Here is a 144,179-nt window from a genome sequence, read left to right on the forward strand (position 1 = left end):
CCATCCGAATGTGGCCAATGACAGTGCCGCTTTGACTGGCCCCTGTGCTGGTGGCACGTAAAAAGCACCCATTACACTCTTGGAGTGGTTGGCATTAGGAAGGGCATCCAGCTGTAGAAACACTGCCAGATCAGATTGGGGCCTGGTGCAGCCTCCTGGCTTCCCAGACTCCAGCCGAACCGTCCAATCCATGCCAGCATGGAAAGCGGACGTTAAACAATGATGATGTCCACCCTAGTTCACATAACATTCTAAATACCAGATGGGTATTTTCTACTGGAAGATCTCAAAATCTTTTCAAAATGAACTATTTTGGTTTCCATGGCAAGTAAAATATTTTTCATTCACTTCTGTTTCTATTGGAAAATCTACCATTTATTTTCAAAAAGAACTATTTTTGTTTCAATGGCAAATAAATTTTTTTCAATACTCAATCGTTTATTTTAGTTCATTACATGGTGAAATCAGAAGAAAAACGAAAAAAAAAAATTATTATAGGTGCAGGAGTGGCTGTGTGGTAAGTAGCTTGCTTACCAACCACATGGTTCCGAGTTCAGTCCCACTGCGTGGCACCTTGGGCAAGTGTTTTCTACTATAGCCTCGGGCTGACCAAAGCCTTGTGAGTGGATTTGGTAGACGGAAACTGAAAAAGCCCGTCGTATATATGTATATATATATATATATATATGTGTGTGTGTGTGTGTGTGTGTGTGTGTGTGTGTGTGTGTGTGTGTGTTTGTGTGTCTGTGTTTGTCCCCCCACCATCGCTTGACAACCGATGCGGTTCGGCAAAAGAGACCAATAGAATAAGTACTAGGCATCCAAAGAATAAGTCCTGAGGTCGATTTGCTCAACTAAAGGCGGTGCTCCAGCAAGGCCACAGTCAAATGACTGAAACAAGTAAAAGAATAAAAGAATAAATGAATGTATAAAAAGTTGTTCTCTTAGTATAGCAAAAGCACAAATGAAGACAATCACAGCATTCCAGCTCTGAGAAAACCCATAGGAAAGAAATTGAATAACGACCCACTGGTGGGTCATGTAGGACTTACTAACATACCATCCTGACCCACCAGCATGACATGTGGGAGCCAACATGTTAATCAACTAAATATATCATTCATTAATCTTTTAAACATAACTTTCATTAGTCAATAAAACAAATCTTTAATTACTCAAACACTTTTAGTTAAATATAAACCCAGCATATTATTAAATAATTAAACATCTTTTATTAATCAAGAAAACATGCACTTCATTAGTTAATTTCTTTCACCTTTTATTTACTAATTACACAGATACTTCAGTTCTTAATTGAAATTACTATATAACAATTCATTCAATTAACTCCTTAATTTAAAAAAATGTAAGGAACGCATGCTTACCTTTAAGGATTTTCACTTTATATTTGCTCCCTGTTTTCCATAACAACAAAGCAAAATCCAAGAAAGGACCTGTAATTGTTAAAGGGACTGTTCTTTGTTGAGTGAAACACGGAGGGTGAAGAACATTCTGGAGGTTATGAGCTAAATTTTCCACTCATAGTCTACCTAGAATTACATTATCTAATGTGCCCTTTTTAGATATGGTGAAGTGTGATTTGAGAAAGATTCAGCTGCTATTATTCGTAGGTCAAGTAATTACATAGAACTACTTGTTAGCTGATGTTCATTAGATTACAATTGTAAGAACACCAGCTTACATACATACATACATACACACACATACATACATACATACATACATACATACAAACAAACAAACACTTCAAAACCTCCAGGATCTATATCCAGATTATAAATTCACCTTTATACCAATAATGAGTAATGCGCTTGGTTTTGTAAGTAAAAGCCTAACTGTCAGTCTAGATAAGCTAAGATTTTTCCAGGAAAAGAAATCAGCCCCTAACTCACACATTACAAATACAGTAAAATAAGCAGAACAGTAAAAATATGTAAGATTTTTCTCAAGTTAAGAATGCAAGTTCTATCATTGTTAAAAACCAGCTCCTTCCTCACAGAAATATTTCAAATGATTAAAAATAGAAAAGAACACACATTCTGTGTATGTATTTATGATGGGCTTCTTTCTTGTTTCCTTCCAGTGTCTAGCAGTTGACTTGGTTACTCAAAAGATTTTGGCACTCCGTCGCTTACGACGTCGAGCGTTCCAGTTGATTCGATCAACGGAACAGCCTGCTCTTGAAATTAATGTGCAAGTGGCTGAGTACTCCACAGACACGTGTACCCTTCACGTAGTTCTCGGGGATATTCAGCGTGACACAGTGTGACAAGGCTGGCCCTTTGAAATTCAGGCACAACAGAAACAGGAAGTAAGAGTGAGAGAAAGTTGTGGTGAAAGAGTACAACAGGGTTCGCCACCATCCCCTGCCGGAGCCTCGTGGAGCTTTAGGTGTTTTCACTCAATAAACACTCACAACGCCCGGTCTGGGAATCGAAACCGCGATCCTATGACCGCGAGTCCGCTGCCCTAACCACTAGGCCATTGCGCCTCCACACTCACAAGATTATCCACCAGCTTTCCAACAATGTCTTTAGTTCTGTTTTTAATTCGATGCCTCAACCACTTGTGGATATGTTTATAAAATTAACAACACAGCACGGTAACTATGACTTACAGATTTCTTCTTTGGTTTTTCACACTTGGAATTGTCAAAACATGGAACAAACTCCCCATATCAGTTGTTACTTGTCAGGACACTGCTTCCTCCAAAAACTCCATGCTTCCTGGAATTTACCAATATTACTCCTAACCTGCCTATCTACCGTTCCTGTTTCTTTCTTCTTTATTTTACTTAGGGCTGCTTTCTGTACCCCTTTTAACCTTTTCTGAGGAGTTGTAGTGCACCTGAGTACTGTGTACAATAAAGTGGCATGTAAAAAGCTGGTGTGATGTAAAAAGCACCATTCGAGCATGGTCGATGCCAGTGCTACCCAACTGGCTATGGTGGCGGTGGCATGTAAAAAGCACCCACTACACACTCGGAGTGGTTGGCGTTAGGAAGGGCATCCAGCTGTAGAAACTTTGCCAGATCAGATTGGAGCCTGGTGCAGCCTCCTGGCTTGCCAGTCCTCACTCAAACCGTCCAACCCATGCCAGCATGGAAAGCAGATGTTAAACAATGATGATGATGATGAAATATGGTGATGAGCTGGCTGAATTGTTAGCACGCAGGACAAAATTCTTCACGGCATTTCTTCCTGCGTTATGTTCTGAGTTCAAATTCTGACGAGGTCGACTTTGCCTTTCATTCTTTTGGTATCAATGAAACAAGAACCAGTTGAATGCTGGGGTCAATGCCATTAAGTAACCCACACCCATAAAATTTCAGGCCTTGTGCCTAGAATAGAAAGTATTATTATTATTATTAAATAAGGCGACGGGTTGGCAGAATTGTTAGCACGCAATGCTTAGCAACAGTTTGTCCGTCTTTACGTCAAGTACTGGGGTCGATGTAATCCACTAGGCCCGTTTCTTTAAAATTTCAGGTCGAGAAAAAATTATTGGAAAAAAAAAAAGCATTGTTATAAGAGTTACTTCCCTTAGACTTGTTTTGCTCCGTATTTCTTTTTTTTTTTTTTAATATAAATTCCCCAAACAGCAATTTCGAGAAAGGTTAAATACACTCGCACTTTTACCAGCCATACCAGTTTTTCTTCCACGGTAGCATAAAATTTTAACCTGACAAAAACTATTTGTAATACAAATATTCTTTTTTTTTTTTAATTTACTTTGAAGAAATGTGTGTTTGTTCGTACAGATAGAAATTTCTAACAAAACCACAACCAGCATTCTTTACACTCTATTAGTTTCTTTATATTTAATGACAACATAGCTATTGATGTTGTTTTGCCTCAGATCAACTCTGATCCAGTAAACCAGTTATTAAACGCTTTCAAACCATGACTTTTTATTGCTTTTTATTTTTCTTCAGATATTAAAGGCTTTGATATGTAGGACATTTGACTGTTACTTCTAGCAGGTGAAGCAATCACATAGAAACGTCCCCCATGGTTTAATACTTTAATAGTCTTTTTGCTACCAAACTCTTAAATACTCAGCTTCTCAGATTCATCATAAAGATAGTTACTTCTAACTATATCTGATATTTTATACACAGACATGCAGGAAGTAAATAGACACCTTTAATTTTCAAAATTTCTGATCTAAGCGTCTTAATATGATTTCAACAGTGTAGAATTTACAGCTTAATTATTCCTTTTCAATGCAGGTGCCCTTATGTTAAACATTTGCGAAGAGTAGCCATGCCACGCACAAAAAATTCAGCAGGTCTGTCAGATTTTCAAAGAGGTCGTATTGTTGGACAATCTGAGGCTGGTCTTAGCCAGTGAAAAATTGTCGAAAATCTTCAAACTCCTCTTGCTACTGTTAATAGAATTATAGTGCAATTCAAAAGCCAAGGAAAAGAATCAATGGATTCTCGTCCCGGCCGACCTGGGCACTCAGAAAGGGAGCTTCACTGTTTGAAGAGAATTGTGGAAATCCAACCCTGTTCGAAGGCTTCTCACATAGCAAAACAGCTAGAAGTTAGTCCAAAAACGTGTGTTACATATCTGCATAAGCTTGGGTATAATGGACGAGCAGCTAGAAGAAAACCTCTCCTTCAACCAATTAATATCATGAAAAGAAAGAAATGGGCTAAAGAGATGTCAGAAAAATTCAGTTCATTTTGGGATAGAGTGATTTTCTCAGATGAATCCAGATTTGCATTATTATCAGACAGTCGACATGTTTGGGTCTGGAGGCTTCCCAATCAAAAATTTGATTCTGAGCTGACTGAATGTGTTGGAACCATAAACTCTGAAAAATACATGGAAATACTTAAGCAAGGATTACTTCCGATGTATTCACACGATAACACAATGAAAAATGAGTTTTTATTCATGGAAGATGGGGCTCCATGCCACACAGCAAAAAGGAATCAACAATGGCTGACTGAAAATGGGATCAAAAAACTTCCTTGGCTGAGCCAATCTCCTGACATGAACCCAATTGAAAATCTTTGGAGCATACTAGATAGAGCTATACGAAAAATTCAACAGAAACCTAAATCTAAAGATGAATTGTTTCGATTGTTGCATGAAAGGTGGGCAGAAATTCCACAAGAGACAATGACAAAGCTCATCAGTTCAATGCCAAAAAGAATTTCTGAATTAGAAACTGCAAAGGGAATGTCAACTGAATACTAAAGTATGTAGTCCTACCTATTGATTACATTTTCAATTCTTCGCTTTTTTTACTATCTTAAAATTTTAAGGTAAAAAAAAAGGATCTAACGTCTATTTTTAGCAGTGCATGGTGATGCTTTAAGTTGATCCCTTGTTATAATTATGTATATAATTATAAAATAATTTTTAAAATTTACCTAAAAGTTTTTTTAATTTTCCGCACTGGCTACCTGGTAAAATCATCATTGATTTTACACTTTGTTATTATATATATATATATATATATATATATATATATTTATAAAATCCACTCACAAGGTTTTGGTTGGCCTGAGGCTATATCAAGAGATATTTACCCAAGGTGCCATACAGTGGGATTGAATCCGAAACCATGTGATTGGGAAGCAAGCTTCTAACCACCTGTGCCTATGGTTTTTATCTGATTCTTAAAGAGCAACAGCTGGTGTCTTCACCTGGTTTATATCTAACAACTGATTAGGGAACTAACCTGATTCTCAACTATCAATTCTTCTTGATTAGCATTCTTAACTTTACCAAACTGTTGAAGATCAGTTGTCGGTGCCACTTACCTTTCTCACTGAGTGAGCTGGTGTTGCTATCATAGACCACAACATATTGTTTACACTCTAATTCAGCATCATAAGGTATCAACATTTTGAGAGTCTCATCCTACAGTTAGAACAAGAAAACATAATACTAAGCAGTGACTAATCTATGTTAATTCATACATCATCCTTCACACCATCACTATATTTAAGAGATGAGGAATTATTTACATTATTTACATTTGACAATATTTGTCCTCATCTTGTTTGTTGTTAACACAACGTTTCAGCTGATATAACCCTCCAGCCTTCATCAGGTGTTTTGGGAAAATTTCAAACCTGGGTTCTCATTCCTAAGATATTTTTCGACGTTGTTGTTGTTGCTGTAATTGCTGCTGTCACTGCTGCTGCTGTTACTGCTGTTGCTGCTATTGCTATTACTATTACTATTATTATTATTATTATTATCATTATTATTATTCAGGTCACTGCCTGGAATCAAACTCAGAATCTTGGGGTTAGTAGCTTGCGCTCTTAACCTCTACGCCATATGCCCGTAGGCAATTATGGAGTGAATTTTAGGGCTTATAAATCTAATATTTTCCTATCCTTCCTTAATACTGGATGAAGGCTGGAGGGTATATCAGCCAAAACGTGTTAACAACAAACAAGATGAGGACAAATATCCGTCAAATGTAAATAATGTAAATAATGATCACCATCATTGCTTTTCCACTTTCTCAAGCCAAAGACTAAGTGGGTGGTGGGGTGTCACAATGTGGCTGCTAGGTCTGCAAGAAATAGCAGCCAAATTATCAGTAAGTCCCATCCTATTGTGTTTAAGACAAAAATGGCATGACCATGGCTATAATACTCAAACAGAAGTGACCCTGGGCTAAACAACAACTACTTAGCCACCAGCATCATTACTATTACCTCGTCACTGGAATCATCAACATCATTATATTATCGTCATCATTATCAGCAGCAGCAGCAGCAGCAACAGTAACAGCAACAACAGCAGCTGCATTTTTCATCTGTCTTCTATGTTGACATGTGTAGAGTGGTTCAACAGAATTCATTCGGTTGGAGGACCACATCTTGCTCCAACGTCTCATTTTTGGCATGGTTTCTATGGGTGGATTCCCCTCCAAACACCAACCCCTTTACAGAATGGATTGGATGCTTTCTTCATGGCACCAACACTAAAGAGGTTGTATACCATCAGCAAATCTGGCTCAATGCCTCTCTTTCATGCAAATCTGGAAAAGTCTACATTAAAATATTGATGACATGAGTGGCTTCCATACAATTTCTAGCTACCAAATTCCACTAACAAGGTATTGGTCAATCTGAAGCTATGGCAGAACACACTTGCCAAGGTACCATACATCATGCCCAAATCCGATGTGGAACATCCCTAAATGGATGATACATCCGAATGAATCCAATGGATGAGTGAGATAGAATTTAGGGATGAGTGAGATGGAATTTAGGGATTCAAATAAAAGAAAGAATAGGGAAGCAACTGCACCTCCAGTACACCAGCTAACTATCCCCCATTCCACTCCATGTTAGTTACAGGTATTATTAATCTTAATCCTACCTCTTTAATTCTTCTTGCTGTGATTATATGGTTTTCATGATAATCATCCTCTTTTCTTGTATCTGCAAAATGAAGATCAGATTAACCATTAATATCTTGGATATTAACAATGAACCAATGGGATAGCCGCTATGTGCTCACTCCGCTTGTAAGAAAAAGTAGTTAAAACTGCCTCTAACTACATCCTACAGTCATAAAAATGACACATTGGATGGCATAGTCCTAGGTAAACTACACCTGATGGCATGCAATGCTCTCTCACTCAATAATAATAATAAGGCATGAGGAAAGTAATGGTGATACCGATGGTAACTGGAGCATTAGGAACAGTTTCCAAGAGCTTTGAAAAACATATTAAGAATATGGGAGCTGCTGTCAGGCTCAAAATGATCCAGAAGACAGCCTTGTTGGGTACAGTTCACATTCTAAGGGGAGTAGTGTCTCTTTGAGTCACTTGAAACCTTTGGTGATCTGTTATTGACAACAATGATGCCAACGCCGCCAGAAAGCAAACTATGCTGGATCATAGATATAGCATGCCCAGCTGACATCAAGGTGTGTGATAAGGAAGAAAGAAAAGTCGAGAGATATGACAGGTTAGCTTGAGAAGTTAAGCAGTTGTGGTCGATGAAAAAGGTGGTAGTAGTACCAATAATTGTCGGAGCCCTGGGAACAGTGAGTAAAAATCTTGAGAAGTACATGGAACAAATAGAGGCTGCAATAAGGGTGGAGCACTTGCAGAAAAGAGCACTGTTTGGAACCGCTCGAATACTCCGGAAGGTGCTCGAAAAATATGAGGTGTTAGTGAACAGCTGACACTGTAGTACATCTCCAGCATTAGAAGCTGTGCAAAGGCAATAATAATAATAATAATAATAATAATAATAATAATAATAATAATAATAATAATAATAATAATAGTAATAAAAGAAATGGAAAAACTTTCAAAATACAAAGACCTGGAAATAGAGGTAACTCGAATGTGGAATCTAAAAGCAGAAACAATTCCTATCATAGTAGGTGCCTTAGGCATAATAAAAACATATTCAGACAAATACATAACAAAAACACCAGGACTTACAAATATATATAACATACAGAAAATTGCACTACTGGGCACTGCACACATCCTACGCAAAACACTTTCAATACAGTAACCATAAGAGCATCACAGCAAACCACAGCACATACCCAAGGCGCACAGAGCTGCGCTCGGTAGTGAAGTGAAAGCACGTTATAAAAATAAAACTACTGAACAATAATAATAATAATGTCAGGGTAATCATTACTGGAATGCTTTTGACTGATTGATAAGATCTGACCTGGGGCTAAACAACAACACTAAAACAAATACACACTTGTTACATGTTACAGGAGATGTTTTCAGTTCTGTTCTATGCAACCCTATCAGATAATTTGTTAAGAACTAGTAATAAATATCTCTAGTGTCAAGCTGATAAATAAATCCACTGTTTATCTTGCTAAATTATGCAGGACTTCTATATTTAGCAATCACAATCAACATTTGTGTATTTATTTTTTAGATATATTAACTTGCAGCTCATATTCACTGACTTCTCAAATAGCCATTATGAAATAATGAGCACACAGCAGTTTGCATTTTATATCAGCAGAACTTATCAATATCTCTTTTAGACCATAACAAAGGTTTTTGTAGAAACATTTTCCTCAGAAAAACCATTATTTCAGAATTATACCTGTTTGGCAAGTGAATTGTTCAGAGATCATGTGGTGTAGAAACTAAAACATATTGCATTGTGGAAGAACCATGATGGCCATTCAATTTAAAAGACATACATACATAGCATCGTCATCATCATCATCATCATCATCTTCTTCTTCTTCTTCTTCTTCTTCTTAATGCTCACTTCTCCATGCTTGCATGGATAAGGCAGAATTTGTTGTGGCAGGTTTTTTTCTGTGACCAGATAAGGTGATATTTCCCCCTCGTGGCCAGACATGTTTTCGCAGAAGACTGGAAATGAGGGACACCGCTTGTGTGACTTGCAACAGTTGTTTACAGCTATCACAAGACATCAAAGCAAGGTGACCATAACACACACACACACACACATAAATCCATGCCAGTTTTCATATCTAGTTCAGGAGGGTACATATTTATTAAACCTTTACAAGGAATAAGTTGCCAGGTGACTTTGTTAGAATTTCTAATGAAGATAAGCAAACTACAAGAGAGAAAACTGCACTGGTTTGGTCATGTGAAGCATATGGATGAAGACAGAATGTAACAGCAGACGAAATACTGCTAAGCATTTCGCCTGGCGTGCTAACGTTTCTGCCAGCTCGCTGCCCTTCTAATATATGTATATATATATATATATATATATATTAACAGAAAAATGGAAATATCATTCATCATGAAACAGTAGAAGCTTGGCTCCATCCTTCTTCATTCTAGAAATTCCAGTATTATTCACAGTCTCCATAACACTTCCCAAAACCACCAGAGACATTGTCTGTGACACAACCAATCTGTCTTCTCTACATTCCCTTCAGAACAGAATTTCAACAGCTGACACATCTTCCTCTCCCTGTAACTCAATTACTTCCTCCCACTATATAGGCCACTATAACTGTCTTCCATGATCGCTCAGCTTGCTAGAAATAGCAGCTGAATTTCCCTTTTCTGCTTTCAATTAGATAATGTAATCTTAAGATATACTTTGTTACTTATTATTATTATTGAGCCCTAAGTTTCATGAGGCCAGTTACCCAGTTCCCATGGCCTGTTAGTGACTGGGATCAGAACAACCCCTTTGAATGGGATGCCAGTTCATTGCAGGGTTAAAAGGTTGTAGTAGGAGACACTTGCCCTGCAGTGAGACTGAACCTGAAATCACATGGGTGTGAAGCAAACTTCTTAACCACACAGCTATGTCTACACCCTTTTTTTTTTCTTTTTGGTTTTTCACCCAAGCATCTGACATCAAAAATGGAATGTCTTTGAGCAAAGTTCTGATCAATCCGAGCTAACTTGTAGAAAATAACAATTTGCTGTAAATATTTGAAACACATTCATAATGATCCACAAACATTGGAATGGTTTCATAGATTTATAGGGGGATGGGAACAGATAATTGGATTAGATCAGCAAAGAAACAGATTCCTCTAGGATTTGAACTCAAAATATCTGTACCTAATTATTGTGCAGTCATCCCATTACCTTAATTCAATAAATAATCCTTTTTATTGAAGGCACAAGGCCTGAATTTTGGAGAAGGGGACTAATTGATTACACTGACCCCTGAGTTTCACTGGTACTTAATTTATCAACCCCGAAAGGATGAAAGGCAAAGGTGACCTCAGTGGAATTTGAACTCAGAATGTAGCAATGGATGAAATGCTGCTAAGAACTTTGCCCAGTGTGCTAACGATTCTGCCAGCTCTCCACCTTCTTAATTCAATAAATAATCTTTTCTACTCCAGGCACAAGGCCCAACATTTTTGGGAGGGAGCCAGTCGATTAGATTGACTTCAGTATGCAACTGGTACTTAATTTATCGACCCTGAAAGGATGAAAGGCAAAGTCGACCTCGGCAGAATTTGAACTCAGGACGTAAAGACAGACAAAATGCTGCTAAGTGTTTTGCCTGGCATGCAAATAAATATTCAATAAATAATGCCAGGAAAGTTTATGCAGGTACATGCAACAGTCACTTATTTAGGTCTGCCATGATGCCCTAGGGATCATAAGGGCAGAACTTAACCTGGCTTTCATGATGTATAAGTGACTGAGATAATGGCACCCACCACTGAAAGGAATGTCAGTCTGTAGCAGGGTTAACTTTGCAGTTATTGCTGGAACTCATTTACGGTTGAGTGAGCTGGGGCAATGTGAAATGAAGTGTTTTGCTCAAGCGCACAACACACTGCCTGGTCCAGGAATCGAAACCATGATAGTAAGATCATGATTGCAACACTCTAACCACCAGACCACGCTTTCTACCTATTGCCATGCAAAAGGTAGAAGAAAAAAAAACATCTGGATTCCAATCAAATTTATATTGAAGTTATTTATCAGCCATAAGTAGGGTAGACAAAGATTAGACATCGTCCCAGTTTATTTGACCTTTCACAGTCAAAAATATTCGTTAATCATTCACTAACCTTGTTGGAAGGAAGGAAGGAACGAACGAAGGAAAGAACGAACGAACGAAATGGAAAATCGTAGGGGTTGTGATTTTCATTAAGGTATTAAACCTTAATGAATTTATTAAAATAACTTTGTATTTATATAGACACAGATGTGGGTGTTTGGTAAAACGTTTGTTTCCCAACCACATGGTTCCAGGTTCAGTCCCAGGTTAACCAAAGCTTCTTGAGTGGGTCTGATAGGCAGAAACTGGAAGATACGCACATACATGTGTGTGTGTGTGTGTGTGTGTGTCTTTGTGTTTGTGCTTGTTGCCCCAGCACCACTTGACAAGTAGTGTTGGTTTGTTTACATCCCCATAGCTTAGCAGTTCAGCAAAAAAGGGACCAATAAAAACAAGTACCAGGCTAAAACAAATATGTACTGGACCGGGCTGCGTGTTGTGTTCTTGAGCAAGACACTTTATTTCACGTTGCTCCACTTCACGCAACTGTAGAAAGGAGTTACAACGTCACTAGTGCCAAGGTGTATCGGCCTCTGCCTTTCCCTTTGGTAGCATCGGTGGCATAGAGAGGGGATGCTGGTATGCATGGGTGACTGTTGGTCTTCCATAAAAACAACCCTAGGTCGTGCGTTCGCCAGTGAGGCAACTTTCCGCCCAGACTTGTACCTCAGAAGGGAACTCTTAGGTGCACTCATGGTCATTCGTGACTGACGGAGTCATTTAATAGATATATAGATATATATATAGATATACATGTATATATATATATATATATATATATATATATATACATGTATATATATATACAAAACGGGCTTCTTTCAGTTTCCATCTATCAAATCTACTCACAGGGCTTTGGTTGGCCTGTGGCTATAGTAGAAGACACTTGCCCAAGGTGCCATGCAGAGGGACTGAACTCAGAACCATGTGGTTGGGAAGCAAACTTCTTAGCACACAGCCACTCCCGCGCCTATGATGAAATTTACTCCTTCAATTTTTTTTATATTTTTGTATTCAGAGTTGACAGACATAATATTCACAGCCAATCAGCCAAAGAACATTTAAGCCTTTAGCATTCAAATGATTTAGTCGAATGTACAAGGGTGAGTCAAAAAGTAATGCCATTTTGTTTAGGACAGGTATAATTACCAACACAGGAACATGTATCCTACATCAAAATGAAGCTGGTCCTCTGTGGATCACATCCCTTTACTTCTCAACATAGTCACCGTTTCTCTCAATAGCAATGTTGTGGCTTTGAAGGCGGTGAGCTGGCAGAAAAGTTAGCACACCAGGCAAAATGCCTTGTGGTATTTCATATGTCTACGTTCTGTGTTCAAATTCCGACGAGGTTGGCTTTGTTTTTCATCCTTTCGGGGTCGATAAATTAAGTAGCAGTTGCATACTGGGTCAATCTAATCAACTGGCCTCCTTCCCAAAAATTTCGGGTCTTGTGCCTAGAGCAGAAAAGATTATTTTGTAGTTTTGATTTCAATATCTTTTATCTTCTTTTGTTATGGTCTTTTACTTACTGGGGTAGTGCCTTGAAGAATTTTAGTCAAATGGATCAACCCCTAATACTTATTCTATTGGTCTCTTTTGCCAAACTGCCAAGTTATGAGGACGTAAACAAACCAACATTAGTTATCAAGCAGTGATGGGGGGCAAACACAGACACTGACACATACACACACATATATATATACATATAGATAGAGAGCGAGAGAGAGAGAGAGAGAGAGAGAGAGAGATACACAATGTGCTTCTTTCACTTTCCATCTACCAAATCAACTCACAAGGCTTTGGTTGGCTTGAGACTATAGTAGAAGACGCTTAAAGTGCCACACAGTGAGACTGAACCAAGAGCCATGTGGTTGGAAAGCAAACTTCTTACCACATACAGCCTGGTTCAAAAAGACTCTGAAATGAATACAACAGGTTTAGTTTTAAGAGATACATATAAACATTTGATTGGCTGTTTCAGTGTTATGGGCTGTCCATAAATATTTGATTGACAGTATCAAAATGCTGTAGATCAGTGCTTCTCAAACTATCTGATGAGGCGTACCGGCAGTTTTTTTTTTCTTCTAATTTGCCAGGGACCGGTAATATTTCTTGGTAATATTAATTTATACCGGAAACAATATATATAATGAATATAATAAAAGTTGACAATTTTTTTCTATTGTTCGCTTAATTACGAACAGCAGAGATGTGACTTGTCAGTCCTGGTAAGGACCAAAACCCGTTTGGCCAGATGTAACAAGCAGATGTTCGGAGAGCTTACCATCCACGCTGATACATACCTTTATTCCACTGTGGTATTTTTCACGGAGACCTCTTTGCCTTTCGCGACCAATTCGGCCACCGTGGTCAGCTGGGTAGGAACAGTAATTACCAGCGAGAAGAGAGTCCGGACGAAAGGTGCCACGGAGATGTTGGTGAAACGCCGCCTAGGAGTTCTGGGAGAGCTGATCGCCGAGTTCGGACTGAAGCTGAACGTGGTTTTCGTGCCTTCGGAAAGAAACAGGGCGGACGCACTGACCAGGGTGAAAAGGGCGTGGCTGGAGGAACCGGAGGAAGCAAGGAAAGGGATAGCGGCAGCGTGTCGGCTGGGTGACTCCGAACTGAAGGAGCTACATGCTATGCACCACTTGGGGGTGGATAGGACCCTGTATCTGGCGAAAATGGTTGATGCTGACGTCACTAGGAGAAACGTTAAGAAAGTGGTCGCGAAATGTGACAGATGCCAGTCCATTGACCCCCACCCCGGGTGGGCATGAGCAGGGGAACCTCTCAGTAGAGTGTAACTGGAGGAGACTGGCTGTGGATGTGACGCACTACCGTCAGGAAATGTATCTCAGCATGGTCGACTGCGGGCCGGGCCGGCTGGCCATTTGGAGGGAGCTGAGGACAGGCATTGCCGATGAGATTGCTCGCATTCTGAATGAGATATTCTTGGAGAGGGGTCCTGTGGAAGAACTGCTAATGGACAACGGGGCGGCATTTCGTTCGGAAGCGTTGGGAGAGATGCTTGACCGGTGGAAGGTGCGACGACTATTTAGAGCGGCGCATAGGCCGAGTGGCAACGGAATCGTTGAGAGGCACCATCGGACGATCAAGGCCATGGCTGAAAGGGGGCACATTTCGCCCCTGGAAGCGGTCTACTGGTACAACATGTCTCCCCGATCCAGACAAGCGGAAGAGTCTGTGCCGCACAGAACGGTGTTCAAATATGAATAGAGGCATCCCAGTAAGACGCCGGAGTTCTGCGAGGAAGAGAAGGGACCCGCCGGCGTGAAAGTAGGGGAGGAAGTTTGGGTCAAGCCGCCGAAGGCACGCTGCACATCACAATGGGGCAGGGGAACAGTGACGGCGGTCAATTCCAGAAACAATGTCTCTGTGGATGGAATGCCGCGTCACGTGCTGGATCTGCGCAGGATAGCCACTTTGTCGGATGAAGAGTGTGATGGAAACGAGCCACCTAGCTTGAGAATATCTCGACGTGTAGGGTGCCCGCCCGGTTGGATGGCGGACTTCGAATTGGAGTAGGGGTGAACGTGATCTTTAAGATCAGGGTGGCGTGTGGTATGACGTCAGTGTCTGGGGAGGCTGACCGGAAGGGCGAGTTGACCGGAAGGGGAAAAAAGGGCAGAGGGAGCCTCGATCGGGATTCGTGCCCTTTTCGAACGGGGTTGTGGTCAGGACAAGACGTGTTAAGCGACGGTCTAGGTTTGGGAGAGGCAGCTGCTATTCCTGGTGTTCTTTGGGTCGGGGCAAGCTTCAAGGATTGGATACCGCAAGACAGACTCGCAGTCGAGGAAAGGAAAACCGAGGTAAGGCGATTACATCTACTCGTACGCACACACCACATGTAACACGCAAATAGAGATGTTAAGAATCAAGTGATGCCTGTCCTGAAGCTTTTTAAAGTGAGCTAATGCTAATCCTACTCTCTAAACGTATGCATTGGCCCAAAAAGAAGTAATCTACATCATTGAATGGAAACTAAGTTGCAGTAGCTACATCCGAATTTCCCTTCTCCTAGACAGATGTCTAAACAAAGACTAGGGGTCTCTCATTCCCAACTGTTGCATGGTTCTTGGCGCTACTGAGCTCATCCGTCCTTTATTGAGTTTTGTTTTTGGTCCTGTCGGATGTCTAACGAAAGCCACCCTACTTACCAGGCAGGCACGGTTGGGTTATCGGTTTAGTTGCCGACAGCTCGATCATGAGACATGTACGGGGTATTAGCAGTAGCACTGAGAGTACGTTACCTGCTCCGAGCAAATTCTCCTTCTTACTCCAACTTTTCATTTCTACAAATTAATATACTTACCCAGTAATAAAAGATAATTAGGATCGGCAAGGGCAGGGTAGCGTTTACACTTCTGCAATAAGTTGTAGAATTCCGAATGGTCCAAAAACACAAGACTGTTTTCCATTATCTCCCGCCTCTATTGTTGCAGTAAGATTGTCAACAAACTAAACGTGATTTCTAACTTCCTGTTAGTTACCTAGCAACAGTTACTGCATCCGTAAATAAGATCTATAAAGAAGCAATGCGGGAATTGGTGGTTGGTCGACTTGCTAGAGATAACAGCAAAATCGCAGAATTCTCATTCTACAGACTTGAAAAATAAGGAAACATTGGATAAATGTAGCAACTGAGAAAATGTAGTTGGATAAAACGCTGAGATGTGCACATTTAATCTATGGTCTGCGTGATAAAGCTGACCTGGCACTAAATAACAACAATCTCTCTCTTTCTATCTATCTATCTATCTCCATCGATCTATCTATTTATCTATCTATCTATCTATCTATCTCTCACTCTCTCTCACAAACATACCGGGTGGGGGGGATCCGGGATTTTGACCTGGCTGTTGCACTCTAGCGGGCAGGTCGGGCAACACCTAGTGGGTTCGGTAACTCTAGTTAGAGTTGATTCTCTTTTCCTTGAGTGTTGCCCGAAAAACCTTAGTCCCGATTTTTTTGGTGTCGGCTTGGCTAGAAAGGGTGTTGTCCGAGCAACACATACATCTTAGTACATCACATCAAACTTGTGTGAATATTCTCATTTTATTCGCCTATTTTCTCAATATACTCTTCAGAAGTTTTATATCATGATATGTTATATGTGTTTGTATGAAAGAATGTATGAGTGTGTGTGTGGGTATGCACACACACGTGTATGTACGTATATATGAACGTGCGTATGTATATTATACGCACTCATCAGAGTACATGTGTGTGTATATACATCTGTCTGCGTCTGGAGGTGGGATGAAAGGGATCAGTAGAAAATATACAGTCTGCTAGGAAAAAACTGTTCTCTGAAGACGAAATTTCCACAGCAAAAACCATATTGAAGTTCAGCCACCTGCAGGGATATGTTACGAATGAATAAATAAGCATTTCGCCCGGCGGGCTAACACTTCTGCCAGCTCGCCACTATTGTGCAGTGTGTGTGTGTGTGTGTGTGTACATGCACACACACATGCGCGCGTGCACACACACAACAGCATTAGTCAGTCCAAGGCAATAGTGGAAGACACTTGCCCAAGGTGCCTCGCAGAGAGACTGAACCTGAAACGAAGTGGTTGCAAAGCAAGCTTCTTAACTACACAGCCACATACAAACATATTTACGAATCTATCACACACACACGCACCTATAACAAAAAGAAAAAACTGAACTAACACACATGACTAAAATGTTCCAATGACATAGATTTAGATAATCCAATGTCAGTGTAATTGAATGATGGACAACTAAATAAAAAGGAAAATTAAGTGACTTGAAGACAAATACCAATTCTTAATTAGTGCATCATCAGTTATCTGAATCATAGACACACAGACAGATGGATGATCAGAGATATACTGAACATTCTTCTCTTCCTCACACACAAAATGTCCCTGTTGAATCCCTTACCCCACAACATACCCTTCTTATACCCCCCCCCTCTACCTATACCCACTCTTTACATTCACCAGCTCCAACTACCCTTTCAAAAGTCTTGTGAACTCACCCTCTTCAATTCCTGGTCCACCTCCCTATATGCACCACCCTGTAACTTGGGAGTATGGTTCCTACCCCACCCTGTCATACCTTTGTCATCTCTCTCTCACTTTGTCAGTCTCTCTCTCCCTCTCTCTCTCTACCAGGCTCCAATCCAATCTGGCAAGGTTTCTACAACTAGATGCCCTTCCTAACGTCAACCACTCTGAGAGTGTAGTGGGTGCTTTTTACATGCCACCAGCATGAGGGCCAGTCAGGCAGCACTGGCATCAACCATACTTGAATGGTGCTTTTTACGTCCCACCGTCATAGAAGCCAGTCAGGCAGCACTGGCAATGACTTTTACGTGCCACTGGCTGGAGCCACGTGGAACTGCAACTATAACATCCTACATATATTTTTATTTCTACTTTCATTCTCCTATTTCTCTCTATACCCCTTACTTTCATCTTTTTCCAAAATTAATCCTCATGTTGAACTCTAATATCTCCCCCTATTTAACCATCTCACATCGCCTCTGATGAAGGGATACCCTTAATATCCCAGAAACAGCTGTAAGACTAACTTTCTCTTTATAATGTCCTGAAAATTCCACACAGCCTTGGCTTTGTTGTCTTATTTTATTTAACATATACATGTTCATACAAGACCCACATTAGACTCCTCATTTGTATCGTTATCGAACCGAGAGTTTAACTATGGTCCTTCCATAACACTTACATAGCGTTACCTGCCACCCTTGGGTCTTCTGGATATCAATGCTTCTCATATGTATATATATGTGTATGTATGCGTGTATATATATGCGTGTATGTATGTATGTGTATGTGTCAGTATATATGTATGTACATGTATTTATATATATATATATATATATATATATATATATATATATATATATATATGAATGTATGTATGTATGCATGCCTGCATGTAGGTATATATGGATGTATGCCTGCATATGTAATGTATATATATATATATGTTTGTGTGTGTGTATGTATAAAAAAAGTATAAATATCCACCAAATAAGGAAGCTCAAGAAAAATTGAAAACAAACCAGGAAGAGATCTAAAAGCTTTGAGAAACAGAAACAAGAAGACAAACCAACAAAATATGTGACAAGGTGAACAAGGACATGGAGTCGTTAGGAAAGTTACCTGAGGAAGTTCTATCAAAGAAGGAAGGGGAACATCATAAAAACAATATTGGCACTTCGTCATCATCATCATTATCACCACCACCACCACCACCATCATCATCATCATCATCATCATCATCATCATCTCATGTTAACAACCATTTTTCATACTGGCATAGATTGCACAGTTTGACAAAATCTGATGCTTCCAAGGACTACATTGTGCTCCAGTCATCTGTTTTGGCATGGTTGGATGCTCTTTCTAACACCAACCGCTTTACTGTATGAGAGAAAGAGCCAAAAGAGAACAGGTTTCTTGTGGCAGAGAAGCTTCATGGCAATTCACATAACAGAAGAGCATGTGGGAGTAATTGGGGGTGGAGCTGGAAAAATAGATAAAACAGAGGTGTCAGTGTGGAATTTCAAGGTAGAAGGGAAACAGAAGTGAAGACTGAAGAACAGGGAGCATGGGTGGATAGAGGGTGCAAGAATATATGGGCAGTTTCTCTCTTGGTAACTATTGCAATCCACTTTTAAATGGTAATTAAGATAAAATTAGTCATTGTGCTAACTACTGCATTTAATAATTACTTTTCATTAGTGTTTTGATGTCACATTAAATGTGTTTTTAATTAACTATAATTTCAATATGTCAGCAAATGGTCAAATTCTTTCTCAGGAATTTCAAAAACAAGACCCTCTTGATGCTTGATAAGTGACAGCTGACATCAACTATCAGATAATCTCTTGTAAATACAATGATTGCATTAAAATATCATTAACAGCCATTTCTTGTCTGTTCACTGAGGAGGACATTCAAATCAAAGATTAAGTCACTGAAACTGCAGTTGGGATATTTAAACCATGTAGATCCTTTAAATCAGGGGTGGGGAAACTTTTCAGAGCGGTGGGCAAAAATTTCATAAGAAAAAGTTCCGCAGGTGGGCCACAAGTTCTAACTCTTATATTTGTGTAAATCTTATATATATCTATGTATAATTCGATATACGTTAATAAAGTTAAGTTTAACACATTAAATTAACATGTAACATCTTCATTAATGCGGCCACTGAATTTAGGACGCTTATATTACTTATGAGACACTCTATTTTGTCAGCTAGAGTATAGTTGGGTCTCAAGGGGTGGTATAAACCTAACATTATGTGTTTTATAATGTAAACAAAATTTCCATTCTGTAGAAACTCTGCCAGATCAGATTGGAGCCTAGTACAGCCATCTGGTTCACCAGTCCTCAGTCAAATTGTCCAACCCATGCTAGCATGGAAAGCGGACGTTAAACGATGATGATGATGATGTTCAAATTTCTTTTTGAGATCAGAAATATGTGAATGTTCTCTAGGTTTATAAAAGAGAACAAAGCTAAGGAAAAAGACAAAGGATCACAATAAGCAGTCAGCTACCCTACTCTAGTCATTACCACTCCTCAATGTAGGATTCCTCACCATACAGGTAACCGGCAGAACTGTAAGATGCATTACGGATCTACAGCAATTGGAAGGGCGTCACCCAACTCAAATAATCATTAACAACTGTGTGACATGAGGGCTAAGGGGAAATGAAAGTGTCACCTCTGGAGTTGGCCAATGATCATTATGCCAATAGGTAACGGGACAGAATTAATTCTTTTGGCCCATGACACTGCATGGACCCTAAGTAAGGCATGTGTAAAATTTGAATGAAATCAGTTGGACAGTTCTCAGGTTTTAGGAATTCACACAGACAAATACACAGACATCCTTAGTGTTATATATTAAGATTGAGAGCAGAAATAATTTGTTTTTAATGGTGACCTCAAAGTAGTAGTAGCATATAATATTATGTTAAAAATTCTTTTACATAGAAAATGCTGACGTTTTTTTTTTAAGTATACATTGAGTAAATTTCATATTAGAAAATTTTCTCGAATTTGTTTTTCATTGTTAATGGAAGGTTATGTATTAAATTCTTGTGAGACCATTATTGTCACTATTTTCTCCTTAAATCCGGGCAAACTACAATGAACAAAGACACCGGTGTTATACCTTAGAAGGAAGTGGTGTTAATAAATTTTACTTCGTTACAGTCATGAACACAGGAAATGTTTTTGAATTTTTTTTTTCCACACCTATTTAGAAATGAAAAAAGAGCACAATATTTTATTATGTAATCCTTTTGATTTTAAATATTTTCCTTGTGTTCCCACTGATGTCAACTTTGCCTTTCATCCCTTCAAGGTAAATAAAATAAAGTACTGGAGTTGAATGGTATCAACTAATGCCCTCTCCCCAAAATTGCTGGCCTTGTACCAACATTTGAAAGCATTATTTAGAATAGAAAAATTAAATAAGCAATACATTTATGAAGAGAAGTCTCTTACACTTTGTAACGAAGGATTACTGTTATAAAGTAACTGCTAGAAACCAATACCTATATCTCGAAGAATATATTAAAAAATTACTTGTGAATTTTGTTTGTAATTAAAACTAAAATGATGAGTCACTCTAAGAGACCTTCACAAGCTAGAATTCCCTGGAAATAGTTACCCTATATAGACACTAAGAACTTTCTTTTGCTTTTCTCTTGTTAGCTAAAATATTAACAAACAAGTAACGAACAATGGCTGCAATATATCAGAGGATTTTGGCCGATTGTTGTTCTGGCATGTTTGTGTGGTGGAAAGACTAACAGAAAATTGCAGTTTTGCACCAAATTGTATTTATAAATTGAGATACGCAAGAAATACAAAACAGAGGAGACATAGATGAGGGTGGGGGTAGAGTTTTCTTTGGTCGATTGGTAGTCATGCTACTTCAATCTCATGTTAAAAGACCACCTCATCAAGCATGAAGACTTAGATTTTCTTCTCTCAATAGCTACTATAATGACTTGTTCATGATGGACTTGTAGCAGTGGTTCGAAACTGAACTGCAAGGTAACTAACCAGACATCACGATCAAACCACAGTAGTTTTGTGTGATTGGTCTATTAAAAAACCAATCAGCATCAAGTTACCACATGACTGAATCTTCTCCTTGTGCCTTATAAAAAGGTAGTAGAAGGTGAAGGTACATTCAAGAATGGTAATTCTTTAGCAAAGGCGTGAGTTTTTGTACATAATGGCTACAGATGGAGAAAACTGATGTACAATATGTCACGAAGGCGCTACTGTGCCTCTGTCAGAAATTAATGGACCAAGACAAGTCAAGACAAAGCTTTTTGACAATCTTTCTAACTTTGTACATATAATATGGCAGACGAAGTGAAATAAACTGCACCAACTGAAAGTGCAAGGTAGCAGGGGTGGCTGTGTGGTAAGTAGCTTGCTAACCAACCACATGGTTCCGGGTTCAGTCCTATTGCATGGCACCTTGGGTAAGTGTCTTCTACTATAGCCTCGGGTGGATTTGGTAGATGGAAACTGAAAGAAGCCCGTCGCGTGTGTGTGTTTGCCCCCCCTCCCTCACAATCGCTTGACAACCGATGCTGGTGTGTTTACATTCCCGTCACTTAGCGCTTCGGCAAAGGAAAACGATACAATAAGTACTAGGCTTACAAATAGAAGACCTGGGGTCGATTTGCTCGACTAAAGGCGGTGCTCCAGCATGGCCGTAGTCAAATGACTGAAACAGGTAAAAGAATTGATAGGGAAGGCGCTAATTGTAAAGTGCGACTGATTCATTTTCGAAATTTAGTCATTTTTTAAAATTATCAAACTGAGCGTTTTCCTGAAAAAGGTATGAAAGAAAATATCCACGAAATCGGCTTTGGTATAGAAGACTTTGGCATACAAGACAAGCACATTGTCATGTGTTGGCACTCCGTCGCATACGACTTCGAGGGTTCCAGTTGATCCGATCAACTGAACAGCCTGCTCGTGAAATTAACGTGCAAGCGGCTGAGCACTCAACAGACACGTGTACCCTTAACGTAGTTCTGTGGGATATTCAGCGTGACACAGTGTGACAAGGCTGACCCTTTGAATTACAGGCACAACAGAAACAGGAAGTAAGAGTGAGAGAAAGAGTACAGCAGGGTTCGCCACCATCCCCTGCCAGAGCCTCGTAGAGCTTTAGTTGTTTTCGCTCAATAAACACTCACAACGCCCGGTCTGGGAATCGAAACCGCGATCCTATGATCGCGAGTTCGCTGCCCTAACCACTTGGCCATTGCGCCTCCACTCTTTGTCATACATCCACACGATGAGAATTAATGCCTTCCCTTACTTAAATTTCAACCAGTACAGTTTTTGATTTCTATTGTCTGCTTTATTAAATGTACAACATTCGAAAGATCTTTTGACTCATGTTTAAAGATGATATATGTGAAGCGAAATAACTCTACGAATTCAAAAGATGGGTGCAGATTCGGTATCAGAAAATTACTGTTACACTACGATAGACATCGAAAAGCTAATTTTTGTGAGTAGAAGCAGTTTAAAAGCAGAATAAATTGGTTTGCGGCGAGAGAAAGGGAAAATCTAATGTTTTAGAATAGTATTTCTCCAACGATGGACCCCGTTCGTAATATTGTATGTTTTCCTCTTCTTCGAGGTAAACCGATTTATACTTAAAAAACTATTAATAGTCTGCTATTGACGTATATTATCACTAGTTTCTTAGGATACCAATGTTTATTTGTAAGAGTTGTCCTGTATTACAAAATAAAATTTGCTTAAATGTTACAAATCTACTGCAGCTCGATTCTTAATTAAATCACCAAAAGTAGAAAGCGCTTCTCTCTGCTGGGGCAATCAAGAACTAAGTGGGAGGCTGAAGGTGCGTGTCAGATAATTGCGCCTGCGCACTATGCACTTCCGGCGGTAAGCGTCTTCTCAGCGACTTTGGTGCGTGACCTTACTTCACACTTGATACACACAACCCCGTCTCCGGCAACTATTTCGCTTCCTTAGCGATTTTCTACTGACATAACGAAACCTGATTTCTATTGTCATAGCGCAATAGATACTCCTCGAACTACTCTTAGTTCCTCCAGGCATTTTTAAAGAGAAGAAACTGACATTGTAGCATTATGTCGACTCTGTTCCACAGTCGGTTTCTGGTGACCACAATCACGGCATGTTGTCGGAGAAGCTTGTCTACAACCACCACCGTAAGTCCTTTAACTCCCATTTATTCTTGTAGAGATAGCTGTATTATTAACGATGTCATTTGAACTTATTTAAAGTATTTGTTTTATTTTCTAACACCGCTACCCTTTGTTTTAATAAGTCCTACTTCTCGCCGGATCCAGAAAAGTTTCATCAAAATGTGTGTAGGACGTCTCGTTCAGCCTTCATAAATATAAATCCAATTAAACTTATTGCATGGTGAAGGAAAACTTAACGTCTTTGTTAACTTAGATACATACATATAGTATCAAATTAAGTAATAATACATTTTATTTCGCTAATTGCCGTCTATAAATTAATAAACCAACCCCATTTCACAACCAGTTCTCCCTCTTCAGTGGAGCTGCTACACTTTTAATGTTTTACCTTTGAAATATTACAATATGCATCTGTTTGATAAATGAAAACGATTACTGTGGTTTTCTGTTGGATTCCAGAACTGTTATATCTATGGTATCTGTCATTTCTAATATTAGTTTGTTGTTTTCGATTCCAGTAAAACCTGTCATTAAATTTATGTTGCGGCTGCCACTTCTCTCACGTCTCATCTCTTTCTTTTCTCATCATTAAACACGTTTTTCATCTAACGATCTGTGACATTCAGTTTTTTTTCAAGCCGATATTCACCCCGGCAAAAATAATTCACTTAGAAAATAATGAAAGAAACACCATACACTGTAACCTTTGAATAGGCATGTGCATTAGATATTTCTATATAGTAGCTCTTTATAATATTTCCAGGATTGAATCGAATATTGCCTTTGTTAAGTATTTTCTTTGAAGGTCATTGCTCACCGTCTGGGCTCTCCACTCCCCCATTGCTTTCACTTTGTAGTCACTATATTTCTTCTAATTGTTTTATATTTGTATATCTTATAGTATTGTACTACTTACTGATGAGTGTTACTATAATTACGAAAAGCCACTCACCTGTAGGTGGCTTTGTATCTTGTTAGGAATTTGACATTGGCAACCATCAGTTTCCCCCTCGTAAACTCCAATCCACCTACTCACTTAACTCAGAACTAACACCCTGTTATATTATGATGGTGATGCCTTAGAATGTTTAATTAACCTTGCTAATCCTTTCATCCAGGAAATATGTCTGTACATGTTTGTCGGTGTTTGCTGTCTCTCATCTTGACAACGACCTTGTCACGTACTCTTCTTTATTATTATTATTTTATGGGTGATCACAATTTTTCCTTTATTGATTTTAAACTTTTCGAAAATTTAAAGATGTAACGATAAAAATAGTCGTATCATATTTTATTCTCTGCATTGTTAAGTTTTCTTCTCTATCGATATACGTGTGTGTGTGTATTATGTGAATATGCATTGATGCAGTCACTCAAAGGCACTCTCTTGGCAATAATGACGTCCCGCGTTCAATCCCACTATGTAGCATGTTGGGCAAGTGTCTTTTATCATTATCTCGGGTCGGTCCATGCTTTGTAAGTGAAATCGAATAGACGGAAACTGCATGGAAGCCCATCGGATGATCTGCGATTCAAAGGACCGTCCTTCTGACAGTGTCACACTAATTCTGCCCAAAGATTATTTTAAGGATACGAATGTCTTTGGAATAAAATGGAGAGCCATTGTGTGTCTGAAGTTTGACAGATGAAATCTTCGTGCAAGTTCATTATTCCAGGGGAGAGTGATGGTGGATTCTCATCTGTCTGAATTCTTAAGCGGTTACTCAAATCTCAATTATCTGGTAGAATCAGCATGACATATTGTAACAAGGCTTGACGTTTAAGTTGCTGGTACAGTCCAGAGAGAAAGATAGGAAGGGGCAAGAATCAACCATGGAAAGGTGACCTTAACGGGATTTAGAGACGGGACAAACACTGATATTCTATTCGATGCTCTTATGATTCTGCCAGTTGGCCGCCTTTCTAGTGTAATCGCTATATATATATATATATATATATAGAGAGAGAGAGAGAGAGTGAGTCCTTGACCTTTTATATATATATATGTATATATAACCTATTTTTTTAGACGTATCTGACATCATAATCCTTTAATATGTCTTTAAGAAGTCAACTAGAAAAGAAAAAGATAAAAAAACTTTTTATGCTTCGAATTTCTTAATGTATGTTATAATTTGGGTTGTAGATGTAAAATCCTTCGTCGTTTAGCATTGCTACGTGACCCCTGACTGTCCTTTAATGGCATTCTCTCCTTACGAAGCATTCGGGCTAAATTTTCCAGTCTGTGTATAACTGAAAAGGGCCTCGTATTGCTGATCCCCTTCCTCTGGTTTTCTTTTAAAAATCCTTCAAACTTGATTGATACACTGAATTCGATAAAAGAATAATTACATTCTCAAATTTTAGACAATTATATTTTCTCTCCCTTTTTTAAATCTTTTCTTTTATTTGTATGAGAAAATATGTTTTTGCAGAATGATTTTTATATCGTATTTTAAAAAGAAAAAATAATTAATAAACTGTAGTTAATAAATTTAAACTTTGAAAGACTATAAAGTTTTGATTTATGTATTACTTGAAGTATTTTTCTTAAACTCAGTTTTTTGGTATTTGTGTACGCAAAATTAAAGACCCACCATAGTGTCTGTCTATTTATTTGTTCATTTATGTGTGTGTGTGTGAAATTTTTATTGGCTGAGAAATAGTAAAATTAGACTTTAGAATTTGAAATTTAATTTTCAGTTGTGCTTATTTTAAACGTATTGGGCGTGGCTGTATGCCTTAGAAGTTTGCTTCCCAACACATGATTTCAGGTTTAGTACCACTGCATCGCACCTTGGGCAAATGTTTTCTACTGTAGCCCTGAGTCTACCAATCCCTTGTGAGAGGATTTGGTAGATTGAAACTGAAAGAACTGGCGAAATTATTTCTCATGAATTTATTTTGAGTATTAGAATTAATGTTAATCTTTACTGCACAATGATTCCATCAAGTAATGTGGTTGTCATCAATATGTCAAAGAAACAACAGGTTTATGTGAGTTTTAACATTAGGAGAAGGAGGACTATTTCATTTTATAGGTGTAGGATATTGACCACAAGTTTTGACTCCAAAAAGGAGCATCTCAATAGTTCTGGGCTACATAGAAAGGATTTTGCTTTGCGTGTGTGTGCGTGTATATATATATATATATATATATATATATATATATATATATATATATATAATCGATACACTTTTCCATGCTCATATTGGATCAAATGGAATTTTGTTGAGGCTGATTTTCTACAGCTGGATGCCCTTCCAGTCACCAACTTTCACCTGTTTCCTAGATTTCTCCTTGGCCAGCTACGTTTTCCATGGAACATTGGGAATGAAAGATGTTACCTGCATGACAGACATTCATTTGCAACTATCTTGCAATGTCAAGACAAGGAGACAATAACACACACACACACATATGATTGGCTTCTTTCAGTTTCCATCTACCAAACCTATTCACAAGGCTTTGGGCAGCCCAGGGCTATAGCAGAAGACACTTGCCCAGGGTGCCACACAATGAGATTGAACCCAGAACCATGTGGTTGGGAAACAATGTTTTTACCCTGCTTGCATGTGTGTGTTTGTGTGTATATATATTCTTTTGTTTCAGTCATTTGATTGTGGCCATGCTGGAGCACCACCTTTTAGTCAAAGAAATCGAACCCTGGACTTATTCTTTGTAAGCCTGATGCTTATTCTATCAGTCTCTTCTGCTTAACTGCTAAGTTATGGGGACGTAAATGCACCAACATCAGTTATCAAGCAATGGTGGACAGTGCAAACACTCACATAAATATAGACATGCACATATATATATATATATATATGAAAGGCTTCTTTCAGTTTCCATCTACCAAATCCACTCACAAAGCTTTGGTCGGTTCGAGGCTATAATAGAAGACACTAACCCAAGGTTCCACACAGCAGGACTGAACCTGAAACCATGAGGTTGGGAAGCAAGCTTCATACCACACAGCCACGCCTATATATATATATATATATATATATATATATATATATATATATATATATATATATATATAAATAAAATTTTGTTGAACATTAGGTTTGTGATTACTAAGTATTAATCATTTGAATTAAGTTCGCGTGCACTACTTATTCTGTTTCTGGTGCAAACATTGTCCATCTACTGTTTTGTGTTTGATTAGAAGGCTTATGTCCAGTGCTGCCATAACTGATCATGCCAGGAGGAACTTTCTTCTGATAGAATGACTCTTGGAACTTGCAAAACCAAACTGACATTCCATTCAAGGTTATACTGAACATTTGTGAACGAGAATGATTCTCAAGGGCAAAAGAGTGTTTTCAGCAGGAAAATGTTGAGTTTCACCAGTAACAATGCAGCCATTTTTTATAGAAATCTTTCTAAAACATAATTTATGATCAATGAACAATTATGTTATCTGTCATTGAGGTTCATTAAATCTAAGTGAATACATTGATTTTGTATACTTGGCTCTAGATATCTAAGATATACAGAAAGAAGAAAGATTATTTTATTGAGATATCTAGAATGTTCAGGAAACTGTCTGATTGAGTCTTAAGTATATTATTTAAAATGTATACCAACTACTCTGACTTTCATTTTATATATGTGGTATGACTTAGATAAACCTCTTTTGCTTATAGCTTTTTTTTCTCTCCATTTCTATAATATATAATTTAAGTTTGGGTACCCCACAAACAAAATTAAAATTGCAATAATATAAGAAGTCACATTCTGTGTGTGTTTGTGTGTAAATTCTTGTCTCTGAAACAAGTAAGTTACCATATCACTTGTAATAAGTAACTGCTTCTTCAATGCTGTGATACCAGAATATGAGAGAAACTCCAGCCTGTATCTGTGTTGACTTTGAAGAATTTTTCGTTGGATGTTAATGGTTTTTGAAGTATTCTTGTTTGTATGGGGTTTAAAGAAAATCTTTGTCCATGAAGTAGAACAGAATGGTTCCCATTAAAGAAATCTCCTGCTTGAATACTCAAAACACTTAAGGATGAAGAGTTGTCAGAGTTAAGCAAGTGAATTCATTAGTTTAGCTGACACCTCTCTGTCGCAATATCTTCCACTGCTGTGTCCCCTCAGCCCATCACACTGCCCCACATATTTTGGTATTGTTTGTTGTAGACATTAACCAATTCCAGTAACTAACAGCAGAAGGATGTAGGGTAAAGTCAACTCTGGCGGTTATTGAACTCAGTAATAAAAGGATGTCACTAAATACCACAAGGCATTAACTCTCATACTGTATCAGTTCTGTCATTTCGTTGCTCTCAAATAAGAAATAAACATTTCTTACTTTATCGGAAAATCAGAAATTTGTAAGGGACATATATAAACTCAGTTAAAAATTAATTTTAATCTCAGGATACAAATGGAGTGAAAAACATTATATTGAAGCCTGCCCCTCCACGTTTTTTAAACAACATTATTTAGTGTTTGTTTTCTTTGTTGGTTTGACAGTTGCAGGTAAGCCAGGTGACTCTGCCAAACTCTACTGTCTGCTTTGGTTTCTACAGCTGGATGTCCTTCCTTACACCAACTGGGTGCTTTTTACAGGACACTAGCACCAACAGGGTCACCAAATAACTAGCAAGAGAACATCCCTCAACAACTGAGTGGGTGAGTAGTATTGAGGGAGGTGAATAGAGGGACAGAAGCAGGTGTCTTGGAGTGGAGGAGATACAGGGCTACCCCAGTTGGGAAAGAGAGAGAGAGAGAAGATGGTGAAAATATGTCAGGGCTTACCATTGAGTGATAGGGAGGTGTATACAAGTGATACAGAAAATTGGATAGGGTGAGTGGGTGGGTAAGTTTTGTAAGAGTAGAAGATAGAGGGGAGGGGGATGCAGTGTGTGGTGATCACTGGTAGAGGTAGGAGTGATGTTAGGAAGATGAGTTGTCGGGGACAGATTGTATGCAGGGGCATAGACATAAACTGTCTAACTTTAGAGTCTCACTTTGGTGGACAGGTCTCCTCAAGCACAACAAACCACCAAAATCTTGTCTTTTGCACACCACGTTTGATGCCTCTTATACCGAGGTTTTCTCTGAACACATTTACACTTTGTCATTGCACATCCAGCAGAGCGTGCTAGCTTCATTTCTTTCACTCTTTTTGCAATCACAGCTCACACATTTTGCTACCATGTAACATTGCTGTTCGTACACAAGCTTCATCTCGTCTACCTTTATCAATTATTATTATTAAAAGGCAACAAGCTGGCAAAATCGTTAGCATGCCAGACAAAATGCAGAGCAGCATTTTGTCTTTGCATCCTGAGTTCAAATTCCACTGGCGTCAACTTTACCTTTCCTCTGTTTGTGGTTGATAAAATGAGTACCAGTTGCACACTGGGGTCATTGTAATTGACTAACCCCTCCCCCAAATGTCAGTCCTTGTGCCTCTGTAGCGTTGATGTTTTTAGCAACAGCAATAAAATCAATAGTTTATAACAAAATATTAATTGCTTTAGGTAAGGGGTCTCAGGGAGTAGCGTCCCTGCCTTCCTGAGCTAGTTTTCCACCACATTTCTTAAAAATCCTGGTAGAGGCCTTGGTCTCGGGACCACTCATGTCTAGAAACTGAGGTTGGGGGTAAGCAAGGACATGCTCCCTGTAGAAAATCCAGCTCCAAAAAAGCCTCATGATAGCAAAGGAGAATGAGACCCAGCCAGCCCAAAGGTTGGGGTGAGCTGCACCTACCTACCTCAGTTGCTATGGCATTGAGGTAGATCCGGCCACTCCCATTAACGGGGGACAAAACCCAGATTTAAAACACTGGATGATGATATCTAGACACAGGGAGTCAACAATATGGGTAGATGGGAAGTTGACTAAATCCATCTCAGTACTTGACTGGTTCTTTATCAACCTTGGAAGTATGATTGGCAAAGCTGACTTTGGTGCAATTTGAACTCAGAATATAAAGAGTTGTAACTAAATGAGGCAAGACCTTTTGTCTGATGCTCTAACAATTCTGCCAATTGAATATCCTTTAGGTTTCTGATGTAGGCACAATGCATAATATTTGACTGAGAGGGAGCTGGTTGATTTTAAATGAAACCATTTGTTCACCGGTACTTTCTTTCATTGACCTTGAAAGGATGAAGGGCAAAGTCAACCTTGGCAGGATTTGAACTCAGAATGCAAAGAGCTATAAGAAATACTGCAAGACACTTTTTCTGGTATTCTAACAACTTTCCTGATCTACTTCCCCAATATTACTAATAATGATAATAATGGTTTCAAAGCAGCAGTTTTATGAGAAAGGATTTAGACAATTTCACTGACTCCAGTATTTGACTGGTATTTTATTTTATCAATCTTGAAAAGATGGATGGCATTGTCAACCTCAGTGGAATTTGAATTTGGGATGGTAGAAGAAATGTTGCTGAGAATATTGTCTGGCTTGCTAACAATTCTGCCAGATTACTACCTTAATAATAATAATAATAATAATCTTGGCACAAAGCCAGCAATCTGAAAGTGAGAAGGATAGTCAGTTATATGAAGCCCTGTACTTTAGTGACTCTGAAAGGACGAAAGGCAAATTTGATCTCGGCGGAATTTGAACTCAGATCATAAAGTGCCAGAAGAAATGCTGCTAACAGTTCTACCAACTCATTGCCATAATGCTTTATTAAGTAGTAGAGTATTTTTGTTCTTTGCTCAGCTAATTATGTGCAACACTAATAACGAAGATAAGCTAACTGAAAATATCCTCTGCATCATGTTTCACTGAAAGGTTATTCAACTGTGAACTGAAGATTAAACTAGCAAAGCTGGAACATCTGCTACTATGGAAATACAGGAAGTGATATGTCTTGATGTAATATTCCAAAAAAGGATTTAAAAAAGCTATTCAATGTTTAATATTCTAATCTGTGAATTATCATTGACTTCCCACTTCCCAACCACATGGTTTCAAGTTCAGTCCCATTGTGTGGCACCTTGGGCAGTCAAAGCCTTGTGAGTGAATCTGATTGATGGAAACTGAAAGAAGTGCATCATATATACATGTGTGTATATTTGTGTCATACAAGTGGTGTAGTTTGTTTCCAATCTTCTGTGTATCTATTTCCAGCCATCCTTTGGAAACGGGTGAGAGTTTGTAACATGAAGGGCAACTGGTTGTAGAAAATCTGTCTCAGAAAATTCCATCTGATTTATGCAAGCTTGGGGAAGTTGAGTAACTTCCCCTGTACAGATACTGTGAAAGAAATTGCCCAAGACATTCTGTAAAGGGTTTGGCATTAGGAAGGACATCTAGCCATAGAAACCATGGCCAAGGTAGACATTGGCACATGGTGCAGTCCTTACACCAATGGGATTCTGTCAGACCATCCAATTCATACCAATAATGTGATGATGATGTGGGGGAGTGGGGTATGTACATGTAATGTTTGTGTGTGTATGTATGTATGTGCAATATCCTTTATATGGGCCTGAAATGCAGCGAATGTTTAACAGCTGGAAAGAGAAATAGGGTGAGCATGTTTTCATTAGTAGTCATGCTGGGACTTTAGTACTAAGGTTTTAGTCAAACATTTCAACTCCACTGTTTATTCCAGCCTAGTTCTTCTCATTTATTCTTCTCATTTATTCTTCTCATTTATTCTTCTCATTTATTCCAGCCTAGTTCTTCTCATTTATTCTTCTCATTTATTCCAGCCTAGTTCTTCTCATTTATTCTTCTCATTTATTCCAGCCTAGTTCTTCTCATTTTGCCAGTTGGCAGCTAAGTTGCCATTTTGATGGAACACCAGTGTTGTTGTTTTCCATGGCACTGCCGTATCTGATATATAAATATACACACACACATAGGATAGGCTTCTGAACAGTTTCCACCCACCTGGTTTCATGAAAAGTTATTGATTATAATAGAAAATACTAGCTCAATGTGCTGCACAGCAGCAATAGTCACAAACACAGTTGGTTGGGGAGCAGTTCTTAACACCACATGACCATGTGTGTGTGTGCAACATCATCATCATTTTACATTTTTTCCATGTGGATCTGGATTTTATGGTTCAACAGGTTCCAATGGTCAGTGGATGCCATCTTGCCCCAATGTCTACTTGGATGCTCTTCCTTGATGCCAACCACTTTACAGAATTCACCAGATGCTTTCTTTCATTGCACCAGCATTGTTGGGGTCACCAAGTAACTTAGACTAAAGGGCACCCACATCGGAGAGCAAGAAGTTCAAGTATGAAGGGAGAAACGGGTTTACTGTTGGTAGAGTGTGTTAGTGGAAGAAGTAACAGAGACAGTATAAGAGGGAAAGGAATGAGAAAGACCCCTGCGTTAATGAGAGGGAGTCCGAGAGTGATAAAGAAGACTATGCTATACATAGATGGGTGGAAGATGGTGACAGAAATGATCAGGAAGAGTGAGTAAAGGTTGAAAGATTGGGTGGAGAATGAGTGATAAAGAGAAATTAAGGAGGCAGTCAGCAATGTGTGGGACTATGGTAAGAATGAAGGACAGAGGACTGTAGGAAGTGGTTGGGAGGGGGAGTGATGACTGGCAGAACAGAAAGAATAAGAAAGGGTATGATGATGTATTTAAACGCCCCCCTCCACTGCCACTTAGGTCACCTCCTACCTCTAAGAATTTTTCAGGGTATTTAAGAGAATCTGTGTTCCTAGTGTTTATTGTTCCTGTGCATCAAAGACTACTTTCTCTGGTAACCTACCTGTGATTACACTGCACCTCTCATGTGTCCATAGTTTGCACTGGGTATATTGTATAAAATTTCTACGTATCTAGTAAGGCGAATGTGTTTATGGAAGCAGTGTCTTGTCTGTTCTTACTTATAGTTTCGTCTTTGCTAAGTTAACCTTGAAGCCATTTGATTCCAGATTTTGCTTGTGTGTGTAGAATTCATTCACTAATCCTAATACAGATTCAACTACAAGAACAAGGTCATCAGCATATGGTTTCAATCTAATGACTGAAACAAAAGATAAAGGATAAAAGATTCCACTGTGAAGGATTCCAGTGGGAGAGGAATTATTTTGGGGAATGTCTTCTTCCTTGACAATGGAATATTTTAATATCACTCCATGAAACCAGAGTGAAGTATCATTATCAGTCTTGTCAAGCATGTTATAACTTTGGAAGCGGCACTGCAGTGTTATAAATGATGAGGTATGAAAATAATTGGTTGAATTATTGTACAGTTAAAAATATCCACATTAATTACACCACCACCATTGTATCAGAAAATTTAAGGAAATGTTATGTAAATGACAAGAGTTTGGAGATGATGGTAAGACAGAGCTCAGCATTGCTTCTTAATTGGGCTGTGTGGTGGCTGTTTATTGATTTAGTAACTAAATTTGTGTAGTGTTGGATCTAGAGAGTTAATTGGTTTTTGTTGCTGTATGGATCTCTTCTCTAGCAAGTGACTGTGCAAAATGTTATAATCTGTTGATTGATAGCAATACCTATTGATCATGCTGTATATAAACGTTTACAGATGTTCTTGTCAGAGGTTTTCCTCTGGGGTTGACCATTTCTCTCATTCACTCTACTTACTCAATATATATATAACAAAACTCTTTTCTTTTTCTCTTTTCCAGAAAAATGCCAAAGTGTGTGTTCTTGGAGCATCTGGAGGTATTGGTCAACCGTTGTCCTTGCTGCTGAAGAACAGCCCCCTAGTCAGCCATTTATCCCTCTATGATATTGCACACACTCCAGGTGTGGCTGCAGATCTTAGTCATCTTGAGACTAGGGCTAAAGTAACAGGCCACATGGGACCCAGTGAATTACAAGAAGCTGTCACTGGTGCTGATGTTGTTCTCATTCCAGCTGGTGTCCCCAGAAAACCAGGTGAGTTGACCATTTCTGTTGAAATCCACTTTTTTTCAATTAAGTTTCAAAATTATAAAGAATTTAGGAAATTAAATTTGTCATTAAGCTGATGCTTGCAGCATAAATCTAAATGAAATCTTGATAGATTTCTATTTAGTTCACTTTAAAATGGGAAGGTTTGTAGCATCAAACCTGGGGCAGTCTTGGGCAGGTTCATTGCAAAAGGGTTAAGGACTAACAAGTTGGATGTAACCTAATCTGAACTTTTCGTATTTGTTGGGGGAGTAGAATTTAATTAACATGAAAACAATGAGAGGTAGTTAAGTTTTTTTTTTTTTTTTTTTTAATTAACAAAAAAAAATTAAATGAGTTAAAAATGAGGTAACATTGTGTATGAAATCATCATCATCATGATCGTTTAATGTCCGCTTTTCATGCTGGCATGGGTTGGACGGTTTGACTGATGTCTGGAGAGCTAGAAGGCTGCACCAGTCTCCAATCTGATCTGGCAAAGTTTCTATAGCTGGATGCCCTTCCTAATGCCAACTACTCCGAGAGTGTAGTGGGTGCTTTTATGTGCCACCAGCACGAGGGCCAGCCAGGTGGTACTGGCATTGGCCATGCTCAAACTATTATTGTAAAATAATAAAAAGAAAGTGAGGTTTTGCAGGTTATGGTGGTCTACTGACATAATGTTATTGTTTCTGAGGCTAGACTGTCATTCTATTTAGCATTGGGTCACATCAGTCTTTAATAATGTCAAAGACAATGATGTTTATCAAGCTGTATATTTATATATTTTCTATGGCATTTTGTGAACAATAGCTCCATTAGTTACAAGTTTCAAATGAGCCAAGCTTTAGTTCTCTGTATTTCCAACAAGAATGACAAGAGAGGATCTGTGTGCAACCTGGAGCATAATAAATGCCACAAGATATTTTAATTTGAAACATTGTCTACGCAATCACATCACTGTTTACAAATACACAAACAATTTTTTTTATGGTTTTTGAACTTGGTCTGACCTTCAAACATTTAAGATATGGTAAATTTTATTTACTTTAAAAAACAAATTCATAAAATATTAATATATCATTCACCACATTAACCTCTACCCCTATCTGCCACTCTCCTCTCACACTTAGGTGAACTTATCCACCCATCTTTCCCAATCTTCTGCCTGTATTAGCTCTTATACTCATCTTCTTGTGCCTTGAGCATGTTCTCTGATGCCTCATCACCACCATCAGTGTCTTTTCAGCTACTCCCTCCCACCCTTATATAATGTAGGGTAGCCATATATCTCCTCTATCAAACCACCAGTTCCTGTCCCTCTCTACTCTACCCCCATTCAGTCAACAGGGCTTTTACTTGTCTTGTTATCGATTTGGTAACCTCACTAGAGCCAGTGTCTCTGAAAAGCTCCCAGTACTCTTTGTAAAGTGGTTGGCATTAGGAAGGGCATCCAGCCATGGAAACCCTGCCAAAACAAAACATGAGAGCTCAGTGCAGTCCTCTGGCTTGCTGGGTCGACCCATGCCAATGCATTATTTTATTTTAGAATTGTTTCATTGCATTAGTAAATGGCTGTCAGTTATGTGATCAGCAATGTAACGAACATTAAAAGTATTATTACTATCATAGAAAACTGAAATGTTATTATGGTGATTTATGTTCTGTATTACTTCCCAGTTAACTTGAACAATAAGTGTAACTTATGCCATCCTGATTACAGCCATGCAAAAAGATATAATATTTACTTTTCATATGGTGTGCACTTATAATTTTTAGATTTAAAAACCTTAGATAAAGTGCACATATAACATGCATGAATAAATTTGTGTGTTTTTTTTTAATGGTTTTCTCCTTTAAATCAGCCACTTAATAAATTGTTATCTCTTGTTGGTTCGATGTTACACGATTGAGTTTTCTTTTTCTCCACCAGGGATGACTCGAGATGATCTCTTCAACACAAATGCATCCATTGTTGGCAATTTAGCTGATGCCTGTGCCCAGTTCTGCCCCAAAGCTATGTTGGCCATAGTGACTAACCCAGTAAGTTGTCACTCTCTTCCACACTTCTGGTTAGGAATTGCAATTGATTCCATTCTATTTACATGTCTTTTTAATGAATTAACTCATAATATTAGATATGAAGAGTAGAAATCAATATTATTAAATAATATCAATTTCAACCAGTGGTCAGAATACTTAAAAGAAAACGTCTGAGGACCGTGAATTGTATTTAAATATCAACAATAAGAGGAGGGACCACCATGTGGATCCCTTGTATGCCAAAAATAGAATGACATCTATCTTTAGCATACAAGGGATCCACTTAGTGGTCCCTCCTCTTATTTATAATTACATATTAGATATTATAAACGCCAATTTGAGACAGAAAAGTGCCACAGGCAATCACTGACAACTGTGTGGAGACCTGTAATTGTTTTCTGTTTGAAATTAGTGATTGTGTTGGTTTCGAATTTTGGCACAAGGCCAGCAATTTCAGGGAGGCGAGTAAATCATTTACATCAACCTCAGCACTTAACTGGTATTTATTTTATGAACCCTGAAAAGATGAAAGGCAAAGTTGACATGGGAAGAATTTGAGCTCAGAATGTAAAGACAGTCAAAATGCCACTAAGCATTTTTGCCTGGCATTATGCTAACGATTCTGCCAGCTTATTAATCATCATCATCGTTTAACGTCCGTTTTCCATGCTGGCATGGGTTGGACGATGTGACTGAGGACTGGTGAAACTAGATGGCTGCACCAGGCTCCAATCTGATCTGGCAGAGTTTCTACAGCTGGATGCCCTTCCTAACGCCAACCACTCAAAATGGTGTTTTTTTTACATGCCACTTGCATAGGAGCCAGTTCAGTGGCACTAGCAATGGCCTTGCTCGAATGTCTTTTCATGTGCCACCAGCACAAGTGCCAGTAAGGCAATGCTGGTAACAATCACGCTCAAATGGTGCTATTTACATGCCACTGGCACGGAAGCCAGACAGCTGCTCTGGTAATGATCACGCTCGGACGGTGCTCTATATTAACATCTAATATTATATGGATTAATCATATAAAACTGAAAACAGCTGGTTTTATAATGAAGTTGTTTAAGTTTGTGATTCATTGGTAAAAAAAAGGAGATCGAACTTTTCTTTGCCTTTCATCCAGCAGAATTTTGGACGTCTGGGTTCAGCTGGGTCTTATCTTTTTTGTTGTTGGTTTATGATATAGAACCTTAAGGCTTAGTGTTGTCACCATGCTAGCATGGATTAAATAGTTCTGTAAATCTATATATTTCTTTGAATTATTGAAAAAATAATTTTTGAGTGTTTATAGAGCTAAACCATTTCAACACTAAGAACCAGATAATCTACTTTGTTAACTCTTTCAAATTGAGATTTGAGGATTTTTCTGTTCTGAATTTCTGATAAAATGTAATAAATGATACTCAATGTGGATTCTAAAACCAAATTTGACTTCCTTGCAGGTAAATTCTACTGTCCCAATTGCTTCAGAAATTTACAAAAAGAGAGGAGTATATGATCCCAAAAGAATCTTTGGTGTCAGCACTTTAGACGTTGTCAGAGCAAACACATTTATTGCTGAAGCAAGGGTATTCATCTTCTCTGTTTTTTAAATTTCATCTCTGTTCATGAATATTACAAACATTTTATTATGAAAGTAACTTAATATTTCTCTTTCATTGACTAACAATAGAAATAAGTTGATTATTTAACTCTTGAAATTTTACACAATATTCCTGAAATGAGCTTAGTTAATGTTAATCTTGAATTTTACTACTTTTCTTTCCAGGGTTTGGATGTATCTAAAGTGAGTGTCCCAGTCATTGGTGGTCACTCAGGTGTTACTATCATCCCTCTCATTTCACAATGTACTCCTCCAGTATCTTTCCCTCATGTAAGTACTTCTTTCCTCCTATGAAATATCTCTGTTGATTCAATCCCTTATTTTTTTTTTATCATGTCAATACAAATTAAGAAATGTGTCCCCACATTTGCATGATGAATAGACTGTAGTATACTGTTATGGCATTAGAATTGACTTTTCCAATTCTTTCTTAATCAAAGTGACAAAGTTGTTTTTATCTTTTAGAGTCTATCAAAGATGATGCAGTATCCATTGCTGTGTCACTAAGTTTTTCATTGGCTAAATTGTAACCACTCATTGCTGATGTAACTGTTATAAAGTGACAAAACACATCCAGCAGTAACATATCTGCTGACTCTCACAGATAAAACTAGTCAAAACTTATTGCAAATAGAAATAGTTAAGCAGCCATGTCGGTGAAAAGAACCTGGTGCACTCTGTAAAGTGGTTGGCATTAGTTGGGGCATCCAGCCATAGAACCCATATCAAAGCAGACTGTGGAGCACAATGCTGTCTTCAGATTCTGTCTGTCAAACTGCCCAACCCATACTAGCATGAAAAAAACACGTTAAAGATAACATTAACAGTCTGAAAAACCATAACCTTATATGTCAAACTTTTAAACATTTATATATTTACCTCCAGCTCGCTGGTGTGAGACATAGATGTACTACTACATCAATCACAACAATAATAAAATGGGTCTTGGGGTTTTTTGTTGTTGTTTTTTTTTTTTACAATCTAATGATAAAAATTCATTTCTATTTCTATCTAGGAAGAAAGAGTTCGTCTAAGTGTCAGAATTCAGAATGCTGGTACCGAGGTTGTTGAAGCTAAAGCAGGGGCTGTATGTATCTTTTATTTTCACTTTTAAAAACTACAAAAGTCATTTTCTTATGTCCGTTACAGAAGGCCACAAGGAAGACTTGTGAAGTTAGCTTTACAATCACGTTTGCAACCAGTTTTGACCTCCCTTTATGACACTTCCTACCATGACCTCCTAGCCTAGTAACCAATGCATTAGCAATGAAATTTGCCAGATGCCTCATATATTTTAATACAACACATTCTAATGAAACAATATGAAAATAAGTGAGAGGTGTTGCTTCGGTCATTAGGCTGTGGCCATGCTGGGGCGATGCCTTGGAGAATTTTTAGTCAAATGCATCGACCCCAGTACTTAATTTTTTTTAAGCCTGGTACTTATTCTGTCAGTTTCTTTTTGCCAAACTGCTAAGTTACAGGGGTGTAAACACACCGACACTGGTTGTCAAGTGGTGGTGGGAGAAAGACACACATACATCAGGCTTCTTTCAGTTTCCATCTACCAAATCTACTCACAAGGCTTTGGTTGGCTTGAAGCTATAGTAGAAGATACCTGCCCAAGATGCCACACAATGGGACTGAACCCGGAATCATGAGATTTGGAAAGAATGCTTTGCAATACAAAATCTTGCTTCACCAAATCAGTTTTTTTTTTAATGTTTTGTTTTAATGACCCTTACTGTAATTGTGATATTTTTTTATGTTTCTATTTTGACAGGGATCTGCAACATTGTCAATGGCCTACGCTGGGGCTCGTTTTGCCTTTTCCCTTTTAGAGGCTCTTTCTGGAGTTGAAGGCATAGTTGAATGCGCATATGTACGATCTGACGAAACTGAAGCTAAATATTTCTCTACCCCCATTCTTCTTGGAGTAAGTAAATATGTCAAACTTTAATAAATTCTTTAGCTAAATCTTTAATCCTGACTCTGATGCTGACTTAACCCTTTACCATTCAGATTACTGATCAATGCCAGGACTCCCTAACTGGCTCCCGTGCAGGTGGCACGTGAAAAGCACCACCCGAACGTGGCCAATGCCAGTACCCCCTGACTGGCTCCCATGCCAGTGGCACGTAAAAAGCACTATCTGGATATGATTGATGCTTGGCCCACCTGACTAGCTCCTGTGCCGGTGGCACGTAAAAAGCACCCACTACACTCTTGGAGTGGTTGGTGTTAGGAAGGGCATCCAGCTGTAGAAACACTGCCAGATCAGACTAGAGCCTGGTGCAGCCATCTGGTTCGCCAATCTTCAGTCAAATCGTCCAACCCATGCTAGCATGGGAAGCGGAGGTTAAACAATGATGATGATGATGATTACGCTGTCAAATGTAATACTTGTTTATTCACACAGCTTTGAATTAATCATGCTTTTAATTATATAGCTTTGAGATTTTGATGTGATTATTTTTAGAATGACATTGTTGTGTAGGTGTGAGGGGTCAGATCTGGCTGGTTTCAACATAACGCAAACAGAACATTTTAACCAGATATGGCCAGTTTAAATGCTAAAGAGTTAGACTTCTACATGAACTGTCAGATTTCTTTCCTAGCATAATGAATGAAGATATTTGTGGAACTGCTAAATTGCTGTTTATGGAAATAACCAGAAACCTCTCAGATAGTCACTTGGCAAAGGTTTAAATCTAAGTCTGTTTCGTTTAGAGAGCAACTTTTATAGTAGTGCATGGTGGATAAGGATCAATGGACTGGCATACCAGTTATGCTTTTGATGAAACTTAAATATTAAATGGCACAGATATAAAATTGAGGTTACAATTATTTCTCTTCCTTTGAAATAATTAATAAAATCTGTGTCATAATGAATATGACATTAAAGGATTCATTTTCTTATACTGCACTCAGTACAGTTTAATCCAGCTTCTGTTTCTATTGTTTGGAAATATAAAGTAAATATTTAGAATTGTGTTACGGCTATTCCTCTAAAGATTTGTTATATCAAATAAAACCGATTTTCTACTGTACTCAGAAGATAACTTTACTTTGCCATTTATCATACTAAATGTATATATAAAATTAGATGGAATACTGCTGTTTTTGTTTTTTGTCTGAGAGAAAATCTCTTCATAGATTCAGTTGCATTCACAGACTTTTTTTTATAACCCAGCAAGCTTTCTGCAATACCAGTGTATGCATTATTGTTTGTTTCCTATATATTGAACCATGAATTTCATCTTAACAGATGACAAATGGGTGCATAGAAGTGACAAGCCCCTACAAAGGCAAAACTCGTGTGTTGTTCTTGTGGGTCTGTGCTGCAATGATATCTGCTTTGCTCCAATATAGATTGTGGTTTTAACACGTGTCTATGCAGAGAATTTTCTCTCACCCAAAAACTACAGCATCGTACCTTCTAACAATGTATATATGTTTTAGTATGATACACAGACGGCAAATTTAGTCTCCTGTCTGAATTCTGTTGACCAAGGTAACAATTGGCGTTAGGAAGGGCATCCAGCTGTAGAAACTCTGCCAAATTTAGATTGGAGCTTGGTGTTGCCATCCGGTTTCACCAGTCCTCAGTCAGATCGTCCAACCCATGCTAGCATGGAAAGCGGACATTAAACGATGATGATGATGATGATGATGTAACCTTTGTTATTTATTCTAACAGTCTGTCTGAAGTATTCTTGTAATTAGCCTAACAACCCACTGCTTGCTTTTTTATTTCAGGTAAACGGAGTTGAGAAAAATCTTGGAATTGGTAAGTTGATTGAATATGAAGTTGAACTCATCAAAGCTGCACTGCCTGAATTGAAGACAAACATCCAGAAAGGTGAAGACTTTGTCGCTAAAATGATGGCTTGAATTTCTACAGACCCATTAGAAGAAAAACAGAACTTAAAAGCATCACATCATCATTGTAGATCACCTGCCATTTCCCTGTCTCTCTTTTTCTCTTCCTTTCTTTCAAAATTCTTATCTCAGCTCACATTGCTCTGTGATCAGTTTTGTCTAAGTGATATCTCAACCGTCACAAATGTAAAACTAAAAACATTTGAGGCAGAAATACTAAACAGACTGAGAGAGAGAAAAAAAAACAAACAACAGATTCAACTCGATTAGCTGGTGGGAAACGAAGTTTGTGACATTCAAATAACGATGAAAAAAGAACTCTAACAAAAAAAGGAAAAAAAAAAACATTAACTTGTGTTATAGCTTTCTGACTCTTCTTTGACACCTATTATTATTATTATTTTCTTCTTCCTTGTACAGCATCAGACTTAGGTGTAGCTCTAGTAGGGATTGGATTGTGAGTGCGTGTTTTCTTTTTCTCCTCTCCCTTCCCTTTGACAGCGCCTTCTCAACTTCTCCTACTGCTAAATATGTCGAAATTGTTCAGCCAATGTTTTTCCATGACCTGGAAAGTTGAACTAGATTGGTGCCGCTGTAGCAGTAATCTGTCTTTATATTTCCTCAGTATTTCCTGTGCTTGTCCAGTATAAAAGGAGCTGTGTATTATGGACTACAAACTAAAATTAAGTGAACTGAAAAACGGCACTGAACATAAAACATCTCAGAATAAATTAATGATTTGTTAAATTAGTTTGTTGATATTGTTTTTTTCCATGGAACTTTTCTTTAATTTTAGCAACAGCTGTTGATATTGCTTCTCTCTTCAAAAAATTAAATTTGGTATCATTATATCTATTTTGCCATTAGCTATTAATGGTCATGATGATAACTGTACTTCTAGAAGTTATTAGCCAAACTTAATCTGAATATTGGTTTGGAATGATTTCTAATCTTAAGGTACTGCTAATCTTCATGTGGAAATTATTTAACCATTTCAGGACTGTATCCCTAATGAGTAAATTGCCTGGATTCAAAAATAATTTTCAAAGTAATCAACATTTGGGTTATGTTTTGTAAAATACTTATACCATTATATATTAATGTTGACCAACAGAAATTTTGCAATATCATTCACAGTAAAATTTTGGGGAAATTTTTTATTCAAATATGACCTCTCTTATATTGTTTATATCTGGCTTTAAGAAATTGCTGTTCAACCAAGTAAACTCATATTTGGTAATTAATCTCTTACCGTGTGACCAGTGAGGATATTTTGCCTAAAGAAAGCATAATTTTAGTTTAGCAAAACTAAACATCTTTGATATTATTACACATGAAAATTTTTGATTGGTTTTTTTTGTAGGGAAATTTTTTTTTTTTTTTGGAAGAATAAAGTGGAATATTTAGCAGTAAAAAAATAACTGCCGGTTGGCTCAATAATCTTTTAAACTTCCAGCTGTGGGGGAGGAACAAGACAAAGAAGATATGAAGTAGATGACAATGCAACAAGTGACACAGAATACAGCTTTAGATAAAAAAATATTTGTATTCATATTAAATATGTTACTTGTTGAGAATGTGGTTAGATATACAAGTGAAGAATTTTTTTTTAAATCTTAAATTTTACAAGTGAAAAGATAAGTTATTAATGAGCATAAATATGGCTGTGTTCAATTTACAATAAAATATTTCTGAGTTTAATGCCACTGTGTAGTACCTTGGGCAAGTTTCTTCAACAGCAGCGTCAGATTCACCAAAGCTTTGCAAGTTAAATTTAGTTGCTAGAAACTGGCAGAAAGCCATTAAATATATAACAGCGAAATCAGTACTTGCACTAAAAATGTGGGTTCTGTGCCTTCGTGCCTGGTCTACTTTGCTTTTTATCCTCAACAGTAAGGTAAAACAAGTACCGAGTTAAAACAATTAATAAAAACATTTAACTGAAACCAATAAAAGATAGGTTTTATGAATTAGATTAAAAGAGACAAAAAAACTGCAATCTCAAAACAAGAAAAGGAAGCATAAGCCAAACAAAATAGCTTATGGAGGGCCTCTGAATATAAATGTGTGCGTGTTTATATCTGCATCCCTCGTATGCTCTTCTATTGGTGCCATCATGAAATGCATCAAGCTCCCTTGGTCAGAAAGGTTAATCTATTTGTAAGAGTTTGTTACTTAAAAGCTTCTCCAGTTGTGCTTGGCCAAGACTGGACATTAGCCGAGTTGTAATTTTATCGTAGCCACACTTCTTGGCTAAATCGTGGGCAGTTTCGCCACGGTCATTCGTTCTGCTTACTTCAGCTCCACATCTGCAAAAAAAAAAAAAGAAAAAAAGTATCAAAATGGGAGACAATAAACGGGGTTGATTTAGATTTATTTTCTTATACTGGTTTCCTACAGTTTCTCACACCTGGTTCAGTGGTTAGGGCATTCAGATCTCAATCATAAGGCTGTGAGTTCAATTTCCAGTTCACTCGTACCTGTATTTCAAAGGGTCAGCCTTGTCACACTGAATCTCCCTGAGAACTGTTAAGGGTATGTGTGTCTGTGGAGCGCTTAGCCACTTGCATGTTAATTTCACAAGTAGGCTGTTCTGTTGATCAGATCACCTGGAACACTCGTCATCGTAACTGACGGAATACCAATAACAATTAGTAACAGTAATTAATTAATTCTTTTCTTCTCTAGGCACAAAGCCTGAAATTTTGGGGGAGGGGGCCAGTCAACTAGATTGACCCCAATATGCAACTGGTACTTAATTTATCAACCCCGAACGGATGAAAGACAAAGTTGACCTCGGCAGAATTTGAACTCAGAACATAAAGACAGATGAAATACCATTAAGCATTTCGCCCGGTGTGCTAACATTTCTGCCAGCTCACCGCCTTAACAGTAATTAATTAAATCAACTCATTACTTATTCTGTTGACTTTCAGAAGTCAAAAGAATAAAGGTGGAAAGTCAGAATGGACTTGGCTGGGATTTGAACTCAAAATGCAAATAAGCAAATGTCACAAACTATTTTGTCTGATGCTCCACTGTTTCTATAGGCATTTCTGATGAACTTACAGGATTTGATCAGCCCAAGGTAATTACTTGGCCAAAGTGCAGCTCAGTTGAGATTGAACCCACAGTCATGTTGTTATTCTTTTTTGTTTATTCTTTCAGTCATTTGACATCCAACTGGATAAACCACGCCAAAACGGACAATGGAGCCTGGTGCAGTTCCTTGTCAAACTGTCCAACCCATGCCAGCATAGAAAACGGATGTTGAATGATGATGATATATAACGTGGCCAATACCAGTGCCGTCTGCCTGGCACCCATGCCAGTGACACGTAAAAAGCACCAATTGAGCGTGACCGATGCCAGTGCTGCTTGACTGACACCCGTGCCGGTGGCATGTAAAAAGTACCGTTTGAGCATGGCTGATGCCAGTGCCACCCGACTGGCTCCTAGGCCGGTAGCACGTAGAAGTCTTCACTATACTCTCAGAGTGGTTGGCATTAGGAAAGGCATCCAGCTGTAGAAACGTTGCCAGGTCAAATTGGAGCCAGGTGCGACCTCCTGGCTTGCCAGTTCTCAGCCAAACCGTTCAACCCATGCCAGCATGGAAAGATGTTAAATAACTATGATGATGAATGTAATATATGTAATAACCAAACTTGTTTCAAAGGTATTCACGAAGTAGCATAATGAAGAGTAAAGCAGAAGCTAAGCACACAACACTGCTGCATAAACACAGACCTGGATGTGACCAGACAATCTGTTGCAAGAATTTGGTCTTGGTTTCAAACCCAAGCAGTGGTGGAGGACAAACACACACACACGGAGTTTCTTATTTCTTTATTGCCCACAAGGGGCTAAACATAGAGGGGACAAACAAAGGGATTAAGTCGATTACATCGACCCCAGTACGTAACTGGTACTTAATTTATCGACCCCGAAAGGACGAAAGGCAAAGTCGACCTCGTCGGAATTTGAACTCAGAACGTAGCAGCAGACGAAATACCGCTAAGCATTTCGCTCGGCGCGCTAACGTTTCTGCCAGCTCACCGCCTTGTTTCTATTTACCAAATCCCCTCACAAGGCTCTAGTTGGCCTGAAGCTGTAGTAGAAGACACGCAGTGGGACTGAACCCGGAACCATGTGGTTGGGAAGCGATCTTCTTACCACACAGCCACGCCTGCGCCTATATATTTATATTTGTGGCGTGAATGTTTGGTTATATAGTTACGTTTGCTTCCCAACGAGCTTGTTCAATGTTAAATTCTACAATGCAACACCTAAGGAAATTGTCTTTTACCACGATTTCGATTTGTCCAGTGTCTAAAAAAATATCGTGTGGTACTTGTTCCTCCATCAGACATGCATGAAATCAGCGATTGACTCATTGGGAATCTAAAACCAATGAGATTATATCATTCATAAAAAGCGAGTATAAAAGAAATTTACGGGAGACAACTCTAGTTCTACTTAAATCTTATGACTGCCGTAATTGCTTCCCTTCACCTGAAAAACCATTTCTTAACATTCGTTTTTTCTTTTTTGTCGCTAACTTTTGAATGGCTCTTTCATTAAAAATATCAACACTAATTAAAATTATTATTATTCACTGAGCTTGTAAGTTTTGATTTGTCTAGAAACAGTTTGTCGTCATTTTAATTGAAATGATTTCTTCAATTGAAATTGAATCATTAAATTGAGAAAAGAAAAAGTTACACATTTTTATGGGTGGATCTGTAAATACATGACTAAAACCAGTAATATATATATATATATATATATATATATATATATATATATATATATATATGTGTGTGTGTGTGTTATCATCATCGTTTACCATCTAGTTTTCCATACAAGGATTGGACAGGGTTTATTCGGTCAGATTTTCTTCAGGTAGATGCCCATTCTGTCACCAACCCCCACCTGTTTCCGAGTAAGCTAATATTTCCCCATGGTCAGACTAGTCTTCACAGAAAATTTGGCCAGCTTGGAGCTATAATAGAAGACACTTGCCCAAGACACCACTCAGTGGGATTGAAGCTGTGGTTCATGCGGATGGGAAACAAACTTTTTAGCCACACAAGTATCTACCATCTTCAAAAAGATGATTTAGTCCTCACTGCCTCCAATACGAAGTAGATGGTTTTAGATGAGTTCCGTCAATATTAATCTAGGTCATGTCTAATTTAATAAACATTTCCTGGTGTATATATATTCTCCTTCTTAGATCTGTTAGTGCCTTTGAGTGGCACACTGGGCAGTCAGTGATCTCCAATTATCTCCGTCTCTGGCCAACCAGTATGTTTCTTCCCAGGTGATTGATGTTCAGTCCGCATAGGTCTTCTTTGAAAGTGCTACACCATGTCTTCCTTGGCTGACCTCTTCTTTTCTTACTTTCCAGCAGCATTCCAGCCCATGGCTGTTTTGGCAAACCTCTCCTCTGGCAGCCTTAGTATGTGTCCGGCCATTCTCATTCATCATCCGGTTACAATTGCAGGCAGAGGCCTTACTCTTGTTGCTTACAGAATGGCTTCATTTGTCACTGTACCTCAGTGATTTTTAGGATTTTTCTGAGACACTACTGATGAAATACATCAATTAGGGGGTGATTTTTGCTGTCATCGTCCAGATCTCAACTGCATAGATTGCTATTGGCAGTATTACTGTTTTGTACAGATGAATTTTCAGCTCTATATTTATGCTATTGTTACACCAAAGTGTTATATTATATACAGTTGAAAATAATTTCATTTGTTTGTATTAAAGAGTAAAAAAAAAAAGGAAACTGTTTACTTACCGAAGTAGTGTGTCAATAATCTCAAGACCTTCATCTCCTAATTTGACAGCTTCATGTAAAACTGTGTTTCCTTTACTGCAAAGTAAAATAAATAAAGTTCTTCAGAATTGCAATGCTGCAGGATGTGTTTTTGACTTGATTAAATATTTATAGAATGCAAAGATACAGAAATAATTTATTCTCAAATGCATGATAATGTTAATACAATTGCATGAACAGGATAAAATATCCATACATTGCAGGAAAAAATCATTACCAGCCAGCCATGAGACTCAAACACACATCCCTGTAAACCACTTGACACGTAATCACAGGGATGTGAGTTCAAGGCTCATGGCTGGCCAGTAACAAATTTTTCTGCAATATATGGTTGGTTTATCCTGTTCATGCTATTGTATTAGCATTATCATGCGTTTGAGAATAAATTATTTCTGAATCTTTCAATACATCTCAATGCTTCTAAAGCAAACTTTTGAATTTATAGAATGCAGTTTAAAACCATTATTTACGAAAAATTCATTTAGAAATTATGGACAACAGCAATACAGTGAAAGTTTTGAAGAAAATCATATCGTCATTTTTCCTATTAACTATGCGATCGATTCACTCATTCCACAGTTTCATTAAAATAAAATCACAACAAGGATGGTAAACATTGGTGATGTCATCACAAAGGAATATCTGTCAGAAAGAATACATTCTCTGAGAAGAGTAAACTAAAACTGGAAGAAATGATGGAGATATTTGTTTATAACTTTATGATGGTGATGTTTGTTTATAACTATCACATGATGTCAAGACAGAGAGGCACAGAAATGTGTGCACACACACAAATACACTACATACATACAGATATACATACATATACCATTATCACTATTTAACATTCATTTTTCCAAGCTGGCATCAGTCGAAAGGTTTAACAGGATGTTTTTTTTTTTTTTTCTTGCTATTCTTGGTTCCATTTGTGGGTGAACAAGACCCCTGCCGAAAGACCCTGTGCATCTACAGACCAAACTCAGAAAGCAAGAAGCTGACTCAACCAAAAGAAAAATATTAATCTTCGCTATCACATCAAATACTCTTCCTTCTAACAGTTAACATTAACCAGATATATGTGTGTGTGAGTATGATGGGCTTCTTTCAGTTTCCATCCACCATATCCACTCACAAGGTTTTGGTCAGCTTGAAGTCATACAAGACACAACACTTGTCCAAGGTGCCATGCAATGGGATTGAGCCTAAAACCATGTGATTGGGAAGCAAACTTCTTAGCTACACAAACATCACTGCATCTGTTAAAAGATGCTTCACGGTGGGGTGGAAGGATTGAACCCTGGACTTGATAATTGAGAGACAAAACTTGGAACCATTCACCCATACTATGTCTACAAACCATAAGAAATAAGGTCACACTTTTTAACCCTAAGCCCACTGACACAGATCCCATTTGGCCAAAATGCTTCATGGCAAAAGTTTTTGCTGACAGTCTGAAAAATAATAATCTTATTAATGATGGTAGCTTGTCTCAGATATTTAATCAATATAATGTTACTTAAATTCCTTTTGTGAAACGGGATCATACTTACCAAGATACAGGGCCTTTACGGTGTATATCAGCACCAGCCTGGACAATGACAGGTATACAGTCTTTGTGCTTATTCTTCACAGCCACACAAAGAATTGAGAAATCATTTTTATTTGTACAGTTTGGATCAGCACCCTGAAATTACATATTATTATTATTGTTCAGTAGTTTTATTTTTATAGCGTGCTTTCACTTCACTACCGAGCGCAGCTCTGTGCACCTTGGGTATGTGCTGTGGTTTGCTGTGGTGCTCTTATGGTTACTGTATTGAAAGTGTTTTGCGTAGGATGTGTGCTGTGCCCAGTAGTGCAATTTTCTGTATTTATCATTATTATTATTATTATTATGATCATCATCATCATATTTACACTAGTGCATGTTAATTTAGTTAGCGGGTATTTTATCTTGAGATCTAATGACAACAAGTCTCCTCAAATCTCAAGAATTCTTCTTAACCCTTTTATTACCAATCCATCTGAAAGTTTTGAAGACAAGAGTCTGTCTCACCACCAGAGTTTCATCTTCAGGCAAAACACATTTTGGTATGAAACTTGAATTTTGAGACAAACTCTCAGCATCAGTTTTAATGAGAAACTATTTTGGTGTCTTTATCTTTTATCTTTTAATTGTTTCAGTCATTAAGCTGTGGCCATGCTGGAGCACTACCTCAAAGACTTTTTAGATGAACGCATTGACCCCCCTCCACCAGTACTCATCTGTTTTAAGCCTGGCACTTGTTCTATTGATCTCTTTTACTGAACCACAAAGTCACATTCCAACAGCAGTCAGCAAGTGATTGGGACAAACACGCACACACACATGACAGACTTCTTTCAGTTTCTGTCGACCTGAATTCATTCACAAAGTATTGGTTGGCTGAGGACCATAACAGAAGACATTTGCCCAAGGAGCCACGTCATGGAACTGAACCTAAAACCATGTGGTTGGGAAGCCAGTTTTTCGGGATATAGCCAACCAGCCTGCCTCACACACACACACACACACACACACACACACATACACACAGCCGCACCCACACAACAGGCTTCTTTCAGTTTCTGTCTACCAATCCTCTCACAAGGCTCTGGGGCTAGAGCAGAAGGCACTCCAAGGCGCCACACAGTGGGACTGAACCCAAGGCAACATGGATGGCAAACAAGCCACATCCGTGCCTTGTCATTCTTTGCATTTGGTCAATAATGGAAATGATTCCTTAATGTAGAAATTTTTGGAATTTCTTTTAAAGAAATACAAATATGCAAATTCTGCAGAAACCATTCCACTTTTTTCTGGAAATTAAATAATACAACAAAAATTATAAATAAATAAAACAATATATAAAAGGAAAATGATGTCATGAAATTGTCTTATTACGAGAAATACTGACTTCATCAAAAAGGCGTTGGAGTTCTTTGATATCACTCTCTCCGTTAACACAAAGTTGCTGGAACAATTTCTTGTCAATTGCCTGTAAAAAATATGACATCAATCAGCATCATTTCTACATCGGATATAGTATGACATTCACACCAACCAAAGCCATATCAGGCCCAAATATTCTACTTTGCTTTATGTTTGAACTGGCCAGATTCAGCCTCTCATGCATACCCTACAATGTCATTTTGAAAATAAACAATTCACATCATTGAAATCTTGAAACAATGAGATAATATGTGATTAATTCAAAAGAATGTGAATAAAGAAGCATTACATCTGACAGCGAACTATGAATGTTGGAGGATTAAATGCCTACACAAAAATAATTAGTTTGCGGGATCATAATATATTTCATCATGGAATAAGGCAGTGAAATGATAGAATTATAGGAGTGGTTGTGTGGTAGGAAGCTTGCTTCCCAACCACTTGGTTCCGAGTTCAGTCCCACTGTGTGGTACCTTAAGCAAGTGTCTTCTACTATAGCCTTGGGCCGACAAAAACCTTGTGAGTGGATTTGGTTGGTAGAAACTGTAAGAAACCTGGGAAACTTACTTTCAGAAGCTCTTTCTTCAGCTCCTGTCCACCAAATCCATCAACAAGATATGAGTTGACCCAAGTCTACAATAGAAGACTTTTGCCCAAGGTGCCGTTCAGTGAAGTGAACTTCTCCAGCACATACCCATGCTTGCACTTTTGTTGCTAAAACTTAACCTACAAAAGAATTTGGTCCTTTGAGCTTCTGCGACCAGTGAAAGGATCTAATGTTCCAGACATTTACCATTCTTCCTAAACAAAGAATGTAAAAGTGTGATTACAAGATTATCCGGGATTTCTTAAGTTCAACATTCTGCCATTCATCAATTAGTCATGTGATTAGTTTTATAAGGAATCCGGTGCTTACTGAGAGTTTATGCTTTTTAGAGTTGAGGCGTCGAGTCTTCTTCTTCTTCTTGTTGCTAGATGACACCATTGATACATCACTGGTCTCTCCAGAAACTGCACAAACGAAGAAAGCAACATTGATTCTATAATGATAGATTGTTGTTATGGTCGTAGCTCATGTGGTATGTTTAAGAGATACAGTGAAAGACGGATGAGAGAGAGAGAGAGAGTGAGAGTGTGAGACAGACAGAGACAGAGACAGACGGACAGAGTGAATGAGAGAGAGAGACAGACAGACAGACAGACAGACAGTGAGTGAGTGAGCCAGACAGACAGACAGACAGACAGTGAGTGAGTGAGCCAGACAGACAGACAGACAGAGAGTGAGACAGACAGAGAGTGAGTGAGAGAGAGACAGACAGAGTGAATGAGAGAGAGAGACAGACAGAGAGTGAGTGAGAGACAGAGGCACAGAGAGACAGAGACAGACAGAGAGTGAGTGAGTGAGAGAGACAGAGACAGAGACAGACAGACAGTGAGTGAGTGAGAGAGAGAGAGAGAGACAGACAGACAGTGAGTGAGTGAGAGAGAGACAGACAGACAGAGAGAAGACAGAAACAAAGACAGACAGAAAATGAGTGAGAGAGAGGGGATAGAAAGAGAGAGAGAGAGAGAGAGAGAGAGAGAGAGAGAGAGAGAGAGAGGGAGAGAGAGAGAAAGGACTTGTATTTTATTTTTCAATTCTAAAAGGATGAAAAATAAAGTTGAAATGAATACCACAAGGTATTTTGTCCAACACTAATGACTTGGTCAATACAATGCGTATGTATTGGGATGTGTGCATGCATATATTTGCTTTGTGTGTGTGAGCATGAATGTATAATATATGGCTATGCATATATGTTGGTATATATACATGTGCATGTGTGAGTGTGTAACAGTAACAACACGAATAAATCAATTACCACATGTCTTCAGAACGTTTACTCTTGTTTTTAAATGCAAATTCACATACATCCACCCATGCATTTCTAAATAACATAGACACACACCCATTCTTCCATCAATACACAAACTTACATACATACACACACACATACATACATACATGCATGCATGCATACAGACAGACAGACAGACAGACAGACAGACAGACAAACATACATACAGATACATACATAGATACATACATGCATACATACATACACACATACATACATATATACATGCATAGAGATACATACATACATGCATACCTACATATACGCATATATAGATACACACACACACACACACACACACACAATGAAGTTTACCCAAATTCTGGGGCTTCCACTCCTTTACAAAATGTCTTTACAAACTTCCTAGCAATCTCTGAAGAAGGAATTTTTATATTCCAAAATATATTAAACTATGAATAATTAAATTATTTCTAACAGTTATTATAGTCCACTCTGTGTTGCCGTACCATTCTAGACATATTACATTTCACAAACAACACACAATGCTTCCAGCAAACTACAATACTCTCTTAACATGATAAATATTTATGGAATTCTGTCCTGAAATATAAAACAGTAGAATAGAAAGTTTTACCTAGAGAAGATTCACTTCGGAAAGTATCTAAAATATTTGTTTCTCGATATGGTGATTGAAGATTGTCAGCAGATCGCGATGGTGTGTGGCCATTGGTGAGGTTAGATTTCGGTTGATAAAGTGCAAAGTTTAAAGTCAAACTCATTTCAAAACTGTCTTCATGAATTGTTCCCGACACAAGCTGTTCAATAGAAGACAACACGCAAAAACACATTAATCTCAGGCTACACAAAAGGAAATCTTTATTTTGGGACTGTTTTGGTTTTGAGACGTATATTCTTCCTTTACCCATTCCTTCTTCCTCAGAATGGAGATTCCTTCCCTAACCAGGTTTTGGACCATGTTTTGAACTACAAATATCCGTCAAATGTAAATAATGTACATAATTCCTCATCTCTTAAATATAGAACTGTAGTATGTATGTATGTATGTATGTATGGATGGATGGATGGATAGATATATTACTACAAGCATGTTAGTATATATCTATCATTATTAGAATATTTATAAACATTATTTTGTCTGTTTTTGAAATATGATCCTAAAAAGAGCCTCAAATTCAAAGAAATCAACATGTTTATCATGAAGTCATAGAAATGGTAGAGTTTCAAAATAAATATTTTGCAGGTTGTTTGGTTCCTGAATTGCTGCCAAAGCTGAATCTTCCATTCCCTCTTCTGGATTGGTATAAGTACCAGATATATATTGGTAGCACCAGTTCTATACTGACCCTATGAGGTGTCATCTGGTGTACCACATGAGGTGTCATCTGGTGTACCACATGAGGTGTCATCTGGTGTACCACATGAGGTGTCATCTGGTGTACCACATGAGGTGTCATCTGGTGTACCACAGGGATCTGTTCTTGGTCCTCTTTTGTTTGTTGCATACATCAATGAAAGAACGTCACAGTACAGAAATATGCAGATGACATCAAGCTGTACCTTGAGATAAAAAGGACAGATCCTGAACACTATAGATCTTTCCTGCAATCGAACCTGGATGGAATGCAACAATGGCTCGCAGTCTGGCAAACCAAGCTGACTGCGGACAGGTGTACCACCATGCATTTTGGGAGGAAAAACCCAGCATTCACATACTCTCTCCACAACAATAATATTAAGAAGTCTCCTTGTGAACATGATATAGGCATTACTGTTAGCAGCAATTTGTGCTGGACAAAGCACATCTCAAAAATTGTCACGAAGGCCGAGGGTGTCTTGGCATCACTCAGCAAGCCCTTTGTCAGCCGCTCTCCAGTTATCTGTTTAAGACTATATATGGCCATGGTGCAGCCACACTTGGAATTTGCATCACCAGTCTGGAACCCCTATCTTGCTCAGGACATTAACCTCCTGGAAACTGTTCAGAGATGTGCAACCAAGCAAATACCCTCCATCAGGCATCTACCATACTCTGAACGCTTTGCTTCTCTGGGCAGAGATACATCGAAGCTCCAGCATCTGGCAACTGACTTGCAAATACCCACAAAATTATTAACCATCACGCCAACAAACCCTTGAGCACCTTTTTGAGCTCCATGTGTCTAACATATGTAGGCAAACCTACAAAGTCAGAAGACAGCATGGCTCCATGACTTTCAGAAACATTTTTTCACACTCAGAGTTGCTGAAGCATGGAACAAACTACCAGCATCAGTTGTTAGTTGCCAAGACATTACATCCTTTAAAACTTCCAATGCTTCCTGGAATTCACCAACACTACACCTGATATCCCCCCACCCTCCATACGCATGCACACCTGTATACCATGACTCATACACTGTTCACTTGCCTGACTTTTGCGCATAATTCTATGCACTGCACCTGCACCTTTGATGCGTTGCAGTGCACCTGAGCACTATACACAAGAATTCCATTCTTATTAAGCTTCCCTTAGAAATCTGTGGTTTCTTTTTTATTGGAAATTTCACCAAAATAATGGAATGGACTGGCAGAAACATTAGCTTTGCAAATATTTGGCAGTGAAAGAACTATCCATCCCATCTTCATTATTATGGGAAAACAGATAGAAAACAGTAAAAAAGAAAAAAATATACAACAAATGTGTGCACAGTGACAATGATACAACTTCTCCTTTAAGCCAAAAGGTTTGACTTTACAGAATAAACGAGAGGAGAGAGAGAGAGAGAGAGAGAGAGAGAGAGAGGAGAGAGAGAGAGAGAGAGAGAGAGAGGAGGAAGAGAGAGAGAGAGAGAGAGAGAGAGAGAGAGAGAGAAAGAGAGAGAGAGAGAGAGAGAGAGAGAGAAGAGAGAGAGGGAGAGAGAGAGAGAGAGAGAGAGAGAAAGAGAGAGAGAGAGAGAGAGAGAGAGAAAGAGAGAGAAAGAGAGAGAGAGAGAGAGAGAGAGAGAGAGAGAGAGAGAGAGAGAGAGAGAGAGAGAGAGAGAGAGATTATACCCTTCCCATGCGTGGTTCTGCAATTAGAGCTCGAAACTCCGCGCAATTTTGGTATGGACTTTGAGATGATGGCAGATATGTTCCACTTGTTTTCTCCAAAAACCTACAATGAACAACCAAGAGAAACATGTGAGGTGAGACAGAGAGAGAGAGAGAGAGAAAGAAAGAAAGAGGGAGAAGCAGGCACATAGGATGGATCACAAAATTTGATGAGTCCAGAAGCTGGGAATAGTATAGAATCTGATGCTTTGCTTCAAGCTTTCTCCCTTTGTCTGTAAAAGAGAAGGAAAGTGTATGGGGAGAGGGAAGGGGGGAATGTAACTGCTTGGGCTGTAAAGAAATCAATGAGGCAGACAGACAGACAGACAAGTAGACAGAAAAGGACTGAAAAAAATAACACAAAGAGAAACTGTCGTTCCTCAATTAGGTTGGACTGAAGAATGCTGCTGTGGTTCATCTGTAAAACTGAAAGATTAGTGGAGGTTTGAGATTATCTCCCCTTTCTCATTTGGCGCTGGTCTTAATTGCATATTTAGTAATTACAATACAGCCTCTAAATAATCTTAATAATTCAGGAATTTATACTGTATAGTATTTGATAGACCTGTATTTGTCTATGTTATTCAAATACTGGCCAATGGCCACTTTGAGTTATTTCTTTCAGATCATCTTTGGCTAAATTGCACAAACCTGAAATGGTTACTGTACCCAATGTATGGGAGACATCAAGGAGCAGCTAAACAAGGCAGAACTTCTCCCTCATTTCAGGTAAGTGCTTTGATTTTGTGGGTCTGACAAAAAGGCACAAGCATGGCCATGTGGTTAAGAAGCTCCAGTTCAGTCCCTCTACACCTTGGGTAAGCATCTTCTACTATAACCCCAGGCAAACCAATACCTTGTGAGTGAATTTGGTACATGGAAACTGTGAGGAAGCCCATCAAGTGTGTGAGTGTCTTTGTGTTTGTTTCCTCCCCACCATTTATCAACTAGTGTTGGTTTGTTTACGTCCCTGTAACTGAGCAGTTCAGCAAGCAGAGATCCAATAGAGTAAGTACCAGACTTTAAAAAAAGTACTAGGGTTGGTTTGCTTGACTAAAACCTTCAAGGCAGTGCTACAGTACGGCCACGGTCCAATGAATGAAATGAGTAAAAACTAAAAGATAGAATCAGGTAAACTAACAGTAAAAAAAGTATAAATTAACAATGGACCGTCTCTAATTAGACTAATGAAAACGGACTAATTTACCTCGCCCTGGACTGATGGCTGTGAGAAGTGGTTGCCTGTCTCTCAGTTGTTTCTCATAAGACTTCTTTTCTTCATCTTCCATTTCTTTCTTTGTCATTTCTCGTTGCGATGGGTAGAAGAGGCCAATGGTCTGAGTGCCAGTTGACTGCTTGGATCTTGAGGAATGGTTAGTGCTCTGAGCCATTGTCCAGTGGCCCTTTAGTGTGTGGTGGGCAGGAGTGGAGAGGAAGGTAAAAGAGATTAAGATTTGAAGACAACAAAAGAATATTCTTTGTGATATCTCCATGAAACAATATTTAAGAACAACTTTTTTTGTATTTGGAGATGGTTTTTAATTATGTATCTATGACAACCAGTTTAATTACGTATCTATGACAACTGGTTTAACAAATCAATTAGAAAAATGAAGACCCAGAAGTAGTACTGCTAGGTATTTTGTCCAACATACTAACAATTTTGTGAGCCCACCATCACCACTACCACTATAATAATAATAATGGTTTGAAATTTTGCCACAAGGGCAGCAATTTTGGGGGAGGGGATAAGTTAATTACATTGACATAAGTGTTCAACTGATACTTATTTTATTGACCCCAGAAGGATGAAAGCAAAGTCAACCTCAGCAGAATTTGAACTCAGAATGTAAAGATAGGTAAAACACCGCTAAGTATTTAGCCTGGCGTGAATAATAATAATCCTTTCTACTATAGAGGCACTGAAATTTTGTGGGGAGGGGCTTGTCGACCGCATCAGTCCTAATGTCTCATCATCATTTAACGTCCTCTTTCCATGCTAGCATGGGTTGGACGATTTGACTGAGGACTGGTGAAACCAGATGGCTACACCAGGCTCCAATCTGATTTGGCAGAGTTTCTACAGCTGGATGCCCTTCCTAACGCCAACCACTCAGAGAGTGTAGTGGGTGCTTTTACGTGTCACCCGCACGAAGGCCAGTCAGGCGGTACTGGCAACGGCCACGCTCAAAACGGTGTATTTTATGTGCCACCCGCACAAGAGCCAGTCCAGGGGCACTGGCAATGATCTGGAACGTAATTCATCGACCCTAAAAGGATGAAAGGCAAAAGTCGACCTCGGTGGAATTTGAACTCAGAACCTAGTGGCAGAGAAAATACTGCTAAGCATTTCACCCGGCATGCTAACGATTCTGTCAGCTCGCTGCCTTAATAATAATAATAATAATAATAATAATAATAATAATCCTTTCTACTATAGGCACAAGGCCTGGAATTTGGTGGGAGGGGGATAGTTGATTGCATCGACCCCAGTGTTTCACTGGCACTTAATTTATTGACCCCGAAACAATGAAAGGCAAAATCGACCTCGGTGGAATTTGAAAGCAGAAGATAGCAACAGGTGAAATACTGCTAAGCATTTTGTCCAGCACGCTAACGATTCTGCCAACTCACTGCCTTAATAATAATAATAATAATAATAATAATAATAATAATAATATTGATCAGAACATCATATTGGTTGTCAAAGTGTTCCATGAAATCTTCTTTATTGATACAGCAGTCCCATGTGGCCATAATATAGCAGCAAAAGAACTCGAACAGATTACTGACTATGCAAAGGTGAATGAGGGACAAGTTAAAACATGGAACACCAGAACCAAAGTCATTCTTGTAGTGCTAAGAGCAAGGAGTATTGGGATCCAAACCCCCAAAAAGCTACCTCAATTCTTTGACTAACTTAAAATCATATACGATATCGGTACTAAGTAAAATAACTGCCTTATTAGGGGGACTGCTCTTATCCTTTTCTGAAGTGTCTGTCTTTATAAAGAGACCATGAAAGGAAATCGAGTCAGTTTTAATAACTTAAAAGAAAAACAAAAGAATAAAAAGAGAGTAAACAGAAGCAGAATATTGAGTCTTTTAGTAAAAATACAAAATCTGTAAACAGTGGAACCACATAAAACGGCTGCCTTATCAAAGAGGGTTATCTTGAGTCTAGGATTATAAAACATTAATTTATACAGCTACATTTCATTTCTTATCAAAATCTTGTCAATATTATTATTTACTTAAGGTTATCGCTTACAACTGATGTAAGACAATATTCTTTATTCCGATACATAAAAGGAATTTTACAAACATTGATATTTTGATTACACGAGCAAAATATAAATAAAAGTCCACTCACAGTGTTGATTGGATTTGTTGGTCCACTGAAAGAAGACAAACGAAAAAGATAAAATAAAGGTTTTTATCATTTATGAAATCTTACTTTATGGAGAACATTTTACTTTAAATAAGACATAGAAACTGATATAACTTCACATGGTAGGTTTTGATGTCAGATTCTTGATAACAGACATTATATACATATAAACACTATACATATATATATATATAGAGAGAGAGAGAGAGATTGAATATGGTACTTATGTGTAGGCACCAGAATATTGTATGGTATGGTATTATACAAAAACCATTCCAAAAGGATAGGTGATCAAAAAATCAAAATAAGCAACAGGGATTTCAAAGGTGATTGCAGTACGCACGTTTCATGCTACTCCATTTATTTAAGTAATGCGAGCATTACATTAAATGCAATATGAAGAGCAATCTTCAGCTGCACGAAAATGCAGAAAATTACAGTAGAATAGACATATTATAATTGTGACAACATTTCAAATCCAAGTGGGAGAAAGAATAACATAAAAATCAGCCTGATAGACTCGGCTATGTCAAGATGGATTTATGTATTCTTCCTCCCACTTGGATTTTTATGTTATTCTTTCTCCCACTTGGATTTGAAATGTTGTCACAATTATAATATGTCTATTCTACTGTAATTTTCTGCATTTTCGTGCAGCTGAAGATTGCTCTTCATATTGCATTTAATGTAATGCTCGCATTACTTAAATAAATGGAGTAGCATGAAACGTGCGTACTGCAATCACCTTTGAAACATGCGTACTGCAATCACCTTTGAAATCCTTGTTGCTTAGTTTGATTTTTATATTCGGTCTAATATATATATATATATATATATATATATATATATATATATATATATATATATATATATATATATATATATATATATATATTAGACTGAATGAGATAACAAATCCAAGACAGTGAGGAGTTTTCAGGACATTTAATATATATATATATGCATGCTAATACAAGACCCACGTTAAACTCCTCACTCGTATCATTATCGAACCAAGAGTTTAATCACGGTCTGTCCATAGCACTTACTTAGCATTACCTGACACTCTTTGGGTCTTCTAGATACCAATACCTCTCATACCCTCGGTATATATATATATATATATATATATCCACACACACACATACACATGCAGACATACCTATGTTTTGGGATCACCACTACTTTTAATCTCCCCTTCTTCCTAGCTCTCCTGTCTGACCACCTCTGTCCGGCATTCGCCATGATTGATTGCTAGCCACTAAACCATTTTTATTTTCTCTTTCTGCTTATTTCTGTGATCCTTTCTGCTGAAGAGCGTAGGCTCGAAATGTAAAAGACTTTCTCACTTCCTTAGCGTTAAACTAATACATCTGTTTGCTGTTTATATACCCATCTTCATCTTTTGTTTTTTTTTTTGTAAATTCCAACTATATATATATTTATATATATATAAAGAGAGAGAGAGAGAGAGATTGGTAGATACACACACATATGTATTATATGCATACATACATATATAAGTAAACATTTGAGTGTGTGCATGTCCTCAATTTCTTCTCTTTACCAAAAAGTTTGCAAGGCACCAGCAGGCCTCATGGGACACATTTGTATCCATAAAACATGATTCATGCTTTATTTTACTGAACCCTCATTTGTCGTTTACGATGAGAGAATCCATCAGATATATATATGTATATTTATATATATATCATTGTTTTGATGTCCATTTTTCTATGGCTAGTATGGGTTGGACAAAGTTTACTGAGGCAAACTTTCTATAGAAGGATGACCTTCCTGTCTCCAACCTTCACCTGTTTCCAAGCAGGGAAACATTTCCCCATGACAAGACAGGTTTCTCACAGATGATTGAAAATGAATGTCAGTCCTTGTGTGACAATGACACTCATTTTCCAACTATCACACAATACCAAGACAAGCACACACACACACACACACACACACACACACACACACACACACACACACACACAATGGTAGGCTTCTTCTAGTTTCTATCAACCAAATCCACTCCTAAGACCTTGGTTGGCCTGGAGCTATAGTAGAAGACACTTGTCCAAGGTGCCGCACAGTGGGACTGAACCTAGAACCATGTGGTTAGGAAGTGAACTACTTAACCACACAGCCATACCTGTGCCAACATCAAGGGTTGCTCTTAGATGGTATCGACTAACCTGAATTCATTGTTAATATTTCGGTGAGGAGGTTCAATGAGTGCAGCACAACTGGCACAGTAAGTTGACATCACGTGGTTGGTGGCTTTACAACGAGGACATTGGATGTAAGTGGAGAGATTTGGCTGTTTGGGAGAGATTTAAAAAGGACAGCGATTGGTTAACAAAGAAGGAGATGAAAGATACCTAAGTACAAAGATAAAGAAACGGAGAAATAGAGTACAATGATAAAGAAACAGAAGTAACATCATGCTAATGAGACATTAGCTAATTTCGACCCTGGCTCTGTAGTACAAATGCCTTATTTTCATAAGTTCTCAATTAAAATCTTCCACCAAATCTTAGTCACAATTTATGTTCCTAACACTAGCTGAATGATAACGAAGTTATTTTACTAAATTCTTTGTTAAAATTAATTGAAAGAAACATGGAGCATCTCAAAGTAAATACGATAATGAAAGGGTTAATTATGTTACCTCACCACTACCTAACAACCTCTTTGACATGCCCAGTGCTTGAGAACCTCTGCCCTAACATATCATCTGAGACATATCAATTGAGAAGTGTCAAGTGTTTTTGCATCAACCACTGATAGGAACAGTGTTAAAACAAGAGACTATTACAGATAAAAGTGACATGGTATGTCAATAAGAGATTGTAGACTTGCTCTTATGCAGAGACCAGAGACAAAACAAGCGAATCATTCTTTTTGCTTTTTGTTAAATAAAACAGTCGGAGGAAAGCAATGGCTATGACATTTAGACACACACACACACACACACACACACACACACACACAGGGGAGCATATGTATGCATATGTTTATATATGTGTGATATGTACATGTGTGATATGTACATGTGTGTGTGCGTAATATATAATAAGGTTATTGGATACAGTGCTCAAGTGCTCTGCAGCTTAAATCAGAAAAGGTTAAAAGAGGGGACACAAAGCACCCATAGAAGTCAGGCAAAGAAAGACAGCAACGGAAACTAAAAATACATTCACAATACACAGAATAAAACACAAAAAGAGAGAAAAGTGAACATCAGAAATGTCATAAAGAGAAAAGGGTGCATAAGTACATCGGGAATCGTCATCATCATCATCATTTAACGTCCATTTTCCCATGCCGGCATGGGTTGGACGGTTTGGCAGGAACCTGGTAAGGCCAGGGGCCACACAAGGTCCCATTGTCTGATTCAGCTGCGTTTCTACAGCTGGATGCCCTTCCTAACACCAACCATTCCACAGGAGTGAACTGGGTGCTTTTCATGTGACACTTTGGTTTAAGGAACCCAATTCTGTTATGGTAGGCAGTTATTCTCAACATCGACCACACTCGAATGGTGCTTTTTACGTGCCACCAGCACAAGGGCTAATCAGGCGGCACTGGTATCAACCATGTTCAAATGGTGTTTTTCACATGCCACTGGCATGGGGCCAGTCAGGCAACACTGGCATCAACCATGCTCGAATGGTGCTTTTTACATGCCACTGGTACGGGAGCCAGTCAGGTGGCACTGACATCGACCACACTCGGATGGTGCTTTTTACGTGCCACCAGCACAGGAGCCAGTCAGGTGGCACTGGCAACGGCCACGCTCAAATGGTGCTTTTTACATGCCACCAGCACGGGAGCCAGTCAGGCTGCACTGGCATCAATGCTTTGAAAATTCTCAGCAGGATCCTGTCAATGTGAAATTGATAAGATTTTGAGACTTACAAGTTGGAGTAGTTGGTGAAGCCTATGGGTGGATGTTTATACTTGTTGCGATGTGCAACATTAGAAGTGATATTATCTGAGTATTGAGAAGCAAGAAAGAGTTGCCAACAGGTAGATCATCCAGTCAGCCAACTATGTTTAACAATATAGCTAAGTGAGGGATGGTTAACATACTTAATATAGTGAGTCAATAAGAAATGTTACTGAACAGACAAGTCATTAGTGCTAACGATAATTCTTGTTCAGAGTGACAAGGAAGACAACTCTAATCAAAAACTGAATGGTTGCTTACTGTGGAGATTGGGTTTGATCTTTGAGAAGTATGGTGACAACTCCAAACATGCTTCAGCCTAATTAAACCTCCTCATCTAAGCTAATGTAACCAGTCTAATCACCTATAGTACAAGCAATAATTAAGGTTATTCAGTGACAACTATTCAATAAACAAACACAAAATTATATCCACTTACTTTGTTGCCACACCAGTCACAGAAACGAGCATCAGCATTATTGATGCGGAGACATTTTGAACATTTTACAAACTTTGATTCAAGTGGTATGTCTTGCTGGTTTACACTGTCAGGAAATTTCTGAATAAAAAATAAAATAAAATAAATGAATAATTAAATAAAACAAATGTTAAAAACCTGAAAATTAAAAAAAATTTCTAAAAATCCAACAACAACATCATCGAAAAATACCTTAGGAATGAGAACCCAGGTTTGAAATTTCCCCAAGACACCTGAAGAAGGCTGGAGGGTTATATCAGCCGAAACGTTGTGTTAACAACAAACAAGATGAGGACGAATATCCATCAGATGTAAACCGTGTAAATAATGTACATAATGCCTCATCTCTTAAATATAGAACTGCCTTTGAAGTCTGTTTGACATGCATGCACACACGCATGCAAGCACACATGCACACACACACACACACACACATACATATATACATAAGATTAGATAATATAGTTCTTGATACACTATATCGAGAACTACGTCATCCAATGTACCCTTCCTATTTTTATAGTTAGCTATCAAGTAAGGAGCAATTTGGCTACTATTTCCAGCAGATTGTCCAACCACATATAAGCTGCCTAATTTGCCTAATTATAGTGTCCTTTTATTTAGTTGTTTGTGGTGCATGCGTGTGCACATGTATATGAATATGGCTGAGAGAGAGAAAAAAAGAGGGAAAAATAGAGGCATGGGTTTTTTTTTTTTTTTTTTTAATCCTGTCAATGAACAATATTTTACCTTAAGGTCTGTGGCTGGAGAAAGTTTAGAGTCACAAATGACACAAGAAGACAGGTTGCAAGGATTAGCAGTGCCACAGAGTTTGCAAATAAGTCGGTCAGTCAACTTAATACTGGCTTTGGGCTGATTCTGAACTGGAATTGGACCTTCACATACAACACATGTTTCTGTGTTAAAAGGAACCAAAGAATTGCAATAGATGCAATTACCCATCTGAAACAAAGAAACAGAAAAAATACCATTAGCTGATGATCAAATAATATATTAATTTTACTGAAGGCAAGAATGTCAGAAACCAAAATAAGCATGAGAGACAAAGAGATAAGATGACTTCCAAAGGAAAGAAGATGACTGAAAGAGTAAATTAGAAACACAAATGGCACAATTCAGTTGAATAAATAGAAGAGACAGTTGATTATAGAAGATGCCTTTGGGTGGATTCAATGCTGCTGGTGTTGTTAGGTTTGCATGTGCAGAATTCTTTTTTAAACAAGTGAGTAAAAAAATCTTCAATGGACATTGGATACTCTTTTACTTGTTTCAGTCATTTGACTGTGGCCATGCTGGAGCACTGCCTTTAGTCGAAGAAATCGACCCCAGGACTTATTCTTTAGAAGCCTAGTACTTATTCTATTGGTTTCTTTTACTGAACCGCTAAGTTACGGGGACGTAAACACACCAGCATCAGCTGTCAAGCGATGGTAGGGGACAAACACAGAAACACAAATACACACACATACACATCATCATCATCATCATCATCATCGTTTAACGTCCGCTTTCCATGCTAGCATGGGTTGGACGATTTGACTGAGGACTGGTGAAACTGGATGGCAACACCAGGCTCCAATCTGATTTGGCAGAGTTTCTACAGCTGGATGCCCTTCCTAACGCCAACCACTCCAAGAGTGTAGTGGGTGCTTTTACGTGTCACCCGCACGAAGATATATATATATGCATTATATATATATATATATATATATATATATATATATATATATACATATATATACGACGGGCTTCTTTCAGTTTCCGTCTACCAAATCTACTCACAAGGCTTTGGTTGGCCTGAGGCTGTAGCAGAAGACACTTGCCTGAGGTATCATGCAGTGGGACTGAACCCAGAACCATGTGGTTGGTAAGCAAGCTACTTCTTTTTTTTTTTTTCTTTTTTTACTGCCCACAAGGGGCTAGACACAGAGGGGACAAACAAAGACAGACAAACGGATTAAGTCGATTATATCATCCCCAGTGCGTAACTGGTACTTATTTAATCGACTCCGAAAGGATGAAAGGCAAAGTCGACCTTGGCGGAATTTGAACTCAGAATGTAGCGACAGACGAAATACCGCTAAGCATTTTGCCCAGCGTGCTAACGTTTCTGCCACTCCTGCACCATAATAGATTTCCACTGTTTCAACAAATCAGCTGTATGAAGTCCATGACTAACACCTAAACAGAAAAGTGGAAATACAGATTGCCCAGGAGATAGTTAAGCATTCACTAGAAAAGATACACACCTACATATAAACATACACACATACATCTATAAGTACATATGCTTGCATGCATATATACATATGCATGCATATATATATATATATATTGCCCGTGACACATGTGTAAGGATTTTCGACCGAGATTGTTGCCAGTGCCCCTGGACTGGCTCTTGTGCAGGTGGCACATAAAATACACCATTTTGAGCATGGCCATTGCCAGTACCGCCTGACTGGCCTTCGTGCGAGTGGCACGTAAAAGCACCCACTACACTCTCGGAGTGGTTGGCGTTAGGAAGGGCATCCAGCTGTAGAAACTCTGCCAAATCAGATTGGAGCCTGGTGTAGCCATCTGGTTTCACCAGTCCTCAGTCAAATCGTCCAACCCATGCTAGCATGGAAAGAGGACGTTAAACGATGATGATGATATATATATATACAGGTATAAGTTAGAGGTGTTTAAAACCGATAAGGTATGGTTAAATCCAAAGGCGCTCCTGGTGATTACCTGCATGGGTACACTCCTGGTGATTACCTGCATGGGTACACTCCTTGGTAAAAGGTATACAGCAGCAGGTAATTCAGCAGGTAACTCGTAGTTTAAATTATATACAAGAAGAAAATGAAGGAAAAGCATACAAATATATAAAAAAAAGCATACAAATATATATATATATAAATATATATATATATTTGTTTGCTTTTTTAGTTTCTCATGGAGGCAAAATGGCTGAGTTCCTTTCAAGCTTGGGCCTCACGGACACCAAGTGGCTGAGTTCCTTTTGAGTGTTGGGCCTCATGGAGGCAATGACCAAGACCTTAGGCATTATGTGGTGCTTGAGAAGAGGACCCATCAAGCTGAGCAAAATTGCAATCATGGCAGATACCAATGTCACACGAATGGCACCTGAGCCGGTGGCACATAGAAGCACCCTGGTGTCACGCAAATGGCACCTGTGCCAGTGGCACATAAAAATACCCACTACACTCTCGGAGTGGTTGGCGTTAGGAAGGGCCTCCAGCGTAGAAAACCACACCAAATCAAACTGGAGTCCAAGGCAGCCTTCCAGAATGCCAGCCTGGTCAAACCGTCCAACCCATGCCAGCATGGACAACGGACAGTAAATGATGATGATGATGATGACATTCTAGAATACATATAGAATGCACACATGGCTATGTGGTTAAGAGGTTTGTTTCTCAAACCACACGGTTCCAGGTTCAGTCCCAATCAAGACCTTGTTAGGGAATTTGGTACTAAGAAACTGAAAGAAGCCTGTGTGTGTATGTGTGATTCATTGATGTGGATGTAGAATTTACTGAAGCAACAGACAATGAAGTTGAAACACTGCAGTGTCTCAAAGTTCCCTTACACCAATGAACCAGTTGCATTGTGAACTCACATTGTCTAAAGGGAGATATTTTACAAAGACAAAATACAATTAGTGGTTAACATAATTATATTCAAATATGCTGGAACATATTAAGAATGAAATAGATATGTCACTGATCTAATTTTCACATTTCTGCAATCATGTGACAATTATTATCAGTTTGACAGACATCTGCATGTATCAGCAAATAATGTGTTTGCTGTTATCTACAAACAAGAGCCACCACTCTCAGCTGAGTGCATCTCCTTGTCTTGACATCACAAAATAGTTTCGAATGACTATTACTGTCATACAAGCAGTGTAATTTATTTCCAATCTTCTGCAAACACATGTCTGGCCATAGGGGGAAATATTATCTTACTTGGAAAAGGTGAGGGTTGGTGACAGGAAGGGCATCTAACCAAAGAAAATCTGCCTCAGCAAATTTTCTCTGACCTATGTATGCATCACAGCAGAAAATGTCAAGAAACATAGATGCTGTTTTTATTTTTTTAAATAAAACTATGACATGTAGCAAGGCACAATACCTCACAATCTTAAAAAGTAGGACACACCGCATAATGTAGCACTAGATGCACTATACCTGAAAAGAAAAGACAGGATGGTCATGGCTGGAACCCCAGTTTTGCCCAGTCACAACTGACCAAGGGCTGAACAACAACAACAACAATAACAACAGCAACACCTAGAATATCACCTGTCCTGGTTCTGGAGGTAGTAATCGATTCTGAGGAAGTGGTGGAACTTCTCTGCCGCAAACATTACAGAACTTGGCACACGGATCAGCTGGTCGGTCAGCAAAGCAGTAGACACACCTGGAAGGGAGAGAGAGAAGACTTTCTTTTATGATTTTCATTCAAGATAGGACATTTGTGAACATATGTTTGGATTGCAACTCATCTGAACAAAACTATAATGTCATGGTTACATTGTCTGTAAGCTCTGCACTTTCAAAGTCCTGAAGAATAAAAAAAAAAATATCTCTAACTTGAGAAAATAGGTAAGGGTTGGTGACAGGAACAGCATTCCACCATAAAATATAGCTTCACTAAGACCAGCATGGAAAAACAGATTTAGAATGAAAGCAAACCAATGAATTATACATACAAAGAAAGAGAGAATTGAGGAATAAGAAATCAAAAGAGGACCTTACTGTTTTGAGCCCTGGGACACATAGGGCCAATTACCCCATTTCCATGGTGTATGAGTAACTGAGACCACAACATTCCCTTTGAACAGAATGCCAGTCCATTGCAGAGTTACTTATTTACAGCTGAGCAGACTGGAGTAACAAGAAATGAAGTAGTTTGCTAGAGAACACAACACACTGCCCAGTCTGGGAATCGAAACCATGATCTTACGATTGTGAGTACAACACCCTAACCACTTGGCCACACAGTCATGTAAAATAAAAACAGAGAACATGATATCAAGTAAAGAAATGTCTTGTGAAAATAACCAAAATCTTACTTAAGGAAATCTGTTTGTCTTTGAAGTCGATAAATTTCTTTTGGGTTGTTTGGTGCTTTGTGTGGTTCTGGGATTCCTTTCCATTCTGTTGCTGATAATTGGTCAGCTATGGTCTGAATCTGGTAGGTACGCTAGAACAAGATGAGACAATTATCAAATGATCAAGTCAGTTTTACTAAGACCTGGATAGAAACCAAGGGCTATACCATCCTGATCAAGAGACTTATCCACTGGGGAAGATCTAGCCTGACATGGAATAAAGCAGAATTGAAATAAAGGCATTCTATTGTAAAGATTCTCCAGCAATGACGGGATATTTGACTAGTTTTAAATAAATAACTCATCAGGTCCATACATAACTGCAAGAATCTAAGCAATAATGTATCTGTTCCTTCTTAATATGCTATTGTTTGGATTCTCACTGTTCTGCACACACCTCTTGATTATGTGCAGTCTGGCAGACATCTGCATGCATCGGCAAATAATTTGTTTGCTGATCTCTATAAACAAAAGCCTGTACTCTTCTGGAGGTAGAATCTACTGAAGTGACATGCAATGAAGTTGAAACACTGCAGTGTCTCAAAGGCCCCTTACATCAATGAATCAGATACATTGTGAACTCACATCATCTCTATTCAACAAAGACAAAATGCAACAATGATTCATATATTTATATTCAAATTTGCTGGAACATATTAAGAATGAAATAGATATGTCAGTGTTCTGATTTTCATATTTCTGCAAGCATGTGACAATTATCATCAGTTTGACAGACATCTGCATGCATCAGCAAATAATGTGTTTGCTGTTGTCTATAAACAAGAGCCACCACTGTCATTTTAGGATCATTGACCTGGGAATAGCTTCAACTGAAAAGACATAGAACCAGGTCAAAATACAACGGAGTCTTCTTATGCTAATGAATCACATGTGTTAAGAGGTCATGTCATTTAAGGGAGGAGATGTTCTCCAAACACAAAATTCAACAACATGCAATTAGTATATTCATGTTCAGATCTGCGAGAACATATTAAGAATGAATAGATGTGTCATTGTTATCAGAAATGTTTTGGGATAATTTCAAGAAATCAATTAACCCTTTAGTATTCAGGTAACTCTGTCAAATGTAATTTCTTTCATTCTGTTACTTTTTTCAGTCATCCGACCCCAGGACTTATTCTTTCTTTGTAAGCGTAGTACTTATTCTATCAGACCCTTTTTGCCGAAATGCTAAGTGACAGGGATGTAAACACACCAACATCGGTTGTCAAGTGATGGTGGGGGTACAAACACAGACACAAACAACACACACACACACACACACATATATACGATGGACTTCTTTCAGTTTCCATCTACCAAATCCACTCCCATGGCTTTGGTCGGCCCAAGGCTATAGTAGAAGACACTTGGTAATGGTGCCACACAGTGGGATTGAACCTGGAACCATGTGGTTAAGAAGCAAGCTTCTTACCACAGAGCCACTCCTGCACCTAGATACGGCCGGTTTGAATGCTAAATGGTTAACAGATGATTGCAGTAAAATACTTACAATGAGACTTGTTGGTGTATCTTTCCGATTCTCATTTTTGTTTTTGAATCGTTCATCCAGAAATCTGGCGCTAGATGGTGGTCTTTTTTCATCAGGAATATGGAGCTCTGAGAATATAGAAACACAATATTTGGATTTTAGAACATTCCGACAAATTACTAAAAGCAGAAGTATTTAACTCCTCTATGTGTTAGCACTAATAGTGCATGGCCTGGAGGTTAGTGTTGCCCTCATGATCATAAAATTTCAGTTTCAAATCCCAGACCTGGTGGGCCATTGTGTTTTTGAGCAAAACCCTTCATTTTAAGTTTCTTCAGGCCTCTCAGCTGTAAATGAGTTCTAGCAATACCTGGGAAGTTAATTCTGTGATGGACTGGCATCCCGTCCAGTGGGAAGTATTGTAATCTCAGTCACTTATACAACATGAAAAAAAACTGGGATAAACTCTGGCCTTATGAGTCCCACGGGTCATAACAAACCTAAGTTGCTTTATGGGTCCCAGGAGTCATAACAAGCCTAAGTCAAAGTTAACATCACAATGGAATAAGAATCATTAAAAGATTTTATCCCCCCCACCCCAGTTGAAAAATGTTGATTGACCTATTGATTAACTCATTGCCTGGAATTGAACTCAGAATCTTGGAGTTAGTAGCCCATGCTTTTAACCACTACACCATATGCCTGTGGGCTTATTTTTTGTGTTAGAAAATTTGGGGGACAGAATTTTCGACATCTTAACCCATTAAGTCCCAGAGTACTTAAATTTCTGAATATTACTTTTAAATTTTTACAGATGATTGAAAATGGGTTAAATTGAAAAAAAAAAAAAAATAATTATTGAAACTCTTTTACTTCAAATAGAAATGGAAATAGTGGAAGAAGTGATGGCATCAGATCTCAAGATTCTGGGTTTCACAAAGGAGATGATGACAACGGACTGCAATGCCTGGCAAGATGATGTGACTGTCCAACTCATGCCAGCAGAGAAACAAATGAATATAAAATGATGATGATCCCAATGACTCCAACCATGACCATCTGGTCTTTCTAGTGGTATCAAGGACTACATTACTCATTGTGTTCTTCGTTGTTTAAGAACGTGGGGTTCGATTTAAATGAGATTTGTCTGCTATTTCTAGCAGACTGAACGACTATGAAGTGGCTAATTCAAGTTCTTTCATTGGCCGTCCTTACTGCATCTGTTACGAAGTATTACTGCTGCAGCAGCTTCTGCTGTTGCTGGGGAGAATAGAATATTAAAATCAGTGATATAAAATAAGAAAACAAACATAATTGGTTGCGGTCAATGAATGGAGATAAACTCACTGGACATTAAATAAGTGGCATCATTTGGTGTTGGACTTGCAGTCCAAGCAGGTTTTAGTGCCATATGGAAATTCTTCATGGACCTCTTCTTCTCCAACTACAGAAACATAAACACCAATATAATGAGATTTATAGAAAAAAAATAATTGTAAGTAAAATTAAAAGTTGGGTTAAATATTGAACTAATTAATTATTCAATACTATCAAGTAATTTGTTATTTTCGCTCATTCTATAATGTTTGTTGCTATGTAGCAAATATAATAGTTAGTTTGGCAAATTCAGACTTTTATTGTTCATGATTCATACAAACAAAATTCTATTATATATTTGGATAATGTTTTATTGTTAAACACAAACACAGTAAAGAGTATAGCAAAAGTCTTTTGAAACCCAAAGCTTATGTACTCACACACACACACACACACATTTATATACATATATTCTTCTACATATACAATAATGCATAGTACAAGGATTGGAAAGACTAACATAAACTAATGACTACCAATTTCGTCTCTTCTGATTCTTCAGAATCAAGAAAGATGAAACTGATGAGCACTGGGATATACAGTAGAACCTCGCAGTATGAGAGCACCATTGTACAAGTAATTTGCTGCACGAGCCGAGACTTGTGTGAATTTTTGTCTTGAAGTATGAGCAGAAATCCGTAGTACAAGCACACAAATCATCCCATCTTTAAGGTAATTCAATTAATAAAACCGTTTACATATTTCTTTTGCATTCTCTTTTTTATAATTACCATTTTATTTGTAACTACACCTTTTCTAAAGTGATAGTATGTTGTCAACTGAATGTGGCAGTCCCATAAAAGGGAAGAATGCTACTGTTATTTATCCCTAGGAAACATTGTTTCCTGTTGGACTTGACACATTTCCTGTGTCTTTATGTTTTCAAAGTGAAGACAAACACCTCCACCCAGCAAAGCCAGCATCCAGAGACTAGTTTCAGAGTAATTGCTCATCATCAGTCTGGAGTAGCATGGCTTGCTAACTGTCTATGCCTATCCACCTTTGAAAGCATATATATTTCAAGTGAAATACATTCACTAATTTTTGAAAATAAAAATAATATATGATGAGCAACGACTCTGAAACTCTCTGGATGCTGGCTTTGCTGGGTGGAGGTGCTTATCTCCACTTTGAAAACATAATGACACAGGAAATGTGTCAAGTCCAAGGAAGGAAGGAAAGAAGGAAGGAAGAAAGGAAGGAATGGAGGTAGAAAGGGAGGGAGGGGGAAGAAAGATGGATGGGAGGGAGGGAGGAAGGAAGGGAGGAAAGAAGGAAGAAGGAAGGAAAAAAGAAAGAGAAAGAAAGAAAGAAAAAGAGAGAGGGTGGGAGGAATCAAAACATTTTGTTTGATGCTCTACCAATTCTGCAAATCTCACACTTAAATTCCTTCATTTATTGACGACTGATCACAAAAATTTTTTAAAAAAAACAAAAATAAAAAAATAACCCGGCCTCACTTTTGCTTTCTCTTCAGCGACTTCTTCCTGAAAGCCCAGGCCATCGTTGTTGGCAGGAAGCGATTCAGTGGCTGGGACATATTCCACATCAAATGTTTTAGTGACAATATTACTTACTTTAACTCCATCTCTAGAATACAACAAGAATATATGTTACAGCAAACAGAATCCCTAAGAGTGACATCATTAGCAACTGGAGGAGGAAGGCAGGATGGCGATGGAGGGGGGGGGGGTATACCATTTATTTGCCACAAGGGCAATGGAAGAGGGGACATTACCAAAATAATGGATGTTTAATCAGAATCATTTACTCTTTACTCTTTTACTTGTTTCAATCATTTCACTGCAGCCATGCTGGAGCACTGCCTTTAGTCGAGCAAATCGACTTATTCTATCAGTCTATTTTGCTGAACCGCTAAGTTACGGGGATGTAAACACATCAGCATCGGTTGTCAAAGGATGTTGGGGGGGGGGGGGGAACAAACACAGACACACAAACACACACACACACACACATATATATATACATATATACGATGGGCTTCTTTCAGTTTCCGTCTACCAAATCTAATCACAAGGCTTTGGTTAGCCTGAGGCTATAGTAGAAGACACTTGCCCAAAATGCCACACAGTGGGATTGAACCCGGAACCATGTGGTTGGTAAGCAAGCTACTTACCGAAAAATAAATAGATAAAATATGTGGAAAACAAAATTATAGACAAAAAGGCATGAACTAAGATTGTCCAATAGGGAGACTGGAACCAAGGGCTAATCATGTGAACCTCACAAATCTAGAATTAGCCTGACAATCGGGGGCAAGCGCCTTCTTTTTCCCAGCAGTAAATAAGTTCATTAATTTGGGCTGTTAAATGACGATAATGATGATTCTCATCTTCACATGCAGCCAACTCAATATCGTGGACTATCAACACAGGATGTGTTAAAGAACTACCGAAAACTTTGAGACTTACTTTGACACAGCCAATGCTTTAAGGGTCACTTTGCCAGCAGGAAGAGGGAATGGGCCCTTATAGGTGAATGTGCAAAACTCTGGTGTCCTTTTTAGGGGAAAAGCTTCAGGCTTTGTCCCATTTAATGTGTAAAAGATATCAACTTCTGAATTTCCACCTTTAAAATAGAGAACAAAAAAGAATTAACTTTAAATGCTTTTATTATTGAATCACAAACACTCATTCATGTACACACACATACACACGCACACACACATACATGAACACACATATATATATATATATATATATATCATCCTTGTGGAGGCGCAATGGCCCAGTGGTTAGGGCAGCAGACTCATGGTCGTAGCATCGCAGTTTCGATTCCCAGACCGGGCGTTGTGAGTGTTTATTGAGTGAAAACACCTAAAGCTCCACGAGGCTCCAGCAGGGGATGGTGGCGAACCCTGCTGTACTCTTTCACCACAACTTTCTCTCACTCTTTCTTCCTGTTTCTGTTGTGCCTGTAATTCAAAGGGCCAGCCTTGTCACACTCTGAATCTCCCCAAGAACTATGTTAAGGGTACACGTGTCTGTGGAGTGCTCAGCCACTTGCATGTTAATTTCTCGAGCAAATTGTTCCATTGATTGGATCAACTGGAACCCTTGTCATCGTAACCAATGGAGTGCCATGATATCATCATTATCATTTAATGTCCCATTCTGATAGTTTGACAGGATCTGCAGGGCCCAAAGACTGCATCATTCTCCAATGTGTTTTAACATGGTTCTGCAGCTGGTTGACATTCTTAATGCCAACCTCTTTACAGCATGTAATGAATGGTTTGGTTTTTCTTTTTTCATGCCTCCAAAACCAGTGAGGGCACCATGCAGCTTCCAACACTATGAACCCTAAGGGGGCAACTTGATGCTAAGAGATGAGTATGAGAGAAGGGGTTGCAGAACAGAACAAATAGAGAAGCTACATGACCAGTTCCATTTTAGAAGAGAGGGTGGGAGTGACTGAGTGAAGCCAATGATGAGGTGTCAGGGTGGATCTTGAAAGTATGAGGTGAATACGAATGAGTGAGGCAGAGGGACCGCAGCAGAAGACAAAAGGAAAGTGAAAGAAGGATGATGTTGGATAGGTTGCAAGGGTGGGTAGGGAAGAAAGAGGCAGGGGTAGAATATGAGGAGGGTGAGAGATATATGGTGTGGGAGGAGAAATAATTGATGGCTCAATGAGAACAGAGGTGGGGGGGGTCAAAGAAAGTGATTCTGGGTAGTAAGGAAAATGGTATCAAGGAAGAACTGCAGTTGAAGAGGTGATGATTGTGTGTAGGGAAGGGGGGAGTCTTGAGAGAAAAGGGAAGTAGGCAAAGGGCCTTCTTGTGCATACACATACACAGCTCTACCAGAACTCAGTTTTGCAGAGGTGAGTGGGTCTTCTTGAGAACTACATATCCTGGTCCCTTCTCATCAACTCTATAAAGTTCAAGGAATTGAGATTAGCCTTCACCCCTTTGCCCATGTCTTCTTGAGCCTCCTTCCTCCACAAAATCCATCCACATTTAGTGACCAGCACTTCTTTATACAGCTCGCTTCATCAATATACATGTTCATACCACTGCAGTCTTCTTTCTTAAATGCCACATCAGATTCCTCAGATGCCCAGTTTTTCTCCCAGCTCATTCATACTATGTCATCTATATACTTATACTGCACATCCAATGGAGCATGCTTGTTTCATTTTCTTTTTGTTCTTTTCTAGTTTCCTCAAGTCCTCTGCATTCAAAGCTCATGTCTCACTATCATGCAGCATTACAATTCTAAGAAAAGCATCATACAACCGGCCCTTCACTCCAAGGGAGAAGACCTTTGTTGTCAGCAGCAATAATAGCTCCCTCAACTTTCTCCAACCCATTCTTACTCTGGCTATTGTACTTTTGGGGTAACCATCTTCCAAGCTAATTACATTTCCACTTCTAGTAAGCCAGTGGGGCATTTAAGAGAGTCTATTTCTGGGCTGCTCATAGTATGTACTACCCCAATGCATCTATCACATATGAATCTTATATTCACTGATAGTGACTCTATTACAACTCTGGCACATTCATAGCTTACATAAGGTGCAGCATGCGGAATTTATACCTAGCCCTTTTCTGCATATTGAACAAGGCCATTTCCCTGAAGGCGTCAGGGTCCTGCCTTCTTTCTTACTAAAACCTTTTTGCTTGCTAGCATTACCTTAAGACCTTTCAATACTATCCCTGCAACAACAGTTTACAATGATACTGCTATGCTAGACTTGATTAACTATCCAGGTGGTAATTATCTTGATTAACTATCCTGGTGGTAATTATGTACCCTGCCTCACCAGATGTTTTGAACATCTCTGCAACTGTTCCTGATAAATCTCTAGCTTTCTCTCTTTTCATATCCTCGATCATTTTATCTTGTCGTGCCGCTGTCAGCTTGAATTGCTGATCTTTCTGTCGCGTCAGCATGAAGTAGCCGCAGTGAAAAGAACCATCCAGCCTTTGCCAGCAGGGAACATGCACAGTAAACGATGATGATGATAAAACTGACAACAAGTGAATTTAAATTTATGGCCTTTGTGTCACACAGTTTAATGTTGTAAGTAAATATTAAGCCGAAGAAGAAGCAGACATTAAATGTGCAGCTATCAATTGTACAGCTGCTGTTCACTGGAAAGACGAGGAAGTCAGAAATCAATGAATAAGAAAAATGTTTGGAAAAAAAAAAAATAATAATAATAATAATAACAATAATAATAATCAAAAAAGGAAAGAAATTACGTAAATCAAGAACGTAATAAATTTCTGAGAAAGATCAACATTAACTTGATTGGGATTCTGTGAATAATTTACTTCGGAGTTTCAAATCTAATGTGAAGAAAATGTTCTGATAGTATAGCTGGTTGTTGCTGTTTAGCCCCAGGTCAGTCCTGATCAAAGAGAGCTATGATCAAAGATATTCTGGGTTTGTATGTGTATCAGGGAGTCTACTGTCCAAATGTTTCCTTACTTTCTTTACCAAATTTCTGCTGAAATACAATACTTTTTTATTGCAATCAATTTTGGAAATAATGAATTTTGTAAAATATGTAATATATTTCAATTCTCTCAATTTCTGTGCAAGGGGACAAAGGTTCAAATCTTTGGGTCTTTAGGCCTCTGGTTCTTCCTGTCCTAATCTATAGTTGCGAGACATGGACACTGTCCAGGGCCCTTAGGAATCGCCTGGGTCCCTTTCGTACCAGAAAGCTTCACAGGATTATGGGTTACTACCATTGGTGGGATTTTGTATCCAACCAAGGACTCTACTCAGAAACTGGGATGTGTTTTGTTGCTTCTTCCCTTAATTATGTTGTTGATGTTGCAGTTTAGCCCTAATTGAGTAGACCTATGATCGAAGACATTCCAGCCATGACTATCCCATCTTTTTTTAGGCATTATGTATTCTAGACTACATTATTCTATGGGTCTTTTTCTAAGATCATAGATTGTGATTTAGGGGAGATGTGACTGTTATTACTAACAAATCAAGCAACCATGAAGAGGACCCCTCATTGGTTTGTCATTAAATGTGGCTCTGGATAGAGAAAGAACAATTAGAAACAGTTGATGCAAAAGTTATCTTTCGTGTCTTGAGCCAATGAATCACCATCTACTTGGTTACTTGACTTCCTAAAATAACAGTGAAGTCTGCCCTAAATCACATTACTGTCTTAAACAAGGAAGGGCACATTTTACAATGTGGGTTTTACATATAGAAATGGATGGATTGTGCCAGATGGAATTCCTTTAATCAAAAGTTTAGTCAATCACAGCTGACGTAGAGTTTAACAATTGCATCTCTTTTACTCTTTTACTTGTTTCAGTCATTTGACTGTGGCCATGTTGGAGCACCGCCTTTAGTCGAGCAAATCGACCCCAGGACTTATTCTTTGTAAGCCTAGTACTTATTCTATCAGTCTCTTTTGCCGAACTGCTAAGTTACGGGGACATAAACACACCGGCATTGGTTGTCAAGCGATGTTGGGGGGGGGGGGGGGGGGGACAAACACAGACACACACACATATAAATATATATACATATATACAACTGGCTTCTTTCAGTTTCCGTCTACCAAATCCACTCACAAGGCTTTGGTCGGCCTGAGGCTATAGTAGAAGACACTTGCCCAAGGTGCCACGCAGTGGGACTGAACCCGGAACTATGTGGTTCGTAAAGCAAGCTACTTACCACACAGCCACTCCTACAATTACTTTTATATTTTGTATATAGACTCAGATTTTATGTGTTAATATCTAATACATGAATTATTATCATGTACAGTGGTGCAACTGAGTGTGCAACTGAGTGTCATACTTCAACTAATTGCTTTCTTCTTTGACCTTGAAGTCAACTCCTGCTGTATCTCATTTTTTCTTTAATCACCTTCATTATCTCCCTTTTATTTACTCTCCTCTTATTTACCTTGTCTTAGTCCCTCAACCCTTCACAACTTCCTAACTTGATTACTTATCAAGTTAGGAACTTGATAAGTAATCACTATCACTACTTGCCAAAGCATTTTCTTTCTTGAGTGAAGGAAGGAGCCTGCATGAGCTCATTCAACCAACTAGAAATAGTAGCCAAATACCCCTCAAATCAAATCCTGCTTTCTTAAAAGGAACAAAATAGTAATTTAATGTCAATGTAATAATGACTTTGAAAAATAGAATTTTTCAGTGGGGAGGGAAATGTAGAGAGTTTTATTAAATCAATTGTTAAAATAAGAAATCCATAAATTGATTAATCAAAATATACAAATTTTTAAAAAGTATACATTTGACTGTCATTTTATAGATTTCTCTTTGAAAACAAATATTTATGATTCAGTTAAGTCACCAGCTGTGGAAATCTAGAAGTGATATATATATGAAACAATAGAGTCTGAGATTACTAAAGCTGGACTACATCAAAGGAATAGTAAAAGGCAAACAGTTCAGAAAATAGAAGTTAGTTTGCTATGAAGAAAAAGACATGTCTCAAGTTTCAAGCAGAGCTCCTCTTCTTCTTCTTCAAGAAAAAAAAAAAGAAAAGAAAAGAAAAAGCAAAAAACAACTTAAAATACTAAATTATAATTATTTCAAATTTTGGCAAAAGGTCAGCAGTTTCGGGAAAGAGAATAAACTGATTGCATCGATCCCAGCACTCAACGGATATTTATTTTATCAACCCTGAAAGGATGAAAGGCAAAGTCAACCTTGGCAGAATTTGAAGTTAGAACATAAAGACAGACAAAATGCTACTAAGCATTTTGCCCAGTGAGTTAACAGTTCTGCCAACTCTCTGCCTTGACCCTTTCCTTACCAACCCGGCTGAAACCACCTCTGGCTCTGTAGTCTTGTTTTCATAAGTTTTGAATTAAAATATTCCACCAAACCTTAGTAACAATTTATGTTCCTAACACTCACTTAATGATAACCAAGTTATTTTACTAAATTATTTGTTATATTTAAAATTAATTGAAAGAAACACAGAGCATCTCAACAGAAATATGGTAATAAAAGGGCTAAATTATAATTATAATTGGGATTATTGTATACAGTGCTCAGGGGCTCTACAAATCATTCAAAAACTTTAAAAGAGGAGATAGAAAACAGATACATATGTCAAGTAAAGTAAGAGAGCAATGAAAGCTAGAATTACATGCACAGTACACAGAATAAAACAGAAAAAGACAGAAATGTGAACATTAAAATTATCATGAAGAGGTAAGGGTGCATAGATATGTCAAGAGTAATGTTGGTGAATTTCAGGAGGCATGGGATTTTTAAAGGTCCTGACAATTGATGTGCGTAGTTTGTTACAACCTTAGGGTTGTTGACTTCTCATTTTCTGCAGGGAATCTCACCTCTACTGTGTCATACATCCCCCCACACCGCTTACATATGTTTTTGTGCCTCAGATGGGTTTGAAGCACTTTTCACCTGCTCTATTTTTCTACTTTTTGTCATTAGACCTTCGAACATTGGGCCTCACCGAGGCGATGACTACTGACTGAGACCTTTGGAAATGTGCTGTGCGTGAGAAGACCCGGGAAGCCAAGTGAGATCGTTGCCAGTGCCCCTGGACTGGCTCTTGTGCGGGTGGCACATAAAAGACACCATTTCAAGCGTGGCCATTGCCGGTACCGCCTGACTGGCCTTCGTGTGGGTGGCATGTAAAAGCACCCACTACACTCTCTGAGTGGTTGGCGTTAGGAAGGGCATCCAGCTGTAGAAACTCTGCCAAATTAGATTGGAGCCTGGTGTTGCCATCCGGTTTCACCAGTCCTCAGTCAAATCGTCCAACCCATGCCAGCATGGAAAGCGGACGTTAAACGATGATGATGATGATGATGATGATGATATCACAGTTCTGAGGTTGGTTTCTTGTGAATGGATTCTATGTTTAATACTTGAGAAGACCCTGCAAGCCAAGTGAGTCTGTAACCATGGCCTATGCCAGTACAGCATAACCAGCCCATTTAAGAGTACCCTTTAATCATTAAGCAATAAACTGCACTTGCGAAAACCTGTTGAGGCAAGTGAAGTTGTTGTTGTGGCCGATGACAGTACCACCTGATTGGCACCCATGTCGGTGGCATGTAAAAAGCACCATCCGAGCGTGGTCGATGCCAGTACCACTGACTTGCCTTCATACCGGTGGCACATAAAAAGCACCCACTACACTCTCAGAGTGGTTGACATTAGGAAGGACATCCTGCTGTAGAAACACTGCCAGATCAGAGTAGAGCCTGGTGCAGCCTCCTGGCTTCCCAGACTCCAGTCAAACCGTCCAACCTATGTCCGCATGGAAAGCAGACAGTAAATGATGATGATGATGATGATGGCAGTTAATTGCCAGAATTGCATACACACCAATCAAAATGATTAGTAGCATTTTGCTCATTTTTACATTCTGGGTTCAAATTCTGCCAAAGTTGACTTTTATTATTATTATTTATTATCATAAAGGTGGCAAGCAGGTTGAAACATTAGTACGCTGGGTGAAATGTTTAGTGGTAATTACGTGCCAGTCAGGCGATACTGGCATCGGCCATGCTTGAATGGTGCTTTTTATGTGCCACCAGCACATGGGAGCCAGTCAGGCAGCACTGGCATTGGCCATGCTTGAATGGTGCTTTTTGTCATAATAATAATAATAATAAAAATAATAATAATGATCCTCTCTACTACAAGGCCTCAAATTTGGGGGCAGAGGACTAGTTGATTATATTGAGCCCAGTGCATAACTGGTACTTATTTCATCGGTCCTGAAAGGATGATGGTAGTGGTGGTGGTGGTGGTGTGGTGATGATGATGATGGTAATTGTGTTGATGATAGTGGTGATGCTGATGATGATGGTGTTGATGATGACGGTGATGATGGTGATGGTGGTGGTGGTGGTGGTGGTGGTGATGATGGTGGTGGTGGTGGTGGTGATGATGATGATGATGGTAATTGTGTTGATGATGGTGATGATGGTGATGATGATGGAGTTGATGATGATGACGGTGATGGTGATGATGGTGATGATGATACAATACACAGATCTGATGTTGGCTGTACAGTGAAAGCATACAGTAGAAAATAAGTAGTAGTATCAGTGGTAGTAGAAGTGGTGGCAACAGCAGGGATTGCAGCGACAACAGCAGTAATACTTGTGGTGGCAGTGGTGCTGGTGGTGGTGGCAGCAGCAGCCACCGTTATCTCTTAATACATTCGGTCATGATACAACAGTCCAAGTTAGAAATGGACGGAGAAAGTAATAATAATGGACCAACATAGAAATACAGAAATATAGAAAAGATAAATACTTGAACAGAGAGCAATCTTGGTGTTTGTATCTATGGATGCTTTAGGTTTACCGAGTTGAGGAACCCTCATAGGTATCACCATAGGAACAAGTACAGAACCAGCTGTCATCGTTAGAGCTCCCTCTACACACAATCTGGAAAATAAATAAGACAACGTGTTACTTTTCAAACATGAGCCTAAAGTGGGTTGTTTTCAAGATAAACAAATCAATGAGTTATCTTGGATTTTTACTCTACATCGGGGCCAGGTTTGTGGAATCTGAGAAAAAGGTTGGGAGGTAGGGCAGTTGAAGATCATTGATCTTTGCCAGATATAATCACAGATTTCAAGTCTTACAAGTGAAGAAACCACACAAAATTTAATCAATGATCTTGCATATTTCAGCTGCTTTGTTGTAACAGAAGTGAAAATTTAAGGTGCAGGCATGGCTGCATGGTAAGAAGCTTGCTTTCCAACCACATGGTTCTGGGTTCAGTCCCACTGTATGGTACTTTGGGCAAGTGTCTTCTGCTATAGCCTCGGGCCAACCAAAAGCTTGTGAGTGGATTTGGTAGACAGAAACTGAAAGAAGCCCGTCGTATATATATATATATATATATATATATATATATATATATACACACACACACTTTTTACACTTTTACTTGTTTCAGTCATTTGACTGCGGCCATGCTGGAGCACCGCCTTTAGTCAAGCAAATTGATCCCAGGACTTATTCTTTGTAAGCCTAGTACTTATTCTATCGGTTTTTTTTTGCCAAACTGCTAAGTTACAGGGACGTAAACACACCAGTATTGGTTGTCAAGCAATGTTGAGGGGACAAGCACAGACAAATAAACATGTACACACACATACATATATGCATACACACATATATATATATATATATATATATATATATATATATATATATATATATAATCAGATTGGAGCCTGGTGTAGCCATCTGGTTTCACCAGTCCTCAGTCAAATCGTCCAACCCATGCTAGCATGGAAAGAGGACGTTAAATGACGATGATGACGATGATGATGATACGACAGGCTTCTTTCAATTTCCGTCCACCAAATCCACTCACAAGGCTTTGGTTGGCCCAAGGCTATAATAAAAGACACTTGCCCAAGGTGCCACACAGTGGGACTGAACCTAGAACCATGTGGTTGGTAAGCAAGCTACTTACCACGCAGCCACTCCTGCTCTCCTCCAATATATATATTGGAGGAGACCCCCTTCAGTCAAGAATGACCATGGGATGATTGCACCTAGAAAGTTACCCTCTGAGGCACAAGTCCAAGCAAGGTTGTTTATAGAAGACCAGCAGTTGCCCATGCATACCAGCCTCCCCTCTCCAAGCCACCAATGTTATCCAAGGGGAAGGCAAAGGGGCTGATACAGCTTGGCACCAGTGGCATCGCAACTCATTTCTACAGCTGAGTGAACTGGAGCAACGTGAAATAAAGTGTCTTTCTCAAGAACACAACACAGAGCCCGGTCCAGGAATCGAACTCACCACCTCACAATTGTAAGCTCGATGCTCTAACCACTAAGCCATGTGCCTTTACATATGTGTATGTGTGTGTATGTGTGTGTATCTATGTGTGTGTCTATGTGAACATCAAACTGAGTAGTCATGAAGGACCTGCAAGGGTCATGGGCTCTGTCCCTTCCTCCAAAATCACCAAGTGTGTGTGTGTGTGTGTGTAGATACATATTGTAATATGAACACATATACCAAATTCTAAAGATTAACGAAGGGATTGGTTTGAGGGAGATTAGCAGCTATTTCTAGCAAGCTGTGTGACACAACAGAACCAACTTCATGTGTTATGGTAATCACAGTAGTTTAGAAACATTTTCTTTAATGGAACCAGAGGTAGTTCCATGCAGTTTGCTACCAAAATAGTAAAAGTAACTTGATACGGACACAAGTCAGAAGCAGTGATTCAGAACAAATTTCTCACCTCTTCAGCAAACAGTCTGAGATATTCCATAGGTTCAGCCAACTGTGACTCTTAAAAGGTGTAAGTTAAATTGCTTTCTGCCAATGCCTTCTATTCCTCCCTACTTCACAGATCACAAAACAGCAAATGATTTGCAGCTAATCTGATCAGAAAAATCAATAACAGCAGAATTAATCTTTGATAGTGAAAATATCAATAAGGTGCAAACATGGCTGTGTGATAAGAAGCTTGTTTCCCAACCACATGGTTCTGAGTTCACTTCCACCGTGTGGCACCTTTGGCAAGTGTCTTTTACTAGATCCTCAAGCCAACCAAAGCCTTGTGAATGGATTTTGTAGACAGAAACTAAAAGAAGCCAGTCATATATATATATGTGTGTGTGTGTGTGTGTGTGTGTGTGTGTGTGTGTGTGTGTGTGTGTGTGTGTGTGTACGTGTGTGTTTGTACCCCACTACTGCTTGACAACTGGTGTTGATGTGTTTACATCCCCATAATTTAGCAGCGTCACTTTGAGAGCATGCACTGTTCTCTCAATGGTAATAATTTTATCGTATATCGTGCTCACCCACAGTCAGTGCAGGCATACTGAACGGTAGAGCTGGTGAGATTGCTGAAATGTTATGACAGAGGTGTGTAGATGTGTGCAAGAGATAAGATTGAGGGCAGCTTCAACCTAACTCTTCTAAGGTAGGAATTTCAACCATGTTTCGTGGTCTGCTACCACAACAGCTCCTTTATAGGATCCAGTTAGCTCAAGACATCATCAGGAGGAACCACGTCTGGTATCGGCCCCTACTCCTCTACCGTTTTGACGTGCCCACCCCCTCCTTTTGGAGGTGTCTTCAGCTCTGGTGTTGAGTGCATGTCTTCTTCCTTCTGTTCCCTGGCCTCTTCGATGCAGCGTCAGTGAGTGTCAGCGGCCGACTGACTGTCTTGTCAAATTTCCCTTTAAATACCTGCTGCTAGTCTCCAGCAGGCAGCCCCAGCAAGTTGTCATGTGACATTGTCTAAACTTTAACTGACTAATGGAGGGCGCGTAATCTTAGCCCACACATTCTCTAACCGACACCATCACCTGTCAATCAACGAAGCTACTTCAGTGTTAGCCTGTCTCACCTAATGATGTTATTTTCCTGCCGGCATGTTATGACTTTCAAGCCATATTTGGTCTTCCCACTTCAGCCATATATAGAAGCTGGCTTTTTCGACCGCCTCCTGTATCCTCCTTATCAGTTTTCTCAGTTCTGAGCTTGAAAATGCAAATCTTCTTTTGAATAGCGTTTTCATTTTTCTTTCAATGAAGCCCATAGCCTCCACTACCAGATGGTAATACTCAACAGTCCATCCCTGTTCTCTGCACTCTTCGATTAGTTTTTTGTACTTCTTCTCCTTTCGTTTCTCTGCATTGTCAATGTTCAATTCCCATGGTACTGTCAGTTCTAGCAAGATTCCTATTCTCCGTTCTCTGTCCCATAGGGCTAAGTGTGGTCTTTTTGTCGTTTTTATGAGTGGAAATATTACTAGTCTTCCCAAATCCGTGGCCAGCTCCCAGTATCCCTTCCATCTTTCGTCTATCTCGTATATTTTATTTGGAGGCCTGGTCTTATGTCCTTTTCCTTCCTTCTGGAAGTATATTTTCCTGCGTTTTTCCACTTTTGGGTACTCTCTCCTATTGTATCCCTCGATCTTCTCCTTGAGTGCTGCGCTTATGACGCCGAGGACTTGATTATGATGCCATGTATACCTTTCTAGTGCTATGTGTATTATTAATACAGCATATGTTACTGAATATGTTAGTGTTATTTAATTTCTGAACGGTTTTGCTGCTATTTGTTTATGAAGTTTGATTTCTTTATTCATCAGTTTCTACGAAGATAGAGATGTGAGTAAAATTAATAATAGAGAAACGAAAATAAAACTTCAGAAACAGCAACGCCACCATAGCTTATGCGGAAACCATGAGCGTGCTTTCAAGGGAGATAATCAGAGAAAGACTTGAAAGTCAACGTAAGATCGTAATACTTCATGTAAAGTAAATATAACAAATAATCCAGAATCCTTGTCTGGTACTGGATCAATCCCAAGATCTAATCAGTTTGTGCCAGTCATGAGGCCAAACATTTTGGAAAGTTTCATCCAAATCTATCCAGCAGTTCTTGAGATATCTTGTCCATGGACAAACAAACACAACTGAAAAGAATACCTCCACCTTCACTAAGGCAGAGGGAATAATAATGTTAATAATAAAAAGCTTACAGTATACAATACGTATGGGTATGCAGATATTTTGAAAATACCTCACGAGTGACGACTGTGCCCTGTGTAGTTACAGACTGCTCTTTTGCAAAGCATAGTACCTGTTCAGCTACCCTACCAAGGAAATGGCGAAGTCATGGGGCTGCAGCATGGCGATTGTGAAGAGGTAGTGGAAGAGCTCAACTGAGCCAACAGTGCTTCTTACATTGATGCTGACTGAAGGAATTCCACAAGCTCAATCAAGAGAGTAACTTCAATACATCCACAGAGGTGGTGTCCATGGTTGTGTAATCAGCTAAAAAAAAAGATGCATTGACTCAAGTTCCCAATTCAAATTCGTTAGAATGGAATTGGATGGCGACAGAGAGTCATGCGAATCCGCGAAAGCAGCGAAAAAGGCAAAATACTGAGTCCAGGTATACTGCAGCACGTCAGAAAAGTTTAGGTCACAGAAAGCAGACATATTAGTCAAGTAAAGTAAGAAAGTAATGAAAGCAAGAAATACATGCACAGTACACAGAATAAAACACAAAAAGACAGAAAAGTGAACATTAAAAGAGTCATTACGAGGAAAGGATGCATAGATATGTCAGGAGTAATGTTGGTGAATTTCAGGAAGCATGGAATCTTTGAAGGATTCAGTGTCCTGACAGCTAACAGCTGATGTTCGTAGTTTACGCTAATTCTAAGCATGAAAAACAACGCTTTTAAAATTCATGGGTTATATATATATATATATATATATATGATGGCCATCGACTCGTGACCGAGGAAGACCATTGCTGACCTTCAGGAACATTGTGCGCTCTAGGACTAACTTATATTTTGCATTTGCGGCTCCGTTGGTGGCTAATGAGCCCTGCTCTTGACAAGCATACACGACTGCAAACATTACAGATTAAGCTTTCCCCATAAGGAGGGGATCGACACTTTTGAGAGAGCCCGTATCCAGCATATATATATATATATATATATAATTCACAATGGTGGCCAAAGTTGTTGGTGGATAATTTTCTACCAAATTAACTATTAAACGTTGAAACTTCGTCCTTTATTTCATGACAGAAGGATGTTGCTTACGGGAGATTTGCCCACTATTTACTAACAAGCCAAGCGACCACGTTCGGGCTCCCGCGATGGGAGTTTTAAGTAGTCAATTGTAACGCTTAAAATTACATTTTACAACGAAAAACAAAAATAAACTTCACAAAAATTGCACGTGGTAATATTGACAATATATTTGACAACAGCTTATAACAGTGTCCTTTCTGTTTAATCTTACTTTGATATTAAATTTACTTACTTTGCAACAGATAATTTTCGCGAAGAGAGCTCGTGTCATCAAACAGGTTAAGTCAAGTTTCGTATCCGTAGTAAACAAATCACCTTAGAAACGAAAAGGCGGTGCATGCATAATTAACTTTAACTGCAGAATACATGTGCCAGTCTATACAATAGGACCTGAAACGAATATATATCACGCGTGTGTGCGTGTGTGTACGTGAAATAAATGTTAATTTTCTGACCGGCCATAAGACAAAAGATTGAAAAAAGACACACACACACATATATTTATTCTGTCAGGCTCTTTGCCGAACCGCGCTAAGTTACGGGGACGTAATCACACTAACACCGGTTGTCGAGCGGTGGTGGTGGACAAACACAGACACAAAGACACACACATGCATATACACGACGGGCTTCTTTCAGTTTCCATCTACTAAATCCACACACAAGGCTTTGGTTAGCCTGAAGCTATAGTAAAAGACACTTGCCCAAGGTGCCACGCAGTGGGACTGAACCCGGAATTATGTGTTTGGGAAGCAAGCTTCCACACAGACATGCCGCGCGTGTGTGTGTGTGTTTATGTGTAAAGTTTGTATTTAAACACGTGTGCTTATTACTGTCACCGATTGATTAGGATTGGTTTGTAAGGTACGACCGTGCGAACTCAAAAAGGAGAAATGGTGACGAATGGAAAAACAGAGGACTCCTTTTATTTAAACGCGTCACATGGTCGAACATACAAATATATATCTAATGATGATATACAAATATGTTATGCGACGATAACATAGATGACCAGTAATGAAAGACCACAACCGTATTAGATGAATAACAGAGATATTTATTGTAGCGTTAAAGATGTATGTCTGTGTGAGAGTGTGAATGCGACATATAAGAATATAATCAAAGACAGGCCGTCATACAAAGAAAAGTGTGTATGTAAGTGATACATGTGTGTGTATGTGAATTATTACAGCAGATAGAAAGAGAGTCAGTAAATAACACGTGAGCAATTATACCAGTTCGTTAGTACACAATAATATGAATTTGTATGTGAAGTGAGTTGGCTGAGTGTGGCAGAGCTGATCACTAGTTGTGATGTCGTGGCATCGATGCCGGGCCGTGATTCTTGTTATACAGATGTTCGTCGCTGGCTGAGAATTTCTTGTCTATTTAAGAACTCTTGTCTGTTTATTTATCGTGGTGAAGCTGAGTCACCTAACAGAATCGAAGAGAGAGATGTGCCGCGGAGGTTTGGTTTGGTGTACATAGTAAGTCGTGTTGACGCTGGTGGTGTAGAGGCTGCTTGGTAGTAATCGTGTTGGTCATGACGATGTTGCTGGTTAGTAGTCGTAGACTCTTGTTGCTGATGTGGCGACGGCGGTGGTCATCGTTGGCTGGACGAAGCTGTTGAAGTGGTCGCTGGAACTGCTGCTGCTGTCGTGTGGTACACGGAACAGTTCTCAAAGAGAAACTGGACCGAGACAAATTTGTGGGGTATGAGTTGATCTATTTATAGCGTTAAGGGGGCTCACCAGATATCAGAAATATACTCTATCACGTGACCTTATTAAGGGCTGTGATTGGTCAGTTTGCGTTCTGGCGGGAACGGTTCGAAGAAGTTGCCGATTCGAATAATGATCAGTCACGTGATGACAAGGAATGGGTTCTCTACTACGCTCGCATTTATTTGTATTTAAATGAGAAGATTGTATGTAATGGCGATAGTAGTTTGTATCTAATGGCGGGAGGTAGTTTCACTACAGGTTGTTCAACCACGTCGAAGGCTGATTGGTTGATTAATGATCATTTAACGTCCGCGTTTCATGCTGGTATGGCTGGTTGGTTTGGTGGGATCTGATGTGTCTATGGATTGCATCAAGCTCCAATATCTGCTTTGGCATGGTTTTTTTACGGCTGGATGACCTTCCTAATGCCAACCGTTTTGCAGCATGGACTGGATACTTTTTTCATACCATCTGCACTATTGAGGTCCCTATGCAGTTCGCGGAACTATGATCCCTAGAGGAGGCGAGGGGTTAGCTTCATGCTAGGGACGAGGGGGTTTCTATGAGGAGGGATGCAGAGCAGCTTCCTGAAAAGGGATCTGCATAGGTGCTCACATATAGTAGGGGGAAATGACAAGTAGGAGATGCAAGACATAGATAATGGTGATAAGGTACCCAAGTGGTCGCACAAAGCACGTGCTGATTAGAAGTGGGTGTGTGGGTGGTTTGCAAGATTGTATGGGAAGGTAAATGAGGGATAGGGAGGCAGACTGACCAACTGGGTAGGGTGAAACGGAAGATGAAATAAAACTATTAGCTGGCGGAGTGGGGGAGAAAAGAATGCAGAAAAATGGGGGCGGCGAGTAGTAGGAATAATAAAGATGATAGTCACTGGGGAAAAGGAAGGACAGTGAGAGATATGATGTGGTTGGGCAGTCTGTGGAACCAGGGTGATGGGGAAGAGGCAGACATAATACAGGGATGGGAGAGAGTCACTAGAACAAGTAGAGAACCCAAAGCATAGCACTCCATTAGCTTACAGTAGGTACTGTCAGAATTGAAAGTAGAACTGACAAGGAACGTTACTGCTGGTTTGAGTTGATTCTTTGGCTACTGACTGGCCGGAGCTATCTATCTGTCTGTCTATCTCACTATCTCCCTCTATCTATCTATCTATCTATCTATCTATCTATCTATCTATCTATCTATCTATCTATCTATCACTCGTTCACCTCTGTTTGTGTCCGTAGAATTTATCAAATTAGAAAACGCAAATTTAATATAAAAATATATTTTCTGAAATTGCAAATTATTTAAAATATAAAAATATAATTTTCAACAGAGAGAATTTATCAAAATAGAAAACAAATGAAGTTTGAAGTTTAGAAATAATAGGATCGACCGCTCACGACTAGCTAGCGCGGACGCGCGACTGCGCATTCGGGACCACTCTGCTTTAGTAGTAGCCTTATACTCTGTGTGTTTTCAAACGCATGGATATAGGTGTCAAATTTGTTCCAATAACTTTCGAGTGATAGATAGATAGATAGATAGATAGAGAGAGAGAGAGAGAGAGAGAGAGAGAGAGAGAGAGAGAGAGAGAGAGAGAGAGACAGACAGACAGATAGCTCGCTCCGGCCAGTCATGGTATTAGCTGTCAGTAGCCAAAGAATCAACTCAAACCAGCAGTAACGTTCTTTGTCAGATTTTTCTACTTTCACTTCTGACAGCTAATACCATGACAGTGCCGGTACTTCATAGTTTACATGAGTTACGACAAAGTGCAAATGTATTGAGAGAAAAGTTGGGCATAAGAGGAATCAAATGTAGGATGCAAGAGTGAAGACTACGTTGGTTTGGACATGTGATGTGTATGAATGAGGACAGCAGCATAAAGAAGTGCTGATCACTGAAAGTGGATGGTACCCATGGAAGAGGGAGACCCAGGCAGACGTTGGATGAAGTGGTAAGGACTGAACTCAGGATGTTGGGCCCCATGGAGGAAATGGCCATGGCCTGAGATGTCTGGCGATATGAGGTTCTTGAGAAGAACCACCTATGTCAGTGAAACTGAGTTCTAGAAGTGCTGTGTGTCCCACCCACACTTAACAAGAAAACTTCTCACACACTCTACCACAACGAACCAAACTATGTCTCTACATCTCTTTTCTTCCTCGCATTCCCACTTCATGTACTATGCTTACCTCCCACTCCTCAATCCTGTCCTCTTGGCCCTGTCCCACTATATCATTGCTCCCTGCTAGCCCCGACTTGTGTGTTCTACCCACACGCTCTGTCTTCCTGTTTCATTTTTATCTGCTAGACCCCGACCTGTGTGTTCCACCCACATGTAACAAGAAAACTTTTCACACACCATACCCCAACAAACCATTCTACATTTCTCTTCCTCATATTTCCTCCATCACACACTATGCCTACCTCTCATTCCCCAATCCTGTTCTCGTCCCCACCCTCCGCACTCTCTAATCGCGCTTTCTCGCAATATCCTGCCACTTATATTATGGCATTTGAACCTCAAGGGTATGCCCTGGCACTTGCCACTATCTATATATCTTTCTTCCTTTACTCAACCATCTCATTTATCTTCTGATCCCCGTCCCTTGTGAGTATGCCCGACACTTTGCAACCATCTTTATTCTGCTGTCTCCCACTCTCTCTCTCTCTCTCTCTCTCTCTCTCTCTCTCTCTCTCTCTCTTTCCTTCCTCTACACTTCCCTCAGATTGGGTAACCATGTATTTTCTTTGCAGCAGTGCACTTGTTTCTGTCTTCATCCCTAATCTCTCTCTTCCCTCCCCCGGCTGGGTAACCTAGTACTTCTTCTACAACAAGACACCTGTTTCTGTCTCTCATCCGACACAAGATCACCTCCTCCAATACCCCCTCCCCTCTCAAAAGAGTTTTTGTCTTGCAAGTACTTGGTGACCCTGTCAGTGCAGGTGCCACTTAAAAGCACCCAGTCCACACTGTAAAGTGGTTGGCGTTAGGAAGAGCATCCAGCTGTAAAAACCTTGCCAAAATTAACCTCGCCTGTGCTTGTGCCACGTAAAAAGCACTAGGACCACTCTACTGAGTGGTTGGTTTCAGGATGGACATCCAGCTGTAAATATCCTGCCAAAACAGCCACAGAAGTCTGGTGCAGGCTTCTGCCTGACTGGCTCCTGTCAAACCGTTCCACTCTTGCTAGCATGGAAGGCGGATGTTAAGCGATGAATAATAATAATAATAATAATAATAATAACGACGACGACGACAACAACAACAACAACAACAACAACAATAATAATAATAATAATAAAACGAAAATATAATGATTACTGTATTAATAATACAGATAGCACATAATGCTAATAATGACTAATTTAAGTTTAAGGAAAAGAAACAGTGTAATTGTAGAAATGAAGCAGCATGTCCTCTGAGAAATGAATGTCTCAAAAAAAAAAAAAAAACATCGTATACAGTTGCACTATCCAGATTCTTGCAAAAGAATTTTAGTTCTTTCAAAAATCGATGGCTAAATTACGTTCATCATTTCAGAATAAAGACGAACGGCACAACACATCCTTTGCCAAACAAATATGGAGTCTGATGGAAAAGAAGATACAACATAACCTGGTCAATGATAAAAACTGCGTACCCGTACAATACGAACTCCAGAATATGCAATCTTTCCTTATATATGTATATCTGTGAATGTCTACGTATATTGTATCATTTTATAACTACACGATAACTTTTAAACTACATGATAGTTGATATACATAATTGATTTCCTTTTTATTAAAATAAATGTATGTGTGTGTGTGTGTGTGTGTGTGTGTGTGTGTGTGTGTGTGTGTGTGTGTGTGTGTGTGTGTGTGTGTGTGCGTTGGAAATGGATTTCTCATTCCTTTATCATTCTAAATCATTTTAACTATTCGTTTGACTTATGAGTTTACTACTTCAGGAAATACACATTATGGAAGAGAGAGAGAGAGGGGGAGAGAGAGGAGAGAGAGAGGAGAGAGAGAGGAGAGAGAGATGGGAGAGAGAGAGAGAGAGAGAGAGAGAGAGGAGAGAGAGAGAGAGAGGAGAGAGGAGAGAGAGAGAGAGAGAGAGAGGAGAGAGGAGAGAGAGGAGAGAGAGGAGAGAGGAGAGAGAGAGAGAGAGAGAGAGGACTGATAATTGTCCTTCCTAGTATGGACCGCTTATAAATCAGTTGACGGCGGCAGAACATTAATAATTGAATTTGTGTAAGAAAAAAAACCGCATCAAATTACAAAGTGAATGTTGAACTGTTGTGGTCAGCCAACTTCATGACTTTAGGGGAGACTCTAGCTACAAGGAATATACGATTCTACAGGCATGAAAATAAGTTATCTTACATTGCTTATCTGTCCTTTTATGCATTTCTTCCTCTTTTTTCTTTATTTACTTACTTGCTTTTTTTCCCCTTCTTTCCTTTGTTCTCTTTATTTAAATAATTGGTTGACGGGTTAATTTGAATTTGTGGTTTACGACACATTTGCTTTTTGTCTTTTGTCGAGTTTTTTTTTTTTTTTTAGTTATATTATGCTAATGAAATGGTTATTACAACATTAATGAGAGATTCTGTAGAATAAAGATTAGCTCAACACACCGCTTTATATATACACCCAGGGCGTTGGCATTCTCCAAAATTGCTAAAATAATATTGACATGGATTATCATTTTGTATATTATAGAATAATATTCCAACAATAATTAATGCTGCGAGCTGGCAGAATCGTTAGCACGCCGGCGAAAAATATTTTACATTCTGAGTTCAAATTCCGCCGAGGTCAACGTTACCTTTCATCCTTTTGGAGTCAATAAAATAAGTACCAGTTGAGCTTTGGGGTCGATGTAATCGACTTAACGGTTGTTGGGCTTCTGCCAAAATTTTAAACCAATATTCCAGTAACAAGGCGTCGATGAAACAACTGTAATATTATGCAATAAAATATGTTGCTCACTCCGTTCTCTTTGGTAATGTGTGTGTGTGTGTGTAAGGCGGCGAGCTGGTAGAAATGTAAGCACGCCGCTCAAAATGCTTAGCGGCATATCGTCCGTCTTTACGTTCTGAGTTCAAATTCCACTGAGGTCAACTTTGCCGTTTATCCGTTTAGGATCGATAAATTAAGTACTAGTTTTGAGCACTGGCGTCGATGTAATCGACTTACCCCTGCCCCCAAATTGCTGGCATTGTACCAAAATTTGAAACCAGTGTGCGTGTGTTTGCGTGTGTGTACTGAAAATCGCGATCGAGCGAGCTTTTGCCCTTTTGTGTGTGTGTGTGTGTGTGTGTGTGTGTGTGTGTGTGTGTGTGTGTGTGTGTGTGTGTGTGTACACGTGCACCTAACTGTTCTCTTATCTCCAAACGATAAGCCTGTCCTTTTCTTTAATGGCACATCAACTTTAGAGAGTTCTAGAATTTTGAGATTATTTTCCCTTCTCATTTGTAGCTGGTCATAATCGTCAGTTGATACATCATCTACAGGCAGAGATAAATTTAATTAACCTGACAAGGTCCATGCAATCACAAGGACGATGATTGAGGAAGTTGGTCGTATGGGCCTTAACGTTAACAGTTTCAAATACGAGCTCTGGCTTCTCAACCATCCAAGCTTCACATCAGCAAACAGTAAACGTGTTTAGACTCCTTCCCCTCTATCGCGGTTCCTCTTTTTTCAGTGTGGTGCTCTCTTCGATCCCCAATTTCTGACCGAACTTTCGAATTCATCTTTCAATACAAGATGGCTAACCTCGAGTAAATTTTAAAATATCTTGTGGTAATTGACCCCCACCAAGGTTTTTTTATGCTTCGGAATTGTCGATTCCTTAGTTATTGTACTTTCTCAGAGTTAGTCCCTTTTATAGATTCTCGTCGCCTCTCCAATGCTTTGACGACCTAATCTTCAGGAAACTCGAATTCTTGGTCAATGTCAAACACTCCCCAAAGTCCAGCGACTAGCTGCTTTGCCCAACCGGTTTGGGGATCTAGGTCCGCACAAATGTTCGTTTCTATCTCTTCCTTGTTTTCTTTCTTCCATTTACGCTTGCTCTCCTTTAGTAGGCAACACCCTCTCCTCTCCAACAGGGAGATGAACGAAGCTCGGTTACAGTGGAGAGATGCTGGGTTTGTCAGTTCCTGTTACAGTTGAGGATAGACAGAAGCAGAGAGTATGACACAATCCGCGTTCAGGTGCCACTTTCAACTCTCTCCTTGATCAATGTGATCAATTTTCAAGGTGTCGCCTACTTTCTAGTAGTGCAAAATTCTCGGGGAACTGGATTGATGCCCTGCCTGTGGCCAACATTGCAGGTCGACTCAGTTTAGATGAGCTCCGCATCTCCATCGCATTGAGAGTGGGAGCTGACGTTTGTAGGGAACTGAGATGTTGCTGTGTAGACCCTCTCGATTCCACACGTCTTCACGGTCTGTCTTGCCGCTTAAAAGCTGGTTGTTTCACTCGTCATACCGCGCTAAACTTAATCATTAAGCGGGCCTTGGCTCGGATTAATATCATCTCCGTTCTGGAGCCGGTGGGATTATCCAGAATTGGTGGAAAGAGACCAGTTGGTCTTACTCTCTGTCTCTAGGTTAGAGGTAGGTACTTCATCTGGAACGCCACAGTTTGTGTCTCTTTTGCTCTCTCCAGCATCATGGATGTTGCGGTAAATGGGGGCATCGCTGCTTCCATAGCCGAACGGAACAAAACCCTGAAGCATTGGGACACGGCAGTAAACTATCCCTTCCAGCCTGTGGCGTTTGAGATGTTCAGAGGGACTGGACCGGTAACGGTGAAGTTCTTGTCATCATTGGCTGCTCGCCTTACCGAGGTGTCAGGTGATGTCCATGAAAGCGCTTAGCTTTTCCAACGCCTTAGCCACGCCATCGCCCGTGGTAATGCCGTGGGTGTATCGGCTTGCTAAACTTGGTGCCGCATTGGTGTTACTTTTCTTTCTCTTTTTTTTTTCGTCTTTCTTTTGTAAAATATATTCCTTATCACATAATTAATTATTTCAAATGCTGTAAGTCTAAGCACGAACATTTAATTAGCATCATACAATTACTGACTGCATTAATAAGACCCCGAAAATAAACGTCACTTAATGTTGTATGATATTTGGTAGACCTGTATCTGTTGTTCAAAGATATGCTAATGAGCACTCTGAGTTACTTCTCTTAGTTACTTATATATATATATAAGCATGCGTTATTTACACACACAAACACATACACACACACATACACGTATATGTAATGGAGCAAGGCGAGATCGAACAACCACCCGTCTACTAGTTTCAAAATGGTTTTATTAGAAAAAAAAAAAAAAAACACGCAGGTTTTATTGTATATCCGGGTGCAATCATATGAACACTTTCCTCTCACAATCGCAAACCTGCTTTTCTTCCCCACCATCGTTTTCATGCCACCACCACCACCACCACCATCACGACTAACGCCTCCGTTCCCGCTGCCAACTCCGTCGCTCCTATATAAATAATTGCGATTCACTCCTAACTCCCACAATACTGTGCGTCTGAAGCTGAGACAACTTCATTCTTCTCTGGTTGTTGTTTCAGTCGGAGTCGAAGATGGAAACCAGACCAAAGAAGCAATGCTTCCTTTGGACTGTGTTTGCCCTGGCATTTCTGGTCCTCCTAAACGATATTCAAATGTCCGAGGGAGGGGGCCAAACGCAAAAGAAAGCGGCGAAGGGTCGTGTCGAGGTAAGTTCCACTCTTCATTTATACCTATTAAATATACATCTTACTTAATTTTGTATGTTACATTCTCCTTATCTCCCATTTAGTTTCGTAATAAATAACAACTATTTTATTTTTTGCGCATATAAAAAAAACTGGCACACACGAATCAATTAGGTGTGTGATTAATCTTACCAACACTTTTCACGTTACAGGAGCCGTTACATAGTCGCTCGACCGGCTAGAAGTAACGGCCTGATCTCACTAAAACCCCACCCGATCATTTGAAATAAATGAAAAAATATATATATTTGAGATTTATAATTCTACATACCCCTTAGAAAGACAGGATGGGTAAGTGAGATATTGTTTTCTGCTTAGGGTTGTCCGATCAAAGTTGACTTATAGCTAAAATAACAACAGCAACATGCTATTCATTACATGAAGGGGTTTTTTTTCTCTAGTAATTTAGTCTCGTGAGCAGCATCTGGAACATTTGTGGTAAAATGGAAGAGTTAGAATAATTACGAACGATACAGACTAAAGTAAAGTAGCCAAACAGCTGTCGTTTATGACGCGATTTATCGTTTTCTCAGCGACCATCGCCCAAATCGTTTCAATTCAATTAAACGGTTAATGCTTAATGCTTTATGCTTTAAATATAGTTTATTGAAATACTCCAGAGATAATCACAACGTACCCTGGTACGGGAAACCTCGCATTAGATGACCATTTCTTACTGCTACCTACGTAAACCCGGGAATATATCCTCTTGAGTTTTATGAACCAATTTTTCTTTTTTGGGGGTCTTCCTTGTTACTATTGTTGTCATTATGCAAACTTATGATCAAAAGCGTTCCAGTTGTGACAATCCAACTGTTTACAGGTATTCTTTATCCCCGGACTATACTATTTAATGTTTTTTTACCTTAAAAAAAATAAATAAATACGGCGTGATTTGAGGTAGATTTTACTGCTATTTCTTGCAGATCGAGCTGTTGTCTGATTGAGCGGTTCTTATAATTAAAGGCATTTCAATTATGATCCTTCCGCTTTTTTTTTTTTTTCATTCAGACATTGTGCATCTCCCACCTTCACACACTTGGAATTATACGATATATATATATATATATATATATATATATATATATATAAGGGATCAGCAAACATTTGCTTCACCACATACCGAAGTTCAGAAATAGCAGCTAAAAAAGCTGCTATTTCTGAACTTCGGTATGCGGTGAAGCAAATGTTTGCTGATCCCTTAATTATGTTTATAAATGTATAAGAACTTTTAAATAAGTTCTCCACCGATAATGGTGTTTACATACCGAAGGGCTTGGTAAAAATTATTAATTTTTTTATTTATTTATGTGTTTCAGCCAAGTGGCTGCGGTCATGCTGGTGCACCACCGTGAAAAATGTTATCTGTCAATTGTTGATTTATTAATAAATTAATAAATTGATAAACCTTTACCCTTTTAATTGTAATATATATATATATATATATATATATATATATATATATATCCTCGAATAACAAAAACCGCTTTGGGGTCTCACTTCCTTAATATACCTGCATCAGCTGGATCAAGGAAGAAAATATTTTTCGCCCCAGGTCGACCTTCTCCGCGCAAGAAAGACTTTGACTAGACAAGTTCCAACTAGTCATATCCTTCTGAGCACTGTGCATCTAGAACTACATTATCTGAAGTAGCTTTCATAAAAAAAAAAAAAAAGTGGTGTATAATTTGAGGGAGATTTAACTGTTAGCCCTGATAGGTCGAACAATCACATAAACTTCCTCCTGTTGTATATGTTACATATTACGGAATTATAAATAGAAAGATAGGCGCGCGCACACACACAATGAATAACCACGAATGTTGTATGTGTTTCTCTACAAACACTATTTTTCCAATTGATCGGGTCTTTTTTTTATTTATTTTTTCTTACCGACAAAGCACTACAGGATATATAAACAGTATCAGTTTTGTCCTGTCTGATATATTCAATGAAAATCGATTTCCTATTCTTACAGACACACACACGTGCGTGTGCACAGATACATATGTACACACACACACACACATATATATATGTACATACATATGTATATATGCGTATACGTATGTATATATATATATGTATACGTATGTATATGTGTATATGTATGTATATACATACATGCATGTGTATACACATGTATGCCTTAATTCTTCGAGACGCCGGTGTTTTAATGGTGGCAGCTGATGTAGGAGATGTTTCTATGTGGCTTGCTTGTTTGTTGTACCTTGTTTATCATTTTGTCCATGTTCTTTTGCCACGTCATGTACCCAGTTATGTATCTATATGTACATGTAGATGAAGGTATGTACATACATGTACATATATATGCATATACTCATATATTGTTTATATATATATATAGATAGATAGATGTATATACATACATGTATATGTATGTGTGTATATATATATGTGTGTGTGTGTGTGTGTGTGTATATGTATACATATGTATATATATATATATATATATATATATATATATATATATTTCCACCTGCTTCTCTTCCTATCCTTGATTACTTTATCTACTATGTTGCTTTCAGTTTGAATTATTTGTCCCTCCATAGGATTTGCATGAGGTATCCCCTCTTTATCTCCTATGGTCTCCAAATTAGGCAGCCTCTCATAAAAGCACTTCCATGCCAGCTTCTAATCTTCCATATTGTTTATGAGTATACCTTCATTATTCTGAATACACTTCTTGTCAATGGCATCACAGTTCTCTCCCACACACTGTCTTACAATCCCAAACACATCATGCCTCTGGTCCCTTACGTTGCAAGACAGCTCCAAATATCTTCTTCTGTGCTTCACCCTTAGCCAAGTATCCTTGTAACCTTACTACCTTTTTATTCATTTCATAATACTCCCTATTGCTACATTCCTCCTGAGTTTTCCAAGTCTATCTCTTAGCTTTTACTACGCTATCAACCATATCATTCCACCACGACATGACTTTTGGTTTGGCTGAGACTTTCCTCCAGTCACAGGTCTGTTCTGTAGCCCTAAGCAGGTTATCTTGTAGAAATTCCCAGTTGTCATGTATTGCAACTGATGCCTAAATTTTCCTCCCTTCAGTTATGTTCCCAATTGCAGGATCTTTTAGTTTCCATATCTTCCTTCCCCATGTTGTATTTGTTTCTGTATCTTCCTAGTTTTGACTCTGAACTTAAAAGCTACTAATTTATGTTGTGTGGTGCATTCTTTGCGAGCAAAGGTTTTGGTATTTACAATAGCTCTTGTGTTTCTCTTCCTGGTGAGAATGTAATCTGTCTGACTTGTGTGTTCACTAGATTGGTAGGTGATGAAATGGTTGGCCAGCATCACTGAACTGCAGGAGCCTTACACCCTCCTTGTTTCTTGCACCATGTCCATAGCCTCTCTGTATGTCAATGAAGCCATTAACATATTGACAAACATCACTGTTGATATTGCCAACCACAATGATGAAGTTGCTGTCAGTCGTCATTGAGGTAGTCTGCAGAAGGATTTCAATCATGCTTGTGAAGCATATGCAGAGATAACCATCACTGTTAAGCTACCTAAATCTGGCTTTATCTTAATTATCCTATTGTACACCCAGACTACTTAAATTAATTTTTCTCTACATTTCTCAGCTAGCAGTAGGTCTACTTCATCCTTGCTGTCACTGTTAGCCAGAAGAATTTATATCACTGTCTCCTGCTCATGAGGAATTTGGTTGAGGATCTTTTCCATCTTACCTCTTGCACACCACATTCATTCACTCATCTCAACTCTGTCATTTCCATAATCTTGCCAGACCTACCTTTCATTGTGTCTACATTTATGGTTGCAGGAAGAGTGGGGGTATATCTTTGATGGGAATGCTTTTTGGTGGTTGGTCCTTTACCGTATAAGGACGTTTGTACCTTCTATTATCCATGAGAAAATCTAACTCATTAGAGTACTCTGCTGTACTCTTTCACCACAACTTTCTCTCACTCTTTCTTCCTGTTTCTCTTGGAACTGTATTTCAAAGGGCCAGCCTTGTCACACTCTGTCTCATGCTGAATCTCCCTGAGAACTGGAACCCTTGTTGTCATAACTGATGGAGTGCCATGTAGATACACACACACACACACACACACACACATACACACATGCATTTATGTTTCTACATTTTTTTGCTATTTTTTTACTCTTTATTGTTACTTAACTTTTTTCTCATTCTAACCCATTTTCAGTCTCTTCAGGATTTCACTAACATATATAACCCATGCCAACATAGAAGGCAGACATTAAATGATGGTGATGATGTGTGTGCGTGCATGCGTGTGCACACACCCTTCTGCATACCAATATGCTGACAAATAGGAATATTGACCCCCACCCATACACACTCTATTCCTGCCTAATGAAAGGCTTCCAGCCTGAGTTGTTCCTTTTGGTCTCTGCTGATACTGATTGATCCCTAATCCAGCTGGATCCCACTTAAATATTTTCTCATCTATTTCCCCTCATCTTAACAGCTATTTATTGATTTTCTTTTTCTCGTTTCCTCATCCTAACCTTTTTTATAATTCATTTATTCTGCTGTTTTTAAAATTTTATTTTTGTCTTCTCTACTCACAACTGACCCAACAAGTGAGCCTCTACCTGCTAGAAATAGCAACCAACATCTTATATAAAAACTAGAAGCTGTTAGATACTCTTTTACTTGTTTCAGTCATTTGACTGTGGCCATGCTGGAGCACCGCCTTTAGTTGAGCAAATCGACCCTGGGACTTATTCTTTGTAAGCCTAGTACTTATTCTATCAGTCTCTTTTGCCAAACAGCTAAGTGATGGGGACATATGCATACCAGCATCAGTTGTCAAGCAATGCTAGGGGGACAAACACAGACACACAAACACACACACACACACACATATATATATATATACATATATACGACGGGCTTCTTTCAGTTTCCGTCTACCAAATCTACTCACAAGGCTTTGGTCAGCCCGTGGCTATAGTAGAAGACACTTTCCCAAGGTGCCACGCAGTGGGACTGAACCTGGAACCATGTGGTTGGTAGGCAAGCTACTTACCACACAGCCACTCCTGCGCCTATACGTGAGGATAGTGAAGTTTTGCTTACCGGTGTTGGTGGAAATATTGACAAGCCTTAGATCATATAGTTCAGCTCGATTGTGGTTGACCTTGGGCTAAATAAAAACAACAAGACCATCCCTTTTTACTCTTATCTTTTCCTTAATTATTTCATGTCTTTTCCACCACACTTTTGTTCCTTCTTATTCAAGCCCCTTCCGGCTCCCCCCCCCCCATCACTTCTTAGCTTTTCCTAGTTTTCTCTTTCTCTCCCACACTTAATGAATTCATTCCCTTGACAACCTGCCCCTCCCCCCCGCCCCCCTCTCTTCTATGCTTCCTTCCTTTTCCCTTTCCCATGAACTCAAATCTCCCTTTTCCCTTTCCCATCTCTCCCCTGCTCTGTTAGAATCATAATTATTATCATTTAAGCTGCCCCTATTCAACCCTGATCGACCAGATCCATGATCAAAGTATTTCCAACCATGGCCTTCCTGTCGTTTTCCCTCCGTGTGCAGAGAGTCGAACAACATATTTGTTAAACATGTCCTTTATTCATGTAACAAGGTGTGATTTGAGGGAGTTTTGGTGACTACTTTTAGCACATCAAATGACTGTGGAGGTTCCCTCATTGATTTGGCTTTATTTTAGTTTACATGTGTGAGTGTGTGTGCATAGATGCGTGTGTGAGTGTGTGAGAGTGCATAGATGCATGTGTATGTGTGTGCATAGATGCATGTGTGTGAGTGTGTGTGCATATATGCATGGAAGATGGACGTTAAACAATGCTGACATTTCCTTTTTAAGATAGTAGTGAGTGATTTGCTGGTGGTTTAGCTGCTGTTTCTAGCTGGTAGAAATGTTAGCACGCCGGGTGAAATGCTTAGCATTATTTTGTCTGTCTTTACATACTGAGTTCAAATCCTGCCGAGGTTTACTTTGCCTTTCATCCTCTCAGGGTCGATAAATTAAGTACCAGTTGCATATTGGGTCGATGTGATCAACTATCACCCCCCCTCGCCCAAAATTTCAGGCCTTATGCTTAAAGTAGGAAAGAATATTTGTCTCATCTAAGTGGCGAGCTGGCAGAAACGTTAGCACGCTGGGCAAAATGCTTAGCACTATTTTGTCTGTCTTTACGTTCTGAGTTCAAATTCCACCAAGATCCACTTTGCCTTTCATCCTTTTGGGGTCGATGAATTAAGCACCAGTTGCGTATTGGGAGTCGATCTGATCAACTGTCCCCACTCCCCCAAAATTTCGGGCTTTGTGCCTAGAGTAGAAAAGAATATTTGCCTGGACTGAACGAGATGAGGAGTGGGGTGTGATTGCAGTCATAGTGTTATCAAATATGTAGCACTGGGAATTGTGATGGGAGGAAGGGAGGGGGTTAAGGTGCTCCAACAACAAACTGCCATTTCTTGTCTCACTTGTTTTTTTTATAGTTTCATTATTTTCCTTTCAAAACTGTGTGGTTTTTGTTTTTTGTGCAGCCAATAATAAATGGTAACTGTGCCAGTTTTGTGTTGCTTGTAGTTTACTGTAACGAGATTGCTGGTCCAGACAGGATTGTCCTCATGAACAATGGATCTAATATTATATTGCCTGTACAGTCATTGTCGTTGGCTGAATGCAATAACCGAGGGGAATCTATGTATATTTGACCGTTGCCAGTACCACCTGACTGGCCTTCGTGTGGGTGACACGTAAAAGCACCCACTACACTCTCGGAGTGGTTGGCGTTAGGAAGGGCATCCAGCTGTAGAAACTCTGCCAAATCAGATTGGAGCCTGGTGTAGCCATCTGGTTTCACCAGTCCTCAGTCAAATCGTCCAACCCATGCTAGCATGGAAAGCGGACGTTAAACGACGACGACGACTATACTAGCCAATTTATTCTATTTTTAACTCGGTGGGGTGGAATTTGAAGGAAATTTGAGGGAGCCGCGATGCAGTCTCCCTACCTGCTATTTCTAGCTGGTTGTGCAACCACATAAAGGCTTTCTCATTGTCTCAAGGTATTCTTTATGTTGTTTGTATTTGATGTCCTCTGTTATTAATGGTAAAAAAAGAAGGTTAAAGATTTGGTAAGTGCTGCTTGGTTTGGAACCAACTTCCTTGATAATTTTTGTAGGAGTTGCAGGAATTGTGTAGCTATATCTCGGAAATTATGGCAAGACCTGCGTGTAATGCTGTGTGGATGTTGTGTAGGATTGTGGAGAGGTTACATCAATAATCTAAAGGATGTTCCTCAGAAGGAATCTTTCTGTTATTCTGTTGAGATTCCAGATACTGTTATTGTACTTTGTAATGGTAAGAGAACCCAGGAGATAATTCACCAATGATTTCTTTATCCAGTGAGTGCTCAAGCATGGCTGTGTGGTTAAGAAATTCACTTCCCAACCATACGGTCTTGGGTTCAATCCCATTGCATTGCTCTTTGGGCATGAATCTTCTACTATTATGCTGGGTTGAGTAAAACCTTTGTGACTGGATTTCATTGACAGAAACTGAAAGAAGCCTGTCATGTGCATGTATTTGTGTGTGTCGTTGTTTTGACATCATGTGCTGTCTGTAAATAAGCATCACCATCATACAAGCGGTGTTGTTTGTTTCCAGTCTTCTGTGAGAAACCTGTCTGGCTTGGGGGAAATGTTTACCATTTTTGGAAACAAATCAGAGTTGATGACAAGAAGGACATTTAACTGAAGAGAATCTGCCTCAACAAATTCCGTCTGACCCATGTAAGTGTGGAAGTTAATTGATGACGCAACAATATAATCATGGCTTTTATTGATCAACATTTATTTTCTATTGATTCATTATTCATTAATTTACTTTATTTGCTCCACTTTTAACCTTTCATATTGTGTAATATTTTGCTCTGTATATCTGAGAGAGAGAGAGTGTGTGTGTGTGTGTGTGTGTGTTGAGGTGTGTGTGTGTTTGTTGAGGTGTGTGTGTATGTGTGTGTGTGTGTGTGTTGAGGTGTGTGTGTGTGTGTGTGTTGAGGTGTGTGTGTGTGTGTGTTGAGGTGTGTGTAGTAATTTTAGAAGTAAGTAGGGGAAGTGGAGCTAAGTGTTTTGCTGAAGAGGCTGATAGCATGGTACCTGCCTTCTTTTTATCATTGAATATTGTGATTTGGAAATGGGAAAGTGTGGGCTGGATATTCCTTTAGGATTTCTAAGAAATACATTAAAAGGAAATGCTGCTTCTGTTGGGTTTCAAGTTTTAGAAGCTTTAAAAATTCTTTTTGTTTGTTTTAGATATTAGGGATTTTGTTTTGTAAGTACAAGTTGGTAGATAAAGATATAACATTGAATACACTAATTCCTTTAATCCTTTGATGTATGTTTGTGACTTTGTTTTTAAGATATTTGAGATTCCCTGAGAGTATAGCATTTCACTATCATCTCCAAAGTAGGAACAACACTGATTCTGCGTCTATTTTTGGTAAACAAATTGCAGAAATAGGATTTCTCTGTCCACTGAGTGCTCTTAGAATATTAGTTCTCTTTGATGTTGCAACAATGCAATAATGGCTTTTTATTGATCAGCATTTATTTTCTATTGATTTACTATTTATCAATTTATGAATAAATCTGCTTAATCTTTGATCTGTTTACCTGGTTCAATCTATTACTTCTTCCATTCCTGTTGCTGTTGTGATTATTTTTCCCCTTAACCTTTTTCATATCAGCCTGTCTGAGACTGCCCATGGTTCTATGATACAAACTTTCTGTTTTAATGTGATTTAAATTAAAACCTACTATCAAGATTTCATGTTTTCCAAATACCAGCTTAATAACAAGTTATTTTACTAATCTCTTTATTAGTTTCAAAATTAATTGATACGAAGATGGTGTATTTCAACAGAAATATGGTAAAAAAAAAAGGGGTTAAATATCCTGCCTAGACATGGAGAATATATATTTGCAATGAATTATTCTATGTAGCTCAATAATTATGAAACTAATTAAGAACTTGATGAGATTTTGGTTGGCCCAGTCAACACCTGATGAAAGGTATTCTAGCCTTAACCACTTGTTTTGTTTTTCATCATCATCATCATAATCTTTTAACGTCCGCTTTCCATGCTGGCATGGGTTTGACTGAGGACTGGCGAACCAGAAGGCTGTACCAAGCTCCAATCTGATCTGGCAAAGTTTCTACAGCTGGATGCCCTTCCTCATGCCAACCACTCCAAGAGTGTAGTGGGTGCTTTTTACGTACCACCGGCACAAGGGCCAGTCAGGCAGTTCTGGCTACGACCACGCTCAAAAGGTGTTTTTACATGCTACCTGCATGGGAGCCAGTCGGGCGGCACTGGCAACAACCACACTCGAATGTTGTTTATCACATGCCACCGACACATGTGCCAGTAAGGTGATGCTTGGTGAGATTTTCCCAGGAATGGTGTGTGCTGGCCTACATCATTTTACATCTCTCTTTCTTTTCATCTTTATCTCAAGACATGGTGCTGGTCAAATTTTGGATTTAGAAGAATATTTTATGATATTAGTATTGAATAAATTTCGGTAATGAAATGATGAAGCTGGTGGTGGTGGTGGTTTAGTCTCTGGTCACACTTGACAGTCCCAGCCTTCTCTCAAGTACAGTACACCCAAGATAACATTATTCAATATGTTTCCTTTTCTTAGATATTAGGTTGTGATTTGAATGAAATTTCGCTTCTATCTCTATTAGGTGAAAAAGCTCAGTAGAGACTTCTTTGTTGGTTATCAGGCATTTGGTTGTTGTTTTTAACCTGGGTCAACTCTACTTGAACAGACAGGTCTATGGATAAAAAGCATTCCATCTGCAGCCATAGCATTTAAAAATTTTTATATATTTCTTTTTCTTTATCTAAGACTACATTAGGCTATGTGTCATTACCTTTTTAAAAGGTATTAAGCTGTGGTGCGTGGGAATTCGGCTGCTATTTCTCTCTGATCAAATAAAGAGCTGTGGGAAAACTCAAAGTTGTTGGACCTGTAATATACCCAGGGTACATTGCAGGTTTTACCTCTACTTCATGGTGAAGCACTATGTATAAGGATGTTCGGAGGGGGGGGGGGGGAGTTATACCTCAATTTGTAGACATTGTAGAAACACTCAGCCATTCTCAGACTAAGGAAAGATTTCCTTTTCCATTGACAAACTAATTAATGGAAGTAAATTTGTTTTAACTTTTTTTGAAATTTATTTATTGAAACCATATAAAAACAGATTTTTTTTCTTCTTGTAAACAGTAGTGATATGTGAACTTTGAACCAAGCAATTTATATTCTGTTCAATTGAGCTAATAATACCGTATATATAATAGCGTCTCTCTCTTTTTTGTTCTTCTGGTTAAAAAACAGCAAACACTAAATGTTTTGGTTTTGTTTTTGAGGTCAGTCATTTGATAATTGAACATTCCAATATTGGAGTTACATTGTCTGTAACACAATAATGTAAAAACAACAATTTAATGGCTGATGTAAAACTTGTTGGCCAGTTATCAGATAACAAACTAAACTTGACTGTAGAAGGTTCAATTTAGAGAATAAAATCAATTTCTTTGTAACACTGCACACATGGAAACTAACTGACCATAGCAGTTTGTTTGTTGACTCCCTTCACACACACACACACAAACATTTGTGTGTGTGTGTGTGTGTGTGTATTTATGCGTGTGTGTATATTTATGTGTGCATGTATATATTTATGTGTGTATATATATATATATATATATACATGTATATGTTTATATATGTATATGTGTATGTGTATATATGTATGTGTATATATATGTGTGTATATATGTGTACATATATATATGTATGTGTCTGTATATATGTATGTATGTATGTATATATGTATGTGTCTGTATATGTGTATGTATGTATGTATATATATATATATATATATATATATATATATATATATGTATATGCATATATGTAAAATGGGTGAGTATGAACAAATGATTGCCAATGCATACAGTGAAACTTTCCCATGCTGGGTATTGTTTATTATTATTTTGTTATATACAATTTATTACATATGCACAAACATACAGTATATTTCTCAAGTGAAAACAATATAATGTATGGGTGTAAGTGTTCGGTGAGTTGTTTTAGTACCAATAAATGAAAGGTTTTTAGTCTGTTATCAGACACACACACACACACACACACACACACACATGTACATACATATATATTTACATACATACATACAGTAATCTCTCGACTATCACAGGTGTTGTGTTCCAAAACCCCCAGCGATAGGTGAAAATCCACAAAGTAGAAACAGTACTGTACTCTATATTTTTTATTATTTTTATAATTTGTATATATTTATTATAAATGCAAAACAACACCACGTAGGAATTGACGTGGCTGTGTGGTAAGTAGCATACTTACCAACCACATGTTTCCGGGTTCATTCCCACTGCGTGGCACCTTGGGCAAGTGTCTTTTACTATAGTCTCGGGCCAACCAAAGCCTTGTGAGTGGATTTGGTAGACGGAAACTGAAAGAAGCCCATCGTGTATATATATATATATATATATATATATATATATATATATATATGTATATATATATATATGTTTGTGTGTCTATGTTTGTCCCCCTACCATCGCTTGACAACCGATGGTGGTGTGTTTACGTCCCCATAACTTAGCGGTTCGACAAAAGAGACCGATAGAATAAGTACTAGGCTTGGAAGGAATAAGTCCTGGGATCGATTTGCTCGGCTAAATGCGGTGCTCCAGCATGGCCACAGTCAAATGGCTGAAACGAGTAAAAGAGAGAGTAAAGAGATAGATAAACTGAGATGTGGCGAGGGATTACTGTATATAATAATAATAATAATGAAATTATTGTGTATAGTGTATACATGCACACATATCTGCTCTGCCTGGGATTATTTTACAAAACTTTATTGGTCTCTTAACAGTCATCCCATAGACAGAGTGTATTTTTAAACTCCTGCTGCTGTGTTCACCTCAAGTTAGGCCTGATGGAGCAAACCTTTGATCCAAAGCATTCCAGATATAGCAATCCTGTTTCTTTTTCATGGTATAATGTAGCCAAGAGATTATCCTGTCCTTGTTCAAGGCAGTTGTATCTGATATAAGAGAAATTTGATTGCTATTTCTAGCAAATTAAACGGCTGCATAGAGGCATATTTAACTCACAATTAAACTTTTTTTTTTTGATGGCTGCCATAAGTAGTTTAAACTAGTTTCTAATAGTAGAAGCCGGTTTCCATCAATAAAATAAATATTTGCTTTAAATCTCTCATATTAATATTTAATGGCAACAGAAGAAAGGAAGCTGCTCTGTAAAAAGTACTGGTTGTGTAGTAATATTAAATAGCACAGAATTGTAAAGGAAATTGCAGAGAAATGAAAGAAAATAGTCATTTAAATGAAAGGCAGAAACCATGTGATGAGGACTGCTACCATTCCTCGCCTACTTACTGCAAACTAACCCAATATAACTTCTTTTGTACAGCAGAAATATACACCACACAACTACAAGTTGAAAGACAAAACTGAAATACACCTTTTTCAAAATAGCTTCATCCACATACCTTGTGCCTTACATTTCTGGTCCATCCATATTCTCTACCTCATCACCATCACGCCTTCACCTCAATTCTTTTTTTCATTTACTAACTCGCAACCAAATATACAATACCATCTCTCTCTCCCTCTCTCTCCCTCTCTCCCCCTCTCTCTCCCTCTCTCTCTCCCTCTCTCTCCCTCTCTCTCCCTCTCTCACATATGTGCACTAATTCTTGGAGAAGGATTAGTACAAGGAATCAGATAATTGTTTCCGTCTGTGAAAGAATTTTTTTACTTCCAATTCTGTGCCCTTTTTTTGGGTAAATTTTTGCTATTACACCCATCTTGTGAGACAGATGAAATAGTAAAATTAATACCGTGCTTGCAACCATTATCTCAAGGTCAACCAAAGCTGTGTTAGTGAAATTTGGTTGACCAATGTGCAGAAGCTTGCTGGACATGTGAATATTGGCAGAGGATCACCTGATTTATGCCAAGGGCAGCTTTGTCTTTTTGTCTTGTGCCAATTAAAGTATTAGGGGTGGGGGGTCAGCATAATTGACCAAGGTCCTTTAAGACTGTTCCCCAGCATGGTCACAGTTGACCCAGTAATTGAAACCAGTAAAAGAATATTTGGTAGAATTGCCAAACTGCTCATTAAGATTTACATACTGTTCTGCCAAAACCAAATTAGTGTTGTTTTTGTTTCTTAAATAGATTAGTACTAGAAACAGTTAAGTATTGTTTGTCTAAACACTTGATCTTACCAATTAAAATGGGTTGTTTTTTTGTCTTGGAGATTTTTTTATTTTCACTTTGTAAACAGTATTTTGTGGTGACCTCCATTAAAACAGAAGTCATTTTTCAGTTCACTTTTACAGATGTTAAACATCTGTGTTAGAATCTAACCAAGTTTTTTTTTTTTTTAATGTGACTGTCGTAATTTAGCATCAGGTCAGCTGTGGTTGAGAGCAGACCTACAACTAAAAGCAATCCCAATTAACCATCTCTGGCTTAGTGGGAGTGGTCATGGTGGGAATACTTTTACTCAGAGGTTTGCTCACTCACAACTGACCTGATTATGTATTTAAAACTCCATTATTCAAATGCATCCTTCCAATTTTAAGATGAGAATATGGAATTTGTTGAAGATTTGACTGTTATCTTTAGTGAGTTGAGCAACCTCATAGAGGCTGGTGGTTTGTGGTGTAGCTAAACATAGATGGGAAGATAGTTTGAGAGAATTCTACTGAGGATTAGAGGAAATAATCAAGATTCTATTATTTAGAGGCAGTTCTGAGACCAGAAGCCCTTACAGACAAGATGGCAGATGGGATGTCTGCAGCAACAGAAAATAACCCTCTCTGTCTTATCAATGTGTTTATTCTTGGTCCTTGTTTCTCCCACATATTCTGTATGCCTGCAACATGCAAAGTCTTTCTGTCCCCCATTCATTCCTTTTCTTTTTGACATACTTTTTTACACTTGGATGCTCTTACTAACCTGAATCCTTTCACAGTGTGCTCTGGGTACGTTTTACTCTGACACTCACTCTAGATTTGTCTCCAACAAAACTATAGAGCTTTGTCTATTTGGCACAGCTTCCATTTCTTCCTTTGCTGTTTGATACCAGTTTTCTCTTCCACTTTACAAAGTTTAAATTTGAGATGTCTGCTTCATCATATTGAAAACAGTTGCTTCCAGTAAGGGGCTTGTAGTGCTTCCAGTAAGGGGCTTGTAGTGCTTCCAGTAAGGGGCTTGTAGTGCTGGTGTAGGGCCATTTCAAAGTATAGTTTATTCCATTGTGTGAATGGGGAGCATCAATTGTCCTACTCACAACAGGACAGCATATTAAATGTCCTCTTCTGTTTTTATTCAGGGTTTCTGGTCTCACAGACTGCTTTAGATTCAACGTGCAGAGACCACTTGTCCATATGATTAACCCTTAACCTTCCCCTGTTGGATTTTTTCAGTCAACCTTTCTGTATCAGATGCTATACCACTGCATCATGTAAGGAGTGAGTTAACCCTTAAGCATTCAAACTAGCCATATCAGGTTAAAATATTTAACCTGTTTCATGTTGAAACTGGCTAGATCCAGCCTATCACATCTATCCTACAATGCCATTCTAAAACTAAAGAAGCAGGTCATCCAAATCGCGAAACTACAAGGTGATGCATGATTAATTCAAAATAATAATAATAATAAAGAAACATTACATTTAAGATAATAATCTTAATATTAAAGGGTTAAGTTACTATGGGAGCTATCAGTCTGAAGGTGCTAGGAAATAAGGGGTTTGTCTCTGCAAGGAAGAAGCTTGGATCAAGGGTAGTTCTTGCCTAGGTTGTTGCCACAATTTGTGGAGAGTAGGATACAGAAAATACCAGTCACCAGATAAAGTAGTTGTTACAATACAAAGAAACTTTTGTGAAAGAACAAAAGTAATTAAAACATAGAAGTTAAGTGTTGGCTTGCTTAGAAAAAGCATTATTATTTAAACTGCTTGAGTTAAGAGGAAATGAGTTTCATGGCAGAGGGAATAATCTCCTAATATAATAATGAGCAATGTGTGTGTGTGTGTGTGTGTGTGCGTGTGCGCGTATGCGTGTGCGCGTCTGTGTGTGCGTGTGTGCGTGTGTCCAAAATCATGCCAGATGCGAAGGAGGAGAGTAAATAGTAATTCAGTGAAGGAGAAGTAGTGAGAGTAATAGCCCTGACTGAGAGGGGGTGAGAGAAAGTAATAGCAATGAGAGAAAGGAAGGGGTGAAAAAAATCAGCGTTGCAACTCTGTATGAGTATGTGTGTGTGTGTGTATGTGTGTGCGTGTATAAGGGAAGTATGTGGATAGTTGTATGTGTGATTATTATGGACCTTATTTTGTACTTTATTTATATATAAAACACTACAATTAACTGTCATTATTGACGGCACGTAGTCAGCTAGGAGCAGATAATTGATGAGGTTAAAATATAATAGCTTGGCAGCAGCAGCTTAGTTCATATCTGAACTTGATTTCTTCATTAAAATGAGCAACGACAATTGTCTTTGTTCAAATATGGAATATTGTAATTGGTGGTAGCATTTCACACCACCTGGTGGCATGATGGATGAATCAAATGAAATTCTGTTGACATTTAACAACATTGATCCGTGTCGCTGTTACTGAAATCTGTGTTTAGCTCTGCTATTCTATTTGTCCACAACTGTTTCAGTAGAAAGACAGAATATTTAATGAGCACTCTGTGTGTGTGTGTGTGTGTGTGTGTATGTGTATGCGTGCACACTCTGGTTTTGACATTGTTTTATTACAAAGCTGTAATAAAAAAACAAAAAAATTCTTTAAAACATTCTATTCAGCAGTTCTTCATTTACTGAATGAATTAACTGTGATTTTTTAACTTCAAATACTGTTAGTCATAAGCACCAATTTAAAATGGTCTCTCATAATACTGACAAGACAAGGGGAACTGTTATCCTTTCTGCCTCAAATTGATGCTTGTAACATTTTTTCATTGCAAATTTTCCATTATTGTTTTCTCTTTGCTTTCTCCTCTTTGCCCCTCCCCTTCTTTCACACTCTCCCTGTCTTTTCTTCTACTCTTGCTCTTTTCACTGCCTGTCTTGACCCTTTCCTCCTATGTCCTTCCTTCTTCCCCTCCTATTCTTTACTCTCCCCCCCCCTCTCTCTCCACACAAAATGTCACTCTTCTATTTGTTATTTTCATTTCAGAGTTGCACTGGATGACAATTGAATAAACTTCCTGAAATCAAACGCTTCATATACGAAGACCTTCCATTGTAGTATCCTTTTATCAAGCTCTCTCTCTTTCTTTTTACTTGTCAAAAAGGTTTTGCAGTCTTGCCATTACTATTACTTACAGCTGTTTCTGCAAAAGGTGTAGAGCACTCATAGTTGAATACTTGAGTATCACCCTATAGTTTCATTGGATCTTCAAATAGGGGGTGCACTTCATGTTTGAAGCTCCAATGAAGCTATAGGGTGATACACAAGCACTCGACTATGAGTGCTTTACATCTTATAGCAGAAATAGCTGTAAGCTAATGGAGTCCATAACATAATTGTTTATTCCTTTCATTATCATCATCATTTAACGTCTGCTTTCCATGCTGGCATGGGTTGGACAATTTGACTGAGGATTGGCAAGCCAGTAGGCTGCACCAGGCTCCAATCACATCTGGCAAGGTTTCTACAGCTGGATGTCTTTCCTAACGCCAACCACTCTGAGAGTATAGTGGGTGTTTTTTATGCCAGCAGTACGAGGGCCAGTAAGGCGGTACTGGCATTGACCGCATTCGTATGGTGCATTTTATATGCCAGCAGCGTGGGAGCCAGTCCGGTGAGACTGGCATCGACCATGCTCAAATGGTGCGTTTTACGTGCCACCAGCACAGGTAGTACTGGCATCGGCCATGACAATGACTTCACTTGACTCAACGGGTTTTCTCAAGTACAGTTTATTGCGCCTAACTGCTCTACTTGAGTTCTAACACCAGGTCTATTCATAAGAAGCATCAAATGTGGTGTGCAAGAGAGATGACTACACTGGTATGGTTATGTGTTATGTATGGATGAAAGCTGTTGTGTGAGGAAGTGCCACACCCTAACAATGGAAGGAACCTGTGGAAGAGGTAAACCCAGGAAGACATAGGATGAAGTGGTGAAGCATGACTATCGAACATTGGGCCTCACAGAGGCAATGGCAAGAGACCAAGACCTTTGGAGATATGCTGTGATTGAGGAGACCCGGCAAGTAGAGTGAGGTCACAGCCATGGCTGATGCCAGTGTTGCATGATTGGCCCCTTTGATAGTACCCTTGAAGCGTCGGGCAATATAATATGCTTGAGAGGACCTGTTGAGTCAAGTAAAATCTTCCTCAGCACTGCCACATAGCACTCCGTATTCACCATTTGAGCTCTTTCATTTTTGTCTTCAAACCAATATGGGCTGATGATGCCATCTTTAGAGATTGATACCCTTGCTGTGCACTTTGTTGAGTGTAACAAACTCTGAAACACTTCCTCCGGTACACGGATGTACCCCAATAAACATTATTGCTTGCACTGCAGTGTACGGTTTGTTGGCGAAATAGGCCTCCAGGCAAAATGTCTTTTCTTTGGCTGACCAAGACATGTTGGGGTAGACTATTATTCCAATCTTTCATACACAAAGTCGACTTGTATACTCTGAAAAAAAGAAAAATTAAAATCAACAGTTTTATTCAAAGATTTGTAGGATCTAGTTTTTTTTTTTTGGGGGGGGGGTCACCCTGTAATTGAGCAGATCTGTGATTGATCAAAATGTTCCAGCTATGACCATCTTGACTTGTTCCATATCTAGTACTACATTGTTTAATGCAAAACTTCTTTATTTTAAACAGTTGTGATATTTCTTTCAGGAAGATCAACAGCATTCAAATTCTCTCGTTGGATATCTAGATGTCCAGCTTAAACACAGCAAAATATCTGTACTGCATTTAGTAAACAACAGAAGTTATATTTGACAGGTATTAGCTTCCATAGAAATCTTTTGAAGCTATACCATATCTTGTAATATCATATGAAGGGGACTGAAATACAGTCTAATGGAACATTTACTTCACATTCGCTTGATTTTACAAAACTGTATTTTTATACCGTCTAACCCATGCCAGCTTGGAAAACAGACTTGCTGAAAAGAACAATGTAATGTCCCTCATGTTGCATCCTACATCACAAAAAAAAAAGACATGCTATTCAAGGCACATTACTTGAAAAGAGCTTGGGATAGTCATGGCCGGGTTTTTTTCTTCTTTTCTTTAGTCTAGGGAGAGCTTGTACCGATGACAGTTAACTGGGCATCCAAGGATGGTGGAAGATGAGAGGAAGGTCACTATTTTCAGGTTGAGTGAACTCCTTTAAAGGTACTCCAGTTAACAGATGGTGTTATTAAGCCAGATCCTGAATAAGTCTACCTCTGCCTCTGATCATAGGTTTGCTCATTTAGGGCCAACTTTGGGACCAAACAGTAACATAATTGTAACTTATCACCGATCCATATTAGATCTCTTGATCTCCTTTTTCAGTCATTAAGCTGTGGCCATGCTGGAGCACCACTTTGAAGAATTTTAGCTGAACAAATCAACCCCAGTACTTAAGTTTTTAAAGCCTGGTACTTATTCTATCAGCCCTTTTGCCGAACTGCTAAGTTACAAGGATGTAAACACACCAACACCTGTTGTTAAGTGGAGTGAAGGACAAACACAGGCACAAAGACACACACACACACACTTATACAACAGGCTTCTTTCAGTTTCCATCTAGCATATCCACTCACAAGGCTTTGGTCAGCCTGAGGCTATAGCAGAAGATACTTGTCCAAGGTGCCACGCAGTGGGACTGAACCCAGAACCATATGGTTAAGAAGCAAACTTCTTACCACACAGCCCCGCCTGTGCATGCCATATTTATTCTTCTATTCTATGTAAAATGGTAGAAGGCCAGAATTGTTATTTTCTTATCGGAAGAATAAAACTTGTCTTCTTTAACCCATCTCAGTGAAGATGTTGTTTTCAAGGCAGTGCCCGGTGCAGAACCACAGTTGTATCTACTTGATGACAATGATAGTACAATAGAGGTAAGACTTTACTTTGAATACTTCTTGTTTGTTTTTACTATCTTTTTAATTTTATATTACATTTTGTGAACAATAATGTTGCTTAGTTTGAGGTTCTCTACACATCAGTCACTAATTAGTTAATTGCAATAACAAGAACAACAATAGAGTGCCAACACTACTAGTTATTTTTATTTACTTTATTTACATTTGACAGATAATTGTCCTCATCTTGTTTATTGTTAACACAAAGTTTCGGCTGATATACCCTCCAGTCTTCATCAGGTGTCTTGGGGAAATTTCAAACTTTTGACTTTCGTAGCTGCCACATCTTAGGGATCTCAGTTCTCAGATATCCATACTTATCAACCTTTTCTCTTTCTTTCATGATGATATGTTGATATTATTATCATTATCATTATTATTATCATTATTAAGGCGGTAAGCTTATAGAATCGTTAGCACACTGGATGAAATGCACTGACTTTGCCTTTCATCCTTTTGAGGTCAATAAATTAAGTACCAATTGCATACTGGGGTCAATCTAATTGACTGGCCCTTCCCCAAAAATTTCAGGCCTTGTACCTAGAGCAGAAAAGAATAGTTCAAAGGCAGTGAGCTGGTAGAAATGTTAGCACACCAGGCGAAATGCTTAGCAGGTATTTCGTCTGTCTTTACGTTCTGAGTTCAAATTCCACTGAGGTCAACTTCGCCTTTCATCCTTTTGGAGTCGATAAATTAAGTACCAGTTGTGTACTGTGGTTGATCTAATCGACTGGCCCCCTCCCCCAAAATTTCGGGCCTTGTGCCTAGAGCAGAAAAGAATATTTCTTCCTGCTCTTTACATTCTGGTTTCAAATCCTGCCAAGTTCAACTTTGCTTTTCATCCTGTCGTGGTTGATAAAAGAAAGTGCTAGCCGAATGCTAGCTCAATGTTATCAACTAGCTACCCTCTCACTAAAGACAGCCTGCCTTGTTCCAAATTTGAAACTATTCGAGACAGCAGGCTGGCAGAGTCATTCATGTGTCAACAAATTGCTAAGCAGCATTCTGAGTTCAAATCCCACCTAGGCCAACCTTGTCTTTTGCCCTTACAGGGTCAGTAAAATAATGTACCTGCCATGCACTGGGATCAACATAATTGGCTTGCCCTCTTTCCATTAAAATTGTTGGCCCTTGTGCCATTCATCATCATCGTCCTCATTTAATGTCCGTTGTCCATACTGGCATGGGGTGGACAGTTTGACTGGGCTGGCACACTGGAAGGCTGCACCAGGCTCCAGTCTGATTTAGCGTGGTTTTCTACAGCTGGATGCCCTTCCTAATGCCAACCACTCCGAGAGTGTAATGGATGCTTTTACATGCCACTGGCATAGGTGCCATTTCTGTGACACCGGTATCCAGTATCTGCGACAACTGTGATTTTGCTTGGGTTGATGGGTCTTCTTAAGCATAACATAATGCCAAAGGTCTTGGTCATTGCCTCCGTGAGGCCCAACACTCGAAAGGAACTCAGGCACCTCACCTCCGTGAGGCCCAATACTCGAAAGGAACTCAGGCACCTCACCTCCGTGAGGCCCAATACTCGAAAGGAACTCAGGCACCTCACCTCCATGAGGCCCAATTTGTAGCAATTATTACTAAAACAGCAAATTGGCAGAACCATTAGAATACCAGACAACATGTTCAGCAGCTTTTTTTCCAGCTTTACATTCTGAGTTCAAATGCTACTGAGGTTGACTTTTGTCTTCCATCCTTTGAGGGTCAATGAATTAAGTACCAACTGAGCATTGGTGTCAATATAATCAACTAGACCCCTAAAATCTCAGGCCTTCTGCCTATCGTAGAAAGAATCATTATTATCATTGTTTAAAGAGTTGTAAATCATTCTTGAAAATTTAAATTTTTTCAAATTCAATCTTGCCTTTCATGTATTTTAATGAGTTTTTTTTTCTTTCCAGACTATCAATCTCAGTGACTTAACTCAGTATGACTGCAATAAACTGATGGAAACCAATGGATTCATCAAAAAGGATAGTAAAGCTAGCCATGCTGATTTATAATCTAGTTTATATGTGTGTGTGTGTGTGTGTGTGTCTCTCTCAATCTGGACAGTGTTTTTCACTCTCAGAAATGGTTTTCACTCAAATAGTTTCTCTTCAACTAGTGTAGCAAATCTATTTATTATCATATTCACAAATGTTTAGTATTGTCTTTCAAACTGACACCTCTATCTGTTTGTTTTATTAAGAGATAATGAGAGGATCCTATAAGGATATGGACATTTTCTGTTCTTTGTCTATAATAGACTTAGTTTAGTTTGAGGAGGTTGCAGAGTTTTCAGGTTAAGGGGCCAATCAAATAATTTTGGATTAGAAATCGTTAAAATTGAATAAGAAAGAATGAAAATTTTCATTCTAATCTCTATGTTGGAGATTTGGGGAATTATAAATAAATAGAGGATTAGTATTGTAAGACTTCAGATAGATTTTTAACTGATAATATTTGGTGGAGTTCCATGACCAATTAAGAAATATTTTACTCGTTAATTAGGTTTAGTTAATTAAACTTATTCGTTTGAGTAAGTTGAGACATTTTCTTCACCATTCTCCACGATGCTATTTATCGTCGAATCTAATCGAATCATTAATTCTTGTAACCAGTTTTGTTTTCTGTGTAATATATGGTATAATAATGTCATTTCTGTTCTGGTTATCTGTCTTGTCTGTTTGTCTGAGACTGGTTGAAAGTGGATTGTGTGAAAGGTCTAGAGTCACTTCTAAACTGTCTGTCATGCATAACAGCTTTAACTCTTATGACGTTTCAAATTTAAATATTTGGTTTGGAACCGACATCTTACACTTGTTGAGTTGTCATGCTTGACAGTATACTTTAGAAAACAACAACACAAACAATATTCAACTGAAAACAAAAACGAAGAAAAAATTTCATAAAAAAAGAAAATTTATTCTTTATGAATTTTTAAGAATTTGTCTATTAAATGCTTTATATTTACTTACTTCTTGTGTCTGCTTTTTTTCTTTCTTTTTTTTAACTTTTTTAACACAGTTTCTCATCTTTTAGAAAAAAATTACACAAAGCTTTCTGTTTTAATGCAATTTAAACTCACCTCTGAAATAAAATTGAAGACATCTCTGAAGAATAACCTGGGAATCTTGAAGTCTGTCTTTTTTCAAGACAAACATTCATTGTCCCTGTTGGCATGAGTTTGACAGGAGTCACACCAGGTTCCATCATCGGTTAGACTGGATCTGTTAAATCAGAGAATTGCATTGAACTCCAAAGTCTGTTTTGGAATGGTTTCTAAGACTGGATACTTTTCCTAGTGCTAACTATTTTACAGAATGAACTGGGTGCTTTTCTCCATGGCATCAACACTAGTGAAGTTGCAAAATAAACACAAAACAAAAGGAAGACCCTTAACTGAATAGGGTTGTAGTAGACAGGGATACGAGTTTATGCCAGGTGTTGAGAGGGAAAAGCACAGGTGTCTTGCTATATATATATATATATATATATATATATATTCCTTTATTGCCCACAAGGGCCGAACCATAGAAGAGACAAACAAGGACAGACAAAAGGATTAAGTCGATCCCAGTGCATAACTGGTACTTATTTCATCGACCCCGAAAGGATGAAAGGCAAAGTCAACCGCGGCGGAATCTGAACTCAGAACGTATAAATGGACGAAATACCGCAAAGCATTTTGTCCTACGTGCTAACGACACTGCCATCTTGCTGCTGTTATATAGAAGACGTTAAACGATGATGATGATGATGATGTAGTAATTGAAACGAAATGTCAGATTTGATGTGGTTTGACTGTCAAATGAAAAGGAAACAAATATGAATACTGTAAGGCATTTAGTTTGGAATCATAACATTTTCTGCTTTTTGTACTGACACAAAAAGGCTGATAAAATATTTTGTAACTTTAGTGTATATATAAGGAAAGGGCATCAGGCTGTGATTATCATTTTCTCTATTTCTAAGCTTTAGGGAAGCGGTTCTCAACCATTTCTTGTGTATGGAACCCTTTGGTTCCTATTTTATTCGAATGGACCCTCATAGCCATTCAATGTTTAAAAAATCCTATTATATTTTTGTAATTAAATATTGGGAATTGCATACAAAACAAATTGTTAAAATACTTTGTGTTCTATAAAGATGTTGGCACTCCATCGCCTACAACGTCGAGGGTCCCAGTTGATCCGATCAACGGAACAGCCTGCTCGTGAAATTAACGTGCAAGTGACCGAGCACTCCACAAACACGTGTACCCTTAACGTAGTTCTTGGGGATATTCAGCGTGACACAGTTTGACAAGGCTGGCCCTTTGAATTACAGGCACAACAGAAACAGGAAGTAAGAGTGAGAGAAAGTTGTGGTGAAAGAGTACAACAGGGTTCGCCACCATCCCCTGCCAGAGCCTTGTGGAGCTTTAGGTGTTTTCACTCAATAAACACAACGCCCAGTCTGGGAATCGAAACCGCGATCCTATGACTGCGAGTCTGCTGCCCTAACCACTGGGCCATTGCACCTCCACTTTGTAAAGATATAGCCAGTTGATTGCTCATAAATTTCAACAACGAAATCTTACATGAACCCTAGTTGAGAATCACTGCTTTACAGTGTAGTTGAAAATTACAGGTATGAGTTGATTGATATTATTCAGATTGGGAACAGAATCTTTCGGTGCTTGCTACCATTCTACAACCCTCAAACATATTAATAAAGAAAACTTCTATAGAATGGTTTCTTTATAATCACACATTCACACTGACATACTTTCAGAATAATTCCATTAGCAATCGTTCAATGTCTCTGAAGATGTCAACTGATTAGAAATCAATTTGATACAATCGGCTTCAGTTCCCAGTGTTTGCTTCACACTGTGTAGCAAAATAAAGCTGTGCATATTAAATTAATCACTATTGATCAGGTCTAGACAAGCTGACACCATATTGAATAAATAGTCTCCAGGTGTTCACTTATTTGTTGAAGCACTTTGGGATGATTAGAACCATTCCATTAACAGCAATGTCCAAAATTACGGACTTTTAAGGAAAGGTAGGCAGCAGATATTAAAGTCCGCAAACAGAAATGGAATTTGAACTGAAGAACAATTGTCTCTCGAACCAAACGCCTTTCAGTTACATCTCTCTACATTCTCACCTCTCTACATTCTCACCTCAAACACAGTTGCCATAGTTATCGTTTCTCCATCATTTAGACTAAGCATAGAAGTACACATCTTGAAAATGTCTTTTTAGTTGAATCTGCACAGTAGGACTGAACCTGAAACCACATGATTAGGGAGTGAACTTGTTAACCACACAGCCACACCTGCACCTATATGTGTGTGTGTGAGTTCAGGTTGAGCAGTGGCTGAAGGCACAGAGAGGAGGTGATTGGTTGAAATAGTGAGGGTAAGAATAATCTTTTCTACTCTAGGCACAAGGCTCGAAATTTTGAGGGAGGGGGCCATTCAATTAGATCAACTCCAGTACGTGACTGGTACTTAATTTATCGACCCTGAAAGGATGAAAGGCAAGGTCAACCTTGGCAGAATTTGAACTCAGAACAGAAAGACAGACAAAATACTGCTGAGCATTTCGTCCGGTGTGCTAACGTTTCTGTCAGTTTGCTGTCTTAGCAAGGGTAAGAATAATGAGGAATGGAAGTAGTTCCAGGAGGAGGTGGGCATGGGATGTAACATGTGCTGACTCTGTTCTCAGTGAGTACAGCAGTCACATAGTGTTGTGTAGTACCACTGATGGGAAGAAGGTTGAAAATAGGGGGTGGGGAATGCTTGATGTGTCAGAGAGAGGGGGGGAAAGGAGGGGGATAGGGCTTTGCATGTACAAGCATAATTGAGTGGTTTTAGGATCTCATTTCTGCTGTAAAAGTGCATGGCTTAGTGGTTAGGATGTTGCATTCATGATCAAGAGATTGTGGTTTCAGTTCCCAGTTTGGGTGGTGCATTGTGTTCTTGTTCCAAACCACACAGCTGTAAATGGATCACCCTGTGATGGATTAGCATACAAAACTGAGATGGTGACTTACGAAAATCCCATGAACGGAGGTCTTGCAAGCCATGCTTTGTATTCAGTAATCAAAAGAATGAATAATACAATTCGTAGTGTGAATCCTGATGGGTTGGAATCGGTTATTCTACCATGTTGAAGAATGAATGAATGCTAAAATGGACAGGTTTCCTCAAGCATAGCAAAATGCCAATAATCTCAGTCCTTTGTCATCATCTCTGTAAGGTTCAGCATCTGGGGATCAGCCTTCAGTACTTTGTCCCATATCTTTCTGGGTCTCTCTTTTCCACAAGTTCCATCCATTTTAAGCGATCGGTACTTCTTTAATGCAATTGCCCTCATCCATACACATCACATGACTAAATTAGTACACCTGCCTGGCTTCCCTTTTAGCTACCTGATACAGTTCTTTGTTACCTCCACTCTTCCACACTTTCTGAACCTGCATCTTCTCTTTTATGGCTTTTTCAGCATCACTGTTTCACCGTCGTGTGACCCTTGACCTGGCAGAAGCTTTGCTCTAGTGGCAGAGTTGGTCTGTCACCCTTAATAGGTTCTCCTGTAAGAACTTCCAGTTCTCCTCTGTCTCATACATCTCTCTCTTCCTCCTCCTTGTCAAATGGCTCAATTACAATATTTCCTAAATCTATGACTGTTCGAAGGATCCATAAGTTTCCACAATCATCTTATCCATATTGGTGTGTGTCCTTGGAACCTTCTAGCCCCTAGTCTAAAGTCACTAATATATATATATATGTGTGTGTGTGTGTGTGTGTGTACCTATGTGTTATTTCTTTACTACCCACAAGGGGCTACACACAGAGGGGACAGACAAACAGATTAAGTCAATTATACCGACTCCAGTGCGTAACTGGTACTTATTTAATCGACCCCGAAAGGATGAAAGGCAAAGTCGACCTCGGCGGAATTTGAACTCAGAACGTAACGGCAGACGAAATACCGCTAAGCATTTCGCCCGGCGTGCTAACGGTTCTGCCAGCTCGCGTGTACCTATGTGTGTATGCATATGTTTGTATGTATGTAAGTGTGTGTGTGTGTGTACCTATGTGTGTGTGTATGTGTGTGTACCTATGTGTGTATGTAAGTGTGTGTGTGTGTGTACCTATGTATGTATGTGTGTGTATGTGTGTATGTACGTATGTAAGTGTGTGTATGTGTGTGTGTGAGACTGTTTGTCTCCCACCATCACCTGACCACTGCTGTTGGCTTGTTTGCATCCCCATAGCATAGCAGTTCAATAAAAGAGATCGATAGAATAAATAATACCTGACTTAAAAACAAATACTGGGATTGATTTGTTTGACTAATTCGTTCGAGATGGTGCCCCAGTATGGCTACAGTTCAGCGAGAGAAACAAGTAAACGACAAAAGATTTCAAGAACCAAATTATCGAAGGTCTCCTTCTTGTTTTCAGACAGGAAACTCCATTTCGGGCTGGGGTCAATAACTATGACCATCTTGTCTTTTATTCTGATTTGGTTTACTAATGTTAACATTATGCCTTTGAAACGGCATGTTGTCATTAAAGAAAGCCTGACTGCTATTTCTAGCATTTCAAACGAACATGTAGGGGCTTCCCGTGTCGGCTTGTAACTCATCAGTACTAGAGTAAAGCTAAGAAATTATCCTGAGATGAAAGGGTGAATCACAACTAAAGTACAAGTCAACATCAACACCATCATCATTATCATCATCATCATCGCCGTTGTCGTCGTCGTCGTCATTAGTGAAAATATGAGATTTTAAAAATTGTAATGGCACCTCTTATTATCAACCCCACCACTCCACTACCATCATAACTGTCTTCATCCCCACAATCAACATCATCATCATCATCATTATCACCATCATCATCTTCATCATTATCATCATCATCATTATCACCATCATCATCATCTTCATCATCATCATCATCATTATCATCATCATCATCTTCATCATCATCATCATTACAATCATAATTATCAACTAATATTATCCTCCTTCTACACTTATCGCTTCACCACCATCACCACCACCCACCACCACCCACCACCACCCACCACCACCCACCACCACCCACCACCACCCACCACCACCACACCACCACCCACCACCACCCACCACCACCCACCACCACCCACCACCACCCACCACCACACCACCGGTTGAGGCCGGATAAAATTGGTTGAGGCTAGATGGAATTGGTTGAGGTCGGATGGAATTGGTTGAGGCCAGATGGAAATGGTTGAGGCCGGTTGGAATTGGTTGAAGCCAGATAAAATTGGTTGAGGCTAGATGGAATTGGTTGAAGCCGGATGGAATTGGTTGAGGCCAGATGGAAATGGTTGAGGCCGGATGGAATTCGTTGAAGCCAGATAAAATTGGTTGAGGCTAGATGGAATTGGTTAAGGCCGGATGGAATTGGTTGAGGCCAGATGGAATTGGTTGAGGCCGGATGGAATTGGTTGAAGCCAGATAAAATTGGTTGAGGCTAGATGGAATTGGTTGAGGCCGGATGGAATTGGTTGAGGCCAGATGAAATTGGTTGAGGCCGGATGGAATTGGTTGAACCCAGATAGAATTGGTTGAGGCTAGATGGAATTGGTTGAGGCCAGATGGAATTGGTTGAGGCCGGATGGAATTGGTTGAGGCCAGATAAAATTGGTTGAGGCTAGATGGAATTGGTTGAGGTCAAATGGAATTGGTTGAGGCCGGATGGAATTGGTTGAAGCCAGATAGAATTGGTTGAGGCTTGATGGAACTGGTTGAGGCTGGATGTTCTTCCTGTCACCAACCATTAATGTTTGCAGTATTTCTTTTCTTTTTTTTTTCTGGCTCTTAAAATTCTGAGTTCAAATCCCATTGAGTTCAACTATGTTTTCATCCTTTTGGGGTAAATAAAATAAGTACCAGTGAGTGTTGAAATTGATATACCGACTAACTCTCTCTCTCTCTTTCTCTCTCTATTTCTCTCTCTCTCTTTCTCTCTCTCTCTCTCTCTCACTTTCTCTTTCACTATCTCTCCTACTATCTCTCTCACTCTGTCTCTCTCTCTTTCACTTTCTCTCACACTTTCTCTCTCACTCTCTCTCTCACTCTCTTCCTCTCACTCTCTCTCTCTCTCTCTCACTCCCTCTCTTACTCTCTCTCATTCTCTCTTTCTCTCACTCTCTCACTCTCTCTCACTCTCTCTCCCACTCTCTCTCTTTCTCCCCACCCTCACCAATTTCAGACCTTGTGTCTGTTTTAGAAATGACTATTCTGGAAGGTGAGCATGTAACTTCAAGGATGTTTAGCTACTGTTTCTAGCAGGTTCATCAACTATGTATTGTCCATTCCATTCATTGGAGCTGTATGTCACCAGTGTGAGAGGAGCTGCCATATTTGAGAGGCATAAAACAGTATTGTTATCTTGTTGAACAGATCGGTTTTCTAATGCACGGCTGTGAGAAATAGGTTGATGGCTTGACATTTCAAGAACAAAGAACAGAGAGAACAGAGTGGAGAGTACTTTATCAACAGATCATTAGAACTATTGTATCTATGTATGAGAATATATATGTGTGTGTGTGTGTGGGTATGTCAAGCCATCCAACCCATGCCCTTATGGAAAGTAGACATTAAACGATGATGATGAAGATGATATATATATATATATATATATATATATATATATATATATATATCATCTTCATCATCATCATCATCATCATCATCATCATCATCGTTTAACGTCCGCTTTCCATGCTAGCATGGGTTGGATGATTTGACTGAAGACTGGCAAGCCAGAAGGTTGCACCAGGCCCCAATCTGATCTGGCAGAGTTTCTACAGCTGGATGCCCTTCCTAACGCCAACCACTCTGAGAGTGTAGTGGGTGCTTTTACGTGCCACCGGCACGAGGGTCAGTCACACGCCCAAAAAGGTGTTTTTTACGTGCCACCTGCACGGGAGCTAGTCCAGCGGCACTGGCAACAATATATATATATACATATATATATATATATATATATATATATATATATATATATACATACATGTTATATATACACATAGGTGCAGGAGTGGCTGTGTGGTAAGTAGCTTGCTTATCAACCACATGGTTCTGGGTTCAGTCCCACTGCATGGCACCTTCAGCAAGTGTCTTCTACTATAGCCTCGGGCTGACCAAAGCCTTATGAGTGGATTTGGTAGACGGAAACTGAAAGAAGCCTTTGTGTGTGTGTGTGTGTGTGTATGTGTGTGTGTGTTTGTGTGTCTGTGTTTGTCCCCGCCCCCCCAACATCGCTTGACAACCGATGCTGGTGTATTTACATCCCTATAACTTAGCAGTTCGTCAAAAGAGATTGATAGCCGCAGTCAAATGACTGAAACAAGAAAAAGAATAAAAGAATATACACACATATACACACACACACACTTAATCTTCTATCTTCACTCCTTTGCACCACATGGGCTCAACTCCCCTCCACTCTTCATCTAACCCCCTCCTCCTGTCTCTCTCCCCCACCCTCCCTCCTACCACCCATCTCTCCCCTCCCCCACCTCCTGCTCCGACTCCTACTTCTTTGTATGTCTCTTCACCTCTCTTCATACTTCTCTCCACTCCCACTTCTCTTCACCCCTACTCTTTCTCTCCTCTCTCTTACTCTCTCTCACTCTCTTCTCTCGTACTCCCCCCTCTCTCACTCTTACTCTCTACACTCTTACTCTCCTACTCTCTACACTCTTACTCTCTCACTCTCTTTCTCTTCCTCTCTTTCTCCCCCCATACCCCTCTTCCCTCTCTCTCACTCTCTTTCTCTTCCTCTCTTTCTCTTCCTCTCTTTCTCTTCCTCTCTTTCTCTTCCTCTCTTTCTCCCCCCATACCCACCTTCCCCTCTTTCTCCCCCCCATACCCACCTTCCCCCTCTCTCAATCCACCTTCCCTCTCTTATACCCACCCTCTCTCCTCTCTTCCTCTCCCCTCCAATACCCATCTTCCCCCTCTCTTACATCCACCTTCCTTCCCCTTCTCCCTCCTCGTCAACACCCCCTCATAAGCTTATCCCACCACACCCCAGCACACTCCTACTCTACCTTCCCACTCCACCCCATCCAATTCCTTACACCCACCACCCACCCCTACCCACATACCCCACCCTACCCACAGACCCCTACCTCTACCCCACACTCCACCCATGCCTTCCCCACCTCCCAACACCCTCACATCACACCATGCACACCACACCAATACCCTCGCATCACACACGACAACTGACCAACTACTTTCTCCCTTTCTCCCTTCCCCATTTTCACACTACATACGTCAAGACCACCAGCATTCTACCTCCCACACACAGCCCCTCATTCCCGATCACCGTTTGTTATCTCCCCCTTTCTTAGCTCTCCTGAAATAAGAATTTCTAACTTCCGGTCAGCCATTGTTATGATCGGCCATTATTATGATTGACCGTTGACTGAACACTATTCAATTTTTTTTCTCCATGTTTTTCTCCTTGTCTCCGTATTCTTTCTGTTGAAGAGCGTAGCTCAAAACGTCAAAGACTTTCCGTATTCCCGAGCGTCATACTAATATATACTTTTGTTATTTACACCACCTGTCCTCGTCTGTTGTTATTATTTGTATATTCTCCCATATATATATATGTGCATATATACATGTATATATGTGTGTGTGTGTGTGTATACACACACACACAAAGAATACATACATACCTGTACGTACATGCACACACACACACACACACACACACACATCACTATCAACATTTTGACGTCCACTTTTCCATGCTTACATGGCTCAGACAGTTTATTGTGGTAGATTTTCTGTGGCCAGATGCCTTTCCTGTCACCAGCCCTCACTTGTTTCCAGGCAAGATAATATTTTCCCCAAGGCCAGACAGATTTTCACAGAAGACTATTGGAAATGAATGACACTGCTTGTATAACAGTGACACTCATTTACAACTATCTTGAGATGTCAAGACAAGGACACACAAATACATATACACTTATATCCATATATATGCATATCTATCTATATGTGCCCGGTGCAAGCTATGGACACATAAGAGGTGCAGCAACATCAAAGGCAGGTTAACTAGCAAGTTAGTTTTTGTTTGTGGCAGATGTTCAGGTGCAATAAAGACTGTAAACAAACAGGAAACAACTTCTATCTCATTCCAGGGTGAAAAACTAGAGGTAGTCGATAGCTTCCGCTATCTGGGCGACCAAGTTAGTAGTGGGGGTGGGTGCGCTGAAAGTGTAGCTGCTAGAATAAGAATAGCCTGGGCAAAGTTTAGAGAGCTCTTACCCCTGCTGGCGACAAAGGGACTCTCACTCAGAGTAAAAGGCAGACTGTATGACGCATGCGTACGAACAGCCATGCTACATGGCAGTGAAACATGGGCTGTAACTGCTGAGGACATACGTAAGCTCGCAAGGAATGAAGCCAGTATGCTCCGTTGGATGTGTAATGTCAATGTGAATACCCGTCAGAGTGTAAGTATCTTGAGAGAAAAGCTGAACATTAGAAGCATCAGTTGTGGTGTGCAAGAGAGACGATTGCGCTGGTATGGACATGTGGTGAGAATGGATGAGGATAGCTGCATGAAAAAGTGCCACACCCTAACAGTTGAGGGAACTCGTGGAAGAGGTAGGCCCAGGAAGACCTGGGCTGAGGTGGTGAGGCAAGACCTTCGTACATTGGGCCTCATCGAGGCGATGACTACTGACCGAGACCTTTGGAAATGTGCTGTGCGTGAGAAGACCCGGCAAGCCAAGTAAGATCGTTGCGAGTGCCCCTGGACTGGCTCTTGTGCGGGTGGCACATGAGATGCACCATTTTGAGCGTGGCCGTTGCCAGTACCGCCTGACTGGCTCCCGTAGGATTTTCGAGTGAGATCGTTGCCAGTGCCCCTGGACTGGCTTGTGCGGGTGGCACATAAAAGACACCATTTCGAGCGTGGCCGTTTTCGTGCGGGTGACACGTAAAAGCACCCACTACACTCTCTGAGTGGTTGGCATTAGGAAGGGCATCCAGCTGTAGAAACTCTGCCAAATTAGATTGGAGCCTGGTGTTGCCATCCGGTTTCACCAGTCCTCAGTCAAATCGTCCAACCCATGCTAGCATGGAAAGCGGACGTTAAACGATGATGATGATGATGTGTGTGTATATATATCATCATCACTTAACGTCCATGCTCCATGCTAGCATGGGTGGGACAGTACCACAAAAGCTGGGCAGGCCAAAGCCTGCACCAAGATTCTGTGTCTGTTTTGAGAGGATTTTTACAGCTAGATGCCCTTCCTAACACCAACCACTCATGCTTTTTACATGGCACAAGCACAGGTGAGTTCAGATTTGGCAAGGTTTTTACAGCTGGATGCCCTTCCAAACTTCAACCACTTTACAGTGTGGACTGGGTGCTTTCAAGTGGGACCTATACTGACAGGGTCACCAAGTACTTACATGACAAAACTTTTAAGAGTGGCGGAGGCATTGGAGGAGGTGATGATGAAATGACAATAGTGAGACAGATACAGGTGTCTTGCTGTAGAGGAAGTACAAGGTTACCTGGCCGGAGAGAGAAAGATCAGGAATGAAGACAGGGACAGGTGTGCTACCACAAAGAAAATACACAGTTGCCCAACCTGAAGGAAGTGCAGGAGAAGGTGAGAGAGAGAGAGGGGGGGAACCGCAGGATGGAGATGGTGGCAAAATGCCAGGCATACTCACAAGGAATGGGGATCAGAATATAAATGAAATGGTTGAGTAAAGGAAGAGAGAGATATAGATAGTGGCAAGAGCCAGGGCATACCCTTGAGGTTCAAATACCATAATATAAGTGACAGGATATTGCGAAGGGAGTGCGATTAAAGAGTGCAAGTAAGTGGTGAGAGACTTGGGTATATATAGAGTTGGAGGAGCTACTGGGTAGCAATGATGCAGAAGAACAGGGGTGTGAGGACAGGATTGGGGAGTGAGGGCTAGGCAAGGGATGAGAGCTAGGCTTTGTGAATGAGGGAGGAAATGCAAGAAAGAGATGTAGATTGGTTTGTTGGGGTAGGGTGAGGGAAAAGTTTTCTTGTGATGTGTGGGTGGAACACCCAGGCCGGGGGCTAGCAGACGGCAATAATAGAGCGAGACAAGGCATGTGGGTAGAATGCACAGGTTGGGGCCAAACAGAGAGCAATGATACAGTGGCATCAGGCCAAGAGGACAAGATTGAGGAGTGGGAGGTAATCATAGTACAAGAAGCGGAACTGTGAGGAAGAGAAGGGCTGTAGAGATGTAGTTTGGGTTGTTGTGGTAGAGTGTGTGAGAGGTTTTCTACACAGCACTTCTAGAACTCAGTTTTGCTGATGTGGGCGGGTTTTCTCAAGAACTTCATATCACCAGACATCCCAGTCCATGGTCATTTCCTCCATGAGGTCCAACCTCCTGAGATTAGTCCTTACCACTTCATCCCATTTTAGATCACCTAAAGCTGCATCCTAACATCATCATCATCATTTAACGTCTGTTACCCATGCTGGCATGGGCTGGCATACTGGAAGGCTGTACCAGACTCCAGTCTGATTTGGAATGGTTTTCTATGGTTGGATGCCCTTCCTAATGCCAACCACTCTGAGAGTGTAATGAGTGCTTTCAGATTCCACCATCACAGGTGCCATTTGCATGACACCAGGGTGCTTTTACATGCCGCCGGCACAGGTGCCAATTTGTGTGACACTGGTATCTACCACAATTGTGATTTTGCTTAGCTTGATGGGTTTTCTTCTCAAGCACAACATAATGCCAAAGGTCACAGTCATTGCCTCTGTGAGGCCCAACACTTATAAGGAACTCAGCCACTTTGCCTCCGTGAGGTCCAACACACAAAAGGTGCTCTTTATATGCTACCAGCAAGGGTGCACTTGGCTTGACAGGCCCTCTCAAGAACATAATACAAATTATCACAACAAACCCACCCTTACTGTGGAGGTTGAATTTTCATGCAGAAGCATTAAGGCATACCTGCTGAATGGACTTTATAACAGTGAGACCATATTTTATGAGGCAGAGATCAAATCTATAAGTGCAAACCAGGACACCAGCCTAAATCAATATATTGGACTGATAAAAGAATTCTACAACTATACTTATTCTTTCAGAAACTTCAAAAATTGGAAAATAACAAAGCTTACAAACTACATCTGGCAGTTAAAAGAAAATGGTACAGTGTGTGACATTAATTGGAAGGTCACCAAGAAATCCTGACCCAGACCAAGTATGAATACTACCAAGATGCTAGAACTGCTTGGCAGAAAGAAACATAACCCTAAGGAATTTATGGAAACCATGCTTGTAGCTTAATGCCAAGACAAAGTGTTGCTGAAAATTGTGATGAACAATCAATGATAAAGATCTTATGTAATCCAAGATGGTAATCCAATTGTAAAATTCTACATGTCCCAAACTATTTTCCAAAGTGTAGGGAACTCCAAGAATTAACATATTGGTGCACATTGATAAGCACTGAGATACACTATATATTTATATGTATGTGTGTGTGTGTATTTATATATATATATACATATGTATGTATGTATATTTGTGTGTGTGTGCATATATAATCATCATCTTCATCATCGTTTAACGTCCGCTTTCCATGCTAGCATGGGTTGGACGATTTGACTGAGGACTGGTGAACCAGATGGCTACACCAGGCTCCAATCTGAGCTGGCAATGTTTCCACAGCTGGATGCCCTTCCTAACGCCAACCACTCAGAGAGTGTAGTGGGTGCTTTTACGTGCCACCGGCAAGTGGGCCAGTCAGGCGGTACTGGCAACAGCCACACTCAGGTGATGTTTTTGTCGTGCCACCTGCACAGGTGTTTTGCTTGACGAGGAATGCTTGGATGACATGAGTGGAATAAGCGGATGCATTGTCATGGTGGAGCTGCCAGTTCTTTGCTACCCACATGTTGGGTCGTTTGCACCACACAGCTTCATGAAGGCAACAAAGAACCTCCAGGTAGAATTCTTTGTTAATTGTCTGGCCACAATGTGGCTCACTGTCCACTGAGGTATGGCCATCTTTGAACTGGTTGTACCACTTCTTTATTTGTGTTTTTCCCATAGCATCATCTCCAAAGGCCTCCTGAATCTTCTAAATAGTCTGGGCTTGCGTATCACCAAGTTCTTGGCAGAATTTGGTACAGTATCTTTGCTCAATGCACTTGGGTCACCTTGACTCAAAAAGGAAAATCAGACAGCACATTCTTCACATCTGTACTCAATGCATCACTGTGGGCAAATGGTGCAACATACAGACATGGAAATTTTTGCACATGCTCAGGAATACCCATGCAGATTCTGCTCAAGTATTATTATTTTGTGCAAAAAAAATCAAGGTGAGATACTTGGTGGCACGTAAAAAGCACCATCCGAACATGGCTAATCCCAGCGCCACCTTGACTGGCTTCTGTGTAGGTGGCACGTAAAAAGTAAAAAGCACCCACTACACTCTCGGAGTGGTTGGCGTTAGGAAGGACATCCAGCTGTAGAAACATTGCCAGATCAGATTGAAGCCTGGTGCAGTCTCCTGGCTTCCCAGATCCCAGTCGAACCGTCCAACCCATGCCAGTGTGGAAAACGGACGTTAAACGATGATGATGATGATGATGATGATATATCACAGAGGCAACGACCATGACCTTTGGCATTATGTCGTGGTTGAGAAGAAAACCCATCAAGCCAAACAAAATCGCTGTTCTGGCAGATACTGGTGTCACACAAATTGGCACCTGTACCGGTGGCATGTAAATGCACCCTAGTGTCACGCAAATGGCACCTGTGCTGGTGGCACATAAAAGCATCCGTTACACTCTCGGAGTCGTTGGCATTAGGAAGAGCATCCAGCTGTAGAAAACCATGCCAAATCAGTCAAACTGTCCAACCCATGCCAGCATGGACAATGGACATTAAATGATGATAATGATGATGATGAATATATACATTTGGGCTTCTTTCAGTTTCTGTCTACAAAATCTACTAATGCGGCTTTGGTCAGCCTGAGGCTATAGTAGAAGACACTTGCCCAAGGTGCCATGCCATGGAATTGAACCGGGAACCATGTGGTTGGGAAGCAAGCTTCTTACCACACAGCCACGCCTGTACTTAAAAATATATAAAAGAATACAAGAGGGGTTTAACACCTATTCATGTTGTTTTTTCATACCTATGCTGCACATAGAACCAACCCTGCGCCTGATTTAAGGTTTAAATAGGATTTAGTGCTGACATATCTACAGTATCCTACCAACACGTGATTGTTTTACTTTACTGCGAACCTGTACTTAGCTATTTCTGGTGGCCTACCTGTTGATAAGCTTACATTCTAATGAATTCTATAACCAATCTATATATATATGTGTGTGTGTGTGTGTATGCATGAATGTCATTACTCAGTTTTATTTCAAGATCTCTTATCAATAGAGAGCTGGTTTCTAACCTAGATCCGAGGGTCCTTCACAGAAATTTCAACATCGACAGGGTGTGTATGTATGTATGTATGTATGTATACATGCAGATTTGTATGGTTTTGATTTATGTATGTGCGTATGCCTGTCTGTCTGTATGTGTGTGTATACATACACGCACACAACACACATGTGTGTATGCTTGTGTGTGTGTGTGAGTGTGCCTGTGGTGCATTTTCTTATATACTTTAACGATATATATATATTATATTATATATATATATATCGTAAATGCGAAAATGCACGACGCACACAATTTATGTATTACAAAAATCAGTATTATCTATATTTTCCACCGATGTATCCTTGTTCTTTTCTTACTAATCTATTTTCTGTCGAGGCGTGTTTACTTGACAGGACGCCAAAATGCCTTTGAAACCCGATATCTCTAAGCAAGTGCTACTGAGGAAAACAAAAACATAGCAACCGACATCACCCGGTCTCGTTCCTCACAACCGGAAGTCATCGACTTTTTTTGTTATACGAGTCGTGTACATATAACAACAAAAAAATATAATGAATTGTTTTAATTCAGCGTGAAACCTTTGTGTTTTTTTTAAACCAGGAAACAGAATATATAATGCCATTTATTTTCATTTTAAAGACTGTACTAAAGGAAGGAAAATAATACTAAGCAGCAGGAATACTATAGAATCTGACTTCTGAGTGTCGTTCACCCAGGCCGTCTCTTTACAACTGTATAATATATTCTAACATTATATTATATTATATTATATTATATATATATACACACATTATATATATATATATATATATAATGTCATATTCCTGAATCTGCCAGTTGACTACGAGAAGCGTATTCATGTTTTTAAATTAAAACTAACCAGCAACTAGATGTGGGTTTACCGAAACCTAAATCTGATAAATGAATACGGTAAGGGGTTTCCAAATTATCGTCTTTGATGAGAGTAATTTGCATAATAGGGATTTTTAAAATCTTTTTTCATTGAAAGTTTTTAGTGGAGACCTTTTTGACATTTTTAGTTACTTTTAAGGATATTTGATTTGTTTATTTTAAACTTATAATAAAGCTACACTATTTTATTTAAATTCGTTAAGAAAATACCGAATACACTTTAAATAAAACAACTCCTAACGATGGAAGCGATATACAAATGATTTATTTCTTTATAATTTCAGGGTTAAATTGAACTTTTTGAAATGGATTTGACGTTTGAATGTAAACGAAACCGGGTAGAGGTGAGGTAAATATTAACCAATGGACATCAATTATTTGCTGTGAGTGCGTTCTACAATAGCAGAGCCGCACTTCCGTTGCTATGTAGATTTGATGGTACCTTAGAAGACAAACAAAATCTGACACGTTGAGGGGAAGACAACAGACTATTTTTGTTGAAGATTGCCTTGTTATGTTGTAGCCCCGTTATTATTTTCACAGTATTCATTAAATAATGTCTGGGGAAGATCGCAAGAAGCTCGATATGACTCCAGAAGAGATGAAACGGTTTGGGGAGGCGATGAAAAAGGAAGAATTCAGAAAATTACTCGCAGAGTATGCCGAAGAAATATCAAATCCCGAAAACCGCAAAAAGTATGAAGAGGAGATTACACAACTAGAAAATGAAAGAGGTATGGATATAAAATTCATTACTCCTGAACCAGGCCATGTTATAAAATCACTTATTAATAACAAGAAAAAGGCTTTTATAAATATCTGCAAAAATGAAAACATTGGGAAGCCAACATTTACTAAAGAGAATGGCCCTGACCGTTTTGGAATCAACTGGGCAATCCCCCATTCTTTAGCTAGACCTCGCGAAGACTTCGATCTCAAAGGTGAAAAATGCTTTGTGTATGATGTCGTGTTTCACCCAGACACTTACCGAATGGCACAGTCTAACTCTAAATTTAAAAAGCTAGTACACGATACAGCGATAGAAGCAATTGAGGAACATTTTAGTGTCACACTGGATAAAAAGATAAGTACACCCAAAGTGAAAAACAATTTCAAAGGAGTTAGAACTCCTACTGTGATTCGAACCCGGCGAGAAAGTGGATCGACCAAAACCGCAGACGACTCTGACAGCATTTTGAACAGTATGCCTTATCCATATGACCCTAATAAGACAACCAAAGAATTAACTAAGGAATGGGTGGAAAAAAAAGGTAAAACACGCTCGTCCAAGAGACTAGCTGAAGCTAAGAAGAAAGATACGTCAGAGACAAAATCCTCAAAATCAGAAACTGAATCCAAAGAAACATTACAGGAGGACCAGACTGAAAGAACAACCGTCTCCACAGAATCCTCAACCCTTCCAAGTTCCCCTGTCGTTCCCAAGTATTGTATTTTACATCGTTCTGCACTAGATATCCAAGACTTTTCAAACGTCTCTGATGCAAAGTCTAGTACCAGACCCAAAGAACTTGTTGTATCTATTGACTTGCCTCTATTGAGATCTGCAAATACCATTGATTTAGATATTGTTGATAATCACATTATGTTGAAGTGTACAACCCCAGCATCATATGAACTGGATCTGAAGTTACCATATCCAGTTGACGAAGCTAATGGCACTGCCAAATTTGATAAGTGTAAAAGTGTATTAAATGTGATACTTCCTGTGATTGCTGCTCAGCCGGAGAATCTACCTTTTAGTTCAATTCCCAGTTATGCAACTTCAAGTGACAATGAAGCTGATGTAGATCGAGGCAACTCAGTAGATGAAGGTTCTGAACAATGTGATTCAGAGATTTCTGTCCAAGAAAATGATGATGCCAACGTACAGCCAAATGATGTTGCTATGATTCCTGAAACGGGTATAGATGAGGACAACTCAAATTCTTTGTTTTTCTTGCCACTGTGCCAGCTTCCTAATTTTCGCTATTTCCAAGATCAAGAAGCAGTCACCTTTGTCATTGATGTTGCTAATGTCCTTTCAAATAGTATTGTCCAAAAACACCCAGAACCTCACCTCTATGACATAATGTTCTCTTCTCAAGGCTCTGGCTGTTTTCCATTGTATTATCGTCTCTATATTGAATTCCACCAGGGCTGCTCAGTATGTCCTACTAATGAGACGGACGTGTCACCTAGCAATCTAGTTGTGCTGTTACCAAAGGACAAACAACATTGTAGCTTGTGGGAAGGTTTTTTTGCTTCTTGTGATGGCAACACCTTTGAGGTAAGTTATCATGATTTTATAACTTATTAGAAACTGTATGAAAAGTGTTTTGAGTGATTTAATGAATTGCAAAAACAATTTAATCATAATTACATGAAGATTATTATCATTCTCTTTTAAAAACATCCAATTGCATCTTTTTAGACCATCAAATCCCACTGAACTTACCTGCTATCATTATATCATTGGATTGTCTTCTCCCCCTCGTTCTCTCTAACCCCCCTTAACTGCTCTCTTGTCAGGTAAGTGAAGTAGAAATATATATTTTTTTAATGTCTTGAGTGACCAGCATAATGTCACTGGTAGGTTACTAAAACTGCGCCTCTCCATTTGAGAAAATGGCATCCTGTTCATTCACAGTATTTAAATGCAACTTGTCAACAGATAATAATTACCATCATTATCTCCTTAAATTTCTAAGTTTTCAGAATTCCTTTATATCCTCTTCATTTGCTGCTGGCAGCATTTACTAAAATATGTCGATAACCTCAGTCATCTAACTGTACAAAATGTCATATCATTTAGTATATCTGGACACACAAGCCTACGTGTGAGCATTCATCCCACTAGAACTCATCATCATCGTCATCCAGTGTTTTAACAGGGGTGGCCGGATCTACCTCAATGCCATAGCAACTGCCCTCACACCATTTCGCCATCTTGCCCAGTGTTGGGCGTCCTCCCTTCTCAAGCCAACCCTCCCAATCTCCTCCTCCACCTGTCCTCTCCACGTTTTCTTCGGTCTACCTCGCTTTCTTGGTCCATTTACCTCAAACTCAAGCACCCTCCTCAGAACATGCCCATACCACCACACTCCATTCACCCTTGCCAGCCGTTCCACCGTTTCCTCCAACCCCAGCATCCCCATCAAGTCCTCTGTCCTCCTCTTATCAAACAACTTCACTCCACACATTTCTCTCACTATTACTCTAGTAACCAAATTTCCTTCAAACCACTCACTACTATTTTACATAAATTTACATAAAGAATATCCAATATATTCTTGTCCTTGATATACAGAAGATTCCCCCTAAAGGTAAACTATCATTGATAGGGCTGACCTGGGTCTCAACAAAAACAGAAAAACCCTTGGTACATTGTTGGGTCACTTGCTTATTATTTTCAAAGATGGTTCTAATTCAAAGCTACTCTTTTTCCAGTTCTTCTGCTATATCCTGGGTTCCCAGCGACCCTATTTTCCAAATATCCAATCTCATTCTGTTGACATTCTGAATAATTAAATTTCTGATTGCTATCTCTGTCAGAATCCAGCTCGTCCTTCATATTCCCTTTGACTTTGAATCATTCCATATTCTTTTGTAAACATCCTTTACTTTCAAAGTGATTCTGTCACACACCTGAGCACTGGTAAACAACAAGTTCATTATTATTCTTTATTTATCTATCGTCAACAAACAAGGCGGTGAAACAAATAAAAGAATAAAAACCTGCCTCTTTTTGTCCTAAACCTCTTCTAGTGACATCAAAATCTTGATTGATGTTGAGTAAGCTCCCTTGTTTCAGTACTCTTGAAATACCTTTTACCGTTCAGGTGGGGATAATCAACAAAAATAAATATATATAATACTGTATTATTAATAAATAAAATTATAAACAGAAGTTGTTTTAAATTGTAAAAGCCTTCCACCCTTTGGTAATTGGGTGGGAGACGACATATTTAATAGTAAATGGATCAAGTGAATTATGAAGATGTGTAACCCAGGTGAGCCCTAGTTGAGGAGATCTATGATGAAAAGCTCCAGCAGAACAAACAACTTTTCTTTCAATGCCTTGCACATATGGGAGTACATGATCCAATGTGCCCTTCACATTTTTTAAAGATAGCAGGGTGTGATTTGAAGGAGATTTAGCAACTATTTGTAGAATATTGAATGCAGTATAGAGGCTTATTAATTTTTTGTGAATTATTTGAATAATAATAAACTTGTTGTACACAGTGCTGAGACGCACTGCAACTTATCAGAAAAAGTAAGCAAAAGGCAGAGAGCTGGCAGAAACGTTAGCACGCCAGGCGAAGTGCTTAGCGATATTTCGTCTGCCGCTACGTTCTGAGTTCAAATTCCGCCGAGGTTGACTTTGCCTTTCATCCTTTCGGGGTCGATAAATTAAAGTACCAGTTACGCACTGGGGTCGATATAATCGACTTAATTCCTTTGTCTGTCCTCTATGTTTAGCCCCTTGTGGGCAATAAATAAATAAGAAAAAGTAAGCAAAAGTGCATGTACTGTGCATGGAATAATGCATGGGAAGTGAACCCTGAACGAGTCGTTTGAAAAAAGAAAGGTGGGGGATATCAAGTGTATTGTTGGCGAATTTTAGGAAGTATGGAAGTTTTGAAGGATGTCATTAATATTTGCAACAAACAACAGGGATCCAAGAATGGATATGGAATCCCTGTGATACACCAGACGTCCACTCATAGGGTGAAGAATGTCATCCTAGAACTGTGATTACCTCTTTTTGCCCCAAAACGACAGACTTCAACCAGTTATAAAGATCATCTTTCACACCCATTGCAGACAGTTTTGCCATAAATCATTTGTGTGGCACAGAATTGAGGGCTTTAGCAAAGTCAAGATGGATAACATCTATCCATGATCTGCCATCAGTGATTCGGGTAGTCTTCAAGAAACTGAATGAGTTGGACACAGCAGCTGGAGTTAAGGGTAAATCCAAATTGTGAGGGTTGAATAAGGCTGTGAGAGTTCCAGAAGTTTCAGACAGTTTTGGTAACGCTGAACTCCATCAGTTTGGTGATGCAGCTTGTAAGACTGACTGGACAATAGTTGACAGGTGATGTGCAATCATTCTTTTTGAAAAGAGGAATGAGGCTGGCAATTTTCCACTGCTCTTGGCTGATACAATTATTAAGGCAGAGTTGGAAGAAGAATGAAAACTGGTGCAAATGAAAGAACCTGCTGTGTACCCACTACACTCTCGGAGAGGTTGGCGTTAGGAAGAGCATCCAGCTGTAGAAACTCTGCCAAATCAGATTGTGCCATTTGGTTCACCAGTCCTCAGTCAAATCGCCCAACCCATGCTAGCATGGAAGGCAGACGTTAAACAATGATGATGATGATGATGATGATTATGCTGATAGTTTTACACTGACTCCACCATAGGTTCTCTTGTTATCATCTTCATTTAATACCAGTTTTCATGCTGACATGAATAAGATGGTTTGACAGGATTTGACAAGCTGCATTATGGAATCAAGCTGCAACATCAGCTTTGGCATATTTTCTGCAGTTGGATGTCTTTTGTCTGCCAACCACCTTACAGAGTGCATTGGGTGCTTTTTTTCTTGGCACTGACTAACTTAAAAGACAAGAAAAGAAAAAGACTCGTCAGCTGAATGGATGTGTATCTGAGAGGTCAGTGGCTTTATGCCAGCAGTTGAAGGTCCCAGTCTGAAGTATGATAGAGGTGTTTTGTTATAGGGAAGATAATGATGGTGGTGACAAGGTGCCAGAGCGTAATGTCAAGGTATAAGAAAGGGAGCATAAGAGAGAATACAGACAGAAGATGAGTGAGGGTGATCAAGTTCATAGTAGAAGAGAGTAAACAGATGGCTGGAGATGAGGTGACCATAAAATATTCACAACGTTTTACATCTAGTTTTCCATCTTTGCATATGTTGGATGCAGGGCTGTGTAGTCAGAAACAATTAAGGGATAGCTGGAGTCAGAGTCGGTAAAACTATACTGACTCTGATTCCGACTCACAACGTCTTTATTCTTTAATATAAACCAGTTGTAACATAAAGGCCGAGTCAAAGTACAAGCGTATGCACGTGCTTTATGAGATATGTAGACTACAATCATTTAATTACATAAAGAGGAGTCAGAGTCAGAGGGGCAAATAGTAGAGGAATCAGAGTCAAAGTTTTTTGTTTCAACTCCACAGCCATGGTTGGATGGGAATCTTCTTTAGCATTGCATTGACCATCACCACTTTACTTCTACTTGCTTTTCAGTCATCGTTTTTTTGGTCCTCTTCCACTTGGATTGTCTGGTATTTCTTCCTCTACATTCATCATCATCATTTAACCCTTTTGTTACCAACCCACCTGAAGCAGCTTCTGGCTCTGTAGTACAAATATCTTGTTTTCATAAGTTTTGAATTAAAATCTTCCACCAAACCTTAGTCACAATTTATGTTCTTAACACTAGCTGAATGATAACTAAGTTATTTTACTAAATTCTTTCTTATATTTAAAGTAATTGAAAGAAACACAGAGCATCTCAAAATAAATATGGTAACAGAAAGGGTTAATATCTGTTTTCCATGCTGGCATGAGTTGGATGCTTTGACAATCCAGTGAGCCGTGGGACTGCATTAGACTCTAGCTTTGGCTCGGTGTCTACAGTTGGATGCTTTTCCTAAAACTATTCTGAGTTCAAGACCAACTTTGAACTCCTGAGAGCATTAGGAAAACCAACTTTGCCCTTTGTCCTTCCAGGGTTGATAAAATAATACTAGTCAAAAAATGGGGCCCATTTAATTGACTTCTCTTTTACCCACCAATTATCATTAATTGTCAGAATCATTAGAGCACCTGACAAAATGTGATGTGTAGTTTAGTAATGGTCCTTTGCAATCTTTCGTTTAAATCCTGCCAAAGTCATTTATAGCCTTTGTGGAGTCAATAAAATAAAGAATCAATCAAGTGCTAGAGTCAATTTAATCAACAACCTACCTTTCAAATTTCAAAGACTGTGTCTGTGTTGGAAACATTATTAATTTCAAATTTTGGCACAAGGCCAGCAATTTCAGGAAAGGGAATAAGTTGATTGCATCATCCCCAGTATCCATCAACCTCAAAAGGATGAAAGGCAAAGTTAACCTCAGCGGAATTTGAACTCAGAACATAAAGACAGATGAAATGCCACTAAACACTTTGCTAAGTGTGCTAACAATTCTGCCAGCTTGCACCTTCCCATTACAAGATATTGGGTTCTACATAAAATTGTCAAGTAATATATTCCTGTGCTGGTGGCACATAAAAAGCACCATCCAAATGTGGCTGATGCCAGTACCCCCTGAATGGCTCTTGTGCTGGTGGCACGTAAAAAGCACCATTCAAACGTGGCCAATGCCAGTACCCGCTGACTGGCTCCCATGCTCGTGGCATGTAAGAAGCACCATCCGAACGTGATCAATGCCAGGCTCACCTGACTGGCTCCTGTGCCAGTGGTACATAAAAAGCACCCACTACACTCTCAGAGTGGTTGGCGTCAGGAAGGGCATCAAGCTGTAGAAACACTGCCAGATCAGATTGGTGCAGCCTACTGGCTTGCTAATCCTCAGTCAAACCGTCCAACCCATGCCAGCATAGAAAACGGACGCTAAACGATGATGATGATGGTGGGTATTTGATGAGTTGTGATGCCAGATTGATCTAAATGCAGGGGTCAACCAATGTGGGTGTTGTGCTTGTGTGTCTGATGTAAACAGTTTCATAAAAATAATTTTTAAAAAACTAGTCAACATGAAACAAGACACTACTTCAGAAAAACAATGTAATCTGCAAATCTCAGTGTAAACATTAACAGCTCAGTAGCTATGGATATCATCATCATCGTCAACATGTAATGTTCACTTTTCCATGCTTCATAGATCAGAGGGAATTTACTGAGGCAGGTTTTCTATGGCCAGACATACTTTTTTCACAGGACATTCAAATTGAATGACACCTGATGCTTCTTATGTCCAACTTTTCTCTCAGGGCACTTACACTCTGTCGTATATGCACACTGACAATTCACATCCAGTGAAGCATACTGGCTTCATTTCTTTCAAACCTACGCATGTCCTCAGCAGTCACAGCACATGTTTCACTGCTGGTTGGGAAGCAAGCTTCTTACCACACATCCCATGCTGGTGGCACGTACAAAGTACCATTTGAGCATGGCCGATGCCAGTGCCGCCCGACTGGCTCCCATGCTGGTGGCATGTAAAAAGCACCATTTGAGTGTGAGTCGTTGCCAGTGCCACCTGACTGGCTCCAGTGCTGCCTGACTGGCCCTGTGCCAATGGCACATAAAAAGCACCCACTACACTCTTGGAGTTGTTGGTGTTAGGAAGGGCATCCAACTGTAGAAACCTTGCCAGAACAATTTGGAGCCTGGGGCAGCCTCCCGGCCTGCCATTCCTCAGTCAAACCATCCAATCTGAGCCAGCATGGAAAGCGGACATTAAACGATGATGATGCACATAAAGCAGTCAACACACTTCTTCCATCAGTGTTGCAGTGCTTGGATCCCATTGGTGAAGAAGCTTTCATCCCGTTGGTCAAAAACAGTCATCAACAGCAGATATGACGTCATCATCACTGCAATATTGGTTCCTAGCCAAGCGGTTTTTTTTTTTCATGTTGGGAAATAGATGATAGTGAGCTGGGGCCAAATCAGGAGAATAAGGAGGGTGATCAACCAGTTCAAAGCCAGTCATGCACAGCAGCCATTGAAAGCAAGATTTCCATGCTGGAGCATTGTCCAAATGAAACAAGACCCCTTTCAGTAGTTTTTCTAGGCATTTGAGCTTGATAGTCTTTCGTAACTGTCTCGGCATGTTCGCCTAGTACTCTCCATTGATGGTATGACCCTTCTGGAGATAGTCAATAAACACAATGCCTTTTGCATCCCAAAAAGCTGAGGCCTTCACCTTCCCTGCAGATGAAATAAACTTGCCCTTCTTTGGAGCAGATAAGGAAAGGTGTTTCCACTGCATGGATTGTTTCTTTGTCTCTGGCTCAAAATGATGAATGCCAGTGCCCCTGGACTGGCTCTTGTGCAGGTGGCACATAAAATACACCATTTTGAGTGTGGTAGATGCCAGTACCGCCTGACTGGCCTTTCGTGCGGGTGACATGTAAAAGCACCCCCTACACTCTCGGAGTGGTTGGTGTTAGGAAGGGCATCCAGCTGTAGAAACTCTGCCAAATCAGATTGGAGCCTGGTGTCGCCTCCTGGTCCACCAGTCCTCAGTCAAATCGTCCAACCCATGCTAGCATGGAAAGCGGACGTTAAACGATGATGAAGCCAACACTCATCCTAGCTTAGAAAACATTTCAAGGAAACCAGCATCAGCTCGATCTGCCTCAAACAATGTCAGATTTTCCCATGATGTGATCAACCTGGTGCGCTTTTAACCAGGTGTCAGAAGATGTGGCACCCGCCAAGCGGAAACTTTCATCATGCTGAGTTCATAGTGCAGAATATCCTCAACGCTCTCACAGGATATGCTAATAGCATTGACTATTTGATTTATAGCTAATC

At 39.3% G+C, this 144,179-nt stretch overlaps 4 protein-coding genes and 1 long non-coding RNA gene across 8 annotated transcripts in view; 3 read left to right on the plus strand and 2 right to left on the minus strand.

The window, feature by feature from the left end:
* The window catches only part of LOC106872204 (serine/threonine/tyrosine-interacting-like protein 1), a 35,776-nt gene extending 19,730 nt beyond the window's left edge, over positions 1 to 16,046 (minus strand). The window contains exons 1-4 of one of the 4 annotated variants that reach the window (XM_014919105.3): positions 15,861 to 16,042; positions 7,383 to 7,444; positions 5,801 to 5,900; positions 1,386 to 1,454 (exon numbers count right to left, since the gene is read on the minus strand). In XM_014919105.3, coding sequence (XP_014774591.1) covers positions 1,386 to 1,454; positions 5,801 to 5,900; positions 7,383 to 7,444; positions 15,861 to 15,966 — 337 coding nt within the window. In that variant the 5' untranslated portion in view covers positions 15,967 to 16,042. Of the gene's footprint in view, positions 1 to 1,385; positions 1,455 to 5,800; positions 5,901 to 7,382; positions 7,445 to 9,204; positions 9,669 to 15,860 lie in introns of those variants that run through there. The other 3 variants (XM_014919104.3, XM_089353326.1, XM_089353327.1) reach the window with 3 other exon arrangements.
* Positions 16,047 to 23,522: 7,476 nt separating this feature from the next.
* LOC106872209 (malate dehydrogenase, mitochondrial) lies at positions 23,523 to 42,928 on the plus strand. Its single transcript, XM_014919117.3, has 8 exons — positions 23,523 to 23,795; positions 34,404 to 34,656; positions 36,584 to 36,693; positions 38,139 to 38,264; positions 38,465 to 38,569; positions 39,315 to 39,386; positions 40,083 to 40,235; positions 42,059 to 42,928. The coding sequence occupies exons 1-8, from the start codon at positions 23,715 to 23,717 to the stop codon at positions 42,191 to 42,193; spliced, it is 1,035 nt and encodes a 344-aa protein (XP_014774603.1). The 5' UTR covers positions 23,523 to 23,714; the 3' UTR covers positions 42,194 to 42,928.
* Positions 42,929 to 44,116: 1,188 nt separating this feature from the next.
* LOC106872202 (double zinc ribbon and ankyrin repeat-containing protein 1) lies at positions 44,117 to 84,168 on the minus strand. The gene is given in 21 exon segments (XM_089353328.1): positions 44,117 to 44,490; positions 47,988 to 48,062; positions 49,577 to 49,710; positions 50,963 to 51,043; positions 51,914 to 52,008; positions 53,491 to 53,671; positions 55,908 to 55,960; positions 55,963 to 56,010; positions 57,154 to 57,349; positions 59,320 to 59,344; positions 61,533 to 61,657; positions 63,729 to 63,848; positions 64,518 to 64,730; positions 68,105 to 68,222; positions 68,878 to 69,008; positions 70,430 to 70,536; positions 71,756 to 71,852; positions 73,246 to 73,375; positions 74,218 to 74,374; positions 82,071 to 82,204; positions 84,031 to 84,168. Coding segments are annotated over 20 exon segments (2,355 nt in total). The 5' UTR covers positions 82,180 to 82,204; positions 84,031 to 84,168; the 3' UTR covers positions 44,117 to 44,330.
* Positions 84,169 to 96,630: 12,462 nt separating this feature from the next.
* LOC106872214 (uncharacterized) lies at positions 96,631 to 119,131 on the plus strand. Its single transcript, XR_001409747.3, has 4 exons — positions 96,631 to 96,834; positions 113,229 to 113,299; positions 116,055 to 116,133; positions 118,074 to 119,131. It is a non-coding gene; the product is annotated as an uncharacterized LOC106872214 (long non-coding RNA).
* A 14,961-nt stretch (positions 119,132 to 134,092) lies between these two features.
* The window catches only part of LOC106872208 (protein kintoun), a 39,947-nt gene continuing 29,860 nt past the window's right edge, over positions 134,093 to 144,179 (plus strand). The window contains exons 1-2 of the mRNA XM_014919116.3: positions 134,093 to 134,609; positions 134,876 to 136,878. Coding sequence (XP_014774602.1) covers positions 135,148 to 136,878 — 1,731 coding nt within the window. The 5' untranslated portion in view covers positions 134,093 to 134,609; positions 134,876 to 135,147. The remainder of the gene's footprint in view (positions 134,610 to 134,875; positions 136,879 to 144,179) is intronic.

Source organism: Octopus bimaculoides, chromosome 6 (assembly GCF_046866305.1).
Source record: "Octopus bimaculoides isolate indiv1 chromosome 6, ASM4686630v1, whole genome shotgun sequence".
In the NCBI taxonomy this organism is placed as follows: domain Eukaryota; kingdom Metazoa; phylum Mollusca; class Cephalopoda; order Octopoda; family Octopodidae; genus Octopus; species Octopus bimaculoides.

Excerpts from the sequence above, each read along its gene's own strand:
- LOC106872209 (XM_014919117.3), top strand. The coding sequence starts at position 23,715 with ATGTCGACTCTGTTCCACAGTCGGTTTCTGGTGACCACAATCACGGCA. Across the intron at positions 38,265-38,464 it reads CATTTATTGCTGAAGCAAGG|GGTTTGGATGTATCTAAAGT; the intron begins GTATTCATCTTC and ends TTTTCTTTCCAG. Across the intron at positions 39,387-40,082 it reads TTGAAGCTAAAGCAGGGGCT|GGATCTGCAACATTGTCAAT; the intron begins GTATGTATCTTT and ends CTATTTTGACAG.